The 142694-nt window shown below is 50.0% G+C and overlaps 1 protein-coding gene across 1 annotated transcript; it reads left to right on the top strand.

Annotated features, from left to right (window-relative positions):
• Positions 1 to 32607: 32607 nt before the first annotated feature.
• LOC131094385 (TOG array regulator of axonemal microtubules protein 2-like) lies at positions 32608 to 131011 on the top strand. The gene is made up of 14 exons (XM_058041979.1): positions 32608 to 32710; positions 32756 to 32966; positions 33288 to 33410; positions 118176 to 118281; positions 119018 to 119253; positions 120774 to 120926; positions 121919 to 121949; positions 123184 to 123287; positions 125176 to 125380; positions 126555 to 126771; positions 127853 to 127939; positions 130102 to 130333; positions 130475 to 130550; positions 131006 to 131011. Exons 1-14 carry the CDS (start codon positions 32608 to 32610, stop codon positions 131009 to 131011), a joined length of 1890 nt encoding a protein of 629 aa, XP_057897962.1.
• The last annotated feature ends 11683 nt before the right edge of the window (positions 131012 to 142694 follow it).

Below are 142694 nucleotides of genomic sequence, written 5' to 3'. Positions count from 1 at the left end.
AACCTATGATTGGCCCATGTTCCATGTTTGCAATTAAGGGCCAATCAGGACCAAGCTCTCTGGGACAGGTTCACAGAGAGCTCTCTTGTTTATTGCTATTCCTATTCTTTTCTTAGCTTAGCAGCTTCTGAACTTTTCTCTCAATTCCTTTCAGTATAGTCATAATGTATTATATATAATGAATTAATAAATCCAGCCTTCTGATCATGAAGCCAAGATTCTCGTCTATCTCTTCACCCCTGAGGAACCCTTGCAAAGCCATGTAACACCATTATGGCACTGTGGGGCCTCATGGATCCAAGGCACCATTGTGACACTATGGGGCCCCACAAAACCAGGGGAAGATGGAACAGGTCTTGCTGGTTTGGCCTCCCAGGGGCCACCTGACTGGTCCAGCTGACCTTGGAACATTAAGACTCTCTTGTCATCTGCTTCTGAAACACTGGTACTCCGTGCTTTCCTTCCCAATGGAAAAGAACTGTTCTTTTCCGCCAGGCACCCATGGCCAGAATTGGGATTTCACCTCCAAATTTCCCTATATCCAGAGATTGTTCCAGTAGGAATATTGCCAGGACAAGTCTAGCTGCCAGTGGTTTCATGAGGGTCACTTCCCATCTGTCCCCAAAATACTGGGGAAGGCTCCATGCTTTCCTTCCTGTGGAAAGAACTGTCCTGCTTCTCCAGGTGCCCATGGCCAAGACTGGCCTTCCACCTCCAAAATTCTTTCAGTTCATAAATGCTCCCAGACAAAATCTGCTCTTATTGACAAGTCTGCCAGGCCTTGGCCTTGTGAGGCTCTCCGCTGCCTTCCAAACACTGGAGCCCTGTGTTTTCCTTCCTGTGGAATAGAACTGTCCGTCTCCTCCAGGCACCCATGGACAGAATTGGGATTTCACCTCCAACATTCCCTGTTGTGAGAGACTGGAGGAGATTGTTGGCTCAAAACATTTTTGCACAGGGGAGGAAGGGGCAGGTCCACTCTTGCCCTGCCCTGGAACTCCAATGCTGCTGTGCCCTGGAACCCCAATCTCCCCAGAGCCTCTCTCCCAGCCCAGCAGTGGCTGCCAGTCCCTGGCACAGCACAGGCAATGCTCCACAGCCACCTCTGCTCCCCAGCCCAGCTCCTGAGGGACCAAATGAGCCCAAGGCCCACCTGGGAGAAGGGCCCAGGGAAACCAAGCTGACCACAAGGCAAGCACACATCTTGACCCTACCTCCACTTGGAATTTCCATCTGAACACTCCTGGAATCCAGGACTTGGTAGCTGTGTGGGTGCTTCTGTATAGGTTTTTTGTTTTTCTCTTTCTGTGTATATTTCTTCCATTTCTCTTCTCTTGCAAATCTTGAGTAACTTAAAACTGCACAGGCTTAGAGTTTGTGAAGGTGAATGGTCCAATTTAAAGCTTTGATAAGTGGTTTTTTTTTTTTTCATTAAATGTCATATTAAACCATTTGCCAAGTTTCCATAATTTTCTAATATAACTAGTAAAAGCTATCTTGTTCTTTTGAGCTCCTGATGATCTCTTGTCAGAATTTCTGCACTGTGTCCAACTCAGAGGAAACAAACAATTGCAATTTCTTTTAAATCTCTCATTGAGAAAGTTTTTTAGTGGAAGGGAGTCAGGGCTTGTCTCTCCTGCTGGGCACAGCCCTGGCAGGGCTTTCCCAGACACATTCCACACTCCATTTCCCAGCTGGAACCGCTGGTGCCTCTGAGTTGGACTGTCCCAGCCCCAGGGACGCTCTCCTTGTCTGCCCATTCCCCCACGGTCTCTGGGCAGGGATGGACTCAGTGGGGGCTGCTGACATCCTCAGCAACTTGGAGGCTGCTGCTGAATTTTCCTGCTGCAGAGGCTTGTTCAGCCTTCAGCTCTTCAGTGCAGGAATTCAGTGTCCCAGGGCTCATTGATATTGAGAACACCTTAACAAGCCAAACCTCTGGGAATAATTTTATTTCAGTTTTCAAATCATCTACTTGGCCGATTTCAGTAGTGTATTCAAACAGAATATATTATATTTGCAAAAATAATGAGAAAACTATTTTTAGGTCCTTCTTCAGTTTTTTTCCTGTTCATAAATCAATATGTGTAGTCTCCAATTGACATTGAATCCAAGTACCTCCTCATGCAATTTGAATAGATATGAAAATCAAGACCCTTCATGGCTGACAATCAATCAGACTCTGTCCCTACTCCCACCCCACCATTTCCCCCATCCAAGCCCTGGCACTCAGAGCAGCCTTGTGCAAATCTGAGCTCCGTCCAGCCCAGGCTGCACCTGCAGCTTTCAGCTCCTTGGCTCCAGAGCAGCCTTGTGCAAATCTGAGCTCCGTCCAGCCCAGGCTGCACCTGCAGCTTTCAGCTCCTTGGCTCCAACTCCCACCTGCTTTCCTTGGAGAAGGAGCTGCCCAAGAAAAAGCGGGATGTTCATTTCTTATCAGCCAACAAAGCCAAGGGAAGGCACAGCTCCATCAAATACAAAAGTCATTCCTCTGCTGGATATTCAATCCATTTTCCACAGCAGGCAGTCTCAGAGCAATGGAAAACACCTTCTGTGCCCAGCACAGATCCCAAGGTCCCACCAAACCCTCCCTGCCCCAATTCTGCCCAGACCTGCTCTTTGCACACACGAGTTACACACTGAAGTCCATGCCCAGAGGGAGGAAAAGAGAGAAAGGGGATGAAGAGCTCTCCTGTGCAGAGCCAAGGTCCAAGTGCAGCCCCTGCAGTGGGAACCACAACTCATCAGGTTTGTGTCCTTTGTGGTCAGGAACTGGTGGCATCCAGAGGCACAGAAAGGTTTCTTGCCATCAAACACAAGTTGAACATTTGAACAGTTTAAGAACCATCACAGCTCTTCCCTCTTCTCTCTGGGATGTCCCAGAAGCATCTGACATGTCCCCCATCCCCAGGGGATTTCTGTACAGGAAGAGTTCTAAAAAAAAGGACATAAGTAAACACAATACTGTGATAAATATAAACACAAATGAGATTAAGTTTAATTATACATTAATTTGAACTACAGAAATATTGGGCAAATTCTTGCAGCTCAAAGCATGAAATCAGTCAGTTGAGAGGTACTTCAATGACCAGAGAGGACCTAGAGGAGTAAATCTGAGGGCAGCAGGATGTACATAGATCCACCTGCTGTAAAGGAAGAGATGTCCTTAGACATGGCCATTTAACAGGAGGGCTGGAAACACTTGATGGAAAAGAAAGATTAAATCATAGAATAAATATTGCTGCCACAAGCAGAGGGGAAGATCAGTATTTTTTCTCCTTCTGCCATCAGTATGCTTCCAGGAAATCCCTGTTTTTGATGGGAAAACTTTGCTATAACTTCAAAGTACTCAGATTACCCAGATAATAAAAATTTGTTTGTATATTAGAAACTAACAAGTATTTAAACCTGCGCCCATTTCCAGGCAGACATCAGCTGTGTGCCCATGAACAGGCAGTGCCACTTGTGCCCTGAGGTGCCCAGCTGGGACTGGATCTCTCAGAGAGCACCTAAGGGAGACCAGAGCACCTTGCAAGCTGCAGGTCCCTGACAGCCCCACAGGGCTCCTGGCCCATCAACATTGGCCCTGCTCCAGTCTGAAACAGGGCCCAGCATGGTGCCGGGATCATCAGAGAGCTGAGGTGTGTGCTGGAATTCAATGCCCTCCCCATTCTACAGCAGCCTTGCATTTCCCTCCTGCAGCCCTGGTCTCCAGCACAGCCATGGAGGCTCTTTGGGCTCTGGACTGTTCCTGCAGCCCCAAGGGCAGCTGAGCTCTGTCTTTGGCACAGTCAGACCTGGCCAGCACAGGCCATGCTCAGCAATTGCTTGTGTGTGCCTGGCCTTGCTGTCAGCCCCGGCAGAAGCTGCATGGCCCCTTTGTGGCCCTGTGCTGGCCCAGCCATGGTGGTCCAGCCCCTGTGCAGGCCCAGCCCAGGCCAGGAGCATTGCGGCTGGGAACGGCCCCTGTGCCGTGGTGCCCACAGCAGCCTTGGGGCTCTGTGCCCCATGGCTTCCTTGCTGGGCAGCCTCTGCCAGCTCCTGCAGAGTCCCTGGCACCTGTGAGGCTGCACAGACAGCCCTGCCCCGGGCTCTGCCGGCCTCTGGGCCTGCAGAGACGCAGCCAGGGCTGGCCATGGCCGGGAACAGGCCCTGAGCCCCGCAGGAGGATGGAGCTGGGCCACAGCCAAACTCAGCCCAGGCCAAAGCTGGGCTCAGCAGCCAGGGCTGCCAACACATGGGCACAGAGGCTGGTGCTGACAAATGTCCTGGGCCCCCTCCCTGCTCTGTCCATGCCACCAAGGGCACAGAGCAGCCTCCTCTCTGGGCCACTTGCCTGTTTGCAATGCCTTGCACAGGCGCTGGCCCTGCCGCACAAGGCCTGGCCTGAGTCCTGCCCCTGCAAGCTCAGCCAGGCTGAGATGGACAATGATGGTTTCTTGGCCAGGCTCTCTGAGCCCAGCCCAGCTCCCTGCAAGCTCTGCCAGCTGCCCTGAGCTCTGGGCAGCACCAAGGGCCTCTCCCCAGCCCATCCCAGCCAGCTCTGGCCCCACAGCTCTGCTCAGGCCAGTCTGCTCTGGGCACTGGCCCCACGGCCTCAGCCCCTGGCAAGGGCACAGCAGCAGCTGCAGCTGCCACAGGACCCAGCCCCACCATGGGGGAAGGTGCTTGGCCAAGGCCAAAGGAGGCTCCATGGCTGCCCTGCTCCGCTCTGGCTGAGGTGCTGAGAGCTCTGCAGCCCCTGCTGCCATCCCATCTGCCCAAGACAGCACAAGAGCCCCAGCCTTGGGGCCCTCAAGAGCTGCTCCTTCTCCAGGCCCAGGGCCCATGCCAAAGCTGGGGCCGCCACAATGCTGTGCCCATTTCTGTTCATTGCTGCTCTGATGGGGACGGATCCTCAGCCGCTTGGAGGCTGATGATGACTTTTCCTACTCCAGGGCCCCTTCTTCCTTGAGCTCTTCACTTCAGGAATTGAGAAAAGATCATAAATATTTGTTCAAAAGACCCAAAACAATAAAAGTCTATGGGAATAATCTAAGTTTTCAATTCTTCTGTGGTTATTTAGACAGATTTCATAAGTCTATTGAAAGTGAATATACCATATTGAAAACAATGCAGAGAGAACTGTTTTGTCCTGGTTTATTTTCTTCTTTATAGATTGATATCAGCAATCCCCAGTGGATATTGATCCCCAGCACCTCCTAATGCAGTTTGAACAGATATGAAAATCAAGACCTTTGTGGCTGACAATCAATCACACTTTGTCACTACCCCCTCCCCACCATTTCCCTCACTCAACCCCTGGCACTCAGAGCTGCTGAGGAATGGAATCACATCCAGGGGCATCCCCAGGGCTCAGGATTGGGGCCAGGTCAGTGAAATCTCTTTATTGCTGATCTGGATGAGGCCATCGAGGGCACCCTCAGTCAGTTCAAAGATGAGCCCAAGCTGGGTGGGAGTGTGGCTGGAGGGCAGGAAGCTCTGCAGAGGGATCTGGCCAGGCTGGAGCCATGGGCCCAGAACAGCTGGATGAGGTTCACCAAGGCCAAGGGCCAGGTCCTGCCCTGGGCTCACAACGTGGTTCTGTGATAGATATAAACATAATTAAATTCTTTATCAGGATGCTTAACCTGGAGTGGGGGCAAAATAGCTCAAACAATTCCTGATTTGGAAAGCTGCCAGTGGTGGATGGAGAAGGGAGGTCAGGCTGCTCTTTGTGTTGAGGAAATGCTGAAACCAGCCTGACTCATTTCATCTCCTCATGCCCTGGCTGATCTCCCCTCTTTGGCTTTTGTCTCCCACCAGGCGCCCCAGTGAAGAGCCTGGCTCTGTGTTCTCCATCCCCTCCTTGCTGGCACTGCCAGGCTGGCATGAGGAGCCCCTCAGCCTTCCCTGCTCCGGGCTGGACCAGCCCAGCTCCCTCAGCCTCTGCTCACAGCCCAGGGGCTGCAGCCCCACCTTGGAGGCCCTTCCCAGACCCTGCTCCAGCTGCCAGACATCTTTCCTGCCCTGGGCAACCCAACGCAGGCCACAGTGACCTGGATAATCCCCGTCCTTGATGTCCTGGTCACACAGCCCTGGCCCCTTGTCCCCTGTCAGGCTCTGGGGTGGATCCTGTGGAACATCCTTTGGTGGAGGCTGTGGCTCCAGGTGGGCCGGGGGGATCCCAGGGGACAGGGACCCTGCTGGGCATGAACAGCATTGGACTTGTTGGGAGAAACTGCAAGGGGGAGCTGGGGCAGAGTGACCAACCCAGTGACCTGACATAGCCCTGCTGGGATGTCACACAGCCCCTCTGGGATGTCACAGCCTGCTCTGTGATGTCACAGCCCATTCTCTGATGTCACACAACTAGTCTCTGATATCACAGCCAACTCTGTGATGTCATATTCTGCTCTGTGATGTTGTCTATGATGTCATACCTGCTCAATAACCTTACATACTGCACTCTGTGATGTCATAGCCCACTCTGTGACCTCATCTAACCAGATGATAAATTGTCTACACTAGTGAGCTGACACCTGGAGCTTGTTCTCCAAAATTCCAGGCCTATGGAAGCCACACAATGCCCATTGTGTGAGAAGGGGAACTGGAAGTTCAGCAGCCTCAGTGTCCTGCCAGCTCAGCCAGGCCCACTGGAACATTGGGGTCCATGACCACCAAGGACCACCAGAGAGACCCCCAGGACAGAAGAATGCATGCAAAAGGGGAGGGGAAATATGTTAATGATTTCAGGGAAATTATATCATATGTTTAGTCTGGGACAATCAATGAATATGTGTGCAAAATACAGAATATAAACAGAAACTTTCGTGTACTCAGCCTGCATAGCTTTGGGAGAAGCTCTCCCCCATGCATCCTGCTGAATAAAGAATGCTGCTTCTTAATGCTACATTGGGGTTAAGGAGTTTTCTATTTTACTGAATTTTTGGTAACACTCCCACTGCCAAGGAAAGCTCTGTCTGCTGCTGTTCACAAACAGAGAAGGGCTGGTGGCAGATGTGGGGCTCAGAGGTTGCCTGGAGCACAGTGACCATGAAATAATCAAGTTTTCAATGTTCTGAGAAAGAAGGAGGGGCAGCAACAAAACTTCTATACTGGAATTAGGAAGGGCAGACTTTGGCTTATTAAGGATGCAGATTTGGGGAGTAGTGAAGCAGGCACTGATTTTTTTTAAGGAAAACATCCCTTAAAAACAAAGGGGTCCAGGAAGGATGGACACAGTTCAAGGAACTAATCTTAACGGGGGAAGGAGCAGCCTGTCCCAGTGTGGCAAAAGATGAGCTAGTGAGAAAAATGACTGGCCTGGCTGGCTGTGGAGATTTTGTGGGAACTCAAGGGTAACAAGAAGTGCATCAACTTTGGACAGAAGGTCAAGCAGCTTAGGAAATGTTTAAGGATGTTGTAAAGTCGTGCAGAAAAAAAGTTAAGAGGTGAAAGCTCAATTAGAGTTTAACCTGACCACTTCCGTGAAAAAAAAATAGACAATGTTTCCACAATTAAATTAATAGCAAAACATGGGATAAGAAGAACCTCTACTCTTTATTGGATGCAGTGGGGAATATAGTAACTAAAGATAAGGAAAAGGCAGAGCTACTTAACATCTTGTTTGTCTCAATTTTCAATATTAGGACAGGCTGTCCTCAGGACAAGTGCTCTGCTGAGCTGGTAGATGGGCACAGGGAGCAGAACAGCCCCTGTAATCCAGGAGGTATCAGTTGGTGACCTGCTTAGCCACTCAGATTCTCACAGGTGTATGGGATTGGATGGGATCCATCCCAGGGGGATGAGGGAGCTGTGGATGAGCTCCCCAAGCTGCTCTCCATCATTTACCATCAGTGCTGGCTCAGCAGGGAGGTCCCAGAGCACTGGAGGTGCCAGTGTGAGCCTATCCCTAAGAATGGCTGGAAGGAGGATCTGGGGAACTCCAGGCCTGTCAGCCTGACCTGGGTGCCCGGCAAGGTTATGGAACAGATCACCTTGAGTGCCATCCCAGGGCACCCACAGGATGGCCGAGGGGTCAGAGCCAGCCAGCGTGGATTTCAATGTCTGCATGGAATGGTCTGGATGAGGGGATTGTGTCCAACATAAGCAAATCTGCAGAGGACACCAAACTGGGTGTGAGTTTGGATCTGATGGAGGATGGAGGTAGGAGGGCTCTGCACAGGGCCCTGGACAGGCTGGATCCAGGTGTGGTTTAACAAGGATGTGTGATCCAATAAGGTGAGGTTTAACAAGTCCAAGTGCCGGGTCCTGCACTTTGGCCACAACAACACCTGCAGCACTACAGGCTGGGGAATGTGTAGATGGAGAGCAGCCAGGCAGAAAGGGACCTGCAGGGACTGATGGACAGCAGGCTGGGCATGAGGCAGCAGTGTGCCCAGGTGGGCAAGAAGGCCAATGGCTCCTGGCCTGGATCAGGAATAGTGTGGCCAGCAGGACCAGGGCAGGGATTCTTCCCCTGTGCTCAGCACTGCTTGGGCAGCACCTCAAGTGCTTTGTCTAGTTCTGGGTCCCCTGGGGTGGGGAATTAGAAGAAATTTGTATCAGGAAGAGTAAAGAAAGCAAAGGTGAAGCCAAGGAAATGCTCGGGGCAGTTTGGGGGTGGCTGCCAGGCAGGCCTGGCTCTGAGCAACAGCGTCTGCAGTGGGACAGGAAACTCCCAGCTGATGGGAACAAACTCTCTGGCTGACTGCAGAGGCCAGGACAAAGCTGAGTTGTTTCCCTGGTGTCCCCCAGCCCTTGCTGGCCCCAGAGGCTGATGGCATTTGTGCTCCCTCAGGTTCATGTCCCCACAGCAACAGCATGGGGGTGCTCCCGCTGCTGTGTGCAATGCAAACGGGGCTCCTGAGCCAGAGCTGCCGTGTCTGTGCCTGCAAGGATGGGTCACCTGTGTGAGCTGGGGGAGAGGCCAGGGCTGCAGAGCAGGGATGTAGTTGGCAGCTCCATGAGGACGCTCTGGGACGCTGCCCTGGGCTGTGCAGCGCGCTGGGGATGGATCAGCCCCTGCTCTGCTGCTCCTTCCCATCTGCCCCATGGCCCTTGCAGAGCACCAGCTGTTGCTGCCCTCAGCTCCATGGCAACCCTGGGACAAAGCAATGCCAGGGCTGTTCCAGGTACAATTGCAGTGACACTCCTTGGTGCCACCAGGTGCCATGGCAACGGCCACGGGGACCTGGTCCTTGGTTTGGTGCCATGGCAACCAATGCCCAGAGCTGCTGTGATGATTGGTGGCCATGGAAAGCTGCCCTGGGCCCTTGCTCAGGGCTGGTGTCAGTGCCCAGAGCCAGAGGGGATCCCTTGCTGGGGGCTGTGCCATGGCCACCTGCCCTGTGCCGCGCTGGCCGCTCAGGCACCAGGAACCTGCAGCCAACGGCACTGCCAGGGCCAAAGGCCAGGTCAGCCAGACAGAAAGGGGCAGGGCTGGGCACTGTTTCCATGGCAACCGGCACTGGGGGGGGGACACCCGGGTCACCTGGCCTGGCAATTGCCATGGAAACCCCTGGCAGGGACTGAGGGCACAGCCCCTGGCACTGAGACACTGCTGGGCCGGGTGCTGAGCACAGGGCTGAGCACGCAGAGATGGTTTTGTTCTTGCTGAGCCGCAGCAGAGCCAAGGCCTGTCCTGCCCCTCGTCCGGCCACGCTGGGGAGGGGCTGGGGCTGCCGGGGAGCTGGGCAGGGGACACAGCCAGGACAGGGGACCCCAACTGACCCAGGCATAGCCCAGACCAGAGCACATCATGCTCAGTGTGTGAAGGGGGGAACAGGGAGGAAGGGGGGAATTTTGGAGGGAGGGTTTTTGCCTTCCCAGGTAACACTTCGGCAAGAGGGGGCCCTGTTTCACCAGGGCCTGGGGTCACTACCAAAGACACAGACACCAACTTAAGGAATTGTGTCATTTATATCATGCACAGCTGCAAAGATTTACAAAAGGATAAGCTCAGCAATGCACATCATCATTAGCAAAGAATTACAAAAGAAGCTCTGCAATCCATCATAACCCATCATTACATTTTGATGACCAATCCCTTGGTGAAACACCAGAGGTGTTTGTGGCAGACAAAGATTCTGGCTGACTATCAAGGTACACCATACAGACATCAGCAGTACTTTAGTGACACCGTTCTTCGTTTTTTTTTCTCAATCTCACTTGAGTTAGGAAGAAGAATTCTGTTGTCCATGGAGCTGGCACCTTTTTAGCTCCAGAATAATGCCCCGAGGCCCTTTGCTGTTCAGCTTTACCATGCTGTCTGTGGCTGACAAGGCTTGGGGGGGCCCTTTCCCCTCTGGCTGGAAGGGGCCGGGTCCCAGTGCCTGAGGGGCACCCAGGCTCCTGGATGGAATTCCTGTGCAAGTCCCTCAGTGTCACAGCAGCCTTCACACTGAGCCCCCGTGGATCAGAGCATTTTCCAAAGGGGCCCTTGGGGCAAACAGGGAGATCTGGTTTGGCAGGATGTGTAAAACAATATCCTGTCAGATCTACTTGTTCTCACACAGAATCCTTGGCTGCAGGGACACATTCCCATTGTTCCTGCCCAGGTTTCAGGACTCAGAGTTGTCTTTCCTAGGAGCTGCTCCTTCAGCTGCCTTGGGAGGCATTTTGCCCTCTGGACCCACACTCTGGCTCCATTATTAGGACTGCTGCACCGAAGCGCTTTATTTGCACAAACAGTGGTGATTGGAGGTGGATCTCCTTTTTTCACAATCATTCCTAAAAATGCAGTATCAATAATTGTACTACCCTGTCACAGGGTTGACTAATCCAATCCTGGTCACTATTGTTTACAGAATTACTGCAATTTCTCCTGGATATTCTGCATCAATTCCTCCTGCCATGACAGGAACACTTTGCAAGGCCAAGCTGCAAGGGAGCAGTTACCAAAGCAAAGTGTCCTGGAGGAATCTGAATTCCTGTTTCAGAATTGACAGCTCTCATTTGCTTTGAATTTATCCTCTTTAATTCCAATGCATGAAGGCCCAGTCCTGCAGCCTCTGGGCTGGCCCTGCCAGGGGCCATCACAGCCACAACAATTTCCCAGGCAGCGCAAGTCTCACTGCCCATGGTTGGATTTGCAAATTGGGGGCAGCCGTGCACAGCCAGGGGGATTCCATTTCCCCCGTGGGCCATTGTTAAGGGCATGGAGCACATCTGGGAGATGGGTTCTCCATGGGCAAAGGTTCCCATCTCCTCATTTTTCCAACTGCTCTTTTAACAACCCCTTCACCCATGCAACCAATCCTCCAGCTTGTGCATAATCTGGTACATAAAAAACCCTGCAGGCGAAATCACTTTATTTTTCACAGGAACAGACAAAGCACTCTGCATCACAGTATCAGCAACCCCTGCAAAAATAGCCAATTTTCTCCCTTTCTCCCTTTTTCATTGTATACAATCTCAAAAAGTTGACCACTGACATTAGGGTCCTGGCCAGTCCTGTTCTGTAGGGTATTTAGTGTTACATCCCTGAGCAGCCAAAGATACCAAATTACTACTTTCAGCACTATTTCACATTTTTATATAATTTTATAGATAGATAGTGATATAGAAATATAGATAGATACAGACATAAATAAATTTATATAAATAGACATATTGAGGTCTTATTATACTATAAATACATATATAATTATTATGTATATAGATATTTCATTTGCACAAATGCCTATCAGCTCAAGATTAAAACCTTCTTCTCTTGCTCCATGTGGGAGCATTCCAACCATAATTGTTTCTTCTGAAGGTGCTGTTTCCTATGTACTCACAACAAATTCATCTTTGTCTGCCCAAACCCACAAGGTCTTTTCCTTTTCCATGTGCAATTTTTGAATGCATTTGAAGCCATCCAGGGGTGCAGCTTCTTTTATCCAACTGCTCCACTGCTCACAAGGGGATCCAACCTCAGCCCACTCCAGAGCCAGGGAACTCCAGGGAAGGGCTTCCCATCTGGGAATTTCTGATGGCACTGATTCCTCACATTTACGCTGAACAAGTGACATTTTGTTGGGATCTGGCCAGACTGTGCCAGTTTTGTTTTACCAGTGGGCAAAGTCAGCACCAAAGCCACAGACTCCATGTCGTGGGTTGACAGCCTTTATCCCAATATCGTGTGTTGTGTCTGGCAGCTGTGCCTTTTCTCTCTTCCCCCCCCCCGGCCGTCTTGCTGCGGCGGGGCGGGGAAGAGAGGGGGGGAGTGTTTGACCAGGCCTTTTTGGTTTTTTGGCTTTTTGCTGCTTGGCTTGGCTAGCCGCTTTGCTTGCTTGCTTTCTGCTTTTTGCGCTGTTTTTTTTCTTTTCTTTTGTTCCCTCTTTCTTACCCTCCCCTGAAGATACTGGACCGGTTCCGGACCTGACCTGAGACGTCCAGGACACCTGGAGCTTGCAAGAGAAGCTTGACGCCCTCACCATACACAGTCTGTTTCTTTCCTTTTCTTGTGTTGGGGAGTGTTCTTTTGTTACTTGTAAATAAATAGGTTTTGTTTTCCACTTTGCTCCTCCGAGAAATTCCTTCCCGAACCCGGTGTTGGGGGAGGGGTGGTTGGAGGTTTGTTTTGTTTTGGGGGGCTCCCTTTTGGAGATTTCCCCTAATTTGTCCTAAACCAGGACAATATACTTTTTGGTGCGTTGGCCGGGAAACAGAGGCCAAAAAAACAACAGTGGAAAAAAAACCTATAACAATAATATTTTGGTTTTGGCTATTTTGGTGGGCATATTGGTGATTCATAATGTCATTTGGAGTGGAAGCTTGCCGGTATTTCTGGTCCCTAGGGGTTTTTGAAGTTTTAATACTTTTGTGGTCCCTGGGGTTATTTCCTTACCCAAAAATAGCTCTGATGTTGTCCCTAATAAGTAGCTTTTGTAAGCGGGGGGCACTAACCAGAATAGTCATTGTGCTGGTCTTATGTGTGATGATGTGTCGGATAAAAATGCTGGACTTTATTTCAGAAATGTATGGGTTGCTGTTATGGTTGTTTACTCAGTTTGTTTGGGGAGAAGAAGGGGAAGGGGCTTTTCAGCCTTTGTCCTCCTTCTTGTCCTCCAAATTGTTGACATCTCTATTAGAAAATACTGAATTTCCCCTGAGTTTGAAAGAAACCATCTTTCCGGCATTTAATTTATTAAGCCTTTTCTATACTGTCTGGAGTGTGTATAAAATGAAGACTGAGATTTCTAGAGGGGTTAGAGACACTCCTGACTTAGGAGTAAAACAAAGCAGGAAAAATCTTGACTGGAGTGGGAAATGGGAGGACATGGGCCAGACTTTAAAGGAATTTTCCGATCCTATAGATTGGGACTTTCCATCTGATCAAATTCAGGATCCAGTCGAGGTGGCAAAGTATTTGAGGGAGAAGTGCCATGGTAATACTAAGGAGGAAAGGGTTACTGCAGTGAGCTGGGCCTTGGCGTTTGTTTACCGTACTCTGCTAGATACTGTGGAGCAGCAGATAGCAGAAAGGGAACAGGGAGATAAGTTAGTTACTATCCCAGTGACCCAGGCTGCAGCTAACATCCCAGGCTCCAGGCTAGCAGCTGAATCAGACAATAGGCCCCAAACCATGGCTGTTGCAGCTAATACAAGAGGTGGAAAGTGTAAAGGCAAGACTGATCGAAAGGTGGAGGATGATGATGATGATGCAGGAGAAGGACCCTCACCAAAATCAGAGGCCACATCAAGGGGCACAGAATCTGGAGCTAATATTGACTCCTTTTCTCTGAAGGACCTCAGAGGCCTAAGAAAGGATTACAGACGACAACCTGACGAATCTATAATTAGTTGGTTAGTCCGCCTTTGGGATGCTGCAGGGGAGGTTACAATTTTGGATGGTACTGAAGCGAGGCATTTGGGATCCCTGTCACATGATCCTGTCATTGATCAAGGTATGATGAGGGGGGCTAACCCTCACAGCCTCTGGGAACGGGTCCTAAGAAGCGTAGCAGAACGATACCTGTGTACGGATGATCTCTATATGCAGCAGACACGGTGGAAGACCATAGAACAGGCGATCCAACGCCTGAGAGAGATGGCGGTGGCAGAGCTCATTTTCTCAGATGATACAACAACTAGGAATCCGGACCTGGTACCATGCACACCTATAATGTGGAGGAAACTTGTGCGACTTGGGCCACCTGAATACGCTTCTGCCCTAGCAATAATGAAGCGGGATGATACATATGAGACTGTGCTCGATATGGCAAAGAAGCTTCGAGCGTATGCAGATGCTGTGCATGGCCCAACTCATGCCAGAATTGCAGCAGTGGAAACCCGACTGCAGAAACTAGAGGACAAAATAGAGGAGAATCATAAGAAACTCCGGGAAGAGATTAAGGAGGACCTTATTCAAATCTCAGCTGTACAAATTAGAGGCCCTGGTGTCCAACGCTGGCGCTCCTTTGATGGGGAGAGAAGGTACATCCCACGGGCTGAGTTATGGGCTTTTCTGCGTGAGTCTGGAGAAGACATGAGGAGATGGGACAGAAAACCCACCGCTGCTTTGGCACAACGGGTGCATGATTTGAAGAAAAGAGAAAGTATCACCAAAAGGATAGCAGCTCCGGTCGCTCGTAGCCGAGATGTTAAGTATGCTGATGACGATGACATGTCCGATCCCCTTGAAGGAACTTCTAAGGCATATGCCCAAGGAAAGAAGGACAATCTGGCTTAGAGGGGCCCTGCCTCCAGCCAGGAAGAGGCATGGAAGAACCGGGTTTTCTGGAAGGTGTGGATCAGATGGCCTGGCACATCAGAGCCACAAGACTATGAAGCATTGGTTGACACTGGATCACAGTGTACCTTAATGCCATCGGAACACGTGGGGACAGAACCTGTTTCCATTGCTGGAGTGACAGGGGGATCACAACAGTTGACTTTTTTGGAAGCTGAGGTGAGCTTGACTGGGAAGGAGTGGCAGGAACATCCGATTGTGACTGGTCCAGAGGCTCCGTGTATTTTGGGCATAGACTTCCTCTGGAATGGCTATTACAAAGATCCTAAGGGATTCAGGTGGGCTTTTGGAATAGCTGCAGTGGAGATAGAGGGTATTAAACAATTGAATACCTTGTCTGGACTATCAGAGAACCCATCTGCAGTAGGACTCTTGAAGGTAGAGGAACAACGAGTGCCAATTGCCACCTCAACAGTGCACCGCAGGCAGTACCGGACGAATCGAGATGCCATGATCCCCATCCACAAAATGATCCGAGAGCTGGAGAGCCAAGGGGTGGTCAGTAAAACCCACTCACCCTTCAACAGCCCTATCTGGCCCGTGCGAAAATCTGACGGAGAATGGAGATTGACTGTGGACTATCGTGCCTTGAATGAAGTGACTCCACCACTGAGTGCGGCTGTACCGGACATACTGGAACTGCAGTAAGAGCTGGAGTCCAAGGCAGCAAAGTGGTATGCGACCATCGATATTGCTAACGTGTTTTTCTCCATCCCTCTGGCAGCAGAATGCAGGCCCCAGTTTGCTTTTACATGGAGGGGAGTGCAGTATACCTGGAACCGACTGCCCCAGGGGTGGAAACACAGTCCTACCATCTGTCATGGAACTGATCCAGGCTGCACTAGAAGAGGGTGAGGCTCCAGAACATTTACAATATATTGATGATATCATTGTTTGGGGGAACACGGCAATAGAAGTGTTCGAGAAAGGAGAGAAGATAATTCATATTCTCTTGGAAGCCGGATTTGCCATTAAGAAGAGCAAAGTCAAGGGACCTGCCCGAGAAATTCAGTTTTTGGGAGTGAAGTGGCAAGATGGACGGCGTCAGATTCCTGCAGATGTTATTAACAAAATCACTGCTATGTCCCCACCAACTGATAAGAAGGAAACACAAGCTTTCTTAGGTGCTATAGGTTTCTGGAGGATGCACATCCCTGAGTATAGTCAGATTGTGAGACCCCTTTATCTGGTTACCCGCAAGAAGAACAACTTCCATTGGGGCCCTGAGCAGCAGCAAGCTTTCATCCAGATCAAGCAGGAGATCGCTCATGCTGTAGCCCTTGGTCCAGTCAGGACGGGACCAGATGTGAAGAACGTGCTCTACTCTGCAGCTGGGAGCCATGGTCTGTCCTGGAGCCTTTGGCAGAAGGTGCCTGGCGAGACCCGAGGCCGACCATTGGGATTTTGGAGTCGGAGCTACAGGGGGTCTGAAGATAACTATACTCCAACAGAAAAGGAAATCTTGGCCGCCTATGAAGGAGTCCAAGCCGCCTCAGAGGTGATTGGTACAGAGGCACAACTCCTTCTGGCACCCCGACTACTGGTGCTGGGATGGATGTTCAGAGGAAAGGTTCCCTCTACCCACCATGCCACCAATGCTACTTGGAGTAAGTGGATTGCCCTCATTACGCAGCGCGCTCGAATTGGGAAGTTAAATCGCCCTGGGATCCTGGAAATAATTACAAATTGGCCCGAAGGTGAAAGCTTTAGTGTTGTGGATGAGGAACAAGAGCCAGTGACCCGGGTTGAGGAAGCTCCGCCATACAATCAGTTACCAGCAGAAGAAACGCGTTACGCTCTATTCACCGATGGTTCTTGTCACGTCATAGGGATGAAACGGAGGTGGAAAGCAGCTGTATGGAGTCCCACTCGACGGGTTGCAGAGGCTACTGAAGGAGAAGGCGAATCCAGTCAATTTGCTGAAATCAAAGCTATTCAACTGGCCCTAGGTATTGCAGAGAGAGAGAAGTGGCCAAGGCTCTATTTGTATACCGATTCTTGGATGGTAGCCAACGCTCTATGGGGATGGCTGAAGAGATGGAAAGAGGCGAACTGGCAGCGCAGAGGAAAACCAATTTGGGCTGTGGAAGAGTGGAAAGATATCGCTACTCGGTTAGAGAAGTTACCTGTGAAGGTTCGCCATGTAGATGCCCATGTCCCCAGAAGTAGAGCTAATGAAGAGCAGCAAAACAACCAGCAAGTACATCAGGCTGCAAAGATAGGGGAGTTGAAGATAGATCTCGACTGGGAGCATAAGGGAGAGTTATTCTTAGCACGATGGGCCCATGATGCCTCAGGCCACCAGGGTAGAGATGCCACCTATAAGTGGGCACGAGACCGAGGGGTGGATCTAACCATGGACAGTATCTCTCAGGTTATTCGTGACTGTGAGACGTGTGCTGCCATTAAGCAGGCCAAGCGGGTGAAGCCCCTCTGGTATGGGGGGCGGTGGTCTAAGTACAAATACGGGGAGGCCTGGCAGATTGATTACATCACACTGCCTCAAACCCGCCAGGGCAAGCGCTATGTACTGACCATGGTAGAAGCCACCACGGGATGGTTGGAAACCTACCCTGTGTCTCATGCCACAGCCCGTAACACTATCTTGGGCCTTGAAAAGCAGGTCCTTTGGAGGCACGGTACTCCCGAGAGAATTGAGTCGGATAATGGGACTCATTTTAAAAACAATCTTATTAATACTTGGGCTAGGGAACATGGCATCGAGTGGATATACCATATCCCCTATCATGCACCAGCTGCAGGGAAGGTGGAAAGGTATAATGGATTGTTAAAAACCACCTTAAAAGCATTGGGTGGGGGGGTCTTTTAAAAACTGGGAGCAGCATTTAGCAAAGGCTACCTGGTTAGTTAACACTCGAGGTTCCACCAACCGAGCAGGTCCTGCTCAGTCTGAGCTCCTTAATATAGTAGATGCGGATAAAGCCCCAGTGGCCCATGTCAGAGGTTTGTTGGGAAAGACAGTATGGATCAACCCTGCCTCGAGTACAGACAAACCCATCCGTGGGATTGTCTTTGCTCAAGGACCAGGTTATACATGGTGGATAATGCAGAAAGATGGAACAACACGGTGTGTACCTCAGGGAGACCTGATTGTGGGATGAGACTCATATATGAATGTCATTGTTTGTTGAATGTGAGACAGAAGGAAACTGTAAGTGTCAAAGGTCTGAGCAAGTAAGATGAGAGGAATGCGTAAGTGTCAAAGGTGTGAGTACGTGAAATGAAAGTTTTATTGTATATTCACGATATGGGATAAGGGGTGGAGTGTCGTGGGTTGACAGCCTTTATCCCAATATCGTGTGTTGTGTCTGGCAGCTGTGCCTTTTCTCTCTTCCCCCCCCCCCCGGCCGTCTTGCTGCGGCGGGGCGGGGAAGAGACGGGGGGAGTGTTTGACCAGGCCTTTTTGGTTTTTTGGCTTTTTGCTGCTTGGCTTGGCTAGCCGCTTTGCTTGCTTGCTTTCTGCTTTTTGCGCTGTTTTTTTTCTTTTCTTTTGTTCCCTCTTTCTTACCCTCCCCTGAAGATACTGGACCGGTTCCGGACCTGACCTGAGACGTCCAGGACACCTGGAGCTTGCAAGAGAAGCTTGACGCCCTCACCATACACAGTCTGTTTCTTTCCTTTTCTTGTGTTGGGGAGTGTTCTTTTGTTACTTGTAAATAAATAGGTTTTGTTTTCCACTTTGCTCCTCCGAGAAATTCCTTCCCGAACCCGGTGTTGGGGGAGGGGTGGTTGGAGGTTTGTTTTGTTTTGGGGGGCTCCCTTTTGGAGATTTCCCCTAATTTGTCCTAAACCAGGACACTCCAACTGAAGGAATCAGTGTCATTTCCTGCAGTTCAGAGCAGCAAAAAAATCACAAAAGGAATAGCTCAGCAATGCACCCAACCATCCCCACCAAAGATTGCCTGCAGTGATTAACACAGATCCAGCAGCATTTACCCTCAGCCTTTACCATCCCCCAGACCCACACAGCAGCTGGGGAAGCTGTCACAGCCAAGGGCTGCAGAGCCACTCCTGGGCACTGGGAATTCCTGCAGGTGCCTCCAGCCCCAGGTGAGGCTCCAACCCCGCTGGGAGAGGGCCCAGCTCTGACAGTGCTGAAGGAACAAACTGACAGCACTGCTAGTGTGGCAACATCTGCTTTCATGCTCCTCTTGCGTCCCTCCCAAAGCCTGGCCAGGGCTCAAGGAGGAACCAAGGGAGCTGACTTTGACCATACAGCCCCAAACAAGGTCAGATGTCAGATTTCATGGCCTTGTCTGGCTTCTAAATACACAAAGGTCAATACATGTTTCACTAAGGAGTGGCTACATCTATCACAGTGCTAATGACCATGCATATTTCATCAGGGAGCAGATACAAAGATAACCTTTGCTAGGAAGGTTCATCCAGAGGCCACCTTTGGCTCAGGGCCTGCTGTCCAGGCCTCACTCAGGGCTGGTGTCCAGGCCTTGGCACTTCAGGGACGTGGTTTACTACTGGGCTTGGCACTGCTGGGTGAGCGGCTGCACTGGCTGAGCTTAGAGGGCTTTTCCAACAGAAAGGATTCTGTGATCCCATGATTATATCCACTGCATTCAGCTGGGGCTATTTTAGCAGCATTACTTTGCTCCAAAAGTTCCCTCTTGCCCAGCTCCTCTGGCCTGAGGCTTCAGCTCCTTCAGCTCCTGGTGCTGAGCTGCACATGCTGAACGAGACGGCTCGGAGAGAAGAACACAGTCCATGCAATTCCTACTGGGACACGGAGAGGGGAGGCTGTGCAAACAGGAGCATTGTTTGCTGTTTCCTTTTCTCTGCCCTTCACACCCTTCAGCGCCTTGAACCAGCCAAGAGCTTTCTCCAAGAGTGCAATGGAGCAGCTGCTCCTGCTCCCGGGCCTGGCTCTCTCCAGTCTCTGCACTTGCCTGTTTCTGTCCCTCTAGCTGTGCCCTCTGTTCCCCCAGGGCTCGCTGGCTGCTGCCCAGGACTGTGGCACTGGCACAGATCCAGTGCTCCAGAGCCTCCTTTCTGTGCCCTTGCAGCTGCCTGGGCACAGCAGCCTTTTCCATCTGGAAGCTCCCCATGGACAGGGAGTGCCCAGCTCCGTTCCTTGCACAGCCTCCAGGAGCCCAGGGCTGCCATCTCCAGTCCCTGCTGGCACTGGGGGCTCCCAGGTGCCTCAGGCTGCTGTGACACTGCTGCACACGGGAGGGAAGAGGGGCAGGGGCTATGCTCAAAGTCAGCTCCATGTGCTGCTGCTGCTGCTGCTGCTGCTGCTGTGGGGTCATTTGTGCAGCCCTGGCCCAGAGTCAGGGATCAGATCCTGCCAGTCTCTTCCAGCCCTGTCTGCTCAGAGTTTGGGCCTTGGAGCCTCAGGTGGCCAAAGGCAGCTGCTGCTGGTCCCTCTGTGTGCCACAGTGTTCAGCAGTGCTGCTCCATCAGTCTGTGTCCAGCAACGGGGAAAAGCCTCAGCCCTGCAGGCCAGGAGCTGTCGGGCTCTGCCTGAGCAGCTCAGTCAGCAGGAAGGGAGCTGCTCCACATGGGAACCAGGAGCAAAGGACATTCCTTTGATACGACATGTTTTCTATTTAAAGAAAAAAAAAGGAAAAAGGGAAAAATAGGTAAATTGTAAAAGATAAGAATAAAATCCAAGTGTTAGTGAAAAAACATAACATAATGTTAGTTAAAAAAACAAAACATAAATGCAAAGTTACATTCTTTGCATTAAGAGGTAAATAATCTTTTCAAAAAGAGAACTCAGTTATTTACAGTGTAAATGTGCTGATGGCATGGATCCACCTTACTGACCTCAGCAGCCTCTTAAAAGATTTTGGGCTTTGTTTCCAACATTGGTATTTGAAATTGTAGTCGAAGAAAGAGGAAATTGCTTTGCGCCCTTCCAGCTCCAAGAAGGACTGGGAATGGAAACTCTGTCAAAGCCCAAATCCTTTAGAAGATTACCTTTCTTTCTCAGCCTGGGAATGAGCTGCACATTCCCTTTGAAACTGTCAGGGATTTCTTAGAGACACGAAGTCCCACTTACAGCTTTTTGCTCTGGTTTGGAAGTGCAGAAGGGCAATACTCCATCCATCAGCTCCAGACTGCACTGCCTTAAGAGCATGGCCCACTCGCCAGCCTTGGCCCACTCGTGGCAATTCTAGAGGAGGAAGAAAGTGCAATTGACAATTACAGCCAATCAAGAAGGAAGAATGGGACAGACAAAACACCCTGTGTAGATCCAGGCATTCAGCTGGGACTGTGGAGAGTTTGGGTCCTTGCCAGTTGGATGTGTGTCCCCAGCTGCAATCTCTGGGCCTGCAGCAGAGTCTCACTCACCTGCCAAAGCAGAAAGCTCAGGCACTGTGCTCACAACGGGCTCATCTGAGGCAAAGCTGTCAGAGCAATGTGAGGGCAGAGCCAGCCCAGCTGGGCCCAGGGCTGAGCCCAGCAGAGCCCTGGCAGAATCCAGAGCAGCCTCAGCACCCGCAGAGCCCAGCTGCAAGGAGAGAAAGCAGAAACCGCCCGTCAGCTGAGGGCTCCTGTGCCCTTGTGCCAAGGCCTGTGGTGCCCAGGCCATGCTGGCTGTGCCCAGAGCTGTGCCCAGAGCTGCCCATCCCTGCTGCCTTTGGCAGCAGAGCAGGAGGGCAGCACATGTGCCCAGCCTGCAGCCAGCCAGGGCACATCCAGCCCTCAGCAGCTGCCCAGAGCAGGATGCTCCTGTGCTCTCTGCCATCTCCCAAAAGCTCTGATCCCACCCTGCCAAGCACACAGGGACCCACCTCATGCCACCCATGGCTGGAAGAAAAGCTGCTCCCAAACCACGGCCTCAGCCTTCTCCAAGGGCACGGTCCATCCACGCCACAGCTGCTCCCAAGCACTTCCCCATCCACACTGGACCACCTAGAATGCTTCCTCTGGAAAAACAGACAACACATTATTGAAAAGAGGTTAGATGCAAAAAGGAAAAACAAGAAAAACGGTAAAAACTCTTATCTCTGTCAGGGCCTTGAGGAAGGCCCAACTCCTACATGGTAGGGAAAAACCCAGCCATGGCTGAGGGAAGCCCACACTTTCTCTCTTCCCCCCTGCACTGCCCCCCAAAATCACGGTGATCCCAAAGCAAACAAGGGCTGCTTATGGCCTCTGACAGCCCATTGCTCAGGGCTTGCCAGCGCCCCAGCCCCGCAGGCTCTGCCCCAGCCTGGCCAAGCTGCCCGGCAGCAGCGCCGCAGCCCCACAGCAGCTCCAGAGCAGCCCCATCCAGAGGCACCTGGGAGCCCTCAGCAAGGCAGCCAGCAGCACATGGGGCAGGAGGACACAGATGGCGCTTCCTGCCCGGCACAGGGCTTGTGGCCATCTCCAGGCACTGCTCTCACAGGGATCCCTGCAGCTCTGGCCCCTGCCCAGCCGCTCTGTGGGCAGCACAAAGGCTTCAGCAGAGCCACCACAGGCCAAGGGGCTTCTGGCCATTTCTCCTTGCCCACTGCACGCCTAGGCAGCTAGCTTAGCATGAGCAACCTTCTCCCCTGTCAGGGCCTCACCACCCCTCAGCCTGCTGTGCTGCTGAGCACAAGCACCCTTTTCACCCTTTCCGGCCTCTTGCCCTGCAGAGCCTGGGCAGCAAAGAAAAGCTCCTGGCGGTCTGTGTATCATAACACATTCTAGAATTGATTTATCTACAGTAATCTATAACATATAATAATATATACAATTATAATATACCCTAGAATTTATTTATTTACAATATAGATAAAAACTGGAAAGGAAGAAAAGAAAAATCTTAAAGAAAAGGAAAATTACCCCTGGCTCAGGTTGCCCCAGCAAAGACAGCCTCCCAGATCAGCTCTCCTCAAGTCATCCGGCAGAGCAGGCAGCCGAGCCCTGACAGGCAAGGCCGAGCCCTCCATGCCCTGCGCAGCTGACCGTGCAGCCTCTGGATGGTGGAATATCGCCCACGCTGTATTGCCAGGAGGACATGCAGTGTTTCAAGTGCCAGCTGTGACACGGCACTGCTCCTGTCCTTCGTCAGGCGTTCCAGGGCTGTAAGAGAGAGGAACAGAGGCACGGTCAGAGCCAGACCTGTGGGGAGCCCAGGAGAGCCCCCTGCAAGGGCCATCCCAGCCGGCTCTTGCCATGGCCAGGAGGGAGCAGGGAGCAAGGGGATCAGCCCGAAGCTACTGGCCACCAATGGCCCACGTGGCCCTGAAAGCTCCGTGTCCTCTGCCCACGGGAGCAGAGCCCTCTGCAGCCGGGGCAGGGCTTGCAGCTCTCCCCCGGTAGCCCCCGCGGTCAGCCCGCTGCCCTCACTCACCAGTGCAGATCAGCTGCAGCTCTTGCTGCTGCCCCCTCAGGCGCCTCCCGGCCATGCCTGTGAACACAGAGCCTGTCACGGCCCCAGCGGCACAGCTCCCTGCCAGCGGCGCTGCCGGCGCTGTGGCCACACGGGCTGCTGGCCCGGCAGGGCTCAGCCCGGCCCTTGCCGCACGCTGCCGCCCCAGGGCCCGGCTGCCAGAGGGCGGCAGCAGCAATGCCCAGGCCAGGCGGGGCTCCACGGCGCCGGGCCCAGCTGGCGCTGCCAGGACTGCAGCCGGGGCTGGGGCCGAGCTGCGGCGGGCCGGGGAGGGGAAGGGCAGCCCGGGCTCGTGGCTCACCCATGAACCTGACGGCCGCCTCTCGCAGGGGCTTCTGTGGGTTCTCCACGTAGCGCAGGGCCTGGCGCAGGTGCTCGGTCGCTCGGCTCCTGTCCTCTGCCAGCTGGAGAGAGCAGCAGGAGGGAGGGGTTGGCACGGACTCAACTGCCTGCACCCAGCCCCGGCCTCCCCTGGCCGCAGAGCCCTGAGGCGCGGCCAGCAGCCGTTGCCCAAGGGCTCCCGAGGGGAGGGGAAGAGGGCCGGTTGCTGCCTGGGGAGCCGCGGTGCCACCCCACAGCCCCGCCGGGCCGGGGCTCCATGGGCACCCAGCTCGGGCCCATGGGAGCCTGGAGCAGAGCCCGCACGGCCTCTGGCTGCAGCAGCGGGCGGGGGCACAGCTGCCAGCCCTGCACACTGAGGGGCCTTCTCCAGGCTGAGGCTGGGGCTTGCAGGCTGTCCTTACCAGGAGCTCAGCTAACTTCAAGAGTTTCTCTTTCTTCACTGTTTTTTCAAGATCTTTCCTTTTCAGGAACTTGACCGCACAAAGCAGCGTTCCCCGAGAAGCCTGGAGAGCAGCAGAGACGCAGAGATGGCCCCCACAGCCCAGGGCACAGGACTCGCGTCCCTGTGCCAAGGCCTTGAGGAGGCTGCAGTCTGGCAGGCACAGGGCAGGAGGCAGCCGAGCCCCCTCTCAGGGGCATATCAGCAGCGCATGAGTCCTCACCAGTGCCACACGCAGATTCTCATTGTGGCAGTGGAAGAAGAGTGGGAGCAGGCTCTGACACACTTGGGTCATCAGGGGCTTTTTTCCTTCTTCTTCTACAGCAGACATCAAGGTGTGAAAGAGAATCAGGGAGAGCTGCTGCACTTGGCTATCACCCTGTAGAACAGGAAGGCAGCAAGAGCTCAGCATCAGCTGATTCTGGCCCACATTGGCGCAGACCTGCATCTCCACAGGGCACCAAGTGTCTTGGCAGCAGCCAGTGGCCGTGTCCTGGGGGCACAGAGCCTTACGTTGTCAAAGAGTGGTAGGAACAGCTTAGCCAGGTCCAGGGCCACGGGGCTGGGTATCCCGGCACCATCATCCAGGAAGAGATAGCCCAGTATCCTGGTGGTCATCCTGAGCAGGAGATCCATGAGCCTTTCGGTCAGGCTCCGCTTTCTTTCCGCCTGAGCAGAAGGCAAGTTTGTGAAAGGCCACCCTGCTGCCGCAGGGCCCAGAGCCAAAGGCCTCTCCTGAAGTGTGACAGTGGTTTTCAGGATAAGGGAAGAGATGTAGATCTGACTTTTATATTTCAGAAGGCTTGATTTATTATTTTATGATGTATATATTACATTAAAACTATACTAAAAGAATAGAAGGAAAAGGTTCATCTCAGAAGGCTAGCGAAGCTAAGAATAGAAAGGAATGAAAACAAAAGTCTGTGGCTCGGACAGAGAGCGAGAGCCAGCTCTGCTGTGAGTGGTCACTAATTCCAAACATCCACATGAGACTAATCACGGATCCACCTGTTGCATTCCACAGCAGCAGATAACCGTCGTTTACATTTTGTTTCTGAGGCCTCAGCTTCTCAGAAGGGAAAAAATCCTTAGAAAGGATTTTCACAAAAAGATGTCTATGACACTGAAGCACTTGGGCAGCTGAAGCGGGAGGCAGGAGAGCTGGGAGACTCTGCCCCAGTGCCCAAAGCCCAGGCAAGGCCAAGCGACTGCGTTGCCCAGCCCCATGCTGCCTGCACGGCTTCAGCCACTGCCCCCTTCTCACCAGCGGGGAATGGTCCCTGAGATGCTGGCTGCCAGTGTCTGCGCGCTCCCTCCGCAGATGCCTTGGCAAGACATCCATGATGCTGTCCCTGCATTCCCTCAAGTCCAGGCACTCGAGGCCCTGAAAGGCACAGGGCAGTGATGGCGGAGCCAGCCTGCAGGAGCCCAGAGCCACACAGGGCCAGGCACAGGCAGCAGCACAGGGCATGGGCACCGTCCCAGGCGGCTGCGGCGACGAGAGGGCAGAGAGCGGGGAGGCCGCTCAGCCAGGTCATGCTGGCCTTCAGGCTCACCTCTGCAAGGAATGCCAGAGCAAGGAAATCCCAGTATGGCATCTTTTTGCTGAGCATCTCAAGGAGGCAGTCTAAGATCCTTTTACACAAGGGCTTGGATGCATGGCGCATCTCCCTGGAAGGCAGAAAATGGCACTAAGACCCTGAGCCAGGGGAGGAAGCCTCTCCCAGCACTGACTCATACAGTTCTTGTCTTTCCCTACCACCCTGCCAGGGGACCTGGGCCCTTTGAGATGTGGCCACTCCTGGGCACCCTTCTTTCCCAGCCTTTTCCAGTCTGCTTGGCTGTCCCTCATCCCTTTGGCCCACCGCCACGGGGACCGTGTGGGACAGCCCAGGCACAGGGCACAAATGCCAGGAGCAATGGGGAGAAGGGGGGTCTCACCTGGCCAGCAGAGCCACAGCAAAGTGGTGGGTATCAACACAGAGCAGCTTGTCCCAGCCACGCTTGCCTTCCATTGACACCACCACATGCTCACACTGGAGAAGGCAGAGCAGGGACTTCAGGGTCTGCACTGCAAACCTGTGTGCACAGCAAAGGCCCAGGTCACACTGGTAGCACTGGCTCCTTTGCGGGCCACGTGGCAGGGACAGGAGGACTGGCATGGAGCACCTGTTGGGGCTGGTGGCAAGGCCATGCTCTTCCTGGCATCCCTTCCAGAAGGTTTTGACCTCCTCTGGCATCTCTTCTGTGCTGAAGAACACTTGGAAGAGCAGATGAACAAATAGTTGGGGGAAGTACAGCGTCACTACACGTGGGACAGGGGGCTCCTGGAGGATCTTCCACATCACCACGGTTGCCTGCAAAGGACAAAGCCCCCCGAGACAGCGTTCAGTGCCGAGGTGTCCATGTGGCAGGGCCCGAGCTTGGCAGGGAGAGGCCCCGAGAGACGTTGGCAGGGGGAGCATGGGGCCTGGTGGGCCTGAAGCTGCCCCTGGGCCAGGTTTCAGGCCAGCGCTGAGGCAGGCAGATGTAGTGGGGGAAGGAGGATGGAGAGCTGCTGGAGAGGAGGCCTTGGGGCCAGCAAAGGCCAGTTGCAGAAACTCACAGCCAGGCCAAAGACACCCGTTTTGTCCCCATCGGAGGTGTACGTGCTGCGCTCTGGCCAGCTCCCAGGCACATCCAGGAGGATCAGCTGCACTAGCTCCGCAGTCCTGGGCGAGCACATGATGCTCTTCCACATGGTGATGGCAGCTCTGCAGGGTTAGAGCTCTGTCTCAGGGGCGTCTCAGACACAGCACTGTGGCCTGGGCATCCCTAGGGGCCCAGGCTTAGCCCCGGCTCTGCCTCTGCCCACTGGCCCTCGCCAGCAGCACCCAGGCAGCCCAGCTCTGTGGAGACAGGGCCCTGAGGGGCAGCAAGGGAGCATGGCAGCAGGCTCCAGGGGCTGACGTGCCAGGGCTGGGAAAGGCAGCAGCCAGAGGGCCCTGGAACTCTCTGTTGGTCAGACACCTGGGACAGGCTGTACAGGGTGATGGGCTGGGAGGCCTGAGCCCTCTGGGCAGGTGGGCCCCATACCTGTCACAGGACGGGGCCACACGCAGGAGCGTCACCACTGCATCATCTGCGTGTGCTTTGGTGACATTCAGCAGGGCCTTGTCCAGTCTGTGCTCGGCAGAATCATTGGCCTTGAGCCATCGGTGAATGTACCTGACCATGGTGGGCACCTGGAGAGGGCACAGGGAGCCTTGGAAAGCTGCCAGAGGGAGCAATGTCCCCAGGGTCCCCAGAGAATGCTTCCCTTCCCAGCGCACTGCCATGGCCAAAAAGGCTCCCAGGGACCAGCAGGCGTGGCTGGGGAAGCCACGGGACTCATGGGGAACATGAAGCCTGGCCCCAGGCTGCTTACTTGTTCTGGCCTGGCAACACCCTTCTCCAGAAGCAAATCCAGCAGGGCGGCACTGGTCTCGTGACTGAGGAGCTCGGAGTGTGCTCTGAGCCCAGCGCCCATGGTGCTGCTCTCTTCCTGCCGAATGCTCCTGATGAAGTCGCAAATGAGCTGTAGCAGAAGGGCAAGAAGCTGGGGATGTTGCAAAACCCGCTGCACACACGGTGCTGGGCTGAGCAGGGATAGCAGGCCCAGCCCAGGTGGGGGTGGCTGCAGGTACCTGTGCTGTTGTTCGGAAGCAGCCAGGGGTGTGTTCCTGCTCTTGGGTGCACTCCAGGGCTGCATCTGGCAAAGAGCAAGTGCAGCCAGAGCTGAGGGGCTGAGGGAGAGGCTGGAGAACACAGCCCAGTCCTGCACTGCCAAGGCAGAGAGAGCCCCAGGATGCTCCAGGGGGATGGAGCAGGGCACTGCGGGGTGTCTGTCCGGCCCCTCTTCCGTGCTGTCCCTGAGCATTTCCCCAGGGGAGGGCATGGCATGGCATGGCATGGCATGGCATGGCATGGCATGGCATGGGGCCAAGTTGGCTGCAGGCTCCAGCCTTGCAGCCCAGCTTTGCCACTCACCCTCCTGCGGTGGAGGAAACGGCACCACCTCTTCCGTGTCCTGCGCTGGGGCAGCTCCAGGGTCTTCTTCCTTCTCCTCCTCCACGCAGGCCAGCTTGGGCACTCTCGGGGCTCTCTGCTCCATGGCTCTGCCTAGAGCGCGCCCCAGCAGCGATCCCAGCCGGTACCGCTCCTGCAGGGCCTCGTGCGCCTCCCCTGCGGGCGGGACGCAGCTGTCAGCGCTCGGCCCGGGGCCAGCAATGGCCCCCGAGCGCGCCTCACCCGCCCCGGGCCGGCCATGCATAGGCGTTCGCTCCTTGGAATGCGGAATGGGAGGCCCGGGGCCGGCGGCCGCGCTGCCGAGCGGCGGAGCTCGGGCCGGGGAAGACGCAGCGGAGGCGGCGGGAGCGGCCGCGCCGCGTGTGTCCTCTGCGGGCCCCGGGAGGAGCCGGGGCCGGGGCCGGGGCCAGGACTGGAGCCTGCCTTGGGGCCGGGGCCGCGCTCGGGCCAGGCGGAGGCAAAGGGCGGCAATGCCGCCCCGGCCCCCGGCACTGATGCTCGCCCGGCAGCGCCACCGCCAGTACGGCCAGAGCCGGGCGGAGGCGAGACCACGGCGGGATGGCCGGGGCCGGGCACGGGGCAGCCCCGCCTGGGGCCGGGGGCGGGCCGGGGGCATGGCCCGGCCCATCACGGGGAGAGGGAGGCGGGGAGAGGAGAGGGATGCCGGGCAAGGGACCCCGAGAGAAGGGCGCCCGACCGCGGGAAAGGGAGAGAAAAAGAAAGAGAGAAAGAGTATTCAAAACTATCTGTTTTCTGCTGCCGCTGCTGCCGCCACTGCCGCTGCTGCTGCTGCCGCCGCTGCCACTGCCGCCGCTGCAACTGAAGCACCGGGGCCGTTCGTCTGTCGCCTTCTGATGCAAGGCGAGGTGACCTGGTTCCGAGGAAACGGCACGGCGACCCACTGCCCAGGGTCACTCGGGCCAAGAACACACACAGACACCACTATGGTGGACGGTTCAAGACCTTTATTGTCCCGTTTCGTCGGGTTTTATACCGGGAAAGTTTTTTCCCTACGTCAGGGGGCTTTACTTTACTGTAATTGGTTAGTAAGGAGTAGAAAGTTACTAATGTTAGGGGGGACAACATTCTTGGGTGATCCTTTATGACTAGGAGTTAGGGGGAGAGGAGCTCTACTGCTTTCCGTAACATCGTGAGACTTTCCGAACGCCTGACCCTATTCTACTACATCTCCCCCCCCTTTTTTACAAATGAACAAAGTAGTCATATACATGGGTACTGAGCTGAGGCATGGGGTTGTCAACAGAGAAAGGGGTTTGGTGAACCTGGGTAGAAAATCTTGTGACTGGCAGTGTTCTCTGGTCGAATTCACAGCAGCGAATTGCTGGCCTATGAACAGGATGTTGGCCTGCTCTAGGCGGGTCTGAATGAATGAGATCAGCTTGTTCAGCAGACATGGTCCGAAGGTGACAGCTAAAAGCAGCATTGCCAATGGACCTGTTAGGGTAGAAAGTAGGGTGGTTAGCCATGTTGATCGATTGAACCAGGACTCGAACCAACCCTGTTGGGCTTCCCTGTCTCTCTGTCTCTGAGCCAGTCTGTTTCGGAGTTCTGCCACGGAGTCTCTCACGACTCCCATGTGGTCTGCATAGAAGCAGCACTCCTCCTTCAAGGCGGCACACAGGCCCCCTTGCTGCATGAACAGGAGGTCTAGTCCTCGCCTGTTCTGCAAGACAACTTCTGAGAGTGAGGAGACTGACTTCTCTAAAAAGGAGATGGATTTCTCGATCCTCTGCGGGTCCTCGTCAATTGTTGTCTGCAGCTGTGACAGTCCTTGGTGCTGGGTCGCTAGGGCTGAGACTCCTGCGGCCGTTCCTGCTGCTCCTGGGCCCAGCAGCATTGCGACAGCTACACCTGTTGCTATTTCTCTTTTGTGGAGCCGGCTGGGCTCCCCGAAATGGCGATACACCTCTTCATCTGCGCGGCACGGGGCCCTAGGAACAATCAGAACTTGGACACAAAAGTCGTTAGAGTCATTGAATTTGGCAAGGAACACACAGGGACTCACTCCGGATTGCTGGCAAACCCACATCCCAGGTGCGGATGGGACTACCCACTTACTGTTTTTCCCGTTGGGCTTGACAACTTTGGTGCAGACGTTGCTTTTCCGCCTAGCTAGGGTTGCATTGCCAAAGCATCTGCCTCGGCCTGTGACTTGACTCAGGGTGATTCCTTTGCGGGGGGTGTCCCATCTACATTGGTTGGGTGCATCGGCTGTGGGGTAACTGAAGGGAGTGTTTAAAGTGACTCCTTTGTAAAAGGGAGATTCGACATCGTAACAGAGCCAGCAGGATTCGGTTAGGTTAGGGTTAGATTCGTTCAGGGATAGGAAGGTAGCTTCTAACATACGAAGGATTGGATCTAAGTCTGACTCGGCTAAATGGTCTACCTGAAAGGACATGTGTGTGGAGTGTGGGGAATTGGGGTCTACCTTTGGCCATCTTGGAAACAGGTCGGTGATGCGGAGCACGAAGGATGGGGTGTTTGGTGTGGTGATTTCTGTGAGCACCTTGTCACTACTAAGGTGTTGCGTTACCCACTTGAACGGCCGATGGGGGTTGTGGTCTGGGCTGATTTGCCCTCTGGCAACAAGCCCCAACAGCAAGATCACACAGAAACACCATTGATGCTTGGGTCTCACCCGTGCGGGTCTCTTGGGTGCTGCCTGACGGCTTGGTGGTCGGTCACTTTCGTCTGGAACCGGGATGTACGCGTCACGAGGACATCCCATGAGCAGGTCCTGTAAACAGAAACTCGCAACTCTCGTCAGTCTCATTCTGCTCGCTATGGAGGTCCGGCTTAATTGGCTTAAGTGGACACCACCTGATTTGCCGTCCCTTTTGACAGCTGCGTACCCCCTCCCCGTGAGCATCGGCCTCCGGCCCCGTTCCCATTCGCCTAGCCCGTTTCTAATTACCACCTGTGGGCCCTCTGCTCCTGTTTCTGCTCCCAGGCCTTCTGATCCTCCCTTTTTCATCTGCCCCAGTCGCTCCAGCTGCCTCTGGCCCTCCTGGTGCAGCTCCTCAGCCCTCAATGCCCGCTCCTCTGCATTCTGCTCCGTCTGTTTCACAATGCCCTGCCGGGCTCTCATCAGCTCCTGCTTCCTCTGGCGCTCCAGCTCCTCCTGGACCTCCATGTCCTTCTCTCGCTCTATTTCCATCATCTTGTTCAGGTGCCTCTCTTCCTCCGTCAGTTTCTCGAGGATCATCTGCTTCTCCAGGACTTGCTTGTCCCAGATCATGTCGGACTTGGCACTGAGGAACAGCGCGTTCAGTTCCCACACATCTTCCTCCTCTTCCGGCTTCATCCTTGTCGCTCGCTGCGGCAGCTTCTGCTTCCTCTGCTGCAGCTCCTCATCCACGTCTCTCCCGCGGTCCCTCTCGTCCTCCAGCTCTGCCTTTGCTTCTTCCAACATTAGGGCTGCTGCTGATGTTGACACTCCTGGTCCCTTTTTTGTGTGAAGTGTTAAAGCCACCAACTGAGTGCTTTTCCACGCCCGGGACTGCCCTCCCACTCCGTTCACTGGAGGGACTTCTTTGAATTGCCAATGTCCGGGCCAATGTGCTTGGGGAAAAATCGTACAGTCTGATCCCGTGTCCGCCCAGAACTGAAACCCCATGACGTGGGGATGCTGACTGCCGTAAAGGCGGCATGTCCCCCACACCATCAGGGGTTCCTTCCCTATTCTCATGGCCAGGGCAACCCAGGGATCCCACGCTGGGGCGTCCCCTGCTGTTCCCGTGACTCCGGCGCGACTTGTGGCGGTGGGGGGTGCGAAAGCATTACTGGTGGTGGTGTGCAGTTCTGGCATTGCGTTGTAGGTGGGGATGTAAAATTGACTGCTCCCTGTGGGGGCATGGGGTATGAGGGTCCCCTGCCCCACTGGGGGTTGCTGTAGTTGGGCCGCTGCACATTCCAGATGGGAGGGGGCTGAACACGGCCCAGCCACCCCCTCCCTCCCCCGTTTCCCTGGAGCCTGGATCTGCATTCCTCAGCTAAATGTCCCTTCTTCCCACATGCCCAGCACGGTCCCCTAAGTTCTCCTTCTCGTGGTGGAGCAGCTGCTGATAGGCACCTTGGCTGGGGGCAGTTTGCTGCCACGTGGCCTGCCTGGCCACACTCAAGGCATGCCATCGTACTGGTTATTGCAGTGTGGATTGCTGCTTGAATGGGAACAAGGTGTTCCTCCTTTGAAACATGTCTGATCATGTCGGCTATGTTAGCCCCAGGTGGCAGTGATCTTAAGATGTCCTTGGTGGCTGAATTGCATTGCTGGCGTAGGCAGTCTGCCAGCACGGGACCCTTAGCCTCTGAGGGTAGCGCAGAGGAATCTACTGCGGCCTGAAGCTTGTCCACAAACTGAGTGAAGCTCTCACTCTCACCCTGTTTTATGGTGGACCACGGGGCAGGTTTAGCCACTACTTTGGAAGCAGAACGAATGGCCTCTCGGGCAGCCCGGGTGGTTGTCATAACTTCATGGGCCCTTAATCCCTCAGCCTGGGCCTGGGGGGTGATCATAGTGGGGTCTTTACCCATCAATCTCTGTATGCTGGAGCCGTGTAGTGGATGGTCAGGTCCCGTTATCTGGGCTAGCTCCTTTGTGCATTGATCCTCCCACTCTTGTTCAAAAACAATCATTCCTGCCCCATCAAAAATCATCCTACACGTCTGTTTGATGTCAAAGGGGAGCATGTCATGCCCCCCAAAAACCCCGTCTATGAGTGTGTTAACCATGGCAGAATTAATTCCCTTGTCTGCAATCGCTTTAACAATTGCCTGCACATCTTTCGGATTGACGGTGAATAGGTCCTTTGGTTTCCGCCTGCCCCCCCCACACGGACAGGGAACACTAGCTTAGCTGAAGGGTTGTACTCGGCGCAGGCTATCTTTATTTTTCGCCAGTCTGTAAGCGGGGTCCGGTCTTTCTCTGATGATCCCTTCACCCATGCGGGAGCGCTGCGACTAGAGACCTTATATGCTGTTGCTCTCCCTCTGTTAAGGCTAGTATCCGAATCGGAGCTCCCCAACTCCCTCTCGGACTCGTCCCGGCTCGGGTCTGAGTTGGAGTCAGATGTGGAATGGCCGAGCACTTCCGCGCTGCTCTGCCTTTTTCTCGGGCTCCGACCCCGCCCCCACCTGCGGAGGGCGGACTGTTCCCTCCCCCTGGGGTCCCCCCGCCTCCTGCTGGGGGAGGTCCTTGCCTTATGTGGGCTTAATTTGAATAGAGCGCTCTGATTGGTCTCACCCTCCACCGCGGGGAACGCCCCCCCTCCCCGCTCTCCCGCGCATGCGATGTTAGGCGCGTTGACTCCATTTCCGCCCTTTTCCCTCTCTTCTCTTCCGCCCTGACCATGAGGTCGGTGGCCATTTTCGAGCCCATACGGCGGCGGAGAGATCGTATCGATCCGGGTGGTTTCTGACCGTCCCGCTGCCTCCCGCGCCTCCTCCGCCAGCCCCCCCCAAAAACACTGCGCCCGTTGCTCTGCCTCCTGCGTCGGGTCGGCAATCGGCGGGGGGGAGACGGGTAGAGGGGCCGCGGTTTTGTCAAGGGGCTCCGGGGGGGGACTGGGATCTGGCGGGCTCCACGGGGGGGTTGGGGGGTCTCCCGGGGGTTCTGGGCTGGGGTTCGGGGGGAGGTGGGACGCGCCTAGCCCCCGCACGTCCCCGTCTGCAATCTGATCACTTTCCGGGGTGGTCTGTGTCGCTGCCCCCACCCCTAGCTGCGGAGTAGCTATTAAGCAGCTTCTGGCAGCTTTCCAGGTTTCTTGCTCTTCTCGAGCTTTTTGCAGAGCCCGGATGACTCTGCCCCACGATTTTAGGGCTTTCCCCGAGCCCGAAGACATGGTATCCTCGGCCAGGGTTTTCGTACAATTATCCCACACCTCCGGGTGTAAAATATCCCCGGGGCTCTCTATAGCCCCCAGCTTAATCAATCTCGACAATGCGAGAGTCGTATCTTTAAGCTTACAATCAATTCCCCATCGTGTGCACACTTCACTTACGACCTTTGCAATCGCTTCCATGATTCGAGGGCGTCCCCTCCGCTGCACAAGGCCAGCTGTGCAGCCGCCGTCCTCTGTCCAGGCGATACCCGTTCCCCGAGCACTGGTTCGATCCCGGGTTTCCGGCACCACTTGTCGCCTTCTGATGCAAGGCGAGGTGACCTGGTTCCGAGGAAACGGCACGGCGACCCACTGCCCAGGGTCACTCGGGCCAAGAACACACACAGACACCACTATGGTGGACGGTTCAAGACCTTTATTGTCCCGTTTCGTCGGGTTTTATACCGGGAAAGTTTTTTCCCTACGTCAGGGGGCTTTACTTTACTGTAATTGGTTAGTAAGGAGTAGAAAGTTACTAATGTTAGGGGGGACAACATTCTTGGGTGATCCTTTATGACTAGGAGTTAGGGGGAGAGGAGCTCTACTGCTTTCCGTAACATCGCGAGACTTTCCGAACGCCTGACCCTATTCTACTACATCCGTCTCCGTGTCCGTTCCCCGCTCGCCCCACGAGCTCCACGTTCGAGCCCCGCGTGCCCCGGGGACAGCCCCTTTGTCTGTCCAAACACGGGAACTTTGCAGCCTTGAGCCCGGATGCAGAGCCCTGACTCCTGCACACTGGCACGGCGATCCCCTCCCCTGCTGCTGTGCATTGTCCTTGCTGAGGGTCAGACACTGTCGGGCCACCTTCCCTTGGGGTAGGATTCCTACCTGAGCCCAGCGCTGCACTTGCACCTCCAGTGTTGCCTTCCAGTAAAAACAGGGAAGGAAAACTGTGTGTGGCTCATGGTATTTTAGAGTGTCTAAAAATCCCTAAGTCATCGATCTTAGAGGTGCTGTGCATCTAGAATTACTGGGATGCAACATGGAAAAGGGGAGTATAGAAATAAATTGAGGAAAACATCTTGGGTTGTTTCTTTCATTTTCATTTCACTTCCAGAAAGCCATTTCAAGTTTCCAGGAATCTTCTCCTGTCTGCTCTTCTCAAGAATCTCTCATAGAGAACAAGGTCAAGCTTCTGTCACAAGATTGCCACCAGCTGCAGCTTCTCTTGGCTTTCCACACTGCACAATGTGTGCAGCAGGACTTTTGCTGCGAAGCAGGACAAATGTTTGGAGAACTTGACATGTCATTTCTTTTTCCTGGTGGGCTGGGGATTTGTGCCACTGGTGAAGTTTTCATTGTGACTGTGCTGGCTTAGCGCAAATTTTGGGAGGAAATCTCCAAAAGGGGTCCGTCTAGAAAGCAAGTTCAAGCGTCCCCTCCCCCTACTAGTTCAGGAAAAGACTTCCCTCTCTAAAAGTGAAAAAAACCCCAGTTTATTTAACAAGTAAAGTATTCACAAGCATGAAAAATGAGTAATATTAAATAAAACCTCTGACACTGCTGAAGAGATGGCAAATTCAGAAAGTCCTTTTTGTGCATTGTAGTTGGCTCACTTGGTCTCTTCTAAGTCCCTCTGGTGCTGGAATGCAGCATCCCAGAGCTCAGTGGGCCACAGGTGTGAGCTGCTGCCGGTGTTTTTCTGGGTTTTCAGTCCAGAGCAGGTTTAAACAGTTCCAAGAAAAAGGAAAGTCACAGTCCAAGGAAATTCTCTGCCCCAGCTAGCTAAAAAAATTTTGCTAGACCAGGGCTGTGAAGGCACCGGGAAATTTCCAAATCTGGGCACTGGCGGTCCCAGCAAACACCAGAGCTGGATGGTGCTGAAGCCAGAACCTGCAAATTTCCAAATTTTGTCTTTCTGTGTCAGCAAATCACTGGACTTGGGCTGTGCCAGCACCAGGAAGGAAGTTTTCAGATTTGAGCGCTGGCGCTGCCAGCAAACACCAGATCTGGGTGATGTCATTGCCAGCGACAGAAATCTGCCAGATTTGGGCTCTGCTGGCACTGAGAAATTTCCAAATCTGGGTTTTGGTACGGGAAACACAAGATGTGGGTGGTGCCAGACCCAGTAGCAGGAAGCTGCTACGGGTTTTGGATTTCTGTGCCAGCAAATTGCTGCACTTGGGCTGTGCCAGAATAGGGAAATTTCCAGATCTGGGCACTGGCAGTGCCAGCAAACAGCCCATTTCAGGCTCCAGGCAGGACTGCATCTGGATGCCTTCTTCTTTGCCTTCCTTCTTTCTTTCCTTCCTTCCTGGGGTCCTGCTGCCAGCAAACTCCAGATTGGGCGGTGCTGGCAAGGGGAAATTGCCAGGTTTTAGCTTTCTTTGCCAGCAAATTCTGGACATGGGCGGTGCCAGAAGAGGGAAATTGCCAGATGTGGACACTGGCAGTGCCAGCACACACCAGATCTGGGTGGGGAATGTGCCAGCACCAAGAAATTGCCAAATGTGAACTTTCTGCGCCAGCATATAACTGGAATTATGCTGTGCAGGCATCTGAAAAATTCTGGATCTGGGCACTGGTGGTGCCACCAAACACCGAATCTTGGCATTGCCAATGGCGGTAGCAGGGAATTGCCAGATTGTGCCTTTCTTTACCAGAAAATTGCTGGACTTGGCTCTGCCAGAACAGGGAAATATCCTGATCTGAGCACTGGCAGTGGCAGCAAACACCAGGTCTGGGTGCCTGTATTGGCACCAGGAGATTGCCGGATTTTGGCTTTGCAAATTGCTGCACTTGGGCTGTGCTGGCCCTGGGAGATTTCTGGATCTGGGCACTTGCGCAGCAAACACCAGACCTGGGTGGTGTGTTGTAGTGGGGTTTTATACTTTGTAATACTTTGCAATAGTTTTGGTTTTGAATCCCTGTATTTTTCCCAAATGGTTCATCCCAGATGGTGTACCCCTTCCTTTACCTGTGTAACCCCTTTCCCTTGCTGAGATCATCCTCAAATCCCCACCCTGGCTCTCTGTCAGTTGCACAGCATCCCATCCCCTCTATCTAGAAGCTTCGGTCCAGGATGTTGAGTGATCAGCCAGAGGCCAGGGGTCAGTGCCCCAAGCCTTGCCCCATATGCTGTCCTAAATATCAATCCCCTAGTACCCATCCCTTAAGGTAACTTATTGGTCAGTAAAATGTTATCTACTTTTGGTTTCCACCTCCCTTTAAATGTAACCTTGGCACATCTCCCGGGGCTCTCAGCAGAAGCCCCCTTAACTTTAGGGGCTCCTTTGGGACTCCTAGAATAAAACCTTGGATTAACCCCTGCTAAGAGTCGGCCCTTTATCTCCTACCGATGTCTCTGGTGTCTCTTGTGCTGCAAAGGTGACCAGCCCAGGTGCCCTCAGTACCCTCAAGGCACAGAGAGCGTCTCCCCATTGTCGGCCATGTCGGGGCTGCCCCCAGGTGTCTGCCGACTCGGGACTGGCCGGAGATCCTGAGAGGCTCCCAGAGAGACAGAGACAGTGCTGCTGGTGGCAGCACCAGGAAGCTGCCGGGTTTGGGCTTTCCGTGCCAGCAAATTGCTGCACTTGGGCTGTGGTGGCACAGGGAAATGTCCAGATCTGGGCATGGGCAGTGCTATCAAACACCAGGTCTGGGTGGTGACAGTCTTGGCACCAGGAAATTGCTGCCTTTTGTCTCCTTTTTCCAAAAAATTGCTGCACTTGGGCTGTGTTGGAAGCGAGAAATGTCCAGATTGGGGTACGGGCGGTGGCAGCAAACACCAGATCTTGGAATTGCCAGTGCTGGCAGCGGAAATTGCCAGATTTTGGCTTTCTTTACCAGAAAATTGCTGAACTTGGCTCTGCCAGAACAAGGGAGTTTCCAGATCTGGGCACTGGTGGTGGCAGCAAACACCAGATCGGGGCGGTGCCAGACCCAGTAATGTTGGAAATGAATTTGTAGAGATTTTTTAAGGTTTGATAGAAGGTTTCTATAGTATGTATACAAGTGTCATGATCCGTCTTTATGAACTGGTTTTGTGATGGTTTGTGGGTTGATCTCAGAGTGCAAAAAACACCGACACGGTACAGGGGGTTGCTGTGATAATCAAAACAAATGTACCATTATTGAATATCCACAACAAAATGTGTTGAGGAGAAACTGGGGGGAAAGGGAAAAAATAAGGAAAAGGAGGGAGGAAGAGAAAGGAAGGTATAGAGCTACCAACTGTTTTACTAGACTAGGACTAGACCCAGAGCTAAGCAAACACATACAGCCAGGTGACATTGTGTAACATCAGAAGCTGGCAACCATGAGGACTTTGCTGTCAAAAGGTTACCGTCTGCACTGGCCCAGAAGTGTTTTTCCCTAAGGCAAAGCAAATTGAAATGTGAAGTTTAAAAGCTTCAAATGACTATGAAAGGAAACTGCAGAATAATTTCTGGAAGGGCAGCATTGTCAATGATCATGCAGCCCACCAAGAGCTGGAGCTGAATCCAGAATTGCTTGTTCCAGCTGTGCAGGAATTCATTCCACTGGCAAGCACTGGTCCATGGGAACAAATGATCCCCTAGCTCTGGGCTGAATGGCACCCAGGCTGCAGTGCAGATTTGAGGAGACCTTGTCACTTGTTATTGGCCTCCCAGTGCACTTATCCTTCTGCAGACAAGGTGCAAACAACACAGGTGGACTTCTGTCCCCAGTAAATATACATACAGGTGACTTTGCCAAAGCAGTGCATCATTTCCCAGTGAAATACATGACCTCTTCTTACTTATGGAATTGTGATTGAAGACACCTGTGAACCAGATCTGTGGGAGATTGCAAAGGAGCAAAGCTTTGGGATTTGGGCACACCTCTCTTGGTTTCTTTGCTCAGGCCTTTGGTGAGTACACAACACACCTAGGTAGAAAACCTTTGACTAGACAGGATCTTTTGGATCCATTGTCCTCCAAACAGGTCAACAGGTGACCCCGTTGTAATGCCAAGTAAAGAGCAGCACAAATGACACAAAGAAAACATGGCCAAAGAGGAAGAGAAGATGCCCAATGAGGAAAGGATGTGGTGAGACACTGGCACATCGAGTGAGCTGCACTCCCATAATCTCTAGGCTAGCAGGTCCTGGTCTCACATTCTCCTCTTGGTTTATTTAAATTTTATTTATTTATTTACTTTTTTTTCATCATCAAAATAAAATACATAAAATTATAAATATGTCATCAAAACTTAAAGACAGAATCAAAACACATTAATTCAAAACTACATCTAAAGATCAGAACATATGTACAGCTGTAACTATGAAGCCTAATGCATCAATCGTATTCTTCAAACACTCTTCATACAGGCGGCAGCTTCTTCCTGACCTTGGAGGACAGAGAGCTTTTCTGGACGGGAGGCAAGGACTTTGTGGGTGAGGGAACATCAAAAAAGTCCTGAGAAAACTTCTCGGTAAGACTGTAACCAGTCAGATCTGCAAAGTGGAGACACAAAGTTAAACAGAGGCCTCCATGCAAATGTAAAGCAGCTAAAGCTCCCTATTTAATGGGACACATTTTTTTCTGGAAATGTCTAAACAGCTGCACAGGGAAACATGCTCCTGCTGGCAGACACTTGAGGCAGGCCAGGGCACAACCCTGAGCCACTTGCCCAGAGCTGGCACGGGCACAGCCTGGCCTCTGGGCTGCCCTGGGACAGCAGGGAGCCCAGAGCCCTGTGCTCTCCAGGAATGGCTCAGCTGCACATGCACCCTCCTGCTCCTCTCCCTGCCCCACAGCTCAGCAGTCCCACAGCTCCAGGGGCACTGGCAGCAGCACAGCTCATTGCAGGGGCACATGCAGGGCACAGCTGTTCCCTGGCAATGTGCACAGCCTCTCTGGGCTGCCACAAGACCCTTCCTCCCAGCAGAGATTGACCCAGCTGCCCCTTCACCTCTGTGTGAGGCTGAGCCATGATTGCCTTCACCTTGTTCTCAATCTTGAGCTGCTTCAGACCCCCCATGTCATGACTAGGAAGGGCAATGGAGAGAGTGGGGACAGATGCACACCGTTCCTTATGATTTCATCATTTTTGGCACAGCTCAAAAGGCAAATCCAGAGGTGTCCAACTCAGTGCTTCCTCAGCTTTCTGTAGAACATCTTGCCTTCACCAGCCCAACATTTTGGAGAGGTTTTCCCGCACATGTGGAGGCTTGCTGGCAGCACATTTCTTCAGCTGGGTGCCCATCACCTTGCAGAGGGCAGAGGCGAGCTTGGTGGCCACGGTGCGGACGTTGGTGCTCCGCACAGGCAGCGCCTTGTTCCCCAGGAAGGCCCAGAGCATGGGCAGGGCATCACGCTGGACGACTTCAGGGCTCCTGGCATGAACCCCCTGCACAAGCACTGCCGGGACAGAGACACAGCTCCTTACCCACCAGCCTCACTGCAAACAAGGATCTACCTCTGCTTCTGCTTCTTGCCAGCCTCTCTGGCCAAGATCAGCAAAATAGCACCCACAGCCCCTTGATCCAGAAACGGGCAAAGCACCTGATCATCTTGGAAACAGAACCACCAACCCCTCAGGACTAATTGCTCCAACCAGAGCCTTGTCCCTGTTGCACACTTCTTACCTTTACTAAATTATTTCACAATCTCTTTCTGTATGAACAATAAATGAAATGTCCAATTGCCTTTGATTTCCATTAAGAAGTTGTCTAAACCCACACTGAACACTTGGAAATGCACCGTAGAGAGGAAATGGAGAGATTTCTAATAAAAGGGATGATTCCATTTTTGTAACTTTGATGTCAAGTGCCAAATGTCTAATTTGGCTCTTCCCTTTGCTCAATGGCACACAGCAAAGGGCAGGATTGGAACACACCTCAAAACTCCAGCCCACCAGAGATGGCTGCTGCCTGACAGTTGGATGAGAAACATCAGTGACCAGCTGGTGTCTTTGGCAGAATGCTTTTGGGGCTTCCAACAAAGAGCTGTTTCAAACCTCAGGGTGTCTTAGAGAATTACCCAGACCCCATTGCTGTGGCATTTGAGCATCTGCACATTTTAATGCCATTTTGCCTCTCAAAGTTAATGGCATTTTTTCTTATAATGTCCACTGAAATAGGGGCATAGAGAAAGAAAAATGCTACATGGGGGACTGAAATGTAATCGAAACATGAGTGTTTTCTCATATTGTCTCTGAAATCTCTGCCCAGTTTCTGAAGTGAACTATATGAAACACAGACGAATACTTACTACCAACAGGCTTCTTGCATGGCAGATTTGGCTGAGAGATCAAAACCTGAAATGCTTTGGAGACCATTCTTATTTTCTGATCAGACAAAATGTTGTCTAGCAGCCTTTTAATATTCTGTGGTGGAAGAGACTTCATTTTCTCTATGTTGTTAATACACCAGCACTCACCAACATTGAAAGAGCTCTTGCAAGTACCCAAAACCAATTCTGCTAATCAGGAAAGGGTTATGGTACCCATTTTAAAATGGGAATTCATTTGAGTTTAAGTATAATTAAAGACATCGGTGACTACTGAACATGAGGAACAGCTGTCTGTTCCTATTAAACCTTAGAGAGAACATCTGCTCTTTCTAAAGTAGTCCTAATTTATGGTTAATTCCTTTATTTGAAAAAGAGATCAAAAGAACTGTTAAAATAAATTCCCTGTTCCTGGAGATCTACTTTATTCAAATGCTCTTTAAGGGCCTTTGACATTCCCAATCTCTGAACATGCCCTTTTGAGATTCCTAATGAAGACACAAAGTGTATTAAACCTTGCATTCAAAGACATTGGCATAGTTAGAAGTGGATTTAGCCCCAGTTAAAGCAAGGCTATCAATCGTCTTCTCTACTATATATTGAGATTATCATTTTTCCATTTCTTGGCTCTTGCTGGCATAGCAAGCTCCTCTGAGGAATCAATTATCAGCTGCATTTGTAGCATTGTGGACAGCGCTGACACAGGCAGACACTGTTTGCACACCCTGAAAGGCTCAGTCCAAGGCCCCTCTGAAAGCACAGGCAGGGAGCCTCAGCACTCTGCTTCTGTCCCTGTGCCCCCAGAGGCTGCCTTGCACTAAACACGTGCCTCTGATACCTCTGTTGAGTTCTGGCCTAAGCTGTGACCCCCAGGCTCTGCACGGTTCAGCCTCAAAACTTTCCAAGAGAAAAGCAAGAATTCTGTGAGGACAAAACAAACTGATGTCCTGAAACAGCATTGGTCACCATTTCCCCTCAAAGATCATAGATGTCGCTGAGCTCCCGCAGAGAGGAGCCAGCTGGGGTATTTTAGCCCTCCCTTTGCTGGAGGTGGTTCTGAGATGCCCCAGTGAGAGCTCAGCCCAAGGCCGAGCGCTGCCCCCATCTCAGATGCTGCCCAGCTCTGCAGCAGCCAGGGGAAACCTCCCAAACCCACCTGCCTTGGCTATTGGGCAGCAGGGACAAGCTCAGCACCTCCTGATTCGGAGGAGCTGCTCTGCTGTCTGCTCACAGGCATTCCCTGTAAATGCTCCCTGGGAAGAGCTCTTGGCTCAGAAGGGGAGGCCATACCTGTGATACACTCGGTGACATCCAGCAGAGCTTGGCCACTCAGGTGATTCCATTGGTAGCTGAACTCTTTCAGCAGTGACACTTTATCTACAAGGAAAACACACATTTCTGCTCACTTTTCTCAGGTCATAGGAGAAAGGACAGTGGGGAGGGAAAGGGTAGGGCCAACCCCCTTTTATAAAATCATGTACATTTCTGCTGATTTTTGAATTGTTTTCTTCTTTCCTTCCAGCCTACTTGGCAGGGTTTTAAATTCCAAAAGCAAAGCTCTCCTTTCACATTTGTAAATCCAAACATTTCTGCTGTAGCAGGAGCTGTGTTAAAACATTTCACATCAGGGACCTCAAGAGTTCAGTCACATGGAAGCAGTGAAAAGGTTCTGCATTCCAGAGCAAAAAGGAAGAGCCCCATACGAAGGACACAGAAAGGCACTGAGTCAGGCAGTTCCTGAGTTCACAGAGCAGCTGGGGAGGAGAAAGTGGAAACTCCTCTTGAAGACCTGCCTCTTCAACACTCCTTTTTTCAGGCATATTTCCCTAGTGCAGCATTTTCAGAGCTGACATAAATCTGTGTGGCAAAGGAATTTAGAGCAGCCCTTGCCTATGTAGTTAATTGCTGTGGCCATCTTGCTCCATGCAAAACAACATTTGGAACAAGGCATCATTGACAGCTGGGTTTTTACCTGTTTGTTCTAAAGAAATTAGCGTGTTGTATCATAAGTTCCCCTCTGAAAATAGAAGACAAAGAAGAAAAGTGGAAAATAGGCAGCTAATGCAGAGCTAATGTAGAGCCTTGCAGGTGGCTGCTCTGCAGAAGCTCTGATGGGTGAGTGTCCCTTCATGCCAACAGCAAGGCTGTTCATTTGGGAAGTCAGACGGGGCCCAAGCAAACTCCAAACCCCCTTTGCCTCTGAACTGTAGCAGAGCTGTAGCCCAGGACTTGCTCTTCAGACAAGCAGCACAGAGCCAAGGGCTCCTGGGACTGTTGGGAAATGCTGATCCCATTCCAGCCTGTTGGGGATGGTGCATAAGGACTGCACCTGCACAGGTACTGGTGGGTGTCAGCTGGAGGGTTCCACAGACAAGAGCAGCTGTCAAGGCACTCAGCGCTCTCTTGTGCAGAAGAGACAGAGACGAAGTTGAGGAGAGTCCCTGCCAGGGCTCAGCCTTACCCAAATGAGCAATGGATTCTTCCAGTGCTTTCACAGCTGCCCCATGAACCCTGAGATCCTTTGAGTTCAGGTTATTTTGTTATTCCTTCCACCAAACCAATGATCACCGGGTTCAAGGCATCTTTCAGGGCTCCTGTGATTTCAGCCAGCATGTCCAGCGCCCTCTGCTTCACTTTCTTGTGGCTGTCAGATATGCTCAGGACAAAATAATCAAAAAGCTGTGAAGAGAACAAGCAATGTGAAAGCTGGATTCAAATGTCCTTGTTTGAAGAGTGGATGTAGCAGTCAGCAATGTCAAAGATGAAAGTGGTCCTTTCTGTCAGGTCAGCCCTTGCTTGCACAATTTCACTGTTTTCCTGTGGGCCACTCACTGGAATGGTGGCACAACCTCATGCTAGTTGAAAGATTTTCTTCTGTTTTCTGGAGGTTTGGCTGGGGACAGAATAGTTCCTATGGTATTTCTCTCCATCTATAAACCATTAAATCAATTCCATTTATTAATGCTAAAGACTGCCTTTGCTTTGAATGCAAGCAGATGTTTACAATGCCTGGTTTTCTATACACTTGCCTCAAGTACTGAGGGTAATAATGATTTTGCCGTGGCTGGAGGAGATCTAAGTTTTCTTTTGTTTGTCTCAGAGCCAGTGTCTGGAGAAGTGCAGGGCTCTGATCAACTCTTCCAGGATCCAGAGCATTTCTCTAAGTAACAGGTGGACTTCTGAAATGTAATGTGCTGTTCAGCGCTCATTAGAGCAGGTTCAGTCCCTTGACAGCCACATTATCAGGCACCTTTCCCTGGAAAAAGGGAAAAAGCAGCTCCTGGGAAGAGAAGGCAGAAATGAGTCCTTAGCTGTTGTCCTCCTTTTCCAAAGAGAAAAAAAGACCCCCCAAGAAGGGTGAGCACTGTCTTTACCAAGAGGAATAGGAACAAGGATGGAAATGAGTAGCCAGAGCTGTGCCTGTGTAAGACAAGATGAAGTATATAAAAGTATTCTTTAAAAAAACAACTGGGTCTAAACCTACCCAGCCTGATACTTCTCTTCCCTATGCAAACCCATTTTTGGTCTAGAGAATAACTGCCTTGCTTTCAGGGGCTGGATTCCCTTCACTTAACCCAGCAGGGAGTAGGAGAGAGCAGCAGTTACACCAGCAGAAAGTTCTGCAATCATCAGAGGAACAGCAGCAATAGGCACCTGCCAGACAAATTCTGCTGAAATAACTGAAATAACTCGTCCTGAAGCCTGGACCTGAAATACATTTGTCTGGGTAAGAGGGACCAGCATGTCCCAAACAGCCAGGACAGAGTGCCAAGACACACTGAATTAACTTTGCTGCTACAGGCTTAGGAAAGGAGCTAAAGGAAAGGAGCAGTGAAGATACACTACATACCTGGGCAATGTTAGTGGAGATGAGCTGGGGCTGGTTTTGCACAGGTCTCAGAGGAGTTCCACTCCTTCCATCCTTTCCTGAAACCCCTTGCCTTCCAGGAGATTGTAAAGCTTCTGGAGCAGCTCCGTTTCTCCCACAGCTGGAGGTGACGTGACCTGGGCTTTTGCACGGTGTAGGAGGTGTCCGTCAGAGGGAGATTTCACCCTGGGAAATTAAAGCAAATGAGGACCTGGTGGTGATAATTATCGTAGCATGGCATCCCTGTGGAGGAAATAATTAGCATTGATTCCAGAAGCCTGATCAATCACTTTATTATACTATACTATACTATACTATACTATACTATACTATACTATACTATACTATACTATACTATACTATACTATACTATACTATACTATACCGTACCATACCATACCATACCATACCATACCATACCATACAGAAACTCATCGCCCTTACAGACAGTCTGATACATACAGACCAGATTGGTCAATTGAATCCAAAACACCATCACCAGTGGCCAATTAGGAAATTACCCTTTGGTAAACAAATCTCCATGACACATTCCACATGTTCACAACAACAGTTGCAGCAAGTGAGGATAAGAATTATTTCTCACTCTTTTCTCTGATCTTCTCACAGCCTTCCCCAGGACAATGCCTGGGAAAGTTGTGCCCGCTGCTCTCTATGGAGAGAGCTGCAGCCACAGACAATACTTTCAGTTAATTGTGAGCAAAACATCTTGAGCAGCTTTCCTAATTATGTGATTTCAAGCTGGAAAGTTATGAGGCTCTGAAGAACAACATGGACCTCATGACAATCATTACTGGAGACAATCTGCAAGTGACATTCTCACCAGTGCTCACTTAGGAAAACCAAGGATGAGATGCATCTGATCTATTTTCAGATGGCTGCCAAGGCTCACAGGTCACATTGCTTTGTGGAGAAAGAGAGATACTACTGCCAAGTTTAAATGCCTCCTCATATGGGACGTGTGTGTCTTAGAATAAGGAAACTCATCACTCTGGAGAAGTTTCTCTACAACCAGGCATGGCAATCTGGAAAAGTAGCTCAGATGCATCTGAACAGATGAACAGGGCCATATTTGAAGGATTCAGAAAATAAGAGAGATAAAAACAGAAGCCAGACATCCCAGAAGTAAACTCACATTTCATTTGCTACCCTAGAGACTAAATGCACAGCTTAAAAACCCCACTGGGAACAATTCTTCTGGATCAACCTGTCTCTTCCATGAGCTAGCTGTGCTACTGAGGCATGTGGTCACTTTCCTGCCATTGCTGAGCAGGACAGAGCTAAATAAATCCCTCTGCTATCAGAGGAGAGCAGGTACAAGTGGCTCTGCAGCTGCCATGAAGAGACAGCAAGGAGCAATTCCTGTCTTAAATGCTGATTGCAGCACAGGGGGAAATAAACCAAACATGCTGTCCATCAAGCAAATTACATGAAGGACAGGAATATCAAGACAAAAAGTCCACATTCAGACACCGGTTGACTGAAGTTGTTCAGGAATTGCCTTGCTACTTACTACTCAAACTAGATACTGTTTGAGGGCAAGAAAAGTATGATTCAGCCAGGACAAAGCACATGGGTGAGAACTCCATCTTTGTGGAACGGCATCTTGCTTCCAGACTGATATTTCTCTTCAAAACACCCATCTGAAAAAGACTCCACTCAGATGAAAAAAAGCCCTGGTCGAATTACTTTCCTAAGTCAGGCAGCAGAAACTTGGCCCTTTCCCATCCACTCCCTTGCCACTTCACTGGATTGTCTGAGCTGCAACCAATGGGTGTCTTTTTGTCTCTCCATTTTTGTGGAAACCCCTCCCGAGAAGTTGTGGTCAGCACAATGCAGAAGTAGACATTTTTAGCATTTGTAGGGAAAGGAAACAATTTGTGGCATTGGTCATCTCTGCCAGACAGTTTTTCCTGAGGAAGAGGCATGAAAAGCTTGTCATGTGCTTTGTCACATCTGACAAAAGTGCTCAGTACCGTTTGCTAGCAGACAATGTGGCCTGGGGCTCCTTTGAGCCATAGTTCCTCTCTTTCACCGGCTCCTTGAAAGATGGGCCTTCAGCCTTCTGGTTTTCCATCCCCTACAAAGACATAGAGAAACCCCATCAATCTTTAGAATATAAACCAGGAAATTCCCTGTTGAAAACACAAGTTAGAACCAGGATCACTGCTACCAAGGCTTAGGGAAACATTTCCTAACTTACAGATGGAAACAGACCAGAGATTCAGTGATGTCAACTCTTTGTTTTCAATAGGCCAAGGCAGGTTATGGGTGTTACCAGTCTGAGCAGCAGTCTAAAATCCCAAATTCCTTAGTCTTGAGCATAAGTGGGAGTAATGGAAACTGGCAGGCAACGAGTGTTCGTTAAGGAAGCAGCAGAAATCACTGGACTCTCTGGGGCTTGGCTCTCTGTGTTGGAAGTCAATTTGGTTCAACACTCACTCTCCCTGTGCCTGTACAAAGGCAGGCTCCCTTCTGTAATGTCGATTAAAAAAATAAAATCCTCCCCATCAAACAAACAAAGGATTTTCCAGTGGATGCTGCTGAATTCAACAAGCTTCTTCCAGCTCCACAGGGCTGGACAACAGGGCAGTATTCCCAAAAGACAGACAGTAATTGTAGTAACTAGGATTGACCTGGACATCTTTTGTAAATTTTGGAATTTTCTTGGCACTACTACTTCCAGTGTCCTTTGCGAAGACTCTGTTATCTTCAGAAGCACAATTCTCACTTAATTTCTTTACAGGGGCCAGAGTAGGGAGAGCATGGTGGGGGCTTACGCTTAAATGTAAACCAATTTGCTCCTCTTTCCCTTTCCTCTTTGTGACCAATATTGAAAATATTCAAAACCCCACCTTTTCCCTAATAATATCAGTTCCTTTGTAGTCTGCAGATGAAAAGGCTGAGGATTAACAGCTCATTCCCAGGAGCAAAATGATTCAGCAGAAGAGGAATGAGCTAAAGACAGATTGCGTATGTTTGATCTCATATTTACAGTGGCAATACTTGCACAAAGGAGACATTTCTCCTGCCAAGCACTTACTTTCTTCTTAATTCTTGTCAGAATATCTTCCAGGTCACGAGGGGAAAGAGACTGTTCCAAAAGCATTTTAAATTGTTGATGACTGAGCAACATCTTCACCATCTCGTTTCCACAATTCCTGAGGAAGGTAGGAAGGAAGGAAACAAAAGAAAAGTGAAAAAACACAGGAAGAGTGTCAACAGAAGAGGCTGATGCCTTAAACACATCAGGTGCAATCCCTGCGTGAGAAGGCATTACCTACTCAGCAAAGAGGGAGATTTACCTCACTTGACACTGCACAGTGAGGTACAGAGCTGAACACAAGAGGCAAGAGGAGAATGTGGGGCAACAGAAAAATATCATTTCACTCTGAAACTGAGGGTGTGCTTCTGTGGCATCAAAGGATCCCAGGGACAAAGCAAAACACATCTGCTTTGCTGTCAGAGCCTATTAGCAGTGTCTTGCTTGCTGCCATTGCACAATAATTTGCCTTTCTTTAACTGGCAGGGAAGCCAGGAGAAAACACCTCATGCATCCTCCTGATTATTCTATACTATGTGTATGCACAGGGACAGCTAGTTGCTCTGATGTTCTTGGCAGTTATTAATGGCAATTTCATCATCAAGGAAGGGGATTTTGGTGGTTTGGGTTGATTTTGCCAGTAGGAAACCACAGTTTTCTTCAAGAAGAAATGTGGAGCTCACTGAGCCACAGATAACAGCATTCTAGAAATCTACAGAACAGGTTTAGAAAGACTGAATATGTTGGCTAAAGACTCCTGAAATATTTCTAGGATAGTCTGAAGTTAATGAGAAATGCATGTTTGGGATCCTTCAGTGATGAACGTTAGCCAACACTTTGGCTTTCTCTTGTGCACCTAAGGCAAATCAAAACTGTTGGACTGGCTGATCTGAGCTCTTTTGATCTCAGTAAAGAATCCTTCAAGCCACAGCAAAAAGTTGGCAATGTTCCTTTTTTGCTGGCCAACCTCAGGTTTCCCAGTACAGCCATTTGCCCAGGCAACCCAGACCAAGCAGTGGTCACAGTGCCAAGGCTGACAGAGCTCAAGTTTGGACAATGCTCTCAAGCCAATGGAATGACTCTTAGGGTCACTGCACATGGCCAGGAGATGGACTCAATGACCCTGATGGGTCCCTTCCAACTCAGCATATTCCATGCTTCTGTGACCTTTATTCACACTGTTAGGTAACTTCATATTCCCTTTAGTTTCCACTCTTGTGTGGTTTCACCTTTATAGCCAGACACAAAACGGTTTTCCTGTTTTGGGAGGTGAAATGAAGATCATTACCTTGTGTCCTTGTGACAGTCCTGAGCAAGCTTCCCTGCCACTTGTGGCAGCCTCTCAGCCCTGGGTTTGCTTGCGAGCTGGGTGACTTTAATTCTCTTCATCAGGGACAGGAGGAGTTGGGCCGCACACTCGCGCACCGGGGCGTGGCGGCTGCTGGGGAGGAGAGAGCAAACCCTGGGCACAGGGACAAGGAGCAGCGGCAGCGCCGACCTTGGCCAGAGCCTGCTCCCTGCCCTTGCTGGGGGAAGGAGCCTGGGCTCTCCCTGCACCTTCAGATACCTTCAGAAGGCTCTGTCCTCAGCTAAACAACAAGTTAGCACTGTACAGAAGGCCTGCCTGCATGGAAGAGGGAGGAATTCTGTCTCCCTGCACTGTCTGATACTCAATTTCTTTCACAGTATTTACTCTGAGAAAGATTAAAGAAATAGATGACATATGAATAATTTAGAAATTAGGGACAATTGATGCTGACCCATCAGAAGGTATCAGGTTCACAGAGCTTCAGCAGGATTGAGGCTCTTTCCACCCATTTATCCCCAAATCTGCAGACCTTTGGAAAACAACAAATGCAGGGAAAACACGTTGCTGGGCTGTGAAGCTTCAGAATATCCAGCAATGCAGCCTATTTCTTCTGTGGGGCTTGGCAATGGATCCATCTGAATGTTTTACCCTATTGCAAAGCTGAGGAAAGGGTGCCAGGCAGTTTAGCCAGACTGTCCTGTTCTAGAGAGTGTCTCTTGGGAACTATCAGGCCCAGCACCAACATTTAAGGCAGCATTTGCTCCAACTGTCGCATGGCAGTCAGCCTGTGAAGGTGCCTGTGAAGTGATTCATCATCTCAAGGCTAACATGAAACATCAGTTTGAATAGAAAGTTGTCATGGTTTGGGCCTGGCAGAGCCAGAGTCCCCATGAGTATACCTTCTCCCTGGTGTCTGCTGTGAGATGTGACCAGGAATAAGCAAAGCAGGCTCCAGCTTAAACATAAAGAAAACTTTATTACCTAAACTACAAGAAAAGAAAGAAGGAAAAAAAAAACTATAAGAGAAAAAAATTGAAAACCTTACAAAAAACACTTTCCTCCTCCCCACCACCAAAATTTCCCAATCCAATACATTCCCCCCAAAATCACCAACTGCCCAGTCTGGCACCACCCTTTAGGATATTCAAACTTCAGTCCATGAAGAGGAGAGGAGTCTTTCTTGCACCATAGGCTTCCCCTGGAAACACGCTGAAATCTCATGTGCTTCCCTGTCACTCAGCACAGCCCGGAAAGTCCTTTTGCCGCTTGTGACATCTTCCTTCCATGCTCAGTGCTCTCACCACTGGCATGGACCAGAGCTGCTTTTAGGGTTGTCTTTTAAGGATGCCTTGTCTCACTCCAAAAAAGGCACAGTCTCTGCTTTGGGACATCTGTCCCCCCCATTTTTATCCAACCCCCTGGGGCCAAGGGGTCCCCACAATGAACCATCCTGGTTCTGAGGCACTGCCTCCCCCTAAATGCAGTCTCTGTGTCACAGGAATAAAATTGGTTCAGTCTATGGCTACACAAGAAAAGTCCAGCCAAAAGGCCACTCCAATCATCTCTCTCTCCACTCAGCAAGCCTTCTCCACGTCCTTTGGGCCAGGTCCTTGTCTCATCTCATCTCTTATCTCCCGTCTTATTCAGCTCCGAGGAGGATCAGCATTTTTGCAAGGTCCCAATCATGAAAGAAAGGGGTTAAAAATTTCAGTCTCTGTCTGTCCCAGAACTCCAGCACTCTCACACTTGCTGCTGCTCCGGCCGGGCACCTCCTCCCTCGCTGCATTCCCCCCCCTTTTCTCCTCCTGGGCCGGTTGCTATCACATTCGTCGTCGCCGGCTCTCCTCTTTCTCCTGGGAGCGGGATGGCTGCCCGATGGCTGTCTCTTGGGGCTCCTCCACCCTTCCATCCTCCAGGGCCTCCTCACCTCCCATCTCTGTTCAGGCCCAGGCCTACCACATGGCTGCCCCCCCATGCCCAGCAGCAGCGGCTGGACGGGGGAGAGATCCGACCTGCGTCCCTCGAAGTCCCAAGAGAGCCTCCCAGGGCCGAAGCTCTGCTTTTAACCCCTGTGTCTTCTTGGAGATGTGTCCAGATCCCACTGGCCACATCAGGTGCCAATATCAAAATCCGAGCACCCATTGGTTTGACCACAGCATCCCAGAATTGCCACTTCTTCCTGGTCAAACCACCACAAAAGTAGAGCTCTAAGGCCAGCACAGTCATACAAGACTCCTTTGGCAGGAGCTGCACCTGCTGTGCAGGCTGTGCCACACCCAGCAGATTGTCCCCCATGTGCTCCACGCCCCAGCAAGGACCCTCCTCATTTCTCAAGTTAATGGCATCATGAGGACACATGGTTTTCCCAGGGCCTCTGTGCTTAGCACTGTGAAATACCAAACACTGCTCACAGCTGCAATTGCAATTGTCCCTCTTCCCACAAAAGCACAAGGCTCTATCCTTGGCCTTTGCAGGCACTTTCCCTTCCCCATCAGTCACCACATCTAGGAAACTCTGACAGACTGGGAGAACTCCAGGAAGCAGCAGGAAGCTGAGTCAGAGGAGCTTTAGTTTGGATATCAGGAAAAAGGGTTTTTCACCCAGAGGGTGGTTGGGCACTGGAACAGGCTCCCCAGGGCAGTGGTCACAGCACCAAGCCTGACAGGGTTGAAGGAGCATTTGGACAACAATCTCAGGCACTTGGTGTGACCCTTGGGCTGTTCTGGGCAAGGCCAGGAGCTGGACTCGATGGTCCTGATGGGCCCCTTCCAACTCCCCATATTCTACAGTTCTGTGATTCTGAGAACTAATGGGCTGCAGGAGGGCAGAAATAGGTGACAAGAGGAAAGAAGTGAGGTTGGTTGGAGAATCAAGTCACTGAGTTCACAGAAGATGCAGGATACAGGACCCTTCCCTCCCAGCATTCCCATTCTCTGTCTCATCCCTTCTCCCTCCCACACACACGAAGGTGAAGAATATCACTAAAAGAAGAAGAACCTACTTGACTCCCATGTCCATGAGAGCAGTCATTGCTCGTGCAGGAGTCACATGCTCCACCATGATCCCCAGGGCCTGACTGGCTGCTTTCTGAACAAACTCTGGGGAGCTGGACACCATCTGGAGAAGGATCCGAGCAACCTCATCCACCTCAGAGTCCATGTCCTTCTTCAAGGTCACAAAGAGCTCTCCCAGAGTGACAATGGCAGAGTAGGCCACCTTGGACCGGAGGTTGGTCACCTGGGGAAGTCATGAGGGGAAACATAGGAATCACCTTGAAAAGAAAACCAGTTGCCTTCAACAGAAGTCCCAGGAAATGACAACATATCCCACTGTGTCCAGAGAAACATACAAGAACAAGAAGAGCAGGAGAGTACAAGCACAGAAAGGCACTTTCTGACCTCAGACCTGCTTACTGCAGGCCTAAAATAAGAATTTCATTAAGTGTTCTACTTAACACTTCTAAAATGTCCAGAGTTTTGATTATAGGCCCTTTTACTAGAAAATTAAATTAAGAGCTGCTTTCAAATCATGAATCCACAAGTCATAAAGATAAAAGAGTCAGGTGCTCCTGTTCAAAAAAGCAACACCAGCAGTTGAAGCATTCAGCCAGGAAACAGAAAACACAGGTTCAGGTCTACAGAATAATTTGCAGTGTTGAATTACAGCTTGGGCAGAGACTGGGACTCTGGCAAATAACATCATCAGTGTTTCAGTTTCTGCATTTGCACATTGCATTATAAAGGCACCACACTCAAAGATGAGTGTCAGATACCCGACCTGCCAGTAAACACAGCTGCATGTACACACAGATCCTACAGATAGCTGACAGACATTAGAAATATCAGGTCTAAAACCAGAAATGAAGGCAGACCATGAGCACACATGGAGATGAACAAGCACATACCTACTCTACACACCATGTATGAAGTATATGGGGCAAATTCAGAACAATGGTCTCACCTCACTGTTAACTGCCAAGCAATCCTCACGAAGTCGACAAAGCAGGACCTCTGAATGGGACCCAGCCAGGGGTTGGATGGTGAAGAGTCCCTTCTCCTTCAGCTCCCTGAAAGGCAGAAGACTGATTTTTCTCTCCACCAAGGCAGCACCCTCTGAAATGACCAGGCTGGCAGCTCATGTGAACAATGGGAGGTGCTTTTCAAGGAGTGCTTAATGAAATCGGGGAACGCGTTGCCCCAGGATGTTGTGGCTGTCAAAAGCATACACAAATCCAAGACGTATTGAGAGGGGTTTCAGAGTGGCCATTTAAGAGGACAGTCTTTCTGAAATCTCTGGCACATGAGGCCCCTCTGTCACTGCTTCCTAGAAGCTGTGAGACCGGGCCATGCTGCTGTTTGTTGTCACCTCCATGTACCTGTCCCTGAGACATAGTGCCATTGGGCTGTTATTGGGGCATTTTCCTTCTTTGTCAGCCCCAGCAGGCATTCAGCAGGGAGAGTCTGCATTGGCTCTCTGGAGCTGAGTTTCCACTCTATGATCTCGGCCTCTCTGTCACCCCCTCCACTCCCCCTCACACATTCCTCAAAAATGTGGAAGGGGCTAGCAGCGGGCCTGTTAGCTAAAGGAGCGAGAAGTAAGAAGAAGAAGAAGCTGATAAGGAGCTTTCTCCAAGGCCGTAACCAAGGAGATCGAGAGGAGGAAGATAAGAACATTCTGCAGCTGGATGAAGCATTTTTAGAAAGTTAGGCGGAGTCAGAGTAACTTTTCACCAATGGCATGGTATTGAATTATTGTGGCCAATAGCTAAGGTAGAGGAAGGGTAAACAACTGGAAAGTGTATAAAAGATCAGCCATTTTCATTAATAAACTGTTGCCAAGTGTTACCAACTGAGACTGCTTGTGGTCTCTGCTTTATGTCGTGACCGCCTCGACTGCGACATTTTGGAGACGCCGACGTGATAAGAACATAGTCGGTGGGGGCCCATACGGGGTCCTAGCAATTGGCAACCGTGACCCACTGGGACGTAGTGGGGGAGGCAGCGTTGGTGCAGCTGAGAGTGGCAGGTGGAAGCCAAAGGGAGGTCCGGACCTGATTCCCTCCAATCAAGACACCTGGAAGTAGGTGAGCCACCAACTAGTAATAATGGGACAAAATTTATCTAAAGAGGAAGAAAGTGTTCTGTCTACATGGAAAGTTTTGTTAAGAAATAAGGGAATTAATACGTCAGACTATGAGCTTCGTAATATATTGCTGTGGGCTAAATCACAGAATTTTGGCACTGATCCCAACACAGCATTTAGTGTTAAGGCATGGAAGAAAGTCGGGGACAGACTTTGGCAAGTTATTCGAGCGGGAGATAAAACAGCTGTTGATTTAGCAGTAACCTGGAACTCGCTCTTTGAGGCTTTAAAGGAATGGAGAATAGAGAGAGAAACGGAGCAAGATGCGGACGAAGAGTCGGGGCTGATACCTGACAGGGGGGCTGAGGTAGAAGGGGGCTCTGATGGGGAACTTGGTGAAGAAAGTTCGGATGCCATGGGAGTTACCTGGCATGCTGCCAGAGCTTCTGGGAAAGCTGCCAAAGCTTCCGGGAAGGCTGCCAAAACTTCTGGGCAACCTGCCCTAGCCTCTTCTTATCAGACTCCTAAGCCTCCTTATCTCACACCTGCGCAGCAGCTCAAGATGGTGCCTGTATATACTACACTGCTACGCCAGGTAGCTGAAATGTCTTTAGCAGACAGAAAGGTCCAGCCATCTGCCCCCCTGCTTCCCTCCTCGCTGGTCCAGCCGTCTGCCCCCCCGCTCCCCTCTGAGATGCTTGAACAACCTGCAAGGCCATATCCTCCTTTACCTGAAAGTGACAACAACAGTGAGTCAAGTGATGAGTCGCCCACAGTAACACCTGAGTTGGGGCAAGGAGCTCTGGTCTCTTCATCTCCTAAGAGCTCTAGCCTTACTGCCCCATGGACTTTGCCTCCATGCCAAGTCACTGTGCTTCCTCGACACCCTCAGGAGTTTTGGGAATTTGTTAGGAGGAAAGCAGTTGAAGAAAAGAACTGGGACATCATAGAAAGGTTAGGTGCTCCAAGAGTACCTCAGGAGAACAGTGCCATTGCAAATGTTGCTTGTGATAACCCTATGGCTTTTCCAGTTTTCAAAGCAGCTCCTGGAACAGGACAGAATGACAGTCATCATGTCTTCGCCTGGAGCGTTGTGCAAGACCTCCAATTGAAAGTAGCTCAATATGGTATTAATTCCTCAGAGGTAATGCAATTAATACGTGTGATTAATGCAGATTTGCTTGCACCTTATGACATCACTCATCTTGCTACAATTCTATTTCAGCCAGTACAATATGGTGTATTTCAAGAAACTTGGCTGAGCGCACAGCTTTAACAAATATGCAGTTGCCTCAACACGACCCTCGTCATGCTGTGGGTGTTGATGCCCTAGTGGGCTCTGGGCCTTTTGCTAATCCAGATTTACAGGCAAGGTGGGATCCTTCGATTTTGCCACAAGCTCAGCAAATTGGCATGAGTGCCTTAACTAAAACAATGGAAATGGCAGCTCCAAAACAGAAATATGTTACTATACAACAAGGAATGAGAGAACCATTTTTGCAGTTTGCAGAAAAACTTGCTGCCGCTATTGAGAAACAAGTAGATGATGAAACTTTGCGAGACAAATTGTGTGTACAATTGGCTAAAGAAAATGCAAACCCAGACTGCAGAAAGATTATTGATACTTTGCCTGGGGAACCCACCTTGTCTGACATGGTTACTGCTTGCTCGAAAGTTGGTTCAGTCGAGCATAAAATGGCAGCTCTTGCTGCAGTGTTAAGACCTTCAGCGAAGTGTTATAATTGTGGACAACAAGGGCACGTAAAGTCACAGTGCTAGAAGAAGTTGAATTAGCCCTAGCACACAAATTTGTTAACAGGATAGATCCCTCTGTGGGTGTTCAATTGTTTATTTTGAAAGAGCATGAAATACCATGTGGAATACTGTGTCAATGGAATGATAATTGGGAAGATCAGGTGCATATTCTGGAATGGATATTTTTATCTTTCAGATCTCGGAAAACAGCTCCAGGACTTTATGAGCTCTTTGCAGATATTATCATCAAGGGTCGCAGGCGCTGTCATGAGATTTTGGGACAGGACCCTGTGACCATTGTGATACCTGTGCAACAGTGGTATTTTGAATGGTGCTTTCAAAATAATCATGAATTGCAATCGGCCTTATCTTGTTTTACAGGCCAAATCTCGTATCACTTGCCTTCTCATCCTGTTCTAACACTGACTAAAGAGATTCCTTTTGAAGGCAAGCAAATTTGTTCTCCTGTTCCAGTGGAAGGTGTAACGGTTTTTACAGATGGGTCCGGGAAAACTGGAAAAGCAGCTGTGGCTTGGAGAAAGGATGATCACTGGGAATATCAGACAGTAATTCAGCAGGGATCTCCTCAACTGGTTGAACTTTCTGCTGTTCTTTTGGCTTTTACTTTGTTTCCTGGTTCTGTAAACATAGTTACTGATTCAGTTTATGTTGCAAATTTGGTTAAGCATTTAGATCAAGCAGTGTTGTATAATATTCAAGAGAAACCATTGTTTACCATATTAGTGAAGTTGTGGACAGTTATTGGTGCTTGAAAACATTAAACATTCTTACTTTATCATGCACATTCGCAGCCATACATCATTACCGGGATTTTTTGCTGAAGGCAATGCCTATGTAGACTCTTTAGTAGCTGCTACTGCAATCAAAACTGTACCCAATGTGTTGCAGCAGGCAATTTTATCCCATCAATTTTTTCATCAGAGTGCTCAAGCTTTACAGCAGCAATTGAAATTGTCTACTGCCGAAGCAAAATCTATTCTTTCCTCTTGTCCCGACTGTCACATGACTCATGGCACTCAGTATTATGGTACCAACCCTAGAGGTCTTTCTGCGTTAGAAGAATGGCAAACTGATGTTACAAAAATGCCAGAATTTGGTTGCTTTAAGTATGTTCATATTACAGTTGATACTTTTTCTCACGCAATGGTTGCTTCAGCATTCACAGGAGAGAAAACTCGAGATGCTATTCGTCATTTTTATCATGCCTTTTCTATTCTAGGTGTTCCATGTCATGTAAAAACAGATAACGGCCCAGCATATGCTTCGCAGAAAATGCAAGCATTCTTTCGTGCTTGGGGCATTGAGCATTCAACAGGTATTCCACATGTCCCCACGGGCCAAGCAATTATTGAAAGAGCTCACGGACTTCTTAAACGTCAGGTTCAAAAACAAAAAGGGGGAATGCAACAGGAGTCACCTCAAGTGAGATTAGATAAAGCTGTTTATGTGTTAAACTTCTTGCGTCCCCTACCTGACTCACAGTTATCTCCAATCTTTTGCCATTTTTCTTCTTTGAATTCTAAGCAACCAAATTTCCATAGAAATGTCAAGGTACGGGTCAAGGATTTGATTACTGGCATATGGTCTGGTCCAGTGGAACTGGTAACCTGGGGAAGGGGTTATGCTTGTGTTTTGACAGATAATGGTCCTCGATGGGTTCCTGCTCGCTGTGTTAAACCTTACCTAGAGCATGCGGGAAAGGACAGGATCGATGGCTCCGTAGCTGAAGCAGAACGTGCAGATGACACTGGCTAAGACCATACATCAGTACTTAAAGATGGATGAAGGAAGAATGGGAATTTTGTTGATGGTTGTGATTGTGATTTTGTGTGTCCCCTCTCTGCTTGGGTTTTTGCAAAGGGCCCTGCAGAAATCCATAGCAGCTGTATTTACAGGTCAAAAACAAAAAAGGGGGAATTGTGGAAGGGGCTAGCAGCGGGCCTGTTAGCTAAAGGAGCGAGAAGTAAGAAGAAGAAGAAGCTGATAAGGAGCTTTTTCCAAGGCCGTAACCAAGGAGATCGAGAGAAGGAAGATAAGAGCATTCTGCAGCTGGATGAAGCATTTTTAGAAAGTTAGGTGGAGTCAGAGTAACTTTTCACCAATGGCATGGTATTGAATTATTGTGGCCAATAGCTAAGGTAGAGGAAGGGTAAACAACTGGAAAGTGTATAAAAGATCAGCCATTTTCATTAATAAACTGTTGCCAAGTGTTACCAACTGAGACTGCTTGTGGTCTCTGCTTTATGTCGTGACCGCCTCGACTGTGACACAAAAAAGCAGCAGGATGTCTGCTGGGACCACCTCAGCCTGCAGGAAGGCCAAGTGGGTCCTGGCCTCTCCCGACCCACAGCACAGCTTTCTTTCATCCAAGCATGGAAATATAAAAACTGTATTATCACATCACACAGAGGGCCAGGAGCTTTTTATTTTGGCTGCAAGTGTCCACAGGGCATTGGGGAAGAGGAGAAAAAGAGTGTTTTGCAGCAAGCAACCCGGCTACTCAGGCAGGATGGTAGGAAGTGTCTGGAAGCTGCTTTTTAGGACTTTGGTTTGTTCTGCTGAAGCTTCTGACAGAGCTGATGGGCAGATCCCAGAGCTGTGGAGAGTTCCTGGGAAATTTGTCCTTGGATCTGTCTACAAATGCTCTCCCAGCCGTGAACTGCCATCTGTGTCCTGTCCATATGTTACTGCCTTGACTGTTGAGTGTCTGAGGTGCCTCTTGAGGCTGCTATGGACCTCCTTCACCAAGGAATGGATTGTGATACAACATCCCTTTCTGCTTATATTTGGGCACTGACAGAGCCTGGACCACTCTGGCTGGAGCTTGGGCTCTGGCCAAGCAAGATTGCTGATGAGAGCAGCTCATGGTCCTCAGCTCTTCCCTCCTGCTGGGACAGACAGACATGGCCATGGGGACAGAATGGAGCTGCCCCATCTGCCAGGTCACTAAGAAGGATGTGAATTTTTCTCTGCCCTGTCACCACCAGTTCTGCCTGGGCTGCATCCTGCAGTGGGCAAAGAGAAATCCAGCGTGCCCACTCTGCAGAAGAATGATAGAAGCTGTCAGGTTTTCTGAGCAGGATGAACAGGACTACATACAATTTGCCATCAGCTCCCCCAAACAATTGCTAGAGTCCAGCAGAAGACAGCCTGGCCACCTTGCTGTAAACAGCCCCCAAGACCCTGTGATGGCTGCTCCATCTTCCCCACAGGGAACACTGTCCCCAGCTGAGCAGGGGGCTGCAGGACCAGAGCCTGTGGATGGCCTCCTGCCCAAGGAGTGGGCCAAATTTTTCAAATAACAATGTCATCTACTGGACCAAAGGCGGCCCTGGCTGCACCAGAAGCTGGAGGGAATATGCCAGCACCAGAGATGGCTGGTAAAGGAATTGATAGAGCAGCGTCCTGCACGCCCTCTGTGCCTATGGTCAAGTTGCCAAAATCTTGGTGCCAGTACTGCAGCTTCTCCTCTGTAGCAATCTGAATTGCTGCTAGCATAGTCCAGGGTAAAGAAGCAAAAAGGACCTTTGCAAAATCTCCACAGATGTTTTATTTAGCTGTGCAGGGAGATGTTCAGGTCCCAGCACCACACACAGAGGGTCTCACTTTGCCTCCACAGGGGCCTGGGGGCTGACCCTGATCTTGGGGCAGTACAAAGATAAGGGGGCCAATCAGGGAATAGGGAAGGTGTGGCTGGGAGCACAGGAACAGACGTAGGAAGAGGGGAAGGAGCCAATGGGGTCTAACAGCTTTTTGAGGGAAGCTTCTTGTGTCTCCCTAGACCAGGGAATGCCCCCCAGGGTCTCCACGATTCCCCATGTTTTATATTATTAGGAAAGCTTCTCTGAAGGATCAACTGAATCAACACAAAATGACAAAAACAATCAAAAGCACTCATAAGACAATTGTTCAAAATGCAAACAATTCTGAGTTCCCAATGTGCCAACAGATTTCTTGGAGTGTCTTAGATCTGGCAGGAGGGATGCAGGGTTTTCTTAGCACAGTTTATCAGGAAACTGAGTCACACACACTGAACCTCTGGTCCATGGCCTCCTCACTGCCATCGTGCAGCAAGGAGGCCCAGAGGCTGCTGTGCTCTGGTCCTGTCAGGGATGAAAACAGCGGCTCTGTGGCTCAGCTCCAGCAGCTCACAAGAGGAGACTCCTTCCAGAAGCTCTGCTGGCTCCAGTGTGGCAGACCAGCAGAGCCCACTGGAAGCCCCCCTCCATTGCAGCCACCCCCAGCTGTGCCCATCATCACTGCAGAGCAGGAGCTGCCCCAGAGGAGCCGCGGCAGGAGCTCGTGGCAGTGGCAGGTCCCTGTGCCCATGGCAGAGCCACAGAACCTCTGCTCCTGCCTGGGACAGGAGCTGCTCACCCTGGTGTCCCACCAAGAGGAGGGATCCTGGGCCCCAGACTCTGCCCAGCCCTGCAAAAGGCCACCCCGCCAGCAGTGCCAGCAAGGTTCCTGCAGCCATTCAGCCAAATCAGAGGAACAAATGTCTCTTCAGCTGACACAGTCTCTGCACACAGCTTTCTCCCCCTTCTCCTGGTGCCTTTCCCTGACTCCAGCAAGAGCTGCAGGAAATGTTGTGTGAGCCATGATGATGGAAGAGTTACTGCTAAAAACACTGGGTGATGCTTTCAGAGGAGTCATGAATGGAAGACTGACCAACTTTCCAGCCAATGGTATGCCAAAAGTTTCCATGCTTTAAATAATAGACTGCAATAAATTAGTAAAAAGAAAGATACAGAAACAAATTAAATCTCCCACAGCTGCTGGCTTTCCTCAGGCTCCATGGTCTATGTATTGCTAGACTTACTTCATTTAGGCAGAATATTAACTGCCCTGACTTTTGAAGAATGACCACAAGGTCTCATCTGTGGTGGGGAGTCACTAAAATTAGCTCAGCAGAGGCATCTTCAGCTGTCCAAGTGTAGCAGAAATATATATTCTCTGCTTCATGACTGTGTGGCAATAGCTGCTGGTGTGGATTTGTCAGCGTTGCTTCATGGATTACTCCTGGGAAGGAATTGTGTGCACAGGCACAGTATGGTGGCTTCGATCTCCTCTAATTACTCCAGTTGGATGATGGCCAGAACTTTTAGGCAAAAAGCATCACGACAGAATAATTTACAATATTCTCCAAACTACTCCTGTGGTTTTGATTTTCTTACTGATTAGGTTCAGTGTCTGGCCTCAAGAAATCAGTCCAGAAAGAACAGGCAAACCTCAGCTTGCAAGTTAGAGTGCAAGTCTTTAATCTGCCGTTTTTGCAGTATCTACAAAGAACTTTTCAACATATTTGCAAAAACATCTCTTAGTTCTTCTTATACCTATCCAGAATCTTACTCTCTCCTTGTTTCATTTTGATTTGAGATCCAGGCATGATTTTATTCTGGACAGGGAAGTAAGAACCAGCTGCAAATACAGACTACAAGTGTGAATCTGTACTGCAAGAACTCAGCTGTAGCTTGGAATTAAAGGCAAGAAGTGATGCCATGGTAAATGTGAACATTTAGTGCTGACATAGGAGCCTTCTGCAATGCTCCACCAACCCATGGTTCACATTGCTACAAACTCTCTTTCTGGTGTTACAAACAGTGTTGAAGAGGTGACGGTAAGTAAAAAAAAAAAAATAGCCAGAATGTTAATTTTTGTTAATATGGCGAATAATGACTATCTAATAATTCAGAGCTCATAGAAGTGAGTATTCAGATTTCCACTTAGTACGTGCTGGCAGTTTTAATTGGAAATCAACAGGTTTATCCAAATCAAGTTATCCATAGGAATCAATTTCCTCTATGATCTAACTAAAAATGCCTCATTGTCTGATAAGTTTAGTAGAAATTTGCAAAGTCAACAGCCCACAGATTTTTATTTCTTGTTTAGTGGCTGTTCTGCAGGAAAGCTTTTACAGACTAATCAGTTTGGATGTAATTAAAACGCCAGTACATTTCATCTAGTCATTTTGGTATTAGAACAAAACCATATGACTGCACAGCCTTTTAAAAGATATTTTTAAATAAATTTTCAAATCAACAGTCTGAGTAGGACTCAGAAAAAAAACTCTACCAAACTTCAACTCCATTGGAAGTTTCCCTTGTCACCCTATGAATCAACTCTACATTCAGAGGATTAAAAGTCCCAATTATGGTGGTTTTGGTACGGTTAGGAATTGGGGAGGGGTCTTCTTCCTTCTCAACTCCATGCTGCAGTGCCAGGGATGTGGCCTGCTGGCTGTTGTTTGTGCAGCTCTGGTATTTCTACATGAGGCAGAAAGTGCAATTGCATTTCCAGCCCAGAGCCCGTGAGGAGTGGGGCGTGCAGAGCTGTGCCAGACCCAGGCCAGCAGCTGTGCCCCAGAGGGTTTTGGTTCCTGCCCAGTGCAGCTGGTCCATCTCTTCTGTGAGTGCCTCCCCTTGCCAGGTGCCCATGGATAGCAGGTGCAGGGTTCTGCAAGGGGCATGGAACAGGGTGGGGATGTCTGCTGGCAACAGAGTGCAGTGGAGAGCAAACAGTCCAGGATGGTCCTGGAGTGTGTGACAGAGAACTCCTGACACAGCTGGGGACTGAGGCAGTGAGGGAAGGCACTGCTGGGCCTGCTGTTTGTGAGGAGAGAAGGGCTGCTGGGTGACAGGAGGGTTGGAGGCAGCCTTGGGCTCAGTGATCACAAAATGCTCGTGTTTGATTCCCAGAGAAGGAACGAGAGATGTTGGGGAAATGTTGACATGCAACAAATTGTGAATTTGTTAAGCTTTAAGAGGCAGTGCTTAGTCATACCTTCCCTCACAGCAGTGGTTAATGTGTGCAAGTGGATATCTTAGCCTTGAGAATAAAGACGGTGGGCCTACTGAGGAGGTAGCTGCAATGCATTCAAGGAGAAGAAGGCTCTTAACCATGGGAGGAGAATTTGCGGAATGGGATGTTCCCCACATGACCGCCAGAGACCCTTAAGAGACCCCTACTCTAAATGTCAGTAATTTTGGGGAAGTGATTTAAACATGTCAAATACTTGGTGAGAATGTTTAGCCTGTGAGTTTGAGCAAAGTAACAAATAAAAGTAATGAAAGTAATGTCTTAGTTCCATGGATACTAACACGTGGGTATGCATGTTTCAGGGAAGTGATTCCTCACACACCCAGTACTGAAATAAAGTAATGCCTCTTCTCTCACACTGAGCTGGGAGTGTGGATCGGGCCTTGCTCGGTAACTTTCATATTGGTCATTTCTATTAAAGCATAAAGAATGGTTGAAATGAAATCTTTTCCAGCTGTTTCCCTTTGGTTTACCAGTCTGAGGGTTAAAATTCTGTGCTGCAAGTGTCCTGGGTGTGTGCAGAGCAGTGCAGCCCCACAAACCTCTTGGTTTGCCCACAAGTTGTCATGCCTTGTTGCCAGGTGTGCCCAGCTCTGGCAGAAGAAGGAGCCCACAGCGTAGTGGGCACCGTGCCCTGCCCAGCCAGGGCTATCTGGCACAGAGCAGCAGCAGCGCCAGCACCGTTCAACCTGCTCCTGCCTTGGCTTCCCCTGGCACACAGAAGCCTCTGGAAATCAGCACCGCCAGTGGCGTTCCCAGCTTAGAGAAGCTGCTGCTGGCGGGCAGATGCTGCCAGTTGGACTGCTGCCAAAGGGGAAGAAAGGCAGAGATGTACACACACCGGAGCCCTGGGCATGTCCAATAAAGGTGCAAATATGTGGGGAGATTTGTTAGGAAGCATTTCAGCTGTGATGCCAACAGTGGCCTCTCTCCTGGTTCTGTGTGTTCTGGACGAGTAATGCAATGGTTGGCTCAGACAATTAAGAAATAGATGTTATGTGGATGTTCAAATGTCTAGTGATGGTACTGTAATATATCCTCCCATAGTCCTCTTTCCCGTCCCCCTTGTAATAGCCTCGGGAGTCAGGGCATTTGGGGAGGGCTGGCTTGTGACCAGCAGGCAGGGTGTAACAACACCTGACCTCCAGTCAGGATGCTGTAGTAGGACAGGGACTGGGGATCGGAAGATCACGCGATGTGACGGAAAGCGGCAGGATTCCTTTTCCCCATATCCCCTAAGATAAGAGATCACCCTAGGAATGTAACTAGGAATGTAGCCCCCCTAATGATAGTAATGCTGGTAACTTTCCACTCCTTACTAATCATAGATGGTACTGCAGACCCCCCTCTTACGTAGAGAAACCCCTTAGACTATAAAACCCCACGAGATGAGATAATAAAGGCCTTTGACCGTCTACCACATTGGTGTCTGCGTGCTCTTTGGCCTGAGTGACCCTGGTGAGTTTGGGTCACCATGCTGCTCCTCGAAACCAGGTCACCTTGCTTTATATCAGAAGGCAACAGGATGCAAGAAAGTAATCTCCACCAATTGACAGCAGAGAAAGAGTTGACTGACAAAACTTTTGGAGGGGCTAAGGGTATAAAAGGCAGAGCATTGGTTTTGTAGATGAGCACATGGCTGCTTTTCACAGAGACTCCAAATGCTGTAATTTTTCTTTATTCAGTCCTTTGTTAAGGTTTACTAAACCTTTAAAATTTTAAAAGTGTGAGTCATTTCTCATATGTGCAATGCTCTCCTTTCTCAGCCTGTTGTCTCTGCCCGGTTACGCGTAGAATGGCCTTGAGACAACCCGCGCTCCAAAGGACAAGTGCACTCTTCAGATTTTTTGGTCTTCAATATTGCTTATTATTTGTTATCTACAAAGTCATCTCCCAGCCTGACAGAGGTCTGACCAGCAAGACAGCCATAGGCACACTGACCTCCCACTGCGCGGTCGTCTATTTTTATACTAAAAACTAAATATAAGATATTTACCTTTACCTTCCAATACCTTTTAACCCTATTAACAAGTGTACATTTAATGTGAGCCAATCCCCAAGTGCCAGCATCACCACCAAAGATGGGTGACAAGAAGAAGAGAGAAGAAGGACAAGACACGCCCTAATTCCTCCATCTTGTCTCCTAAAAACCCCACTGTACCAAAATCCCAAAACCTGTATTTTCACCCTGTGAATAATTAATTCCTTCACCACTTATCCCCAAGTGATCCTATTGTCCTCATACAGGTGGCACATTCTGTGCAGGGTCAAAATCCAACCACCAAGCACTTCTGGCAACATTCCAGGATTTCCAAGCCCCCCAAGGTTTATCTCGGCAACTCTGGACATCAGGAGTGATGTGCTGAGTTCCCACACAATGCTGTGGGCCATGTTTTTTGGTCTGGTTTCCTTTGCTTGTGTCCCATCTGAGTGCTCAGTTGGGGTACAGGCTGTAGGTGCTTGGGGCACCCTTTGAGTTCCTCTTGGATCCCTGAACAGGGTTTGGCCCATGCGGGGAATTTGTGCTGCTTTGTGACAGAGAAGAAGTATCCAGGCTCTTTTGTGTTTGCTGTAGGGAAGGTTGGTTATTGCTTGGCATAAATTCACAGACTAACATGCTTTGTGATACTTTGCTTTGTGATATCAGGGCATGGTTGCCACATCGTCGTGGTGAAATCAGAAGGTTGCCTTGGTGCACGGAAGGCCTGAGTGTCAGAGCAGCCCTAGGCCTTGCTCACATGAGGAGAATCCTCCTGGTTGGAGCATTGCTCGGTGGGCAGCTGCACTCTGACAGGCCATTTGTTTTTCTAGTGTTGGAGAAAACTTGCAGAGCACTAGGACAATGATCCACCATCTGGCCACAGCAGCTTTTGCTGCTTATGGTGTTTATTTATCCACGTATTATGTTACACACTTTGTTCATAAGAAGAGGTTTCCATTCTACTTAGGTTAGGGTGTATCCTAACCTGGCTTTTGTATGTCTTCCTGCTCTTTCTTGATGGCTGTGTTTCTGATTTTGAAAGAGAAAGAGCATTAGGATGCCAGGGGTTTGGTAAAGCTCCTGTCAAGACGTTCAGGCTAAAGAGGGGGTGTCTGCAGCCACAGGGGCAGCATTTGCAGGGGAACCTGCAGGGCTTCCGTTCCCTCCACGGGAGAGTCTGTGGCAGCAGAGTCTGTCATTTCCTCAGTTTGCTGGGACATGCAAAACACCTTTGAAAAGGCAGACTGACAGAGCTTCTTGGAAGGCCTTCTAAAATCTCTGCAGTTGTTCCCAGAATTCAGAGCAAGCTTATTTCTTTTAAAATTTTGTCCTGAAAGGATTTGACTGTCTAACTTAATAACCCTTTACTAAGTGCTAAAATAGTTATTCCCTTTGAAAGGAAGTGAAAACTCTAAAGCAGTGAGTGTCTGCTCCTGAACCCTAGAGATGCTGCCTGTGCTCTTCCACAACAGAACTGCCACAGCTCAGGGGAATTTTGAGAAGCTTTTCGGGGCAACTGTTTCCTGCAAGTTAATGAGAATTAATGCATGTAACTGAATGGAAAAAAAAAAAAAAAAAGAGTACTGTTTTGCGGAGAAAAGAAGAAACCTCACAACTTTATAAAAGTTGTAAAGCCTGGTATGCTTTTATTATGACAGGCACCAGACGCAAGCCTCCCCAAAAAGCATGCGTACCCTTGAAGACCTCAGGTCTCATTTTATCCCCCTTCCAAATGCATATGCATACAGTTTCACAATAAGTTCATACATATTCATTCCGCGTGACATTTATTGCCAATTTTTCTTTATCAAAGGAATTCCTAGGTCGGGGGCAAATGGACCTTGTGGTCATTTCTGTTTTTCTTTCTCTGTCTCCTTGCTGTCTCCGGCATGTGACTTTTCCTTCAGCTTTGGCCTCACAGACTTTTCACCTCTTCTAGACACTTCACCTAATTCAGAATGGATCTCTACTCTGTCTCATTCCCCCCTTTCCTAGGAAATAAGTAAATTCTTTTACTTAATGAAAATCCTCACGACAATAAGTGTCTTTTAATGCTTCACCATGTACGTTTGACAAAGAGGTTAGTACAGCTATTCGTTGTAGCATTCTCCAGTTCCAAATTAACAATATAATATATAATCCTAAGCTTATCCCAACTAATATTAGTAAAACTACAACGGGGTGGCACAACTTATTAAAGATTCCATTCTCAGTTGGTGACCACCCAAAGATCACATCCCATCAGTGATGATCCATATTTTGTTTTATTCTTTGTAAAACTCTGGTTATCTCCTTTGTATCATGTTGGACAGTAATTAAGGTTTTCTTTCCACTTTCTTGGATTTCCTTCAAGATCTCCAATAGGTCTTGGTGCTTAATTAATTGTTTTATTAATGTAAGGTTCATCCCAATAGGGGTAGGTGGTAGTCTGTGATACATCGTGTAATTGGCTTTAATCAGCTGGTGGGATGTCACTGGGGCCAAGTACGAAAAATCACACCCGATAATCTTAACAAAATTACAAATACAGAAATTAGAATGATTTCTACTAGACAGAATAACATCATTGCTATCAATTTGTACAGCAGCACAGGCAGTTCTCAGACACACACACCCTTTTCCAGTATATAAAAGCACAGTTTTCTGGTCAGTGCCTGGATGAATTTCAAAGTGACAAATACTCTCTTCAGTGTCCAAACACACATCCTGAGCATTAATAGTATTGCTTTCACAAATGACTCCCATCTGTTCTCTAGTAATGCAGGATTCTAAGTTTACTGTCTGCCACTTTTCATTCATCTTTCGTGCCCACACTCTATGTTCTGAAGGATAGAGTATTGTTTTTTCATGGTTTAATACTAGGGCAATGACGGGATGGATAACATAAACAGTGGCATTACGTATGGTAAGCACAAAGGCAGTTGCCACATTAGAAACAGGATCATAGGTGAAATTCACCATAGTCCACCAGGATTGAAACTTCCTTTCAAAATCAATTGCATTATCCAAAACAATCTTCCGAATTTCAGCTGGAAAATTACCTTCACCCCCTTCCCGTATGATCAGAGCTGCTGTTTCCTGCATCCTTAACTGTACTTGTATACAACTGAAAGCTAAAGACACATTATCTTGAACTGTACTAAGTGCTTCTACTATTAACTTGTGGTCTTGGTCCCTGGCCATTTCCCACTTTGACAGTACTTTTGAAATCTGCCACTGGCTAGTTCCTAATGCCAATAGAGATGACTGTAAAGGTTGCTTCAATTTTGTTAGGCTACCTGCTGCAGTGGCCAGTTTATTCATTAGTATTTCTGAATCAATTCCATTTAAAACTCCTAATCCTGTCCCTAATATGCCAGTTAGATCCTTTCTTGTTCTGCTCTTGAGGTATGCCTGTTTTTGTAACCATGTTGTCCAGCCCTCAAAGGAAGTTTTTAGGAAGGAGGAGCAGGGTGGTTGGATTTTTGAGATGTTAATTTGCATCATCAACTCCACATGTTTGAGAGACCATTCTGGATTGAATAATAGTTGTTGTTCACCCACATTCCTTACTACGTAGGGGCCTATTTCATACACCTCAGGTTCAAGTTTGGGTTGAGTCTGAACTATTTGAGTCTTGGTATGGGTTGTAGAACGTCCTGCTGTGGTAAAAAGTGTAGTGTCTACTTTGAATTTAAATGAAAGCCCGATATCATCCTGTGCCCAAAGGCAAGTTATTTCTACAGGCTGTATTAAGGTGAAATTACACCAACAGTCTGATTCATTTAGGCCATCACAGATTTCCTGGTGTTAATATACACCAGGAGAGGTTCAGACACCAATTTCATTTGGTCTCTCATAAGCCATCCCATTTATCATCCAGCACCCTACCTTGATTTCTTCTCCTCTGATCCCTTGAAGCATCCACAGTTTCTTTTCCTGCCATTCCTGTTCCTCATATACCTGATCTCCGTGAATTACTACAGTGGATAGGTTTAAATCCTTTATCTCAGAAGGTTTTCCTATGGATCCTGTATTGGAATATGGCTCCCAATATTACCAGTTAGGTAGTGCCTGGGCCAGTCTGACCCTCGCTGCCGGGCCAAAGGCAGCAATTGCGGTGTATCACCCCAGAGATACCTTAGCTTGCTGGAGATTGCAGCTGGGCACTGAACAAGTCCAGGCTTGTTAGGAACCCTGTTTACCTCAGGAGGAATAGCTTCAAGCAATGGTGAAGAGAAAAAGGAGATGATTCTGCTGGAGGGTTTAATGTCCAGAGGTTTATTCCATGGTTACAGAGGTCTGAACGTGAGCAACTGCTCCAACAGAATCTCCGGCCGCATGGTCTCATCTACCTTTTAAGCTCAGGGACAGGGGGAGGGGAGGTACAGGTGAGCCACCAAACAGGTGAGAGGGGCAGGGTCTCAGGGGAAGATGACACCCAGACAGGCCAATGACCTCTGGGCATAGGGGCATCCTTTGAACTTGACCAACCACACGACGCCTTGCTGGAATGTTAAGCCTGATCGACAGGACTCACTCAGCATGGGGGCAAGGGGGAAGGGAGAAAGGTATAGGCACACCTGGGGAAGTGACCTGGAAGTCCAAAATGGGACATTACAGCACACCACAACATCTCCCCCTAGTTTTGTTTAAAAAGAAGAGGACTGTGTTTGTGGTGCAGAATAATTGCCAAACCATGGTTGGTAAATCAGTTCTTCCTCTACAGGAGGGTCAGTGTTTTCCACTGAGGCTTCCAGGTCATCCATTGGAGCACTGAGGGCTTCCAAATAGTAGACTTCAGGAGGGGGAGATGAGCTTGAAATTAACTTGAGCACCATGCGTTTGATTAGTCCAAAAACAATGCTAAAAACTACAATAACTATAACTAAAATAAACAGCACTAAAAACACACTTTTCAGAATAGATCCCAACCAGCCCGAGAGTCCCCAGCCTTTGAACAATCCATTCAGCCAGTTGTCAGTTTCTCTGTAGATGTCTAAGAGCCTTTGTCAAGGTAGTCCATATGTGGTTTGGGCTGAGGGACTATGCAGGAGATGGCAGGTGGGATGATCATGAGTAGGACGAGAAGCAGGCTCAGTCTCATGGCGAGTCGAGGCTACACACGAACAGTGGGATCTTAACTGGTACAAAAACTTGAAACAAACATATATTACAAACTATTCCAGATAGGAGGCTTAAATGGAATTTCCTCCAGAGAACACATGCGGCGTTTTCTTCTCCAGGCAGCATGAGCAACCTGGGGTGATTCTGTAGATTTCTCTGATACCTTGGGAACATAAGGCTTTACCAATTTGGAAGGAACCTACCTTAAACCAGAGGGGGTGGGCACACAGGCGTATCCACGTCCCCAAGTAACCAATTTGTAAGGTCCCACCATTTTCCAAGTCTCAGGGTCCATTACTAAAACTGGAGGTTTCTCTTTCATTAACTTATGATTGCTCCCCCCATAGTGCCGTAGGATGGGTGGGTTCAGGCTGTCAAAAGAACAATTCAGAAAATTGATTGTGAATAGTGCCCTGGATAACCGGATGTGGGGAGGTTCTACCTTCAGAACCTGTTGTTGCTGGTCCAGGACCTTTTTAATATCACAGTGAGTTCTTTCTCCAATGGCTTGACCTGTAGGGGAGTAGGGGATGCCAGTTTTGTGCTCTACTCCCCATTGCTGCAGGAAGCTCCCGAATTCCTTGGATTTATAAGCAGGCCCATTATCAGTTTTCAGCTCCTTGGGGATGCCCATGAAAGAAAAAGCCTGTAAGAGGTGCTTAATAGCATCGATAGATGATTCTCCTGTGTGGGCAGAAGCATAGACCGCTCCAGAAAAGGTATCTACACTAACATGAACATATTTCTGCCGTCCAAAAGACTGTATGTGTGTTACATCTGTTTGCCACAGTTCACAACTGTTCAGTCCCCTTGGGTTTGCTCCCGTACTCACTGTAGGGAGTGCATGTTGTTGGCAATTTGGGCACGTGGCCACAATCGCTTTGGCCTGTTCTCGAGTGATGTTAAACTGACAAACCAGGCCAGGTGCATTTTGGTGGAAAAGCTGGTGGCTGATTTTTGCCTGTTCAAAAACATTTGGGAGAGTGGCCATCACTGCAGGTGCAGCAACAGCATCTGTCCTTCTGTTGCCTTCAGCGATAAACCCTGGCAAGTCAGTGTGTGACCTGACATACATCACATAAAAGGGTTGCTCTTGATGAGTGACTAACTTTACCAGTTTTGAGAGCAATTCGAAAAGTGTGATGTTAGACACATCTTGCAGTATTGCTTGATCTGCCCTGGATACTACTCCTGCCACATATGCAGAGTCTGTAATCAGATGAAATGGTTCTGAGAACCTTTCAAAGGCCCTAACAACCGCAGCCAATTCAGCAACCTGAGGTGAACCTTCCACCTCAGCAATGTCTGTCTCCCACTGCTGGGTTTGAGGATCCTTCCAAGTCATAACGGACTTGTGGGACCTCCCGGATGCATCTGTGAAGACAGTCAGAGCCCTTTTTAAAGGTCTCCTACTTAGAGCACTTCTCAATTTTAAGGTAAATTGAACATCTTGTTCGAACAATTTGTGAGCGGGCCGCGCTACCGAAATTTGTCCTGAGTAGGAATTCAGAGCAAACTGCAACACTTCATTTTCTTGAAACAATTGTTCCAGCATTTTCATAGTATTTTGACCTGATTTTAACTCAACTGGAATGTGAATGAACTTAAAATCACATCCTGCTAACTCCCTGATCTGGGTCCTTGCTTTCTGGATCAGTTCCGCTACCAGCTCCTGAGGCTTTGTCAGTCTCTTGGACCTTTTGTGACTGAGGAAAACCCATTCTATGATCAAGAGAGGGTCCCTCTGGTCCCGGTCCTTTTTTGGTGTGTCCTTTGCCTTAGGTGTTTGTTTTTCCTCCCACTGGAAAATAATTCCATGGAGGTGTGGCAACTTACCTAGGATGATAAATTTGAATGGCAGGTCAGGCCGGCATCGGTTGGCCTGTCTTGTGGACATTGCAATCTGAACCTTTTCTAGAGCTTTCCGTGCCTCTAGGGTAACAGACCTAGGAGCACCTGGGTCCTCTCCCCCTTTCAATAAATTGAAAAGACGGGCAAGGTCTTCATTAGTCAGACTGAGCCATAGTCTTACCCAATTCAAAGACCCACACAACTTGTGGACATCCGCAAGGGTCTTGATCCTTGGATTGATTTCTAGTTTTTGAGGAACAATGGTCCTATTTCCAATTTCTAAGCCCAAATACTTCCAAGGTGGCATCTTTTGAATTTTCTTTTCCTGGAGCTCGAACCCTGCAACAATCAATGCATCGATCGTTAGGTCAAGCGCATGTGTGAGTAAATCATCATTGGGGGCACACACAAGGATATCATCCATATAATGATAGATGATGGCCTTCTTTGTGGCTGCACATACTGAGGAAAGCAGGGAAGAGACATACCACTGGCAGATAGCTGGAGATACCTTTAATCCCTGAGGAAGAACGGTCCAATGGTACGTTTTCATAGGTGCTTCTAAATTAGTGGAAGGGACAGAGAATGCAAAACGCGGTGCATCATCAGGGTGCAAGGGGATTTGGGAAAAACAATCTTTAATACCAATAACCGCTAATTTCCAATCTTGGGGAAGAATTGTTGGGGATGGCATACCAGGTTGGGGAGAACCCATATCTTCAATTACATTATTAATTTGTCGGAGGTTGTGAAGAAGTCGCCATCTCTTTTTGTCAGCGTTTTGGATGACAAACACTGGAGAGTTCCATGGGGACATGGTCTCCACAATGTGGCCCTTTTTTAGTTGCTCTTCCACTAGTTCCTCAAACACCTTTATTTTTTGTTTACTGAGCGGCCACTGTTTTACATCAGCTGGTTTGTCTGTTTTCCACTTCAGTTTTTGGGTGGGGCGCTGTTGTTCAATGACTGCTGCACAAATATGCTGTGGAGAGTCTGGAATATCAATTGTGACACCCCACTGGGCCATTAAATCTCTCCCTAACAAAGGTTCTGAATAATCCAACACAAATGGACGGATATTTGCCAATTGTCCGTTTGGTCCCTCAAATTGAATAGTGCTTTTGGATTGTCTTGCCAATTGCAGACCTCCTACACCTCGAAGATGACCTGCAACATTTTGCAAAGGCCAATGTGCTGGCCAGTCTTGTACTGGAATCACTGTGCAGTCTGCACCTGTGTCTACAAGCATCTCAATGCGTTTAGACTCCCTACCCCCACTGACATTACACCATAATTTGGGTTTGTCTTTCCCAATAACTTGGACCCGGGCGACTGTGGGCCCTTGTTTTTCGATATTTTCAGGTAAAGATGGCACAGGGATAGCTTGTGCAACAATTTGTCCCTTGGGAAGAAACAGGGGTGGGTGGAAACAGTGCAGGCCGAGAACGAATTGCTCAGGATCTGATGTCGTCATTCCTGGAGCAATTTTGATCTCTTGTGGTGTGTGTTTGGTGTCCCCAATGATGATGTACTTACAACGAATTCAGTTCCAAGTACCCTTCTGTTCAGGATTTACAGAGACAAAATGCCAATCCGTGTCCTCCAGATGGAGTGACTCAGTCAGCTGCAACCTGTAAGGCTCATTGACAGAAGACATGGTTAACACAGGATCACTTAAATCATACACAGTCTTTGAAGCACCTGCTTCACTTACACAAACATTAATATTATCGCGCGCTTGATTTGTTTTGGTATCCTTCTTCCCTTGGCCCGCTCTTTTTGTGTCTGCACGCCTGGCAGGCCGGCGCTCCCTTTTCAGTTTTTTTGTTGTTGTTGACCCCCAGGGAGGGCTTGTAGTTCTCCTCCCCTGCCATTTCTGAATTCATCAAATTCCCTTTTCAGGGGGCACTGGTTACTCCAGTGCCCTAGGTTGTTACAAAGCAGGCATGGTTTTGTGGGCTCAGCCATTGCTGGTCTCCGCTGCTGCCCAGGGTACTGATGTGCTGAGGGGAAAGGCGCATGGCTGGCAACGGCGACACGCTGGGGTGGTCTTGGCAGCAGCCTTGGTCTGGTGTCTTCAGCTACACTCATCAGAGGCACTTTCCTGTTACAGACTAGAAGCATATCTTTTAGGGTAGGAGAAGGTTCTATATGAAGGCTCAGGAATGCCTCTTGACACTGTTCATTTGCATTTGTAAATGCCATTTCCTCTAAAATTGCTTCCCTAGCATTCTGTTTTTTAACTTGTATTTCAATGGCTCTAGTTAACCTTTCTACAAATTTCAAAAAAGGCTGTGATGATAGCTGTTTAATTTTACTATAGGGCTCAAAAGGCCCCTCAGGTTTTAGGGAAAAGAATGCCTTTTCAGCTGCTTCCTTTACTTTCTCGAGAGTTTCTGCAGGAATTGCAGTAGCTTGGATTGAGGGAGAAGACCATTGGGCCTCACCACAGAGGTGCTCAATGGTGATAGGGTTACCACTGTTGTCTTTGGCTGTGTTTGGATCAGCATGCAAGCCTGGGAGAGCATCTTTTAGCATTTGTTTCCATGCTATTTCCCATAATTTGAATTCTCTGGAGGTCATGAGACAGGAAAAAAACTGTTTTAAATCATGTGGAATCACTACAGTCCTACTCAGTTCAGAATTTAAAAGGCCACGGAAATATGGACTGTGTGGACCATATTCTTTATGAGACTTACAGATCTCTTTAATCAATTGTCGTCCAAAAGAACTCCAATTAGCAGTTGGGTTTGCTCCTCCCTGAGCTGCAGGCTGAAAGGTAACAGGAGCTAGTGACAACATGGGACTATGCATTGAATCTGCTGTTCCCTGCTCTGTATCCCTTGAAACAGAAGCATTGGGATCACAGACACAGGTTTCAGGACAGGCAGTGGGTGTGTCCCCACCGTGGGAACCCGGGGAGGGGGCGGGGACAGGGGGCGAGCAGGAGGCGGGGGCACCTGGTGACATCACATCAGCAGACACCCCCTGGGAGGAGTAGAGGGGTGGAGCTAAGGGTATTGCAGGAAAGGGAGGGGGAGGGGGGAAGGTATCACGAGGAACAGGAGGAGAGGGGGATGGGGCTGGAGTTTTGGGATGGTTAAGAGGATTTTGGGAAGAAGAAGACCAGGTTTAGGAAGATGCCACGTGGCATCCACCATCTTGTGGACCCCCTAGGGACTGGGGGCCATTTTGGGCATCACTGCTCTCTGGAAAGCTAACACGTGCTGTGGGTTTCAGAGGAGGGGACACAGGGGATTGGGAAAGGTTCCACGCAGCCTGGCCAGGGCCTTGTGGACAGGGCAACTCAGGCATTTCAACAGACTCTGGGAGTCGACTTCCCAATGAGTTTGCTCTCTTAAAAATACCAAGTTTTGAGGTAAGAGCTTTAGGGGTTTTAGAGCTAGGAGAGGGAGAAACAGGGAGAGCAGAGGTACATGGCTTTACATTTGGCTTTTTCTCCATTTCCTTTTGTTTGAGCAATGCTGTTCGAATTTGTAAACTCCAAAACACAAATTTAGCTGAGGGTGCGTTGCCAGATTGTCCTAAGGTTATCAATTCATTCCCAACTTTATCCCAGAATTGAATATTGTGGATTTCTTCAGGGGAGATTTGTGGGAAGTGGAGGAAAAGCCATCTTATAAACTGTTTCAATTTTCCTTTAGAGAACCTAATATTACCACTGTCTAAAATGCTAACAATATTATAATACATCCCTTTTTGTACAATGCTGAGTTTCGAACCCATGTTAAATGTAAAAAGGCAAAGTACTAAATCCCGCCTGACCAAAAACAAAGCTAAAATCAGCTACCTATTTCTAAAAAAACCCACAGATTGGAAAGCGATAACGAGCAGACAAAAGCTTCACAATGCAGCTGTTTATACTGCTTTTAAAATTCCCGGGCAGCAGCAGCAGGGCACGCCCTGCCGAGCTGAGGCAGAAACAAAGCCTCCCCCGCCGTGGAATGCACCCCCCCGCGGAGCAGAGAGAGCAGCCACGCCACGTGGCAAGCTGAAACTGGGGCCCCCCCGCGCCGTGTGTGCAGAGAACCCCCCCCTCTGCACAGAGAGAGAGAGAGAGTCCCCCGCGGCGAGAGAGCCGAGAGCCCCCCCTCCCCCGCACAGAGAGAGAGAGAGAGAGAGAGAGAGAGAGAGGGATCCCCCGACCACGTGGAGAGAGCCGAGCACGCTGCGCTGCAGAGACGGGGGGAAGGGCAGAGAGCTCCCGCTCCGGCGCGAATTCCAAAAGAGAGTAACACACACAGCAGAAAGCTAAAAGCTAGAACGCAATGAATTCCCGTCTGTGGGGCTGCACAGCCAAAAATACAAAGGCAAAAAGGAACAGAACTCACGGCAGAGTCTGTTTTTGAGCTCCTGCTCTACCAAGAGCCGAGATACTCACCCGAAATGGAAGCTGTAGCTGGCTGGGTAAAGGCAGGTCTCTTCACCAGAACAGGACCTCTCTGTGGGCGAGAGAGGCTACCCTGTCCTCCCTCTGGAAAATCTGCTCACCAGAAAGGAGCTGGGCTTTCCAGAGGCGCCGAACAGTCCACAAAACTTCTTCTGGGAATATTCCCAATGTCTCTAGCTGAGGGCGATGCAAACAAAGCCCCTTTCAGCTGGATGCACGGCTGCTAGAAGCTTCTCTGAGGTACTGAGAGTCCGTTCTCGGGCTGCAGAGTCGCTTAGCCCACCTCAGGGACACCAAATATTGGAATAAGGCTCCCAATATTACCAGTTAGGTAGTGCCTGGGCCGATCTGACCCTCGCTGCTGGGCCAAAGGCAGCAACTGCGGTGTATCACCCTAGAGATACCTTGGCTTGCTGGTGGTTGCAGCTGGGCACTGAACAAGTCCAGGCTTGTTAGGAACCCCGTTTACCTCAGGAGGAGAACTTCAGGCGAGGGTGAAGAGAAAAAGGATGGATTCTGCTGGAGGGTTTAACGTCCAGAGGTTTATTCCATGGTTACAGAGGTCTGAACGTGAGCAACTGCTCCAACAGAATCTCCGGCCGCATGGTCTCATTTACCTTTTAAGCTCAGGGACAGGGGGAGGGGAGGTACAGATGAGCCACCAAACAGGTGAGAGGGGCAGCGTCTCAGGGGAAGATAACGCCCAGACAGGCCAATGACCTCTGGGCATAGGGGCATCCTTTGAACTTGACCAACCACACGACGCCTTGCTGGAATGTTAAGCCTGATCGACAGGACTCACTCAGCATGGGGGCAAGGGGGAAGGGAGACAGGTATAGGCACACCTGGGGAAGTGACCTGGAAGTCCAAAATGGGACATTACAGCACACCACAACAATCCCGTATACTGATTAAACGCCTGGGACCAAGGCCATTCAGCATTGCTTTGGATAGAGGTACTCTCAAGTTCTAAACCTTCAGTTATGATTACACACAAAGCAATTCTACAAACTAAAGTATGAACTACTCCCGACTGCAATATACTCTTTTTGCCCGAGTAAATTTTAGTCTCAGTTCATTTTCTCCTGGCATCACTCCTCAAGGGGTTTCTGGGCCTTCTTCACTCGAGAGTGATGAATCCAGGCGTTCTACTCCTTGATTTTGATTGCAGTGAAGGTGGTGAAAAGCACTTGGAACGGTCCCTCCCACTGTGGTTCCAAGGTCTTTTCTGTAAGAGACTTAACATATACATAATCTCCAGGCTGCATGTTATGTACTGGCCCATCTAACTCCTGGCTCCGAGTTCCAGCCACATGTTTCTCAATTTCTCTGAGCTATTTAAGGCCACCATGTAGGTGGCTAGTGTTACCTCTCCAATGTGGGTGGACATTCCCTTTTGTATTCCATATGGTCTTCCATAGAGTATTTCAAATGGGCTCAACTTTTCTTCAGCTTGAGGTTTAGTTCAAATTTGCAATAGTGCTAGTGAAAGAGCTTGGGGCCAGGGTAGATTAGCTTCCTGCCCCAGTCTTATGATTTGCTGTTTAATCAAATGATTCATTTTCTCCACCTGGCCGTTTGATTGGGGGCGGTATGGGGTGTGAAGTTCCCAGTCTATGCCCAGGTGGCTACTAATCTGTTGCACTATTTTGGAAATGAAATGTGATCCTCTATCCGAGGATATTGTGGCTGGAACTCCGAAGCGTGGTACTATTTCTTGTAATATTACTCTGGTCACTTCTCTAGCTTTGACAGTTCTGGTGGGGAATGCTTCTGGCCACCCTGAAAATGTATCTGTCAATACCAGCAAATACCAATACCCCCCTTTCCTTGGGAGTTCTGAAAAGTCAATTTGCCACTGCTGTCCAGGCCCATGGCCTCTCCCAGTCTGACCGAGTTTCGGTCTGGGGGTATTTTTGGGGTTAGTCTGGAGGCAAAGATCACACTGTCGGGTCACCTGAGTAATAGTGGCATATAAATTCCTAGCAACAATTCTTTCAATCAGGTATGTGTATAGGGCATTTATTCCCCAGTGCATTTTCTGGTGTTCTTCCCTTACTAATGACCACAATAAATGGGAAGGGATTACCAGTTTCTTTTCAATGGTAGCCCACCCTTCCTGGTTATACTTCCCTTTTTGATCTTCAATTAATTTCCTATCTCTCTTATTATATCCTTGCTTACCTTCAAGGGAGATTTGTCCATCTGGAATAAGGACTCCTTCAGTAGCTACCTCACCTTTTGCTGCTTCTTTTGCCTCTCTATCTGCCAGCTCATTTCCTTCTTCCAATTCTGAGCTCACTTTTTGGTGTGCCTTAATGTGCATAATTGCTACCTTTTCAGGCAGCTGAACTGCTTCCAGCAGCTGGACTATCTCTTGTGCATGTTTGATATTCTTTCCCTGTGAGGTCAGCAGTCCCCTCTCTTTCCAGATGGCCCCATGTGCATGTACGACTCCAAATGCATACCTCAAGTCTGTGTAGATGGTTATTCTCCTCCCTTTTGCCCTTTCCAGGGCACGGGTCAGGGCAATTATCTCAGTCTTCTGTGCAGAGGTCCCTGTTGGTAGGGGTCCAGACTCGATTACCTCTCTGCAGGTGGTCACTGCATACCCAGCATGTTGCTTCCCATTGGTAATGTAGCTGCTCCCATCAGTGAGCCAGGTCTCTGCATTGTCCAAAGGAGTGTCCTTTAAGTCTGGGCGGCTGGAGTAGGTAGCTTCAATGGTCTCCAGGCAATCATGGTGTACTGCTTCTCCTTGATTTCCACTGAGAAAGGAAGCTGGGTTGACAATATGAGTCACCACTATCTCTACATCATCTTGCTCTACCATGATGGCCTGGTATTTCAGAAACCTCTGTGGTGAAAGCCAGTGGCCACTCTTTACTTCCAGTACTGTGGACACTGTGTGGAACACTAGCACAGTCATTTTTTGTCCCAGGGTAAACTTGCGTGCCTCTTGAATATTCAGCACAACTGCTGCTACAGCTCTGAGGCAACCTGGCCAGCCTTTGGCTGTTGCATCTAACTGCTTAAAGAGGTAAGCAACTGCCCTCCGGTATGGACCCAAGTCCTGAGCCAGTATTCCCAGGGCAATTCCCTGTTTTTCATGGGAAAATAGGAAGAATGGTTTACTCACATCTGGAAGTCCCAAAGCTGGAGCTGACATGAGAGCATTCTTTAGCTGGTGAAAGGCCCGTGAGGCTTCTTTTGTCCACTGGAGATCTCTGCTTCCATCGGCAATAAGAGCATAGAGGGGTCTGACAAGCAGTCCATAAATATAAACCCACAGCCAGCACCATCCTGCCATGCCTAAGAAGGTTCAGAGTTCTTTTATTGTCTGGGGTTTCGAGGTTTGGCATATGGCCTCCTTGTGAGCCTGCCCTGAAGTCCATTGCCCAGCACTCACCTCGTACCCCAGGTAGATTACTTTCTGTTTCACTACCTGTGCCTTTTTCTTTGATACTCTGTATCCTTGGAGTCCTAGGAAATTCAAAAGGCTTACCGTCCAGGCCACACATGCTTCCCTCGTCCGAGTGGCCACTAGAAGATCATCCACATACTGCAAAAGCCTCCCTTCTTCCTGTGGAGCTTGCCAGGGCTCCAGATCTTTTGCAAGTTGCTCCTCAAACAAAGTAGGGGAATTTTTCCAGCCTTGGGGTAGTCTGGTCGATGTGAGCTGGATTTTGCGCCCACTTTTAGGGCTTTCCCATTCGAATGCAAAGATTTTCTGGCTGGCTTCATGGATGGGGAGGCAAAAGAAGGCATCCTTTAGATCTAAAACATTAAACCAGGTTAGCTCAGGTGTTAGGCAAGTTAATAAAGTGTATGGATTGGGTACCACCAGATACAAATCTGTTATTTTATTGACAGCCCTCAAATCCTGTGCTATCCGGTATGACCCATCAGATTTCCGAACAGGTAAAATAGGAGTATTGAAATCAGATTGGCATTCTTTCAGTAATCCTAACCGCAGAAAATTTTCAATTATTGGGCTGATTCCTTCCCTATCCTCTTTCTTTAGGGGGCACTGCTTGATTCTCACTGGTTGCGTTCCCTCCTTGAGCTTGATTACTATGCAGGAGGCATTTTTCGCCCTCCCTGGCACATCAGAGGCCCACACCCTGGGAAATACTGACCTAGTATTTCTTCATCAATTTCTTCCTTAATGCCAATAGCTGTTAGGGTTAAACTTAATACCTCTACGTACTTTTGATCATTCACCTCCAGAGTAATTTCCCCATTTTTGAATGTAATGGTTGCTTGTAATTGTTCCAATAAATCTCTGCCTAAATGTGCCTTTGGTGAATTAGGCATGTACAAGAATTTATGAATACCCCAAAGTTTTCCCAATTTATACCTCAAAGGTTTACAAAAATATGCCCTTTCAGACTGGCCAGTTGCCCCCTGCACTACAACATAATAATTTTCCACAGGTACTAAAGCTTTATTTAAAACTGAATATGTAGCTCCCGTATCAACCAAGAATTCCACCCTTTTCCCTTCTTCCCCCAGCCTCATTGTTATAACCAATGGATCCACTGGGGCAGAATCCCCCGGTCCTCCTCAGTTGTTTTGTAAGTGTGCAGCCATTTGTTGGTCACCCCGTCTCCGTTCTGGGCATTGATCTTTCCTGTGACCAATTCTTTTGCAGATTGCACACTGGTTCCTGCCCAGCCGAGGTGGTCCTTGTCTCGGTGGTCCCTGGTTGTTATTTCCTCTGCCTTTCCTCCTGTACCACTGCCACCAACCTTTTCATTCCTTGTTTATATCCTTCCTTCCGGTTACTAAATACTCTCCAGACTTCCTCTAACAAGACTTCAAGATTCCTCAAGATTCCTCCCATCTGGTCCCCGAATTTTCTGAAGTTTACGCCTGATATCTCCAGCAGACTGCCCCAAAAATGAATTAACTAGTTGATTTGTCCCTATCTCAGACTCCGGATGTAATGATGTATGACAACGCATAGTATCCCTTAAACGCTCTAGAAATTCAGATGGAGTCTCAGAAGGCCCCTGCTTAAGGGAATATAAGGCAGACCAGTTTATGGTTTTTGGAATAGCTCTTTCCACCCCTGTTACTATCCACTCTTGATACTCTGCTAATTTCTTTACCTCTGCTGACACATTAGGATCCCATTCTGGGTCTTGGAGGGGGAAATGTTCTTTTACATCCAGCTGTGTGGCCTTACAGTAATCCTCTGCCAAATTCCCTGCTGTCTTTAAGATCAGCTGTTTTTCTGTTTCAGTGAAAGCATCTAGCAGTAGCTGGATGTCAGCCCAGTCTGGATTGTGTTGTTTGATAACATATCGTAGGTGTTTGGCAGTGAGTATCGGATCAACACGATAATTCCTAGCAATCCTTCCCCATGCCTCTAAATCAAGAGTGGTAAATGGCACTTTAATCATTAATTTCCCTCCTTCTAGTTCCACTGCCTGTTGCAGAGGGGCCTGCAACACTACTTGCCTCCTGGTTCTAGATGCAACTGGACTCCCACAGGTGGGGTGGGTTCTAGTGGATGTGCCTTCCCCACCTGAGTCCTCCTCCTTTTTGGGGAAGTTTCCTTCATCCTCATCCTCAGCTTCAGCCTCAACCTCCCTCCTTCGAGAAAGAGCTTTCATCCACTCAAATGTATCTCGTTCTTGCTCCTCAGAATTATATGATCTCATACACCATTGCCCTATACTGCATGCTGAACAACAGCGATTGATTTGCCCTCTCTTTGCCTTGTTATCCTTTTAAAGGTCCACAGTCCCTTTGCCATTCTTGGTGATTTATTAAAACAAAAAACATATCAGCATATGAAACCTCATCCCATTTACCTTCCAGTCTTAAAACCAACATTAACTGCAGTAAAGTGTATAATCTAGGGTTCCAGTGGCTGGCCACTTCGCTCCGTCCTCTAACCTGTATAAGGGCCACCAGCGTGCGCAATATTGGATTAGATCCTTGTTATTCTCAGAGCCCCCCCTGCTGGTGACTTCCTTCCAGTGGGCCAAGATGCACCCTAAGGAGCTAGCCCGAGGGACTTCCTTGCTCTGGTTAGTTCCCATTATTTTCTTCTTGCCCTATCTCGCTTCCGCCCAAACTTCTTTTCACAAGCTTTCACAGTAGTTTCCCAGTCTTCCTCCCACACATTCCAGGTGGCAGGTATCAGATGTGATTTTCCACACACAAGCTTTAAGATCTTAGGTTCTGAATCAGCTTGATCAGAAACGTTTAATCTACACTTGGGGCATGTGCCCTGACGCTTATTAGAACAGCAATACCAGCGTTTCTCACAAACTCTGCACTGCAGTAATACCCACGCACCGTACCAGCCTCTTGATGCACCAAAGGCTACCCGAAATTTCCCGCAAAGGCAGGCTATTCTGTTTATTACAGGGAACTCTAGATCCTCTACAGCAGGCTATTCCCAGTCCAGACCTACTATAGTACCAGCTGAAGTCTGGTAGAGCCCCTCTAAATAAACTTGTTTGTCTCCTCTATCTATTCAATAATTCACAGGATTCACAAACTCCCAGGGGTCGAGTCCAAACCACTGGGGCAGAGGAATCCCTTGGGTTCACCTAGCCACGGTGAAAGTGTGCACGAACTACACCACAATTTACCACCTTTACTCAATGAATGTCCTCACCCACGCTTCTCCACTGCTCGCTCTATTTTTCTCTGCTGGGCACTCCCCGGCCCCACAGCCTGCCCCGGCCGGTGCTTACTCAGCCCCTCCAGTCACAGGTAGGAAACTCCCCCTCCCTGCAGTGTAGAGCACTGTAGATCTACTCTCTTTTATATACCATACACTTATACATTTGCATGATTACAAACACAGTGCACTGATCACACAATGCATTAACCATACAGCGACACAGTGTCCGGACACCACACACACACACAAACAAAACACACACGGGTTCAGCAGTTCTGCCCCTCAGAACAATGAACCCCCAATACACACATACAAGGGTTCACTCGACCCACCCCTAGGGTTGCTAGCGGTCTGCCCTATCAGAACAATGAACCCCGTCTCTAATATAGCTGCTCCACCAGCTACACCCAGACGTCTCTGAGTGATTTACTCCCTAGCTCTCTTTTCTCCTGGGGGCCCCTCAGTACATACTGTATTCTCATCCGCAGACCAGCAGGTCCTTGTCTGTCCTCTCAGGAGAAAAGTCGAGATGAGCGGAGCCTCCTCCAGGAAAATCCTGGGGCACGCCCAGGAGTCCGTCTGTTTCCCCCTGCCCCTGCGGGGACAGAGACGGAGATGGAAGGTATCTCTTCCTCCTGCTGGGCTCGCCAGAATGTTTTGCGGAGAAAAGAAGAAACCTGACAACTTTGCAAAAGTTGTAGAGCTTGGTATGTTTATTACAGCGCTGGATGCATGCGGAAATTGCTCTCCTCAAAAGGCATGCGCGCCTCTGAGGATTTCAGGTCTCCTTTTATCTCCCCTTCCAAATACATATGCATACAGTTTCACAATAGGTTCATACATATTCATTCCGCGTGGCATTTATCGCCAGTTTCTCTTTATCAAAAGAATTCCTAGGTCAGGGCCGATCGACCTTATGGCTGTCTCTTTTTTTTTTCTCTGTCTCCTCACTATCTCTGCCCTGCAGTTTTTCCCTTCAGCTATGGCCTTACAGACTTTTTACCTCTCCTAGACACTTCACCTAATTCAAAATGGATTTTTACTCTGTCTCACACCCAGCAAAGGAAAATTATGAGCAAGGGAAGAGTAAATTCTGCACAAGTTAAAGTCTTGAGAGCAAAGTATCTGCCTTGCAGATGTGCTGCAAGGGACAATAATAAGTAGCATCATTGTAATCTCATTATTTATAAAAGGTGAAACACTGACCTCTTGTGTAACATAGCCCAGACAACTTATGGAAAGTAAAACATTTTAAAAGAGCAAATCCATGGCCAGAGTCACATCCAATGTACGCAGTTCGTTCCTGGCTAGGCGCACCTCCTTCAGTCGTGTCAGGTTGTGGAAGAGCTCAGGGTCAGGCTGTGCAGGTGGCTCAGGTTCTTGAAGACGCTGGCGGGCAGGTGGCCCAACCCGACAATGCTGACAGCCAGCATCAGGTACTACAGTGTGGAGACCCTGGGGGCATCCCCTGGCTTGGGGAAACACAAGAAGCTTCCCTCAAAAAGCCATTCAGACCCCATTGCCTCCTTCCCCTGTTCCTGTGTCTGTTCCTGTGTCCCTGAGGCACACCCTCCCTATTCCCTGATTGGCCCTTATCTTTGTACTGCCCCAAAACCAGGGTGACCCCGGGCTCTGGGGAGAGAAAAACCTGGACCCTCCACGTGTGTGTGCCTGGGACCCGAAAATGTTACCGCATGGCTGAATTAAACATCTGTGGATACCATGCACAGGCCCTTTTTGCTTCTTTATCCTGGACTTTCCTAGCAGCTATTCAGGCTGCAACCCTGCAGCTGTGCCAGGTCACCGAAGGCATCAGCAGGGATGGCCGAGAGCTAGTTCTGTGACAGGCAGAGCGAGTGCAAGGCACTGAGGCCCTGGAAGAAGCATTGTGGGGCCACACACATCCCCTGTGGCTGCTGCGCCTGCAGCTTCAGCTCCCAGAGGCCGTGCAGGGAGCGGAAAGGCGGCAGCTGCCGCAGGTGTGGGCTCAGGCAGCGCAGCACATTGGCAGCAGCTCCAGCACGCCCAGGGTCACCTGCACCAGCTGCAATGCGGCCACACTCACCTCCAGCAGCGACTGCGGGCCAGGGAAAGCCGGCAAAGCCACGGGAGGCCCTGGAATGCCACCCTGCCCAGTGCCGCAGGTTATTCTCGCCCAGGCCAAGGGGCTGGAGGTGGTGACAGAATGACCCACTCAGGAGATGAGGGAAGGGCCGTGGGCAGATATTTATAGACAGCAGTAAAGCCTTTGGCACTGGAGGAGCTGGCTGCTCATGGATTAGACAGGGCAACTGTTTGCTGCATGAGAAACTGGCTGATGCCCAAGCCCAGAGAGTGCTGGGGAATGGAACTAAATCCAGCTGGGGCCAGTCTAGCAGGACATGTTCCCTGCCTTGCTAATTGGTGAAATAAATCACTAAAGAGTGACACTTGTAGCTGACAATAAACATCTTGCTCTGGAAGCAAGATTGTGGAAAGATAAGCTGGAATTTCTGACAGACAGTTTACTTCACAGTCTATTAAAGCTATACCAAACTTTCCCAAAGTAGAAGTTTCTGCACATTCCCTGAAAATGTGTGGGGCTTTTCCCCACAAAGTTGGCATGCTGGTTTTGTGGTTCCGCTCTTGAGAGTTGAGTGAAAGGACTCTGTGCTCACTCTTGCCAGTTTGGTGGTAAGTTACATTGACTCCTAATGTGTATTTTCCACTTTTCTCGAGGGAAGTCTTTTCTTGAACTAGTAAGGGGAGGAGCCGCTTGAACTTACTTTCTAGACGGACCCCTTTTGGAGGTTTCGTGCCAAAATTTACCCGAAACCAGCACAAACAGTCACAATGAAAACTTCACCAGTGGCACAACTCCCCAGCCCACCAGGAAAAGAAAGGACATGTAAAGTGCTCCAAACATTTGTCCTGTTTTGCTGCAAAAGTCCTGCTGCACACACTGTGCAGTGTGGAAAGCCAAGAGAAGCTGCAGCTGGTGGCAAATCTTGTGACAGAAGCTTGAACTTGTTCTCCAGGAGAGGTTCTTGGGAAGAGCAGACAGGAGAAGATTCCTGAAAAATTGAAATGGCTTCCCAGAAGTGAAATGAAAATTGTGAAATACAAAGCTGTGTTTTGTGTCAGGTACATACAGGCAACGTGTATTTGTGATTGTAATATGTGTGGAAATCAACCATGGGACAGTTATAAAGACAAATTCTAATAATAACTGAGGAAAGTAAAGCATGGAAGAAGGCCTTTGAACCTATCCTTTGTTTGCAATTAACCTTTATAAGTCTTAAGTTGATATAGGAGCATTTGAATTAAAGCATTAAGGATGTTGCTTTTTGACAGGAATTTTCTGCTTGCAGTTAAGCCTTAAAGAGTTTTGCAATAATTACCTTTTGAGGTACAATTTTAGAATATTCCTTGTAGTAAGGATCTTTGAAACTATAGCTTAAGAATATATAAAAAGGAAACATGCTTATCTGACGAAAGTGAAGGGAGACGTGCACATCCTATTGATGATCATCGGTCTCAGAGTTATTGATCCAGCTTACATACTTTTATAGTAGTGTTAATTAAGCTCATACATATTGCAAAAGCTGAGCTCATCATTGGTTACAGATTACATGCCAACCCCTCCTTTGTTGCTAATACCTGTGGTTTCTTGTTGAGGCTAATACTTGTTTTCCGCATCCTGCTGTTGACTGTTATTGACCAGCCTCAAGGACTCCATGTTTTCCACTGTGTTTTTCTCATCATTTAACCAAGGACACAGTGTTATTGTTTTTCTCGTAAGGAAAAAGGCTGAGAGCTTACTACTTACAGCTGCTTTTTACTGCTTAGCCAGCTGTATATGATCATGGCCTTTTTCTATAAGCCATGTCTGAACAAAGCTCTCCACACTTATCTCACCCCTTGACAAAACAGTGAAAAGCAGCTTGAGAAAGGAAGATGAACATCAACTCAAAGATTTATGGTTTTGACCAAGGGAAGCTGGACATCACTGTTACGTGATTTACAGGCCTTGCAATCAAAAGGTGGACCCACATCTGGAGAACTGTACCTCTCCAGATGGGATACTTCTTCCTTCTTTTGGAAACCAGACCACCACCATCTGGGTGGTGGTGGATACAGGGGATACAGGGATACATCCTGAGAAAAACTAAATCACAATAGTGTATAGAAAAACTAAATCACAATAGTGTATAGAATTGTGATGTAAAATTGGGGAAAAAAATGCTGATGAGTAAAAATTAGGAAGAGAAACTGCTGAGAAAGCTGACGAGTACCCCTATAAATACCTCTGAGCCTCAACTATTGGTGTGCAGTTGGAGGAAAAACTTCCCCCACTGTACCCAGCGCTGTATTGCTCATGCTTTACTGTATTAATTAATAAATTGATTGCTGCTTGAATATTGGCCTAGTCAAGCTTCTCATTTATACCAAAATTAAAGAAACAATCCAAGATATTTTCCTCTATTTATTTTTATGTTCCCCTTTTCCATGTTGCACTACTTCTCCATCCCATTCATTCCAAATGCACCTCATCTCTAAAATCAGTGACTTAGCAAGTTTTGGATACTCTAAAGTACCATGAGCCACACACAGTTTTCCTTCCCCTGTTTTTACTGGAAAGCAACACTGGAGATGTAAGTGCAGTGCTGGGCTCAGGTAGGAATCCTACCCCAAGGGAAGGTGGCCCGACAGTGTCTACCCCTCAGCAAGGCTAATGCACAGCAGCAAGTACGGGGATCGCTGTGCCAGTGTGCAGGAGTCAAAGCTCTGCATGTGGGCTCAAGGCTGCAAAGTTCCCGTGTTTGGACAGACAAGGGGGCTGTCGCCGGGGCGCGTGGGGCTCGAACGTGGGGCTCGTGGGGTGAGCGGGGAACAGACACGGGGACAAACGGCCCCAGTGCTTCAGTTGCAGTGGCAGCAGCGGCGGCAGCAGCAGCGGCGGCAGCAGCAGTGGCGGCAGCAGAAGTGGCGGCAGCAAAGAGATACTTTTGAATACTCTTCCACTCTTTCTTTTCTCACTCTCTCTCCCCCACTTTCCCACAGTAGGGCACCCTTCTCTCAAAGTCCCTTGCCCGGTGTCCCTCTCCTCTCCCCACCTCCCTCTCCCCGTGATGGGCCGGGCCATGCCCCCGGCCCGTCCCTGGCCCCGGGCGGGGCTGCCCCGTGCCCGGCCCCGGCCGTTCTGCCATGGTCTTGCCTCCACCCGGCTCTGGCCGTACTGGCGGTGGCGCTGCTGGGTGGGCATCAGTGTCTGGGGTGGCATTGCCGCCCTTTGCCTCCGCCTGGCCTGAGCGTGGCCCCAGACCCAAGGCAGGGTCCAGTCCCGAGCCCGGCCCTGGCTCCTCCTGGGGCCCGCGGAGGACACACGTGGCGCGGCCGCTCCCGCCGCCTCCGCTGCTGCTTCTCCAGCCCGAGCTCCACCGCTCGGCAGCGCGGCCACCGGCCCCGAGCCTACTGTGCCGCGTTCCGAAGAGTGAACACCTGGGCATGGTCGGCCCAAGGCGGATGAGGGGGCTCGGGGGCCTTTGCTGGCCCTGGGCTGAGTGCTGACAGCCGCGCCCCGCCCTCAGAGAAAGCGCAGGAGGCTCTGCAGGGGCGGCACTGGCTGGGCTCGCTGCTGGGGCGCGCTCCAGGCAGAGCCATGGAGTAGAGAGCCCCAAGAGTGCCCAAGCTGGCCTGGCTGGAGGAGAAGGAGGAAGAAGGCCCTGGAGCTACATCCCAGAACAGGAGACTGAAGAGGTGGTGGCGTTCAGTCCACCGCAGGAGGGTGAGTGGCGGAGCTGGGCTGCAGGGCTGGAGCCTACAACAAGCTTGGCCCCATGCCATGCCATGCCATGCCATGCCATGCCATGCCATGCCATGCCATGCCATGCCATGCCATGCCATGCCATGCCATGCCATGCCATGCCATGCCATGCCATCCCACATCCCATCCCATCCCACATCCCATCCCATCCCATCCCATCCCATCCCATGCCATCCCCTGGGGAAATGCCGACAGACAGGACGGAAGAGGGGCCGGGCAGACACCCCGCAGTGGCCGTGTTCCATCCCCCTGGAGCATCCCGGGGCTCTTCCTGCCTGGGGAGTACAGAGCTGGGCTGTGTTCTCCGGCCTCTCCTGCAGCCCCTCAGCTCAGGCTGCGCCTGCTCTTTGCCAGATGCAGCCCTGGAACTCACACAAGAGCAAGAACACACCCGTGGCCTCTTCCGAAGAACAGCACAGGTACCTGCAGCCACCCCCACCTGGGCTGGGCCTGCTGTCCCTGCTCAGCCCAGCACCATTTGTGGAGCGCTCCATGCAACATCCCTGGCTTCTTGCTCTTCTGCTACAGATGGTTGTCAAATTCATGAAGAGGATTTGGGAGGAAGAGACCAGCGTCATGGGCACCATGGTCAGAGCGTACCCTCCCATCTTCAAAACCAACACCAGGGCTGCCCTGCTGGATATGCTTGTGGAGGAGGGTCCTTCCAGTCCAAAGTAAGTAAGCAGCCTGTGGCCTGGCTTCCATCCTCCCAGCAATTGCTTGGCTTCCCAAGCCACGCCTGCTGCTCACTGTAAGCCTTGAGGCCATGGCAGTGTGGTGGCAAGGCAAGTACTTTTCTGGGGCAGCTGGGCACATGACTCCCTCTGGCAGCTTTCCAAGTCTCCCCTGCCTTCTCCAGGTGCCCGCCATGGTGAGGTACATACACCAGTGGCTCGTGGCCAATGATTCTGCTGAGCACAGGCTGGACCAGGCCCTGCTGAATCTCACCAAAGCACACCCGGATGACACAGTGGTGATGCTCCTGCGTGTGGCTCCGTCGTGTGACAGGTATGGGGCCCATGTGCCCAGAGGGCTCAGGCCTCCCAGCCCATCACCCTGTCCTGCCTGTCCCAGGTGTCTGACCAACAGAGAGTTCCAGGGCCCCCTGGCTGCTGCCTTTCCCAGCCCTGGCACGTCAGCCCCCGAGCCTGCTGCCATGCTCCCTTGCTGCCCCTCAGGGGCCTATCCCCACAGGGCTGGGCTGCCCGGGTGCTGCTGGCAAGGGCCAGTGAGCTAAGCCCAGGCCCCTAGGGATGCCCAGGCCACAGTGCTGTGTCTGAGACGCCCCTAAGACAGAGCTCTAACCCTGCAGAGCTGCCATCACCATGTGGAAGAGCATCATGTGCTTGCCCAGGATTGTGGCGCCAGTGCAGCTGATCCTCCTGGATGTGCTGGGGAGCTGGCCAGAGTGCAGCACGTACACCTCCGATGGGGACAAAACAGGTGTCTTTGGCCTGGCTGTGAGTTTCTGCAACTGGCCTTTGCTGGCCCCAAGGCCGCCTCTCCAGCAGCTCTCCATCCTCCTTCCCCCAGGAGGTGGAGCACCCCCTCAGGTGCTGGCCTGAAACCTGGCCTAGGGGCAGCTTCAGGCCCACCAGGCCCTGTGCTCCCCCTGCCAACGTCTCTCGGGGCCTCTCCCTGCCCTGCTCGGGCCCTGCCACATGGACACCTTGGCAATGAGTGCTGTCTCGGGGGGCTTTGTCCTTTGCAGGCAACCGTGGTGATGTGGAAGATCCTCCAGGAGCCCTCTGTCCCACGTGTTGTGATGCTGTATTTCCCCTACCTATTTGTTCATCTGCTCTTCCAAGTGTTCTTCAGCACAGAAGAGATGCTAGAGGAGGTGGATACCTTCTGGATGGCATGCCAGGAAGAGCATGGCCTTGCCACCAGCCCCAACAGGTGCTCCATGCCAGTCCTCCTGTCCCTGCCACGTGGCCCGCAAAGGAGCCAGTGCTACCAGTGTGACCTGGGCTTTGCTGTGCACACAGGTTTGCAGTGCAGACCCTGAAGTCCCTGCTCTGCCTTCTCCAGTGTGAGCACGTGGTGGTGTCAATGGAAGGCAAGCGTGGCTGGGACAAGCTGCTCTGTGTTGATACCCACCATTCTGCCGTGGCTCTGCTGGGCGGGTGAGACCCCCCTTCTTCCCATTGCTCCTGGCATTTGTGCCCTGTGCCTGGGCTGTCCCACACGGTCCCCGTGGCGGTGGGCCAAAGGGACGAGGGACAGCCAAGCAGACTGGAAAAGGCTGGGAAAGGAGGGTGCCCAGGAGTGGCCACATCTCAAAAGGCCCAGGTTCCCTGGCAGGACGGTGGGGAAAGACAAGAACTGTGTGAGTCAGTGCTGGGAGAGGCTTCCTCCCCTGGCTCAGGGTCTTAGTGCCATTTTCTGCCTTCCAGGGAGATGCGCCATGCATCCAAGCCCTTGTGTAAAAGCATCTTATGCTGCCTCCTTGAGATGCTCAGCACAGAGATGCCATACTGGGATTTCCCTGCCCTGGCATTCCTTGCGGAGGTGAGCTTGAAGGCCAGCATGACCTGGCTGAGCTGCCTCCCAGCTCTCTGCCCTCTCGCCGCCGCAGCCGCCTGGGATGGTGCCCTTGCCCTCCGCTGCTCCAAAATCCCCCCTTCCTCATTGTTCTCCCCCTTCATACTCAGAGCATGAGGTGCCCTGGTCCAGAGAATGCCGGGGTCAGTTGGGGTCCCCTGTCCTGCCTGTGTCCCCTGCTCAGCTCCCCCGCAGCCCCAGCCCCTCCCCAGCGTGGCCAGAGCAACTTAGGAGAGTCCCTGCATCAATATCAGTCACTGAATGCTGCAATCACCTCTTGCGTAATAAGAACAGCAATAAAAGACACCCTTTAAATTAGGAATACATATTTCCTAGAAGCTCTTTGAACTATTTCTCCATAACTGTCAAAGGAAAACCTCCTAATGAACTGCACTGGAACACAGGGAAATCAAGGCAGAGCCATGGTTTGTCCGGACTTGCTTGATCCTCATGAGCCTCACTGTGCATTTGGAGCTGAGCCCTGGAACCTCAGGGCCTGGGAGGAGATTGCACAAACCTTGCCAGGAGTCAAAGGCAGAAGAAAACCCCAAAGTCTCTCCAGGCATTCATGGCTCCCACTGAGGTCCCTCTCCAAAACAGGCTCCTCATGGACTCCTTGGAGGAGAGAATTGGTGGCCAGGATGGCACAAAAACCTCTGAGACACCCAGTGTGGAAAGGAAAATCCAAAGTACCTTCAACACCTTGAGTGTCTCAAAGCATTAATGAGCCCCACTGAGTGCCAGTGCAAAGCTCTCCAGGGGCTAATTAATGCAGATAATTGGGCCATGATTGCACAAACCTCTCCCAGAGTCTGTATCCAAAGGGAAACACCAAGTACCTTAAAATAACTGAAGTGCCTTGAAGCATTAGTGAGCCCCACTGAGTGTTGTTACTGACAAAGCTTCTCCAGGGACTAATTACAGCAGGTTATTGGAGGTCATGATTGCACAAAGCTCTCAGAGACTCCAAGGCAAAAGCAAAAAGCCAAGTCCTTTGAAAAACCTGCAGTCCCTGGGAGCATTCAGGAGCCCCCAGGGCCATTCCTGAGCAAGGCTCCCCAGGGACTCCTTCCAACAGATCTTTAAGGCCACTGGGATGTGGGCTAGGGGGGGATGCTGAGGGCAGGACAAGGGGCTGACAGTGCCCAGCCTGGCTGGGGCTATGCCAGGAGACCCCAGTGCCTCAGGACAAGGTGTCTCCATCCCTTGGTGGCACAGAGCCTGCTGCTGTGCCCCAGGGCACCAAGACTTGCCTTCTCTTTGTCCCCACCTGTCATCACTGCCTCCAGTTCTCTGCTCTGCCTGGGGCCTGGGGACACTTTCCCTGTCATGTCCCTCAGTGGCACCCATTAAAAGTCCAAGAAACTTTGGAGTTGGATTGTGACTTGGAGCTCTGGAGAGGTTTCTTCAGCGCCCTCTCAGGGACTGATGTTCAGGGCCTCAGCACAAAGCCCCAGAGGCTGATTAAAGTCCTTGTGCTGTGTCTGTGCTGCTGAGCTGGGCTGGGCTTCCGGCCCAGAGGCAGCTCCTGGCAAGGGCAGCGCTGCAGAGAGACAGCTCTGGCCAGGAGCATCTCCTGTGCCAGCCCAGTAGGGCTGGGGCACTGCCTGCAGCCACCCTGGGCACAGCACAGAGGCACAGAGAGCTTCAATCAGTCAGGGCTGGGAAGGGGCTGAGAAATGCCTGGGGCACAATCACTGCCAGCCCTTGGCACAGGAACCTCTGGCTGCAGGACAATGCAGCTGCAGCTCCTGCAGGGATCTCCTAAAGCTGGAACATCCCAATGCCTACAGACCCTGTGAGTACATTCTCTGATTGTTTCTTGTGCAGAGCAGCCAGGAGTGCCCAGGGCACAGAATATTCTGATCAGTCTCAGAATATTTCCAAGACAAGGATTTTAATCAAAATGAGGCAATTTCCTAAGACTTTGTCTTCAGATTCTTACTACTGGAGAGTGACAGGGAGGGGGGATAAATATTAAAGGATGATTATGAATTATTAGTTATGAATTTTGACAAGTGGTGCCTGAGACGACCAAACTTTTCCTTTTAGTGACCAGCAGGTTCACTGGAGATCCCTAATGTGCCTTCAGCCACTCTGCCCATGGACAGCAGCAGCAGCACCTTTGCTGGAGCCATCAGGCTCAGTCTGAGCTGTCCTTTCTCCAAGCTGCAAACAGAACCTGCCCCCAGGTAGTGCCCTGCAAACAGGCAGGGCTCTGTCAGGCCAAGGAGAGTGCACAGAGATTTGGGGTCTGTGAGTGCTGGCACAGGGAGATCAGGCACAGGGAAACACCTGAAGGAGGAAAATCTCGAGGAAGCAGAGAGAAGATCAGGGAAGAAGAGAAAACAAAATACAGAAATGCTGTGGCAGGGAGAGTTTAGAGATGTCCACAGGATCCCCTCCAGTGCAGCCCCTCCCTCTGAACAAGCGCCCTCCCTCCTGTGCCCCAGCCCAGCCTCTGCCCTCAGGGCCGGGGCTCCAAAGTCTGCAGCCCCTCCTGTGCAGGCAGAGCTGCAGCAGAGCTGTGGGGCAGCTCTGCAGCCCCAGGCCCAGTTCCCTCTGCAGAGCACAGGGCTGGGAGCGGCTGCCCGGCCCTGGGGGCTCTGGAGGGGGCACAGCTGGCTCAGGGTGATGCTGTCCCCAGTGCCCGGCTCTGGACAATGCTGGCAGGGCAGCCAGGGAAGGAGCTGCATCTCCCTCAATCCAGTGCCACCACAAGGACACTTGGAAGTCTCCCTGAGATTTCAGTCCAGGCTGGGAGCTTCATCCCAGCATGCAAACCTGTCCTAGAGCATCTCTGAGTGATAAGATCCATGGGGAAAAGGCAGAGGTGTTGTGACACTGAAAATGCTGCTGGGTTAGTGGAATGAGCAACGTGAGTCCCTGGCAACAAAGGTGGAGCTGGGCTGTGGTGGATCCATCTGCTCTCAGCAGTACCTGGAGGTTTTTAAGAGAAATGTGGGAGTGTGAACATCCTCCACCTGAGAAAAGTGAAAGCCCAGAGGAGCTGCAAACAGAATGAAGTGACAAATCATCTGCCCCCAGTCTCCACTCATTGTCTCGCCTCAGGGAAATCACTCTGTTCTACCAGAGGGCAGCAGAAACGCTGAGGGTTTCTGATATCCAAGAACACCAGGAAGTACATGGAAGGAGCTTAAAAAGAAAACATCAGAACTCTGAAACACAAGAGCACGTCTGTGTGTGTTACAAAGGAGGGTGTGTGGGAAATGGCTTTGATTTTGGTTACAGGGATCTCCTCTAACCCTTCACTGTCCTTTTCTCCATGAACAGGTCCCCACATGCAGCCACAGCAAATGTCCAACAGCAGCTCCATCAGGCACTTCCTCCTGCTGGCATTAGCAGCCATGGGGCAGCTGCCGCTCCTGCACTTCTGCCTCTTGCTGGGCATCTCCCTGGCTGCCCTCCTGGGCAACGGCCTCATCATCAGCGCCATAGCCTGTGGCGACCACCTGCACACGCCCATGTTCTTCTTCCTGCTCAACCTGGCCCTCAGTGACCTGGGCTCCATCTGCACCACTGTCCCCAAAGCCATGCACAATTCCCTCTGGGACACCAGGAACACAGGATGTGCTGCACAGGTCTTTTTCTTTTTGTTCTTTATCACAGCAGAGCTTTCATTCCTGACCCTCATGTGCTCCGACAGCTACGTGTCCATCTGCAAAGCCCTGCACCACGGGACCTTCCTGGGCAGCAGAGCTTGAGCCCACATGGCAGCAGCTGCCTGGGCCAGTGCCTTTCTCTTTTCGCTGATCCACACAGCCAATACATTTTCCCTGCCCCTGTGCCATGGCAATACCCTGGGCCAGTTCTTCTGTGAAATCCCACAGATCCTCAAGCTCTCCTGCTCCAATTCTTATCTCAGGGAACTTGGGCTTCTCATAGTTTGTGCTTTTCTGTTATTTGGTTGTTTTGTGTACATTGTTTTCTCCTATGTGGAGATCTTCAGGGCCGTGCTGAGGATCCCCTCTGAGCAGGGACAATACAAAGCCTTTTCCACTTGCTTCCCTCACCTGGGCGTGGTCTCCCTGTTTATCAGCACTGGCACATTTACTCACCTGAAGCCCCCCTCCATCTTATCCCCATCCCTGGATCTGGCACTGTCAGTTCTGTACTCGGTGGTGCCTCCAGCCCTGAACCATCTCATCTACAGCTTGAGGAACCAGGAGCTCAAGGATGCCCTGAGAACAAAGATGACTGGGTACTTTTTAGAAGCAAAAAAGCGTTTGTTTTCTGCTGCTTAGTTTTCAGACCCAAACTCATGACTGGCCCAGTCTCTGCCTTCTCAGGTCTTTGGTGATGCCTATGGGTTGTTCTTGACATAATGTCCTCAATTAAATGTTTCTATTCACCCCTCACCTAATTCCCTGTCTGCCTCTTGAATTGGACCCAGAAGCTCTGTAATCCAGGATCTGTACTATTGCTTTGTTTGAACAAAATAAACGACCTTGCAGTGCCTTGTTTTTCTGGGATCCCAACTCTGGGACCTGCATGAAGTTATAGGGGGGAAAGGGAAGGGTCCCAGCACAGCAGCACTGCCAGGGAGCAGCAGCACTTGGTCCTTTCAGAGCTGCTCTGCCCAAGTCCACACTCTCTTTCCCAGCCCTTCCGTGGGTGCCAGGCCAGAGTGCTCTGGCAGCTTGGTCACTGTCCTGCTGCGTGTCCATGCTGTGACCACAAGCAGGGACAGGCCATGGGCACTGCTGGGACACAGCTGGGCTCAAGCACAGCAGCTCCATCAGCAAAGGGCATCTCCTGAGGGCAGGGCAGGGAGGCTTTGTCCTCTCTCCATTTCCTGCTGTCAGCAATGTGCCCCAGGAATGCACCCCAGGAATGCCCTGGCACAGCAAAGCCCAGTGCCTGGGGCAGGGGGGAGTGTGCAGGGGGGGCTCATAGCAGTGTCCTGGCACAGCCAGAGCTCCCGGGATGGCCCTTAGGGAGCAGCAGAGCAGGGCCTGGGCTGTGTCTTTGTTCTGGGGACAGCCTGGGAAGGTGCCCCAGGGCAATTGTCCCATACCAGCCCTTGCAACCACCACTGCCAGCACTAGCCTCTGCCCTCACCTGCAGGAGGTTGTTTGTCCCTGCATGGAGGGACACCAAGTGACCATGCCAGCAGTCTGTGTTTGCTCTGTACTGAGGAGACTTCAAGAGTGCATCATGTGTGTGTGTGGGGAGATGAACCCCAGTGAGCACAAACACCATCAGCAGCACCCAGGGGTGGCACAATTCCAGTGGCACAAACAGCGCCTTGAGGCCACTTCACTCAAGAGGATTGTCCTCTGGGAAACCACCTGAATTCTTTGCCTGGCTGTGCTGAGGACTGCATGGAGAGAAACATCCAGGGCAGGGAGGCTCCAGGGAAAATGCTCAGGACCACCATGGACTGCACAGAGAGACATTGGAGTGGTGGCTCTGTCGGGAGCAATCACAGCTGCCTCCCTTCTGAGCCACTCTGAGGACCTGGACAGGGCTCTACTGTGTCCTGGGCACTGAGCTGGCACTGAGGGATGTGGAAAAGGCCTTTGGTGTCAGGGATGTTGAGAAGGCTGGGCAGTGTCACTGTGAGACTTCTCTCAAAGCCCTTGGAAAGGCCAGAGCCATCCCAGAGGGTCCTGGGCACCTGGAAAGGGCCAACTGGAAGCAGTGTGCAGACATGTGGCAGCAGCTCTCTGGCCACAGAGAGCAAGGCACAACTTTCCCAGGCATTGTCCTGGGGAAGGCTGTGAGAAGATCATAGAAAAGAATGAGAAACAATTCTTATCTTCACTTGCTGCACCTGCTGTTGTGAACATGTGGAATGTGTTATGGAGATTTGTTTACCAAAGGGTAATTTCTTAATTGTCCACTGGTGATGGTGTTTGGATTCAAGGACCAAGTGAGTCCACCTGTATGGTGACTGTCTGTAAGGGCGATGGGTTTCTTAATAAGTAGAATATAATAAAGTGATTGATCAGCCTTCTGAGAATCATGGAGTCAATGCTAATTATTACCCCTTTGGGGACTGCTGATTATGACAAGTGGTGAACCCTGATGTCACCCGGGGGGAGCTCGTGGTTGCGAAAAGGTGCCTGCAGAAATGAGTATCCACATTTCTACAGGGGAGAACATCAGTACAAACTTGACCTGGAGCAACCCAGACAGGGGGGGCCTCCAGGAGCCCAAAGTTGAGGGACCAGAGAGAGGAAACTCAGGGTTGGGTGGTTTTGCTGCATCTTGGTCATTTGTGTATTTTGGGGGCCTGAATCTTGGTGTTTTGGAGGCTTATATGGGTGGCAGATTCCTGGTGACTTCCAGGACTTGGGCAGTAGGAACTCCCTAACCCAATGTGCTCATACATTGTATTTTTCACCAAACCAGGATTTCTCTTTCCCAAACCTTGGCTGGATGGAGAAGGAGGCTGTTAGGAAGATGTCTGGGGACACATAGGCAGGTGAGGAGGAAGTCAGTGCCCCTTTCCCCCTCTCTTCTGCTCCATCTCCCAGCCCAGCACGGACCCTGGCTGCAGGACAATCCTGCTGCCGATGCCATCCTGCCAGGGATGCACAGGGGGGATCTCCTTCCCTCTGGCATGGAGGCAAATCCCATCTCTTTGTCCTTCCTCCCCCAGACAAGGAGCTGAGGATGGAAACCAGGGAGGACAAATCCCCATGGCAGCAGAACCTCATGGAAGAGGCCGTTTTGAGCAACTCCACAGCACAGGAATTGAACAGGGAGGAAAATCCCTGGAGATCCTGCAGGAGGAGGGGCTGCAAACCCAGCCTGGGATGCTCTGAGGAGGAAAGAGCCATCCTGTGCCAGGAAGGTGGACAGAGCTTCAGCCAGAGCTCAGAGCTGGTGATCTGTGGAGCAGCTTCATGATGGGGAGAAACCCTGCAAGAGCTTGGAGTGTGGGAAGAGCTTCAGGCAGAGCAGCATCCTGATCTGCCACCAGCTGATCCCCACTGGGGAAGGCCCTGCGAGTCTGGGGAGTGTGGGAAGGGCTTCAGTTGCAGCTCAGAACTCATCAGGCACCAATGCATTCACACTGGGGAGAGGTCCTACGAGTGTCCCGAGTGCCAGTGGAGGTTTCAGACCAGCTCCCATCTCCTCCCTCACCAGTGGATTCACAGGGAGGAGAGACCCTTCCACTGCCCCAACTGCAGGAAGGGATTCAAGCACAACTCCACCCTCATCAGGCACTGGCGCTTCCACACCGGGGAGAGGCCCTGTGAGTGTCCCCAGTTTGGGAAAAGCTTCTCAGACAGCTCTAACTTCAGTAAACACAGCAGAGTCACTGGTAAGGGAAGCCCTCCAAGTGCCCCAATTGCAGGAAAGGCTTCGTGCGCTGCTCCAACTCCATACCCCATTGGAGGGTCCACGTTGGTCAGAGCCCTTCAGACCCACATTCCCAGTGACCTGAGTTGGGAAGACACTTGGCTAGTTATCCCTTTGTTAAGGCCCTAATTTTCTTTTGATTGATCTTCATCCCTTACAACAGTCAAAATTGGGGGGAAAATCAACAAATTCATTGAAGGCATCTAAAGCCTCACTTTTTACAAGTGTTTCAGGGGAATCTGGGATTCAGGGAGATACTTGGGGGGTTTTGGGAGTATTTGATGTGGTTATCTCCCTTTCTTGGCACTCAAAGGGATGAGAGGGTTCAATCTGTCACCTCAATACCACTCAATGCCACTGAAAACTACTCAATCCCAGCACAAAATTCCTCGATTCCACAACCCCTCAGGGTGGAATGGGGTTGGAAGAGGATTGGGGGAAGTGTGCTGCAAATCAGGAGGGGTGAGATGGGCATTGGGTGGGGGGGGGATGGGTGGGATGGTGTTTGGGTGGTGTGAAATGGGGGAAATACGGCTTGGGAAGTGGGTCTTGATGTCCAGCAGGGGTGGGATGGGTTGGGGTTGGGACTGGGGAGCTGGGGTGTGAAACGAGACAGCCAAAGTTCAGGGATGATGAAGGGAGGGGGAACCCATTACTGAATGCGTTTTTGGATATGAAAACAATGACACCTCCCATGGCCCCAGAGCTCAGAGCAGCTGAGATGGTGCTGGATCCAAGGCCAACTGTGGATATTTCTCTCCCTCTCACTCTTCTCCTGATTTCCTCTTCTCAAGATCCACACCTTCTCTGGGCAAACTGTTCCAGGAGGGTCTTTTTTCTGAATCCCTACCTAAACCTACTCTCTTTCCATTTGGATCCAGTCTCCCTTGTCCTGTCCTTGCCTGCCCTCGTACAAAGTTCCTGTCCAGCTTTCTTGTAGGTTGCCCTCAGGTACTGGAAGGCCACAGCTCGATCAAGTCTGAGTCTCTTTGCCAGGCTGAAGAAGCCGAGCTGTGTCAGCCTTTCCTTGCAGGAGAGGAGCTGCAGCCCTGGTACCATCTGGGTGTCCCTGCTGGGCCCCCGCTGCAGCATGGCCACGTCCCTGCCGTCCGTGCCGGGGAGCCCGGCAGAGCCGGCGGCAGCGCTGCAGGTGCAGAGTCAGCGGTGGGGAGGAGACACGGCCCTGGCGGCAGCTCCGGGAGCAGTGATTGGCGCTGGGCCACCCCCACTGCAGAGAGCCGGGGCCCTTGTGCCTGCCCTTGCCTCCAGGGCGCCTTTCCCCGCCGCTCACCCGCCCGCCCACCCGCTTGGGGAAACACCCCCTGTGCCGCCCTCAGGGCCGCCCCTCGCCGCTGCCCCGGGGGCTCCCGGCGTCAGCTGGAGGGCCCCAGGCCTCGGCCTCACCCTGCTCAGCTCAAGGCCTGGAAAAGCAGATTCAAACACCCACGCAAAAAGTGCCCCAGGATTCCAATCTTTTCTCTACAGCACTGCTTTGCTATCAGAGTCTGCATGGGATTATAAAATCACCAGGAGAAAAGAGCATGAACAAGTTCTGCTTTGGCAGTACCTCAAGGCTTTGAGGGAGAGAGTGTGGCGCTTACTTGCTCACAGGGATGCACAGAAAGTGTTGAAATGGTAAAAATAGTCCAAACCCCTTAGAACTTGGAAGGAAAACCTGAGGCACTGGCAGCTAGCACCTCAGAAACACCTGGCTTTTGCTTCTCTCTTGCACCTGAGAGCTTCCTGGGCAGGGGCAATTCTTCCAATGGCCATGGCTAGAAAGGACAGCGAGCAGATGGATTTAGCTTCTCCTGCCAGCCCTGAAATGCCAGTTGTCATTTGTGTGCACGGAGGATTCCGTTTCAGACTCTGAACTGGTGCAGCTGCTCCTCAGGCGCTGCTTGCAGGCAGGCGCAGCGGTGCTGCTGCATCTGTCTTGCACACAGGGAGGGCTCTGGAGCCTCCCCGGGGCCACCAAGAAGCACAGGAGGGAATGTACCCAGGATCTGGTGCAGCACCGTGGGGTTGGGGGGGATCCTTTGGTCCCTTTGATGGGAGAGGGAGCAGGGCAGATGGAATGAAGATGAGACAGGGATCAGACAACCCCACACCAAGCAGCGTTTTCTCCTCTGAGAGCTCCTCTGAGCTGAGCGAGATGGTGAAGCCTGTGGAGCAAATGAGACCCAGGAGTGAGGGAAAGGGTGGCTGGGAAGGAGTCAGATAAAGCCTGTGTGGGCATTTTTCTTTCCAAGGGGCTCCTGGGGAACAAAGGAGACAAGAAGGATGTCCCATCCCACGACATTTCCTGGGATATGCTTTGGTGGTGGCCTTGGCAGTGTTAGTGGTCTCAGGTTATTGGGAGGACTCTATGATCTTAAAGGTCTTTTCCAATGGAAACAGTTCTGCAATTCTAAACCTCCATTCCTGCTTTTGAAGGATGCAGTCCCAAATAGACCCACATTTGTGTTTTTAAGGAATTTAGCATCTACCGTTCCTTGAAAGTCATAGAAATCAGGCTTTTAATGCTCTCAGAACACTTGAATTCCTTGATCTTAAGCTGTGTGTTTGAACTGAGGTGCTTTTATTCAGAAAGGTTTGACCATGGGATAAATGCAGGCAATTCAGCCACAATGGCACTTGCTTCATCTGCTTTTCTTCTTCCTTTCCCCATGGGTGGCTCATTTGGGACTATTTGTCTTGTACTTTGAGTTCTGGCTCAGACTTGCTCATGCATGTGCTGTAAAATCCTATGTACTCCTTTGTAGTGAAAAATGCTTGCAAACTGCTGGGAATTGCTAGAGACAAGGCTTACAAACCAGGGCCCAGTATGATTAGTCCAGTACCCCTGCTTAAATCTCTGCTTGTATTAAAAAGGAATGAGCTATTCTAACTCACTTGTCCCCTCCCTCACCCCATTTTTTTGCAGCTCTTGGAGCAGTCTTGTATGCCGTTCCTGCTCTTTGTAATCAAATGATTGATGGTTTGTGAAGCCATGGTGCTGCTGTAGCTGCAGCCTGAGTTCAGTGGGAACATGTCCAAAGCACTGGATCCCACAGCAGTGGGCACGGTGAGAGACTTGCCTCTGCTGCCATGGCCATCCAGCCTGGGAAGAGCAGCTGCTGGAGCTTCCCCCATTCTGCCAACAGCAGTCTGCCTCCAGCATGTGGCCTGTATGGCCATGATTTTGCCAGAGTGTGGAAAATGCATTGTTTGAATGTATTTTGATGGTGTCTGACATCACCTGACTGGAGCAGTTTGGTGGGCAGGACGCCCTGTGGGCAGGGCCATGGCAGGGATGGGTGGCTGGCACTGGCAGTGTTATTTTCCCAGACAGGTTCCTGGTACAGCTGTGGAGGAGGGCACCAGCAGCTATGTCAGCCCAGTGACCAGCAGCACATGGAGGAGACCCTCATCTGCAAAGAGCTCCTAACCCCTTTGCTCCCCCATGGCAGCGCAAGATGATTCTGCCACAGGTGAAGAGCTGCTGCAGGCTGGAGACTCCTGCAGCCAGGCCTTGTTGCAATCTCATTGCTGCAGCTGTGTCTGGGGGATGTTGGCCTGCAGCAGCACTGCTGATGCCTGGGAATACTGCTGGGCTCAGAGAGGCAGAGTGTGTACAAAAGCTGCATTCAAAGCGCTGATGGCGAGACCCCGGAGGCGCTGGCAAGGGCAGCAGCTCTTCTTCATTCTGTGCAGGTGAGAGCCCAGCCTTGGAGCCTGTCCCTGGGGACAGGGAAACGCCCTGAGCATAAGTTTGAATTTTCAGGGACAGTCCAAATGAGAATTGCTTTGTGTTGCAATGTTGGGTTTGGGTGTGTCTGCAGGAAAGAAAGTGGGAATAAATGCCTTGAACAACAAAGGAGAACTCTGCATGGCCAATTTACACCCTACAGATACACTGATCATATCGGCCCACTGAACATTGGGGGCATCTAATGCAGAGTGCAAAGCTTCTTTGAATAGATAGGAGAGATGAGACTTGAAGAAATAATTTTGCAGATTGAGAAAAAGGGATCAGGCCCAGGGGTCCCATAGACTGGACTTAGTTCTGCCAAATCAAGGATGTCAAGGATGAGTTGTTTTTACCTGCTCTGTTGGAGAGTATTTCAGAATGACTGCCCCTTGCCATTTCCATTAAGAAAATCTGGAATTTTCAGGAACTGCCAGGATCAGAAATTTTTTGAGGCAGATCATGTTTATGTTGGGTTCGGGTGTCTGTGCAATAAAGAACGCAGAGAAAGAAACCCCAGGGAACAATGAAGCAAAGCAAAAGAGGAACGTTTGAAAGGTCAGTTTGTTCCCTACAGCTCTCAGCCAACTGATTTTTGGGTCATCTACTGGGGAGTGCAAAGCTGCTTTTACTTCCACTGCCCGGTGTCAGAACCCAGGAAATTCCTCCGGCTGCCCTGGAGGACTGGAGCCCCTGCCCAGGGGTCTCAGAGACCTTGGCACAGAGCCCAAGACCCCTGTGCCTTTGATCTAGCCCTTGGAAAAAAGGATTACCAACCTTATATGAAGAATTACAAGCCATGAAATTTTCAGTAGAATAATAGTTAGCTTGTCACGGGGTGAAAAATAGGTTTTTGAAGCTTTTAGAATGAGGGCTTGGAGTCCCAAGATGGAGGAATTTGGGTGTGCCTTGTCCTTTTTCCTTCTTCCTAGCCTCAATCTTCAGCTGTGATGTTGGCACTTTTAGACTGGTTTAGAGTAAAAAATTGTCTAACATAGATGATAGGTATTGGAAAGTAATTGTAAACATTGTACACATAGTTTTTAGTAAAAAAAGACAACACCGCCTCAGAGGCAGGTAGAGTGCCTCTGACATTCTTGCTGAGCGGACCTCAGCAGGTCAGGAGAAAGAAGTTTATAGATAAGATACAAAAAACAATCTTGAGACCAAGAAATGAAGAGCTCTGACTCCTTCTTTAACTGCCTGTCTGGGAAAAGAGACTTTCTAACTTATCTTGGGGTCTTCTGACCAGCTAGAGTCCTGAGAGCCCGGTGCCATTGTTTGTGTCCCACCACTTTGTTTGATGTGAAGAGAATTAAACAAAATCCCACACCAACAAGCTGCAACCTAGAACTGAGTAGGAATTACAGAAATAAAGGCCCTGAAAAGTAGCTTTGGAAAGGGTCTCCTTCCTATGTTATAGGTAAAAGTTAAGTTAAATAAGGGTATAGTTCAATTATATTGTATTAATTATGTTATATTTAGTGTTTTATGTTAAAAGGAGGGGTTTATTAGAATGTGCTAGGAGAAGGGTGCAGGGTTTGGTGGAACAGAGGTCTGGTGGGGCAAGGCAAGGTCAAAGATGGATTGGATGGAAGATCTGACCAATCATTCGAAGCCCTGCAGAAACGACTGGTCCAGAATGAACAGTGTTTAGGACCAATGAGAAGCCTGGAAATGGACCAATCGTCATGCAGATCCAAAATGGACCAATCCTGGACTCAAAAGGGGCTATAAATTGGGGGGAGTTCTGTTCGGTCATGGTTCTTCTTTTTGGCTGCTTGTTTTTTTCTGGGGACAACCCAGTGCACTTGGGGTTAGAGCACTGTTCTGTTTTTGGCTTGCTGTGTGGGTGCCTGGGCTTATCCTGGGTACTCTGTCCTTGTAGCTATTTTGATAAACAAGAACCTCTTTTTCTGGAGGAAGTTTGGTCACGTTCATATTCATAACACCTAGACAGTGTGAAACGCTCAGGCCTGGCCCGGCTGGGCTTAGGGCTGGCTGCCCTTGGCAAGGGAATGGAAGGGGATGGAGTTGGGGTGGGGTTTTGCAGCCATGGAAATGAGAGAACCATGGTGAGCGTGTCACAAAGGGGCAGCCCCACGCTGGGCTGGTGCAGGTTGTGCTGGACACGGTGCCAGTGGCAGCAGACACGTCTGGCTCTGCCTCTTTGTGCCGAGTGACGGTGATTGGAGTAACCCAGCCTTTGCTCAAAGGCCACTCAAAGCTCCTGGCGCTGACTGCTCTGAGAGTGTTCCTAAACTCAAACGCAGACAATTCTGCCAGGCAGGAGCACGAGTTCAAACATGGATTTTAATGGAAAAGGAAAGACAACGGAAGGAAAAAGTGAGGATAGAAGGGAGGTGGAAGGCCAGAGCCAAATGGAGAAAAATCCCCCCAGATTTCAAAGAAAACTGGTCCATGGTGGTCAATGCTGACTCTGTGTCAGAGTAGGTGGCTGACAGCTACAGAGGAAGCTGCAAGGATGCCCTGAGGCATCACAACATTCTATCATTAGTTTACGCTGTCTTCTCATTTTTGACAGTAGCCAAATCACTCCTACTGTCAGCCAGGAGAGGGACTGTGGCCATAACTGACCACAGGTTGGACATGGTCGTGAGATGCAAATTCTGTTGTTTTCTTTGCCATCAATTTTGGGTCTCATTGCAGATAAATTTCCTATTCTTCCTCTGCTTGCTGATAGGGTCTGAGCGTGAGGGTTGGATTACAGTGCTGCAGATATGCCAATAAGGCCTGCCTGCTTGATTGGAGACCTTTGTGGTTTGCAGAAATAACATCACAACTCTGAGAGTTTTCGTGTGGATTCACAGGCCAGCCTCAAGAAGGAATCTTTTTCCCCTTTTTATAATTGGAGCCTTCTACCTTTCCCTTCAAACTTGCTACCTCAATACTGCTAAGAGGAATTAAATGCAGGCTAGTTCCATGAGAAATAAAACCAAATAAATTTTCTCAATAATTAAAAATTATTTCCCTTGAGAACCACACCCATTAGATGTGTTGGTGATAAAGGTGGGAGTTCACCTAACAGACTTCTCCCCTTACGAGCATGGCTCAGCCTCACACATAGGTGAGTGGGGACCTGGGCCAATCTCTGCTGGGAGGAAGGGTCTTGTGGCAGCCCAGAGAGGCTGTGCACATTGCCAGGGAACAGCTGTGCCCTGCATGTGCCCCTGCAATGAGCTGTGCTGCTGCCAGTGCCGCTGGAGCTGTAGGGCTGCTGAGCTGTGGGGCAGCAGAGGAGCAGGAGGGCGCGTGTGCAGCTGAGCCATTCCTGGAGAGCACAGGGCTCTGGGCTCCCTGCTGTCCCAGGGCAGCCCAGAGGCCAGGCTGTGCTTGTGCTAGCCCTGGGCGAGTGGCTCAGGGTTGTGCCCTGGCCTGCCTCAAGTGTCTGCCAGCAGGAGCATGTTTCCCTGTGCAGCTGTATAGACATTTCCAGGAAATGTGTCCCAGGAAATATGGAGCTTCAGATGCTTTAGGTTTGCATTGTGGCCTCTGTTACATTTTGTGTCTCCACTTTGCAGGCCTGACCGGCTACCGTCTTGCCAAGAGGTTTTCCCTGGCAAGTTCCTCCATGCTCCTTCCCTCCAAGCCGTTGCCTCCCATCCAGAAGAGCTCTCCTCGTACCAAGCCAAGCCCAACATGCAGCAGAGAGCAGGAGAATGGGGAAAATGGCACCGGCTGGGATGAAGAGAGGAGAAAAAAAAAGGAGCTGAGTCCAGAGGGAAAAGGATATAAGGTAAGGAGACCAAGCAAAGTCCTGTGTGGCAAGTGTTCAGTTTATGTGCTGTTGGCAGAGCTCGGAGAACTTTTCCCTGACAGGAACTGACCCTTTCAGTGAAGTTTGAACAGCTTCTGGTTTGTCTCTTTAGCTGGGCCAGAAATGATGGGATACTGAGAATGAGTGTGCACCTGCCCCTGCTGTCTCCAGCCCCATTCCTGGCCATGGCATGGGGGCCCTGGAGCACCTTGGGCAGACAGAGAGCTTGCAGAGAGCAGCAGGGCAGGGGAGCTCTGCTGAACTTCCTCAGTGCCAGGGAGCCTGAGATGATGGATGTGTGGGAGCAGGAGAGCAGCCAGCATGCTGAAAGCTCAGCAGCACCTGGGCTCAAAGGCTGCTGGGGAAGTGTATAAGGGAAGGGCAGCAGCAGAAGAAATGAGGGGCTTGAGAAAAGCAGGTTTTGACATCCTGCAGAATGGATTTGTGAGGTCTTGGCTGGAGATCAGCACTGGCTGTGAGACACCTTAGGGGCAGGGAGAGAACAGTGATCTAAAGCCACTGCCATGCCATCCAAAAGGGCAGTGGAGGCAGTGGCACACCAGAACATCCTGATGTCAAACATGTGAATGCCAGCTGGGAATGCAGCCACACTTGCAGAGGGTGAGCACGAGGGCAGAGGTGGCAAATGTGTGACATGGTCTCTCCCTCACCACTTCGTGTTCCCTTCCCCATCCTGGGCCAAGCTGGATGATCAGTTTGACATTTCCTGGCAGGTCCCAGTTAGATGCATGGCTAAATGTCTTGAGGCATGAATGGGGGCAAGGCTGGATGCTTGATCTGATCACTATGTTCTACTCTTTCCAGACTTCCTTGCGGTATTCCAGTGGAGGGGATATGAAGAAGGGGTCACTGGGACCACCTCTGATCCCCCCCATATGCAGGGCAGTGAGTCCCCCTCTTGGCAGTGCTGCAGGGTCCCTGCCAAGCTCTCCTCAGCTGGAATTCCAGGGGTCCCAGGAGATGAGGTAAGTCAAGGTGTCTGCTGCTGCAGTGTGCTGTTCAGCTCTCTCTTGGCATCTCGTGGGGTCATTTTGCCCAGTCAGGTGTCCCATGTATTTAGGCAAACCTCTGTGTATTCTCCATTTTGGCCATCTATGATGACCCAGCAGAATGTCAAAGGCAACACCAATGCCCTAAGAGCAGAGGTGGTGGTGGGGAAGAAGAGGCAGGGCTTCAAAGCATCTCAAGATGGGTCATCTGCTGGACCTTTGCTATTGAATTCCTCTGTAATTGTTGTGGTGACATTTGGGAACTGTACTGCATGGGATAGGTGTGTGTGTGCCTGTGCCTGTGGCTCCACAGTGAAATAAGATGCCAGATAAATTTGGCAGTATAGATGTAAAATCTGATGTATAATCCGATTGGTATTTAATATTTTGATCTGGGCTTTCGATGAAAGAGGGAAAGGTGCTATAGAAGAGGCATAGGACTGTACCTGATGGAAAAATATTGGCTTGGATATGCAAAAGAAAATGTAGCTATTACCCTTATGCAAGAGCTAACAATAAAGAGGGAGTCACAGAAGTATCATGCCAATTGCGAATCTTCAGTGGGGCTTTTAAGGTGTGATCTGAACTTCCTTCCCTAGCAGCTGAGTTGGAAACCAGCCTTTGTTTTCTTGAAAGAGCCAGCAGGTGTAATATCATTCTCAGGAGACAGCAGTGCTCTGACCACATGTAGCACGAGGCTTGTCACCAGGGTAAGGCGCAAGCAGGCAAAGTCAAGCTTTGGCAGCTGTCCAAAAGTAGCTGCCCTCCATTCAGAGTCATGATTCAGCTCAGCAGCTCTTGCTGCTTCAGAGAGGCTTCAGGAGCCACTTGGCTCCAAGAGGAGAGGCAGCAGAACTGGGGAGTTCTGATGCAGGTAGAAGAATTACTGCTGTGTTTTAGCTGGAGCTTAGCCATCTCTGTGTGACTCCAGCAATGGCAAACTTAAGGACAACGAATCAGCTTTGCATCCTGTTGGGTTTGTGTGTTTCATTTCCCCCTTCATCACAGTGACCATGTTTAAAAGTTTTGCCTCCTTTCATGGTACACCCTTTCCCTCCCATCTCTTTCTACCTCCTCACATGTTCTTTTGTCCTCCATTTTCTCCAGGCCAAGACCCAGCTGCAGAAGCAAAGAGAACTCTGAACATACAGGTAGGTACAGGGCATGTCTGTCCTAAAATGACCATTGCATTCTTGACTCAGAGGTGACATTTGGAAAGCTGGGTTAAAACCAATTCTTTTCAAAAGTTCTTCAAATTAATTTCAGTTCTTTGATGGGCTCAGTGGACTCTCCCAGAGCCCAGTCTCTGGGAATGTTCTCTGGTGGCACAGTGAAAATTCCTCCAGGGTGAAGTGTTTAGTGGTACCTGGGGGCCCCTGAAATGCAGCACTGGAAGAGGATACCTTCCTCTCCATCCTGCTCATTCTTTTTATCTCCCTGCAGCCTTTCTAGTGTCACAATTAGGAGGATAAAGAAGGCATTTAGCATGAAATGAGAGATGCTCACACTCCTTCCTCTGCTTATGAAGCAGAAAATCTTTCACTGGGGCAGTTTCTGAGCGGAGCCCTTTGAGATGTGAAGGAGATTCATGGACATTGCCTGGTATTGTATTGGCAGAAATAGGGAAACCACCTCTGACAGCATGTCCTTATAAATTTTCCAGTTAGGGAGAAAGAGCCTTCCAAAGGGTTGCATCCTACGCAGGGTGTGAGTTTGTCATCCTGTGACAGCACAAGCCCAAAGCCACCTATGGCAGGTTCACAGTGACAAATCTCTTCCCTGGCTCTCTCTGCCTGTGTCAGTGTTGCAGGCTGAGGCTGGGGCAGGAGATGCCTTCTGCCTTGTCCCTGTCCCTGCCTTGCCTGATCCCTGACAAGTGGAATTGTGCCAGACAAAATGCAGTCTCTGGTGCATCTGGGTCAGGCAATGCTTTCAAGTTGAAAGCCTCAATGACGCTGTTGTTGTTCCTTTGGCATCTCTGGGTGTGTAATGAATGATAGGAGAGATGAGACTTGGAAAAATAATTCTGCTGATGCAGAACAAGGGATCAGATCCCCTGGTCCGTTTGGGGGTCAGGGTTAGTTCTGCCAAATCCTGGCTATGGCCCCTTTGGAATGACTCCTTAATTACTGATATGAAGCTGGAATGCTTAATGCAGCTAGGGAATAGTACTGCTCAGTAAGTAAGGTGTCATTTTTTCTGGACTAATTCTGTACTAGAAATTACTTAACCCATTAAACCTTACCTGTCTCACTTTTATTACTGACTACAGCATTCTACAGGATGAAGAAATCCAGGTTTAAGACACTCATCCTGCTTGGCTGCCATATGATTTTATTCTCTGTGCAGCCATGTAAAGAACTAGTTCTTTTAATTCTAACTGCTTTGTTGGAGAATATTTCGAAATTGCCTACCCTCTGCTATTTCCATTAGGAGTATTTTGAATTGACAGTATTAGCCAAGATCAGAAATGTTTTGAGGCAGGTCATGTTTATGTTGTGTTTGGGTGTCTCTGTTGAAAAGACAGCAGGGAATAAACCCCTGGAACAAGTAAGTAGAGCAAAATTGGAACTTTGGGATGAGCACTTTGCTCCCTACCAATACAGGCTCACAGAATACTGGGTACATCTAATGCAGAAAGCAAATCTTCATTTTTATCTAAAACGTGGTGCCATTGTTTATGTCCCAGCACTTCTTTTGTTGTAAAGAGTAATGTAAAAATCCCAAAAATGCAAAACCCGACCTGGAATTGAGTGGGACCTACAGAAACAAAGGCCTTGAAAATTACTTTTGAAAACAATTACTTCCTTGCCAGTGGCAGATTCTAGAGAGCACTGTGAGTTTCCAATTTATTTGGAAGGAAAGGGATCCTGTAGCAGTGGGGAGGCAATGGGCACCACATGAACTAGTAGAACCCTTCTCTCTTGGCTTGCCAGCTTCATATTGTCCAGAGAAATTAAACTGATGCTCGTTTAATGAAAAATGAAAAACCAAGCAATCTTCTCAGTAACTAAAATACGCTTTGAATTCCTCACCCCTTAGATGGATTGATTGTAAAGGCATGAGATCAATTAACTCACTTCTTCTCTTGTACCTGAATGTGAGCTTCTTCTGAGCCTACAGCAAAAAGTCAGAGGAAGAAGGGAAAGAGCTCTTGGTACAAGACAGGAGCTGGGATGCCTCTGTTCCCAAGGAAACCGGCTGAGCTGTTGGGCTTGGAGCCTCCTGTGCTGGAGCCCGGCCTTGGGAATGGAGGTCTGGGCTCGCGGGCGGCTCAGGGGCCTTGGCCCAGGAGCCCCGGCAGAGCCGCGGGGCAGCGCCGGCCCCAGGGGCACTGCAGGGAGGACAAGCACAGAGAGCAGGGGGAGCTGGGCTGCTGGCTGACAGGAGGAAGGGTCTTGTGGCAGCCCAGAGAGGCTGTGCACATTGCCAGGGAACAGCTGAGCCCTGCATGTGCCCCTGCAATGAGCTATGCTGCTGCCAGTGCCCCTGGAGCTGTAGGGCTGCTGAGCTGTGGGGCAGCAGAGGAGCAGGAGGGTGCATGTGCAGCTGAGCCATTCCTGGAGAGCACAGGGCTCTGGGCTCCCTGCTGTCCCAGGGCAGCCCAGAGGCCAGGCTGGGCCTGTGCTAGCTCTGGGCGAGTGGCTCAGGGTTGTGCCCTGGCCTGCCTCAAGTGTCTGCCAGCAGGAGCATGTTTCCCTGTGCAGCTGTATAGACATTTCCAGGAAATGTGTCCCGTGAAATATGGAGCTTCAGATGCTTTAGATTGCATCTCCACCTCTGTTACATTTTGTGTGTCCATTTTGCTGGCCTGACTGACAGCAGTGGTCCCAAGGAGGTTACCTTGGGATCTGTAGTTTCCCTGCCAAATCCCAAATTCTTTTAACTTCCAAGGCCCTCCTTTCACAGAGCTGCTATCTAAGTCTCATTTTTTATTATTTTGCTGACCATTCTGCAGGAGCAAAAAATCCTGATTTAAGACATTGCTTTTTTTTTACTGCATTGCCACCTAATTTATCCTCTGTGAAGCTATTGTATAGAATTGCAACTAGAAAATGAGCCTTTAGTCAGCCTGGCCTGAAAGTGGCCCAATCTCATACAGTTTAGAATGAAAATCCTTGGGGAAAATGAAATATCTAGTGTCAAGAACACAGTTCACACTTGGGTAGCACTCCTGCAATGCTCAGATTTTCTTTGAATGTCCTCTGAAATATTCTAACCAAGAGAAGACAATGTTGGTCTAAATGCATCCAGGTATTAGAACCTGGGGCTTCTTTCAGGAACCGGAAAGATGATGTTTACTACAATCAGCACGAATAAGGGCAGATAAGAATATCTGTCAAGAGCAATCTCCATCTCTGCCCTTCTCTATCACACACAAAGGCTCTCCAGCATGCAGGGGCTGGGGCCTTCATCAAGCAGCAGGTGTCAGCCTGCTGGCCAACAGAGTCATGTCATGTTTGCTGCCAGTAGCCCATCCCTTGGGAGAGGGTCTAGGCATTGTACCTTGCTGCTCTCAATCCCAATCTCTGTGTCTTGAGAGCTCTGCACTCTGGAACCTGTCTTGCCTGTTGCCCAGCATTGTGTTTTTGGGGGATTGAAGTCTGTCAGAGGTATACAGGAACCTTTGCTTCCATTCCCAGGCCTCCCACTGAGCCAGGCCAAGGAGACAGATCATCCCAGCAGTCCTGGTCTTACGAGGGACAAAGAGCTGAGGGATGCCTTTGGAAAGGTAAGGGATAAGGACAGGGATGAGCGAACTTCCTTTCCAGTGGCTGTTTAGTGCTTGGCCCAAAATGTCACTGAAAATCATCATCTTCCACTCTTGGGGAATGGGGATTCCCTTGGGAATATATTGGACAGCTACAGAACCATTGCTTGGCTATTTCCAGTGGTGCCAAGGTCCCTGATTTGGAGATGGTGCTAAGGTCATGCCAGAAGCATTCTTTGTGTGCAGAGGCTGTTTTAGAGAAGTTCTGAATGACAGAGCAAGCTACACATCAGTGAATGTGGGCAAAGTGCATCCTTGGAAGCAGAGAGGCAAAGATTCTAATGTTGGGTGCAAGCAAGGCTGCAAAAGAAAATGGGAGAGGTTGATTTTTCCTGGTTACCTTTGTGGCTGTATCTCACAGCCCTCTCATTCCCAAGTTTTCTGCTCATGAACATCAATGCTTCTGCAACTTGTTTTCACATGACTCCTCCTTTTGGTCTCCTGGTCTCAGAGACCAAGTCCTTCAGAGTCCTTCACAGCTGAAGGACTTTTCAGAAGGCTTTTCAGAAGCCAGGAAGTGAGAAACAGCTGCAATTCCTGGCCATGAGTGTTAAGCAACAGCTCATTAGCCCTCCTTGCTGGGTATTGCACATGGATTTTATTCTCCTGCCATGGCCTGTAGGAACTGAACTGCCTCCTCCCTGGCCATGTCAGCTCTTCCTCTTCCTTGGAGCACTCCTATGACTTTTATGCTTCAAGCAGCGCTTCCTGACATTGGTTGCAGTTGCAGCAGTGTAAGGTTGTGGCACTGAAGTGTTCCACCTCACTGTGTGTAATTGCCAAGGTGAGGACAGGAGACATTCCTCTGAAACTGTTGGAATGTTGATGGAGCTGCATTGAAGCCTAGGGCACTCTGTGGACTCTGTGCTCCTGATGAGATGTTGTGTGTGGTTTGTGTATCTCTGCTTACAGTCTATGATGTATTTCCATTGCACCCAGATCCGTGCTGCTTTGTGCATGTTGGCTCAAAAGACCTTGGGGCGGAAGGACGCAGAGCTTTTGGAGAGAGAGATGAAGAAAAGGAGACAAAGGAAAACATCATTGCCACCTATTCCTGAGACAGTCAAGCGTGGGCATGCAGCTGAAGCAAGTAAGTAGTGGCTACACTTGTGGTGGTCCTTTTTGACCACTTGCTTGCCCTTTGCGCAGTGTTGCAATCAGACTGGGGAGCTGTTCAGCTTGCATCTGAGTGGAAGCTTGCTTGGGATTTAATTCTGTTTCCCAAAGAAAAATACAGAGGCATGAAGTGTCTTGCCCACGGCCTCGCTGAGTCAGTAACAGAATATCAGCTTCCCTCCTTCACCTCTAAAGTCTTTCAGAGTAGAAAATTCTGTCTTGCAAAGTACACTGGGGCTTCAGACTCTCTCCTGGAGAGCAACGTCCAGGAAAGAGGAGTCCAAAAGAGTGCTTTTTAACCAGGCTGCAGCCTGGAAGAAACAAAATTCAGCTCCTTGTAATGAAAACACCAGAGATCCTTCTCCTGCCACTCCCTGCTGAGGAGCTGGCACTGTAGGGCTGTGCTGAAGCCCCAGCCAGGGCTTCTGTTGCAGCCCCAGGAGCAGCAGCATTCCTAACTGGATCCCGGCTGAGGGGCTCTGCCTGCAGGGCTGTGAGTACTGCCCGAGCAGTGGGGCCCTGAGGAGGCAGCACTCAGCCCGAGGGCAGCACACAGAGTTATCTGCACTTTCCTTTGGCAACTGCCCCTGCCAGCCTCTGGAACAGGAGAACAAAGGCAAAGCAATGCTGGGTTTCCTTGTTTCTTAGGGGAAGCATCACTGCAATTTGGTTTTAAGCTAGAATAAGGTAGATTTAGATTAGACATAAGGGAGAATTTTTTTATAATGAAGGGGATGAAAAGCTGGAAGGTTTTCCCAGAGAAACTGTTGTTGGTCCATCCTTGAAGGTGTTCAAGGCCAGCTTACATGGGGCTCCGAGGAACCTGATCAGGATGAAGATGCCCCTCCTCACAGGGGTTGGACTAGATGATGTTTAAAGGTGCCTTCCTACCCAAACTCTTCTAAGATTCTGTGATCATTGTCCCCTGTTAGTGTTATACTTGGTATAAAGTGGTATTTCATTGTTATACTTGAAGTTCTTTGGGGTAACAAGCAGATGTTACCCAGCTCCAGCAAGTTTTCTGGTCCTTTCCATTGTCACCCTGTCCAGCACTCTCCCCTTACAAGCTCCTCTTTGGTCCCTGCAGCCTTTAGCCTACCACCTGTTGATGACACAGCTTCTAGAGGGCATAGAAAACACCCAGGTAGTGCCTTGAAGCAGAAGGTCTTGAGGAAGCAGGACAACATGCCCTTACTACCCAATATACCCATCATCCATGGGGATGGCAGCTTCCCATGCAGCTCCTCAGGTAAGCCTGCTCCATGGCAGCTTTTCCCAGTTGGGTTTTTCCTTGCACAAGGAGCACAAACTGCCTCCTGCCTCAGCCAGCACTGCTGGGATCTTGGCTCCATAGTCTGTCCTGAGAGTGAAAAGCAAATCTACTTTTGAGTTACTCCAGCTTGGATGTACTGGAGCAGTTGGTTCTTAGAGATCCATTGGAAAGTTGAACTGAATAAAGTCGTGGTAAAGGCCTAATCTCTGGCTTTTGCCCATCCTAAGAATCCAAACTACAGCACTGGTGCCAGGAGGCAGCTGTGACTGCAGGGATGAGCTGCAGGGCAGTCTGCTGCTGTGCTCACTGTGCTCCTACGAGAACCACCATGAACAGTTGTTCACTCACCATCTGGGCCCTGTGCCTGTGCTGCTGTCCAGTTCTGCAGCCAGCTGTTCTGCTTCAAGCAAGGGCTGTATCTGCAGGGCAGTCAGTGGCTTGGTGCAGTCGTGCTGCTGCTGCTCCCAGAAGTGCCTGATGGCTCCTCACTGCCACCATCCCAGAGCCTGCAGTGCCAACCAAGAGGGAACAAGCAGTGCCTCCTGTGTCAGCCAGCAAATGCCGCACCCCTGTGCAGCAGATGGCAGCCAGGAGGGGCTGCCTGCTGCTCCCAGGCTGTTTGCTGCCTGCAGCAAATAGACAGCAGAGAGTCCCTAGTGGCTCTTGTCCCTCCTTTGTGGGTAGCCCTTGCCTGTGCTGTGATCCCAAGTAGGGTGAGATAAGAAGAAGGGAGCTAGGAGTGATACTTGAATGCTCTAATCTAGTGATGCTACTTCCATGTTCAGAATTGACCAGAACTAGCCTGACGTGGCTCTCCATTCACAGTGAATCTAGATGTGTGTGTCTACATCACTGGTGTCAGTGGCTGGGGTACCTCAGTAAAATCCAGATTAGCTCCCCTCTGAATATTTTTGAAGTTGTCATTCCTCCATACTTTGTGAGAACATGCAAGGTAGCACAAAAACCCTACAGAGTCCAGAGCAGTTCATCTAGATTCTGTGCAATATTTATACTCCATCCTTTTAAACATCTCAAATGTTTTAATCTATGCATTAGAAAATGAGCTTTTGAGTGCACAACATGAAATTTTTGATTGACAGTGCTTTTGATGACAAATGGGTTTCATAAGGAATGCCTTTATCATCAGATTTTTCTCATAGCTTGTAAAATTTTTTCCTTACAAAAAAATTCAATTAAGGCAAACCCAGGTCAACTGATTAATAAGAGAGTGCATCTGCCAACAATGTGGATCTGTATTTGCATATTTTTATCCTCAGAGTACATTTGGAAGGCTTTTTTATCAACTGTCTAGTCTGGAAATTGCATTTTTACACAAGAGAAAGCTTAGAAACTGCTGTGGTTACAGACATGTCCATTAGATGGCAAATAAATTTCACCTCAGCATCCTTGAAATACAGGCAGTGTGTACCTCTGAAAAAGGTTAATGATGCTTGGAAAGGGCAAAATCCATAAAGTACTCCCTTCCCAATAGCAGGCTAAAATGTGTGTGCACTCAGCTGCCTCTGTCTGGAATATTTGTAGTCAATGGGAACAGAGGCGCTCTCAGGTGGGAAGGGTCAGGTGTGGCTGTTCCCTGGCAGCTGCTCCGTGGGGATTGAGCCAGGCCCAGCAGGGCTGGGTTGCCCAGGCTTGGCTTGGTGCTGTCTCCAGGCAGCTGCAGGGCTCTCCCCAGGGAGTTGCAGAGTGACCCTGTCCTCAGGCTGGGGGCAATCAGGGCGCTGAGACAAGAGGGGCACCTGAGGGGTTCCCTCGTGGGCAGCCAGTGCTGCTGGTCAGCGCTGCCTCGCAGGGAGCGGGAGCTCTGCGGCCCAGGAACTGCCGCTGGCTGTGGCACCTGTGGCACTGGGGAGCTGGCGCTGCGAGGCAATTGTCAGCTTCAGCCTGGAGCTGGGCCCAGCTGGGGGAGGCTGGGAGCAAGCAAGGAGCCCCAGGGGCCAGAGAGCAGGGAAGCCTCTGAGCCAGTGCCAGTTTGTAGCACACGGAGCCCTGTCTGGGAGATGCGGCTGAGGCTGCTCCATGGTGGGGCCTTGCCCGGGGCTGCAGCACCCATGGCCGACCCTCTCCTCACAGTGACCTTGCAGAGGGCCCCTGGTGCCAAGCGCCGAGAGGAGCCGCTCCGTGGGCATGGGCAGAAGGACAGAGCCTCTGCAGACCTGCAGCAGTCCTTGCAGGAGGCACTCTCCTTGCTGGGCAGCGATGACTGGTAAGAAAGGCCCCATTCCGTCTGCGTCCCTCTCAGTGTTAAGGTCAGTCAGAAGCGTGTCTTGCTCGTGCCTCGGAGCCCCGAGAGCCCAGAGGGCCAAAGGGCACTGGTGAAACCACTCCAGAGTAGAGAGAGGATGAAGATTGGAGAGCAGCCTTTTCTTGGCCTTGCTCTGCAGCAGTGCTGCAGCTGCAGCAGCTCTGTGCTGTTTCCTTGCTTTGCCCGCTGCTCCATGGAGCTGCAAAGGAAACCTTGAGGGAAGAGAGAAAGCTCTGGAAGGAGATGATTTGCTGGCTGGAGGCAAATCAGGCAGAAGGCAAATCAGGCAGAAGCAGGATGGCAGAAGTTTTGAGTGTAGAGATTTGGGTGCCTTGGGCCACTGGGCCAGTGGAACTGAGTAAGATCCTCTCTGCTCCCACTGCTGACAGCAATGGCAGGTGACAGGGTCTCCCCATGACCTCCTGCATGGCAGTCCCAGAAGCAGCTCCAGGGAGCTCCTTTTTCTGAGAAATGGACTGAGTTGTGCTTTCAAGTCCCTCAGCCTGCCAGTACTCCTGAAGGGCTCATGGCAGAAGAGAAGGAAGAAGAAAGAAAATCCTCTAGGTATCTTGCACTTTTGGAATTCAACTTCTTCCTACTCACTGCTTCATATGGACCTGAGATGTTTTGTCAATACTCACCATGTGTCCCAAAATTATACACAGGCAGAAGGAGGCCCAGAGGTGATAACCATACAAATGTTAGCTGATATTGGTTTTCTTTTTGACGGCTTTTTGGTCACTCTCTGCTGGATGCTTCACTCACACAGGGGCAAGGAATCCATTCCCACTGGGATAAGCATGAAAAATCTGCCACGATGCATCTCCTTGTGCAGTCACCTTTGCTTTGCCCTTTCTCTTCTGCTTTCTCTTCCCCATTTCTCTTTGGTGTCTTGTGAGGTGCAGAGAGCTTCTGCAGGTGTGGGGGGTCCGGATGACACTCAGGGTGCCCGTGGGATCGCCAGCCCTGGGCTGCAGCCCTGATGCCTCACAGACCTTCCTGTAGCTGAGGGCCTGCACAAAGCAAGTGCTCAGAGACAGAGTTGTTTTCACCTTTTAAATATCCTGTTGCTGTTGTGGGGGGTGTTTTAGGTAGGGGTTTTTGGGAAAAGCCAGAGTTTCAACAGCTGTTGCCCAGGGGTGGAATCTCCTAGGACATCCTGCTGCTTTTTTGGGGAATGTGTGATGTGGAGTGGAGGGGTGACAGAGAGGCCGAGATCATAGAGTGGAAACTCAGCTCCAGAGTGGCAGTGCAGACTCTCCCTGCTGAATGCCTGCTGGGGCTGACATAGAAGGAAAATGCCCCAATAACAGCCTGGTGGCACTGTGTCTCAGGGACAGATACATGGAGGTGACAACAAACAGCAGCATGGCCCGGTCTCACAGCTTCTAGGAAGCAGTGACAGAGGGGCCTCATGTGCCAGAGATTTCAGAAAGGCTCTCCTCTTAAATGGCCAATCAGAAACCCCTCTCTTTGCCTCTTGGATTTGTGTATGCTTTTGACAGCCACAGCATCCTGGGGCAACGCGTTCCCCGATTTCATTAAGCACTCCTTGAAAAGCACCTCCCATTGTTCAACTGAGCTGCCAGCCTGGTCATTTCAGAGGGTGCTGCCTTGGTGGAGAGAAAAATCAATCTTCTACCTTTCAGGGAGCTGAAGGAGAAGGGACTCTTCACCATCCAACACCTGGCTGGGTCCCATTCAGAGGTCCTGCTTTGTCGACTTCGTGAGGTTTGCTTGGCAGTTACCAGCGAGGTGAGAACATTGTTCTGAATTGCCCCCATACTTCATACACGGTGTGTAGAGTAGGTATGTGCTTGCTCATCTCCTTGTTCGTGCTCAAGGTCTGCCTTCATTTCTGGTTTTAGACCTGATATTTCTAATGTCTATCAGCTATCTGTAGGATCTGTGGGTACATGCAGCAGCTGTATTTACTGGCAGGTCGGGTATCTGACACTCATCTTTGAGTGTGGTGCCTTTATAATGCAATGTGCAAATACAGAAACTGAGACACTGATGATGTTATTTGCCAGAGTCCCAGTCTCTTCCCAAGTTGTAATTCAACACTGTAAATTATTCTGTAGACCTGAACCTGTGTTTTCTGTTTCCTGGCTGAGTGCTTCAACTCCTGGTGTTGCTTTTTTGAACAGGAGCACCTGACTCTTTTATCTTTATGACTTGTGGATTCATGATTTGAAAGCAGCTCTTAATTTAATTTTCTAGTAAAAGGGCCTATAATCAAAGCTCTGGACATTTTAGAAGTGTTAAGCACCCAATGAAATTTTTATTTTAGGCGTGCAGTAAGCAGGTCTGAGGCCAGAAATTGGTGCCAGAGTAAGTGCCTTTCTGTGCTTGTGCTCTCCTGCTCTTCTTGTATTTTTATGTTCCTCTGGACACAGTGGGATGTGTTGTCATTTCCTGGGACTTCTGTTGAAGGCAACTGATTTTCTTTTCAAGGTGATTCTTATGTTTCCCCTTATGACTTCCCCAGGTCACCAACCTCCGGTCCAAGGTGTCCTACTCTGCCATTGTCACTCTGGGAGAGCTCTTTGTGACCTTGAAGAAGGATATGGACTCTGAGGTGAATGAGGTTGCTCGGGTCCTTCTCCAGATGGTGTCCAGCTCCCCAGAGTTTGTTCAGAAAGCAGCCAGTCAGGCCCTGGGGATCATGGTGGAGCATGTGACTCCTGCACGAGCAATGACTGCTCTCATGGACATGGGAGTCAAGTAGGTTCTTTTCTTTTAGTGATATTCTTCACCTTTGTGTGTGTGGGAGGGAGAAGGGGTGAGACAGAGAATGGGAATGCTGGGAGGGAAGGGTCCTGTATCCTGTATCCTCTGTGAACTCAGTGACTTGATTCTCCATCCAACCTCACTTCTTTCCTCTTGTCACCTATTTCTGCCCTCCTGCAGCCCATTTGTTCTCAGAATCACAGAAGTGCAGAATATGGGGAGTTGGAAGGGGCCCATCAGGACAGTCGAGTACAGTTCCTGGCCTTGCCCAGAACAGCCCAAGGGTCACACCAAGTGCCTGAGATTGTTGTCCAAATGCTCCTTCAACCCTGTCAGGCTTGGTGCTGTGACCACTGCCCTGGGGAGCCTGTTCCAGTGCCCAACCACCCTCTGGGTGAAAAACCCTTTTTCCTGATATCCAAACTAAAGCGCCTCTGACTCAGCTTCCTGCTGCTTCCTGGAGTTCTCCCAGTCTGTCAGAGTTTCCTAGATGTGGTGACTGATGGGGAAGGGAAAGTGCCTGCAAAGGCCAAGGATAGAGCCTTGTGCTTTTGTGGGAAGAGGGACAATTGCAATTGCAGCTGTGAGCAGTATTTGGTATTTCACAGCTCTAACCACAGAGGCCCTGGGAAAACCATGTGTCATCTTGATGCCATTAACTTGAGAAATGAGGAGTGTCCTTGCTGGGGCTTGGAGCACATGAGGGACAATCTGCTGGGTGTGGCACAGCCTGGACTGCAGGTGCAGCCCCTGCCAAAGGAATCTTGCATGACTGTCCTGGCCTTAGAGCTCTACTTTCTATTCAAACTGATGTTTCATGTTAGCCTTGAGATGATGAATCACTTTACAGGCACCTTCACAGGCTGACTGCCATGGGACAGTTGGAGCAAATGCTGCCTTAAATGTTGGTGCTGGGCCTGATAGCTCCCAAGAGACACTCTCTAGAACAGGACAGCCTGGCTAAACTACCTGGCACCCTTTCCTCAGCTTTGCAATAGGGTAAAACATTCAGATGGATCCATTGCCAAGCCCCACAGAAGAAACAAGCTGCATTGCTGGATATTCTGCAGCTTGATGGCCCACAATATGTTTTCCCTGCATTTGTTGTTTTCCAAAGGTCTGCAGATTTGGGGATAAATGGGTGGAAAGAGCCTCAATCCTGCTGCAGTTCTGTTTACCTGGTACCTTCTGATGGGTCAGCATCAATTGTCTCTAATTTCTAAATTATTCATATGTCATCTATTTCTTTAATCTTTCTCAGAGTAAATACTGTGAAAGAAATTGAGTATCAGACAGTGCAGGGAGACAGAATTCCTCCCTCTTCCATGCAGGCAGGCCTTCTGTACAGTGCTAACTTGTTGTTTAGCTGAGGACAGAACCTTCTGCAGGTGTCTGAAGGTGCAGGGAGAGCCCAGTCTCCTTCCCCCAGCAAGGGCAGGGAGCAGGCTCTGGCCAAGGCCGGCGCTGCTGCTGCTCCTTGTCCCTGTGCCCAGGGTTTGCTCTCTCCTCCCCAGCAGCCGCCACGCCCCGGTGCGCGAGTGTGCGGCCCAACTCCTCCTGTCCCTGATGAAGAGAATTGGAGTCACCCAGCTCGCAGGCACACCCAGGGCTGAGAGGCTGCCACAAGTGGCAGGGAAGCTTGCTCAGGACTGTCACAAGGACACAAGGTAATGATCTTCATTTCACCTCCCAAAACAGGAAAACCGTTTTGTGTCTGGCTATAAAGGTGAAACCACACAAGAGTGGAAACTAAAGGGAATATGAAGTTACCTAGCAGTATGAATAAGGGTCATAGAATCATGGAATATGCTGAGTTGGAAGGGACCCATCAGAGTCATCGAATCCATCTCCTGGCCATGTGCAGTGACCCCAAGAGTCACTCCATGTGCTTGAGAGCATTGTCCAAACTCTTCTTGAGCTCTGTCAGCCTTGGCACTGTGACCACTGCTTGGTCTGGATTGCCTGGGCAAATGGCTGTACTGGGTAATCTGAGGTTGGCCAGCAAAAAGGAGCATTGCCAACTTTTTCCTGTGGCTTGAAGGATTCTTTACTGAGATCAAAAGAGCTCAGATCAGCCAGTCCAACAGTTTTGATTTGCCTTAGGTGCACAACACAAAGCCAAAGTGTTGGCTAATGTTCATCACTGAAGGATCCCAAACATGCATTTCTCATTAACTTCAGACTATCCTAGAAATATTTCAGGGATCTTTAGCCAATCTTTTCAGACTTTCTAAACCTGTTCTGAAGATTTCTAGAATGCTGTTATCTATGGCTCTGTGAGCTCCACATTTCTTCTTGAAGAAAACTGTGGTTTCCTACTGGCAAAATCAACCCAAACCACCAAAATCCCCTTTCTTGATGATGAAATTGCCATTAATAACTGCCAAGAACACCAGGGAAACTAGCTGCCTCTGTGCATACACATAGTATAGAATAATCAAGAGGATGCATGAGGTGTTCTGTCCTGGCTTCCCTGCCAGTTAAAGAAAGGCAAATTATTGTGCAATGGCAGCAAGCAAGACACTGCTAATAGGCTCTGACAACAAAGCAGATGTGTTTTGCTTTGTCCCTGGGATCCTTTGATGCCACAGAAGCACACCCTCAGTTTCAGAGTGAAATGCTATTTTTCTGTTGCCCCACATTCTCCTCTTGTGTTCAGCTCTGTACCTCACTGTGCAGTGTCAAGTGAGGTAAATCTCCCTCTTTGCTGAGTAGGTAATGCCTTCTCGTGCAGGGATTGCACCTGATGTGTTTAAGGCATCAGCCTCTTCTGTTGACACTCTTCCTGTGTTTGTTGACTTTTGTTTTGTTTCCTTCCTGCCTTCCTTCCTTCCTTCCTTAGGCATTATGGACAGGAGATGGTGAAGATGTTGCTCAGTCATCAACAATTTAAAATGCTTTTGGAACAATCTCTTTCCCCCCGTGACCTGGAAGATATTCTGACAAGAATTAAGAAGAAAGTAAGTGCTAGGCAGGGGAAATGTCTCCTTTGTGCAAGTATTGCCACTGCTAATATGAGATCAAACATACCCAATCTGTCTTTAGCTCATTCCTCTTCTGCTGAATCATTTTGCTCCTGGGAATGAGCTGTTAATCCTCAGCCTTTTCATCTGCAGACCACAGAGGAACTGATATTATTAAGGAAAAGGTGGGGTTTTGAATATTTTCAATATTGGTCACAAAGAGGAAAGGGAAAGAGGATAAAATGGGTTTACATTTAAGCATAGGCCCCCACCATGCTCTCCCTACTCTGCTCCCTGTAAAGAAATTAAGTGAGAATTGTGCTTCTCAAGATAACAGAGTCTTTGCAAAGGACACTGGAAGTAGTAGTGCCAAGAAAATTTCCAGATTTACAAAAGATGTCCAGGTCAATCCTAGTTACTACAATGACTGTCTGTCTTTTGTGAATACTACCCTGCTGTCAAGCCCTGTGGAGCTGGAAGAAGCTTGGTGAATTCAGCAGCATCCACTGGAAAATCCTTTGTTTGTTTGATGGGGAGGATTTTATTTTTTTTAATCGACATTACAGAAGGGAGCCTGCCTTTGTGTAGGCACAGGGAGAGTGAGTGTTGAACCAAATTGACTTCCAACACAATGGGCCAACCCCCAGAGAGTCCAGTGATTTCTGTTGCTTCCTTCATGAACACTCGTTGCCTGCCAGTTTGCATTCCTCCCACTTATGCTCAAGACTAAGGAATTTGGGATTTTAGACTGCTGCTCAGACTGGTAGCATCCATAACCTGCCTTGGGCTATTGAAAACAAAGAGTTGGCATCACTGAATCTCTGCTCTGTTTCCATCTGTAAGTTAGGAAATGTTTCCCTAAGCCTTGGTAGCAGTGATCCTGGTTCTAACTTGTGTTTTCAACAGGGAATTTCCTGGTTTATATTCTAAAGATTGATGGGGTTTCTCTATGTCTTTGTAGGGGATGGAAAACCAGAAGGCTGAAGGCCCATCTTTCAAGGAGCCGGTGAAGGAGAGGAACAATGGCTCAAAGGAGCCCCAGGCCACATTGTCTTCTAGCAAACGGTACTGATCACTTTTGTCAGATGTGACAAAGCACATGACAAGCTTTACATGTCTCTTGCTCAGGAAAATCTTTCTGGCAGAGATGACCAATGCCACAGATTGTTTCCTTTCCCTACAAATGCTCTAGGATAAAAAATGTCTACTTCTGCATTGTGCTGACCACAACTTCTCTGGAGGGGTTTCCACAAAAATGGAGAGACAAAAAGACACCCATTGGTTGCAGCTCAGACGATCCAGTGCAGTGGAAGGGCAGTGTTGTGGAGGTTGTGAGAGGGTCAAGTCTCTGCTGCCTGACTTGGGACAAGTAAATTCAACCAGGGCTTTTTTTTCATCTGAGTGGAGTCCTTTCAGATGGATGTTGTGACGAGAAATCTCAATCTGGAAGCAAGATGCCATTCCACAAAGATGCATGTGCTTTGTCCTGGCTGAATCATGTTTTCTTACCCTCATACAGTACCAAGTTTGAGTAGCAAGGAGCAAGGCAATTCCTGAACAACTTCAGTCAACCGGTGTCTGAATGTGGACTTTTTGTCTTGATATTCCTGTCCTTCATGTAATTTGCTTGATGGACAGCATGTTTGGTTTATTTCCCCCTGTGCTGCAACCAGCATTTAAGACAGGAAGTGCTCCTTGCTGTCTCTTCATGGCAGCTGCAGAGCTGCTTATATCTGTTCTCCTCTGATAGCAGAGGGGATTTATTTAGCTCTGTCCTGCTCAGCAGTGGTAGGAAAGTGACCACATGCCTCAGTAGCACAGCTAGCATCTTCCCGTGCTCATGGAAGAGACAGGTTGATCATGGGAATTGTTCCCAGTGGGGTTGTTAAGCTGTGCATCTAGACTCTAAGGAAACAAATGAAATGTGAGAGTAGTTCTGGGATGTCTGACTTCTGTTTTTATCTCTGTTACTGATTTTCTGAATCCTTGAAATATGGCCCTGTTCATCTGTTCAGGTGCATCTGAGCTACTTTTCCAGATTGTCATGCCTAGTTGCGGAGACACTTCTCCAGAGTGATGAGTTTCCTTATTCTAAGACACACACGTCCCATATGAGGAGGCATTTAAACTTGGCAGTAGTGTCTCTCTTTCTCCACAAAGCAATGTGACCTGTGTTCCTTGGCAGCCATCTGAAAATAGATCAGATGCATCTCATCCTTGGTTTTCCTAAGTGAGCACTGGTGAGAATGTCACTGGCAGATTGTCTCCTGTAATGATTGCCATGAGGTCCACGTTGTTCTTCAGAGCCTCATAACTTTCCAGCTTGAAATCACATAATTAGGAAAGCTGCTCAAGATGTTTTGCTCACAATTAACTGAAAGTATTGTCTGTGGCTGCAGCTCTCTCCATAGACAGCATCAGGCGCAACTTTCCCAGGCATTGTCCTGGGGAAGGCTGTGAGAAGATCAGAGAAAAGAGTGAGAAATAATTCTTATCTTCACTTGCTGCACCTGTTGTTGTGAACATGTGGAATGTGTCATGGAGACTTGTTTACCAAAGGGTGATTTCTTAACTGGCCACTGATGATGGTGTTTTGGATTCAATTGACCAATCTGGTCTGTCTGTATCAGACTGTCTTTAAGGCCAAGGAGTTTCAGTATAGTATAGTATGGTATGGTATGGTATAGTATGCTATGGTATGGTATAGTATAGTATAGTATAGTATGGTATGGTATGGTATGGTATGGTATGGTATGGTATGGTATAGTACAGTACAGTACAGTATAGTATAGTATAGTATAGTATAGTATAGTATAGTATAGTATAGTATAGTATAGTATAATGATTGATCAGCCTTCTGGAATCATGGAGTCAATGCTAATTATTTCCACTGTGGGGATGCCATGCTACGATAATTATCACCACCAGGTCCTCATTTGGTTTAATTTCCCAGGGTGAAATCTCCCTCTGATGGACACCTCCTACACCGTGCACAAGCCCAGGTCACATCACCTACGGCTGTGGTAGAAACGGAGCTGCTCCAGAAGCTTTACAATCTCCTGGAAGCCAAGGGGTTTCAGAAAAGGATGGAAGGAGTGGAACTCCTCCGAGACCTGTGCAAAACCAGCCCCCAGCTCATCTCCACTAACATTGCCCAAGTATGTAGCGTATCTTCACTGCTCCTTTCCTTTAGCTCCTTTCCTAAGCCTGTAGCAGCAAAGTTAATTCAGTGTGTCTTGGCACTCTGTCCTGGCTGTTTGGGACACGCTGATCCCTCTTACCCAGACGAATGTAATTCATGTCCAGGCTTCAGGACAAGTTATTTCAATCCAGCTGTTTTATGTCTGGCAGGTGCCTATTGCTGCTGTTCATCAGATGATGGCAGAATTTTCTGCTGGTGTAACTGCTGCTCTCTCCTACTCCCTGCTGGGTTAAGTGAAGGGAATCCAGCCCTTGAAAGCATGGCAATTATTCTCTAGACAAAAATGGGTTTGCATAGGGAAGAGAAGTATCAGGCTGGGTTGGTTTAGACCCAGTTGTTTTTTCAAAAACAACACTCCTATATACTCCATCTTGTCTTACACAGGCACAGCTCTGGCTACTCATTTCCATCCTTGTTTCTATTCCTCTTAGTAAAGACAGTGCTCACCCTTCTTGGGGGTCTTTTTTTCTCTTTGGAAAAGGAGGAAAACAGCTAAGGACTCATCTCTGCCTTCTCCTCCCAGTAGCTGCTTTTTCCCTTTTTCCAGGGAAAGGCGCCTGATAATATGGCTGTCAAGGGCCTGAACCTGCTCTAATGAGCACTGAACAGCACATTACATTTTAGAAGTCCACCTGTTACTTAGAGAAATGCTCTGGATCCTGGAAGAGTTGATCAGAGCCCTGCACTTCTCCAGACACTGGCTCTGAGACAAACAAAAGAAAACTTAGATCTCCTCCAGCCATAATTTTGGCAAAATCATTATTGCCCTCAGCACTTGAGGCAACTGTATAGAAAACCAGGCATTGTAAACATCTGCTTGCATTCAAAGCAAAGGTACTCTTTAGCATTAATAAATGGAATTGATTTAATGATTTATAGATGGAGAGAAATACCATAGGAACTATTCTGTCCCCAGCCAAACCTCCAGAAAACAGAAGAAAATCTTTCAACTAGAATGAGGCTGTGCCACCATTCCAGTGAGTGGCCCACAGGAAAACAGTGAAATTGTGCAAGCAAGGGCTGACCTGACAGAAAGGATCACTTTCATCTTTGACATTGCTGACTGCTACATCCACTCTTCAAACAAGGACATTTGAATCCAGCTTTCACATTGCTTGTTCTCTTCACAGATTTTTGATTATTTTGTCCTGAGAATATCTGACAGCCACAAGAAAGTGAAGCAGAGGGCGCTGGACGTGCTGGCTGAAATCACAGGAGCCCTGAAAGATGCCTTGAACCCGGTGATCATTGGTTTAGTGGAAGGAATAACAAAGAACCTGAATTCAAAGGATCCCAGGGTTCGTGGGGCAGCTGTGAAAGCACTGGAAGAATCCATTGCTAATTTGGGTAAGGCTGAGCCCCGGCAGGGACTCTCCTCAACTTCATCTCTGTGTCTCCTGCACAAGAGAGTGCTGAGTGCCTTGACAGCTGCTCTTGTCTGTGGAACCCTCCAGCTGACACTCACCAGAAGCTGTGCAGGTGCAGTCCTTATGCACCATCCCCAACAGGCTGGAATGGGATCAGCATTTCCCAACAGTCCCAGGAGCCCTTGGCTCTGTGCTGCTTGTCTGAAGAGCAAGTCCCGGGCTGCAGCTCTGCTACAGTTCAGAGGCAAAGGGGGTTTGGAGTTTGCTTGGGCCCCGTCTGACTTCCCAAATGAACAACTTTGCTGTTGGCATGAAGGGACACTCACCCATCAGAGCTTCTGCAGGGCAGCCACCTGCAAGGCTCTACATTAGAGGCATTAGCTGCCTATTTTCCACTTTTCTCTTTGTCTTCTATTTTCAAAGTGGAACTTATGATTCACCAAGTTCATTTCTTCAGAATAAACAGGTATAAACCCAGCTGTCAATGATGCCTTGTTCCACATGTTGTTTTGCATGGGGCAAAATGGCTACAGCAGTTAACTACATAGGCAAGGGCTGCTCTAAATTCCTTTGCCACACAGATTTATGTCAGCTCTGAGAATGCTGCACTGGGGAAAGATGCCTGAAAAAAGGAGTGTTGAAGAGGCAGGTCTTCAAGAGGAGTTTCCACTTTCTCCTCCCCAGCTGCTCTGTGAGCTCAGGAACTGCCTGACTCAGTGCCTTTCTGTGCCCCAAGTATGGGGCTCTTCCTTTGTGCTCCGGAATGCAGAACCTTTTCACTGCTTCCATGTGACTGAACTCTTGAGGTCCCTGATGTGAAATGTTTTAACACAGCTCCTGCTACAGCAGAAATGTTTGGATTTACGAATGTGAAAGGAGAGCTTTTCTTTTGGAATTTAAAACCCTGCCAAGTAGGCTGGAAGGAAAGAAGAAAACTATTTAAAAATCAGCAGAAATGTGCTTTATTTTATAAAATGGGGTTGGCCCTGCCCTTTCCCTCCCCACTGTCCTTTCTCCTATGACCTGAGAAAAGTGAGCAGAAATGTGTGTTTTCCTTGTAGATAAAGTGTCACTGCTGAAAGAGTTCAGCTACCAATGGAATCACCTGAGTGGCCAAGCTCTGCTGGATGTCACCGAGTGTATCACAGGTATGCCCTCCCCTTCTGAGCCAAGAGCTCTTCCCAGGGAGTATTTACAGGGAATGCCTGTGAGCAGACAGCAGAGCAGCTCCTCCAAATCAGGAGGTGCTGAGCTTGTCTCTGCTGCCCTATAGCCAAGGCAGGTGGGTTTGGCAGGTTTTCCCTGGCTGCTGCAGAGCTGGGCAGCATCTGAGATGGGGGCAGCGCTCGGCCTGGGGCTGAGCTCTCACTGGGGCATCTCAGAACCACCTCCAGCAAAGGCAGGGGCTAAAATACCCCAGCTGGCTCCTCTCTGGGGAGCTCAGCGACATCTGTGACCTTGAGGGGAAATGGTGGCAAATGCTGTCTCAGGGCATCAGTTTGTTTTGTCCTCACAGAATTCTTGTTGTTCTCTTGGAAAGTTTTGAGGCTGAACCCTGCAGAGCCTGGGGGTTACAGCTTAGGCCAGAACTCAACAGAGGTATCAGAGGCACGTGTTTAGTGCAAGGCAGCCTCTGGGGGCACAGGGACAGAAGCAGAGTGCTGAGGCTCCCTGCCTGTGCTGTCACAGTGGCATTGGACTGAGCCTTTCAGGGTGTGCAAACAGTGTCTGCCTGTGTCAGCGCTGTCCAAACTGCTACAAATGCAGCTGATAATTGATTCCTCAGAGGAGCTTGGTATGCCAGCAAGAGCCAAGGAATGGAAAAATTATAATCTCAATATATAGTAGAAAAGACGATTGATAGCCTTGCTTTAACTGGGGCTAAATCCACTTCTAACTATGCCAACGTCTTTGAATGCAAGGTGTAATACACTTTGTGTCTTCATTAGGAATCTCAAAAGGGCATGTTCAGAGATTGGGAATGTCAAAGACCCTTTAAAGAGCATTTGAATAAAGTAGATCTCCAGGAACAGGGAATTTATTTTAACAGTTCTTTTGATCTCTTTTTCAAATAAAGGAATTAACCATAAATTAGGACTACTTTAGAAAAAGCAGATGTTCTCTCTGAGATTTAATAGGAAAAGACAGCTGTTCCTCACATTCAGTAGTCACTGATGTCTTTAATTGCATTTAAACTCAAATGAATTCCCATTTTAAAATGGGTACCATAACCCTTTCCTGATTAGCAGAATTGGTTTTGGGTACTTTCAGGAGCTGTTTCAATGTTGATGACTGCTGGTGGATTAACAGCATAGAGAAAATGAAGTCTCTTCCACCACAGAATATTAAATGGCTGCTAGACAACATTTTGTCTGATCAGAAAATAAGAATGGTCTCCAGAGCATTTCAGGTTTTCATATCTCTCAGCCAAATCTGCCATGCAAGAAGCCTGTTGGTAGTAACTTTTTGTCTGTGTTTGATACAGTTCAGTTCAAAAAATGGGCAGAGAGATTCCAGAGACAAATTGAGAAAACACTCGTGTTTTGGTTACATTTCAGTCCCCTGTGTAGCATTTTTCTTTCTCTATGCCCCTATTTCAGTGGACATAAGAGAAAATGCCATTAACATTGAGAGGAAAAATAGCATTAAAATGTGGAGATGCTCAAATGCCACAGCAACGAGGTCTGGTTAATTCTCTAAGACACCCTGAGGTTTGAAACAGCTCTTTATTGGAAGCCCCAAAAGCACTCTGCCAAAGACACCAGCTGGTCACTGATGTTTCTCATCCAACTGTCAGGCAGCAGCCATCTCTGGTGGGCTGGAGTTTTGAGGTGTGTTCTAATCCTGCCCTTTGCTGTGTGCCACTGAGCAAAGAGAAGAGCCAGATTAGACATTTGGCACTTGACATCAAAGTTACAGAAATGGAATCATCCCTTTTATTAGAAATCTCTCCATTTCCTCTCTACGGTGCATTTCCAAATATTCAAGTGTGGGTTTAGACAACTTCTTAATGGAAATAAAAGGCAATTGGACATTTCATTCATTGTTCATGCAGAAAGAGATTGTGAAATAATTTAGTAAAGGTAGGAAGTCAGCCACAGGGACAAGGCTCTGTTTGGAGCAATTAGTCCTGAGGGGTTGGTGGTTCTGTTCCCAAGATGATCAGCTGCTTTGCCCGTTTCTGGACCAAGGGGCTCTGGGTGCTATTTTGCTGATCTTGGCCAGAGAGGCTTGCAAAAAGCAAAAGCAGAGGTAGATCCTTGTTTGCAGTGAGGCTGGTGGGTAAGGAGCTGTGTCTCTGTCCCGGCAGTGCTTGTGCAGTGGGTTCATGCCAGGAGCCCTGAAGTCGTCCAGCGTGATGCCCTGCCTGTGCTCTGGGCCTTCCTGGGGAACAAGGCGCTGCCTGTGCGGAGCGCCAACGTCTGCACCGTGGCCACCAAGCTCGCCTCTGCCCTCTACAAGGTGATGGGCACCCAGCTGAAGAAATGTGCTGCCAGCAAGCCTCCACATTTACGGGAAAACCTCTCCAAAATGATGGGCTGGTGAAGGCGAGATGTTCACCAGAAAGCTGAGGAAGCACTGAGTTGGACATGTCTGGATTTTCCTTTTGAGCTGATCCAAAAATGACTAAATTCTAAGGAAGGGTGTGCATCTGCTCCCACTTTCTCCATTGCCCTTCCTAGTCATGGCATGGGGGCCCTGAAGCAACTCCAGATAGAGGACAAGGTGAAGGCAATCATGGCTCAGCCTCACACAGAGGTAAGGGGGGAGCTGGGCCAATCTCTGCTGGGAGGAAGGGTCTTGTGGCAGCCCAGAGAGGCTGTGCACATTGCCAGGGAACAGCTGAGCCCTGCATGTGCCCCTGCAATGAGCTGTGCTGCTGCCAGTGCCCCTGGAGCTGTGGGACTGCTGAGCTGTGGGGCAGGGAGAGGAGCAGGAGGGTGCATGTGCAGCTGAGCCATTCCTGGAGAGCACAGGGCTCTGGCCTCCCTACTGTCCCAGGGCAGCCCAGAGGCCAGGCTGTGCCTGTGCTAGCCCTGGGCGAGTGGCTCAGGGTTGTGCCCTGGCCTGCCTCAAGTGTCTGCCAGCAGGAGCATGTTTCCCTGTGCAGCTGTATAGACATTTCCAGGAAATGTGTCCCAGGAAATATGGAGCTTCAGATGCTTTAGGTTTGCATGGTGGCCTCTGTCAAACTTTGTGTCTCCATTTTGCAGATCTGACTGGTTACAGTCTTACCAAGAAGTTTTCTCTGGACACTTCTGATGTTCCCTCACCCACAAAGTCCTCGCCTCCCGTCCAGAAGAGCTCTCTGTCCTCTAAGCTCAGGAAGAAGCTGCCACCTGTATGAAGAGTGTTTGAAGAATAGGATTGATGCATTATGCTTCATAATTACAGCTGTACATATGTTCTGATCTTTAGATGTAGTTATGAATTAATGTGTTTTGATTGTATCTTTAAAATTTGATGACATATTTCTAATTGTATATATATTTTAAGATGAAAAATAAATAAATAAATAAATAAATAAATAAAATTTAAATTAACCAAGAGAAGAATGTGAGACCAGGACCTGCTAGCCTAGAAATTATGGGAGTGCAGCTCACTCGATGTGCCAGTGTCTCACCACATCCTTTCCTCATTGGGCCTCTCCTCTTCCTCTTTGGCCATGTTTTTTTTGTGTCATTTGTGCTGCCCTTTGTTACTTGGCATTACAACGGGGTCACCTGTTGACCTGTTTGGGGGACAGTGGATCCAAAAGATCCTGTATAGTCAAAGGTTTTTGTCTTGGTTTGGAAAGACAGGGGGCTGCTAAGGAAAGCAGGAGCCTCCCCAGAAATGGAGAATGTAAACCCTCCCCACCCCTCCAAATTGCTATAAATTTTAAATTAAGGGGCTCTGAGGCAAAAATATGGGAGCAGGAAATAACAGTTCTTTAATAGGTAAGGAAAAAAAAAGGATAAAATAAACAATGCATTACACTAGAACAACCCTGACAGAGTCAGAACCCAACCTGACATCCTGTGGGGTATTGGTGGCAATCCAATTGAAAATGTGGCTGCAGCCCTCCTGAAGTGTCAGGTGTGGTTCTGTTGGAGCAAGGGGGATCTGTAGAGAAGGATGTATTCTTCCTCTGAAGATCCAGTAGAAAAAGAGAGAGCTGCTGTTCCTCTGGGGAATCCAGTGGAGAAAGCCACGCTGGTGTCTCAAAAACCTCTGGATTATATCTGGGTAGCAATGCTTGGCTCCTCCCTCTGGGCAGAACATCTCACAATGGGATGTTATAGTTCTTATCAGTCATGCAGTGACATTCAATAGCCTGTTATCAGCAGATGTCTCCTCTTGAGGGAGGAGTGGGAGTGAGCACTCAGAAAGAGAGATAAGGCAAACTGCCCACTTGACAAAAGACAGCTGCCATACAGATGGTAATAGAATGCATCTTGCCTTGCAATCTGGAACATTATCCACCCCTTATTCTATTTCCATCTGCATCACAATGAAACCTTACACACAGTTCTCACTTAAGACTAAGTTTCCCTGTGGTACACAATGGCTTTCTCCATCTTTCTGCATTACCCACCAAGTGTAAACAGGTCCTTGAGCAAAAACAATTTCATGCATGGTTTTGTCTTTGCCTGAAGTGGGAGTAATCCAAACAGTTTTTCCTAAAATACCTTTCACGTGTACAACAGGGACTTTATCTCCACCCACTGTGTGCAGGGGTTCAGACTGGGCAGGACCAGCTCTATTTATGGACCCTCTGGTGTTGACCAACCAGGTGGCTTTTGCTAGGTTCATTTCCCAATTTCTAAAAGTTCCCCCCCGCCAAGTGCCTTCAGAGTTGTTTTAAGTAGTCCATTGCATCATTCAACTTTCCCGGCAGCTGGTGCCTGATAAGGAATATGATATATCCATTCAATACCATGTTCCCTGGCCCAGGTGTTGATAAGGCCATTCTTGAAATGGGTCTCATTTTCTGACTCAGTTCTCTCGGGGGTGCCATGTCTCCACAGGATTTGCTTTTCCAGGCCCGGGATGGTGTTCCGGGCAGTGGCGTGAGGCACAGGGTAGGTCTCCACCCATCCAGCGGTGGCTTCCACCATGGTCAGCACATAGCGCTTGCCTTGGCGTGTCTTGGGCAGTGTGATGTAGTCAATCTGCCAGGTTTCCCCATACTTGTACTTGGACCACTGCCCACCATACCACAGGGGCTTTACTCACTTGCCCTACTTGATGGCCGCACACATCTCACAGTCATGGATGACCTGAGAAATACTGTCCATGGTTAAATCCACCCCTCGGTCTTGTGCCCACTTTTAGGTGGCATCTCTGCCCTGATGGCTGAGGCATCATGGGCCCATTGACCTAGGAACAGCTCCCCCTTATGTTGCCAATCTAAGTCTCTCTTTGACACCTCCATTTTTGCTGCCTGATCTACCTGCTCGTTGTTTCGGTGTTCCTCATTAGCCAACTCTTGGGGACATGAGCATCCACATGGTGGACTTTCACAGGTAGCTTCTCTAACCGAGTGGCAATGTCTTTCCACTCATGAGCAGCCCAGATTGGTTTTCCCCCATGCTGCCAGTTGGCCTTTCTCCACCTTTCCAGCCAACCCCAAAGAGCATTGGCTACCACTCATGAAACAGTATAAAGACAGAGCTTTGGCCATTTCTGTGCCTCAGTAATGTCCAGGGCCAGCTGAAGAGCTTTGAGTTCTGCAAGTTGACTTGATCCACCTTCTCCTTCAGTAGCTTGTCCAACCTGTTGTGTGGGGCTCTGTCGCAGACATGTCTCCACAGAAATCCTTTCTTTCGGATTTCTGCGTCTTCTGGAGGCCAGAGGCTTTAGAAGACAAGGTAAACAATTATTATCAGCTGCTGGGGAATGCAACAGGGACACCTTGATTGGCTCATTTCCTATGTTTATAATTAAGGGCCAATCATCAGTGCAAGCTAGGGGACTGAGTCCTTGGCCACAACTTTGTTATAGATTCTTTCTATCTATTCTTAGCCTAGCCTAGCTGCTCTGCAAACCTCTCTCTATATTCTATTTAGTATAGTCATAATGTATTATATATAATATCTTAATAAATCAGCCTTCTGATCAAGATACAAGATTCACCGTCTCTCTCTCACCAGCTGCGACCCACTCAGGTGCGGTAATAGGGCTCCATATGGCTGCTTTCCACTTCTGGTTCATCCCTACGATGCGACAGGAACCGTCAGTGAAAAGAGCGTAGCATGTTTCTTCTGGGGGCAGTTGGTTATAGGGAGGAGCCTTCTACGCACGTGTCACTGGTTCTTGTTCCTCTTCGTCATTCAGACCAAAGTTCTCACCTTCTGGCCAGTTTGTAATTATCTCCAAAATCCCAGGGTGATTCAGTTTACCTATACAGGCACGCTGTGTGATAAGAGCAATCCATTTACTCCATGTAGTGTCAATGGCGTGATGGGTGGAAGGAACCTTGCCTTTGAACATCCACCCCAACACTGGTAGTCAGGGTGCAAGGAGGAGTTGTGCTTCCGTGCCAATCACCTCTGAGGCAGCCTGGACTCCTTCATAGGCAGCCAAGATTTCCTTCTCTGTGGGAGTGTAGTTGGCTTTGGACCCTTTGTATCTTCAACTCCAAAATCCCAGTGGTCAGCCTCGAGTCTCCCCAGGCACCTTCTGCCAAAGGCTCCAGGACAAGCCATGGTTCCCTGCTGCAGAGTAGAGCATATTCTTTACCTCTGGTCCTGTCCTGACCGGGCCAAGGGCTACTGCATGAGCAATCTCCTATTTGATCTGGGCAAAGGCTTGTTGTTGTTCAGGGCCCCAGTGGAACTCATTCTTCTTGCAGGTAACCAGGTAGAGAGGGCTCATGATCTGACTGTATTCGGGAATGTGCATCCTCCAAAAACCTATGGCACCCAGGAAAGCTTGCGTTTCCTTATTGCTAGTTGGTGGGGACATAGCTGTGATCTTGTTGATGACCTCAGTGGGAATCTGACTCCGTCTGTCTTGACACTTCACTCCCAGGAGCTGGATTTCTTGAGCAGATCCCTTGACTTTTCTCTTCTTGATGGCTAAGCCGACTTCTAGCAGAATCCTGATGATCCTCTCTCCTTTCTCAAATACTTCCATTGCTGTGTTCCCCCACACAATGATGTCATCCATGTACTGCAGGTGTTCTGGAGCCTCACCCTTTTCCAGTGCAGCCTGGATCAGTCCAATTGCAGATGGTGGGGCTGTGCTTCCACCCCTGGGGCAGTTGGTTCCAGGTGCACTGCACGCCCCTCCAGGTGAAAGCAAACTGAGGCCTGCATTCTGCTGCCAGAGGAATGGAGACAAACGCGTTAGCAATGTCAGCAGTGGAGTACCACTTTGCTGCCTTGGACTCCAGCTCGTACTGGAGTTCCAGCATGTCCGGCACAGCAGCGCTCAGCAGTGGAGTCACTTCATTCAAGCCACGATAGTCCACAGTCAATCTCCATTCTCTGTCAGACTTGTGCACAGGCCGAGTGGGGCTGTTGAAGGGTGAGTGAGTCTTGCTGATTACTCCTTGGCTCTCCAGCTCTTGGATCATCTTAAGGATGGGCATCACAGCATCTCAAGTGGTTCTTGTACTGTCGTCGATGCACTATGGAAGTGGCAATTGGCACCTATTGCTCTTCTCCCGTCAGGACTCCTACTGCAGATGGATTCTCAGACAGTCCAGGCAAGGTGTTCATTTGCTGGATGCCCTCTGTCACTACAGCTGCTATCCCAAATGCCCACTTGAGTCCTTTTGGGTCTTTGAAATACCCACTTTGGAGGAAGTCTATGCCCAAAATACATGGGGCCTCTGGGCCAGTCACAATAGGATGTTTCTTCCACTCATTCCCAGTCAGGCTCACATCAGCTTCCACCACAGTGAAATCCTGGGATCCCCCTGTCACACCAGCAATAGAAACAGACTCTGTCTCCACGTCTCGATGGGATTAATGTGCATTGCACACCAGTATCTACCGAAGCTTTATACTCTTGTGGTTCCGATGTGCCAGGCCAACGAATCCACACAGACCAGAAAACACGGTTTTCCCTAGCCTCTACCTGGCTAGAGGCAGGGCCCCTCTAAGCCTGCTTATCTTTCTTTCCCTGGGCATATGTCTTGGATGTTCCTTCAAGGGGATCGGACATGTCATCATCATCATCATCATACCTGGCAGTTCGGCTGTGGGCAACTGGAGCTGCTTTCCTTCTGGTGGCTTCCTTCAGTTCATGCACCCCTTGTGCCAGAGCAGCAGGAGATTTTCCATCCCATCTCCTCATGTTTTCTCCACAATCACACAGGTAGAACCACAGCTCAGCTCGTGAGGTGTACCTTCTCTTGCCATCTGGGTAACATCTGTGTTGGCTACCAGAACCTCTGATCTGAGATTTGGAGAAGGTCTTCTTTAATCTCCTCTCTGAACTTCTTATGATTCTCCTCTATCTTGTCCTCTAATTTCTGCAGACATGTTTCTACTGCTGCGATTCTGGCATGTGTTGGGCCATGCACAGCATCTGCATATGCTCGGAGCTTCTTTGCCATATCCAGCACAGTCTCATCCCTCTCATCCCACTTCATGATGGCTAAGGCAGAAGCATATTCATGTGGCACAAGTCGTACAAGTTTCCGCCACATCACAGACCTGCATGGTATCAAGTCTGGGTTCCTAGTTGTTACATCATCTGAGAAGATAATCTCTGCCACTGCCATTTCTCTCAGGTGTTGGATCCCTTCTTTTATGGTCTTCCATTGGGTTTGTTGCATATAGAGATCATCTGCACACAGGTATCTTTGTTCTACATTTTCCAAGACCCGTGCCCAGAGGCTGCGTGGAGTAGTCCCCCTCATCATTCCTTGGTCGATGACAGGATCCTGTGACAGGGATCCCAAATGCCTGGCTTCAGTGCTGTCCAGAATTGTAGCCTCACCTGCAGCATCCCAGAGATGGACTAACCAACTAATTATGGATTCATCAGGTCATTGGGTGTAATCCTTCTGTAGGCCACAAAGGTCCTTCAGAGAAAAGGACTCAATATTGGCTTCTGATCTTGCGCCTGCTGGTTTGACTCCTGATTTTATGTCAGGAGGCATTGAGGGTCCTTCTCCTGCTGCATCATCATCATCATCATCAGCATCATCATCATCATCATCATCATCATCATCATCATCCTCCACTGGTCGATCAGTCTTGTCCGTGCCTCCACTGGTCGATCGGTCTTGTCCGTGAATTTCCCACTTCTAGTGCTGGTAGCAACAGCCATTGGTTGAGGCTTATTGTCTGGTTTAGCTGCTGGCTTAGGCTCACTATCTGGTTTAGCTGCTGGCTTTGAGCCTGGGCTGTTAGCTGTAGCCTGACTGGGATAGTTGCTGATTTATCTCCCTGCCCCCCTGCCTCTGTCTGCTGCCCGACAGTATCTAACAGAGTGGGATAAGCATAGGCCAGGGCCCAGCTTATTGCAATGAGCCTTTTCTCTTTAGAATGATCATGGCACTTTGTTTTTAAGTATTTCCCCACCTCAGCTGGGTTCTTAATTTGTTCCCGTGGAAAATCCCAGTCTACAGGATGAGAAAACTCCTTCAGGGTTTAGCCTGTATTTTCCCATTCTCCACACCACTTAGGATTTTTCAGGCCTGCATCTGCTTCTGGGTCAATGGTCTCACCAACTCCTCTGGATATCTCAGCCCTCATTCTAGAGAAGCTGCAGACCATATAGAGGAAGTTTGATTAAATACCAGATTAAATACCAGAAAGATGGTCTCTTTAACATTCAGGGGAAACGGAACATTCTCAAAAAGTGACATAACAGATTCAAAGGAGAAGAAGGAAAGGAAAGGCTGGAAAGCCTCATTCCCTGCTCCTCCTCTAACAAACTGGGTGCAATTACTAATAAATTCCCAAAACATACTACTGGAACTGGGATGCAGGGTAGGACGAAGAAACCGTAAACCATAAATATCATAAACTGACTCCAGTATCTTTGTAAATGCTCTATAAATCATTATCACCAAGGCCAGCACAACAACTATTCCAATCCGTGCCGCACTACCATAAAAATTACGGGTTATGGACAATAATCCTAGTGACCAGAAAGGTATTAAAACCTCAAAAAGCTCTAGAGACCAGAACCACGTGAAGGCCTCCACCCCAAGAGACATTAGGAATTCAAGCAACATGGCTACTGATTGCTTTAACTCACTAGAGAGTGAGCACAACCAACATACAATCAATAGAGCTTTTCTCCACCTTCTTGAGCCACGCATTGGGCACCAATAGATGTATTTGTCCTGGTTCAAATTTGGAAGAGAATCCCAAAGGGGCTCCAGTAGGAAAGCAGATTAAATCAGCCCCTTCCCCTAACTGGTCCTGGAGAAAATACCTCCTTGGAGAAAGGTGGAAAAAACCTGTTTATTAAACAATAAAACCTAAACAATATTAAACAATAAAACCCCTTGCCGCTCCAAAAGAGATGACAAACTGAGAAAGTCCCCTCCCTGGGTTGCAGCTCAGCTCACTCAGTCTCTGATCAGTCCCTCTGGTGCTGGAAGTGTCGCAGGCCAGGCCTGGCCCAGTGGCCATACGTGTAGCTGCCGGTGCTCTTCTGGTGTTCAGTCCAGAGCAGGTTTGAACAGCTCCAAAGAAAAGGGAAAAAACCCCACAGTCCAGGGAACTTCTTTGTCTCCTTTGTCTCAGCTAGCTAACTAACTAAAAGCAAAAGCAAAAAACTGCACATCCACAGACAACACAGTCCAGAGCAGGAATGTGGAGGAGTGAGTGCAGTGTCTGAAAAAAACCTGCCGCTTCTTCTCTCCCCCCCTTCACTCTCTGGAACAAGTCTTACAGGTGTAAAACTTATTATTCAGCATAAACAGAATGAGACAATTGGGGATAAAAGCATCATTTAGTCAACCCAGGACACCCACCCATTACTTACTTTTTTCTTACTTTCCCAAGCTTGCTGACAAACTTGCTGAGTCCTGATGACTCTTCTTCTTGTATCTCTTCCAAGGATATACCACCCCCATTTCTGAATATGTCCATTATTAATTGTTTGTGCATGTGTCCATTGTCCATTAGTACAAGCAGGCTGGATTGTGCTTCGGCTGAATATGGCCATTGTCTAACAAAAACTCCTCAATCTGCAAAAACTCTCAATATGTAACCATACTGAGATGACTGGAACCACACAGGAACAACCAGGACCATGCTGAGGAGAACTGGGACCACACTGGGGGTAACTGGGAGTGAGTGAGACCATGCTGGGAGGGACTGGGATCATATGGGGAGTGACTGGGACTATACCAGGGACAACTGAGTTCAATTGGGACCATACTGGGAGTGTCTGTAACCATGGGGGAGTGATGGAAGCACACTGGGAACAGCTGGGCCCATGCTGGGACCAACTGGGATCACTCTGAGAGGGACTGGAATCATGGAGGGATTGACTGGGAGAAACTGGAATGATGATGAAAGCAACTGGGAAGAAGTGGGAGTGACTGGGAACAAGCTGGAAGCAACTGGGATAAACTAGGAGAGACAGGGAGACGCTGGGATCATACTGGAGGCTACTGGGGTTATGCTGGCATTGACAGGGAGCAACTGGGATAACACTAGGGGCACTGAAATCGTACTGGGAGTGTCTGAGAGCAACTGGGATTAGACTGCAAGTGACTGGGATCATACAGGGAGTGGCTACAATCATACTGGGATCAGAGTGGGTGTGATTGGACCCTGACTGGGGGTTACTGGGAGCTACCAGGCCCATGCTGGGGGACATAATTAGAGGAACTGGGAGCAACTGGGATAAAACAGGGGGCAAGTGAACCACCCTAAGGTAACTGGGAGTGCCTGACAATGACTATGAGAATGTCCAGGGCAACTGGGATATACTGGGAGTGTCTGAGGCCATATGGGTGTTGACTGGGACCGGACTAGGAGCCACTGGGAATGTGCTGGGAGAACTGGGAACACGCTGGGGGCAAGTGGGAAGGACTAGGGACCTGGTGGGAGAGACTGGGATCATACTGGGAGTGCCTAGGACTATGCTAGGGACAACTGGGAGAACTGGGAACACGCAGGATGAAATTGGGAAGAACTGGGACTGTGCTGTGATCAAATTGTATCATCATAGGGAATGACTGGGAGGGACTGGGCTCATACTGGGAGCAGCCACTGCTGGCTCTGGGACCCTCCAAAAACACCTCCTGGGGACCCCGGATGTCCCCCTAAGGGCCATCTGTGGCTCGGCTTTGGAGCCCTGCCAGCTCCAAACTTCCCCTGAATAAAACCCCAAACCCAGGCACCCCCCAGCAGGTTTGGGCCGAGCTCCCCCTTCTCCAGGCACCTGTGGAATGGGGGGGTGATGCTCCCGGGGCTGCGGCTACTCCAGGGTTCCCTCTCCCCTTCTCCAGCTGCTTCTGCTGCCGCTCAGCCTCTTCCTCCCTCCCTCCTCCTCCCTCCCCGTTCCCGAAGGTCGAACCGTGAGGGCAAAGGGTGCAGGGAAAGGGTGGGAACCATGAGGGGAAAGGGGGCAGGGAAAGGGCAGAACCGTGAGGGGAAAGGGGGCAAGGAAAGGGCGGGAACCGTGAGGGGAAAGGGGCAGGCTCAGGCCAAGGGCAGCAACTGTGAGGGGACACTCTGGGAGGCGGCACTCTTAAAACAGAACTGCAATGGACTGAACATGAACGGGAGAGAAAGCAATAAGTCTGAGAGTTTTATTTGCTATCAAATACATCCCACACACCCAGCCCCACACAACCCCCATCCAATCGCTCCTACGCTCCCATCCTATCCTATCGCTCCCAAATTGGGATCCCATTTCTCCCATCTCCTTCCAACCCCATCTCACCCTGGTACCTGTGGAATGGAGTGAGTTTGGCATAGGATTGAGATTTTGAGGTGGGAACAAGCAATTTGAGGTAGGATTGAGCCCTTTTGTTTTAAGATTGAGCTGTTTTCAGTATGATTTGAGTGGTTTTGAGGTGAAAGATCGATCCCTCTTCACTTTTGGACTGCAAAGAGATGGAAAAGACAAGAAAATTAAGGCAAAACCAAAAGAATAAGAAGCCAGGTGTGTTCCCAACATGGATCACAGGGAATGTGGGTCACCAGGGCTGTGCCCAAAGTGCCTCCTCCAGTGGGGGATGGAGCTGGAGCAGAGCACGAAGCTCTTCCTGCACTCGGGGGACTCGCAGGGCTTCCCTTACCGGTGGCTGTATTGGTGTCGGGTCAAATGAGAGCTCTGTGAGAAGCTCTTCCCACATTCTCCACACTTGTAGGGTCTCTCCCCTGTGTGGATGCACTGGTGGGTGATGAGTTGGCAGTTGTACTTAAATCCCTTCCCACACTCAGGGCAGAAGAAGGGCCTCTCCTCTGTGTGACTCAGATTGTGCAGGAGGAGATGGGAGTTGAACCGAAATCTGTTCCCACACTCAGAACACTCATAAGGCCTCTCCCTAGTGTGGATCTTTTGGTGCCTGATCAGGGTGTCATGGTCCCTAAAGCTCTTCCCACATTCCCCACACTCGTAGGGTCATTCCCCAGTGTGGATCCTCTGGTGCTTGATCAGGTCAGAGCTCCCCCTGAAGCTCTTCCCACACTCCCCACATTTGTAGGGCCGTTCTCCAGTGTGGATCCCCCAGTGCTTGATCAGGTCACAGCTCCACTTGAAGCTCTTCCCACACTCCCCACACTCATGGGGCCGTTCTCCAGTGTGGGTTCTCTGGTGGCTGATCAGGCTGGAGCTCTGCCTGAAGCTCTGTCCACACTCCCCACACTCATAGGGCCTCTCCCCAGTATGGGTCCTCTGGTGGCTGGTCAGGTGGGAGCTCCGGCTGAAGCTCATCCCACACTCCCCACACTCGTAGGGCCGTTCCCCAGTGTGGATCCTCTGGTGCTCGATGAGCTTGTAGTTCCACCTGAAGTTCTTCCCACACTCCACACATGTGTGGGGCTTCTCCCCAACATAGAGCTGCTCATGGAGCACCAGCTCCAAGCTCTGGCTTGATCTCTGGCCACCCTCCCAGCCCAGGCTGCCTCTTTCCTCCTCAGATCCCTGCCATCTGCGTTTGCAGCCCCTCCTCGTGCGGCATCTCCAGGGCTTTTCTGCCCCGTTGGCTTCCTGAGCCGTGGAGCAGCTCAAAACGGCCTCTTCCACCATGTTCTGCTGCGGGGATTTGTCCTCCCTGCTCTCCATGCTCAGCTCCTGCTCTGGGGGAGGAAGGACAAGGACAGGATGGGATTTGCCTCCGTGCCACAGGCAAGGGCAAGGAGATCGCCCCAGGGTTGTGCTGCAGCCAGGGCCATACTGGGCTGGGCTACGGAGCAGCACAGAGGGGAAAGGGGCACTGACCTCCTCCTCATCTGCCTCAGTGCCCCAGGGCATCTTCCTCAAAGACTCACAGGGGTTGGCAATGGGAAATCCTGGTTTGGGGAAAACAAGGGATGAGCATGTTGAGTTTGAAGGTCCCTCTGCCCAAGTCCATCTCTACAAGTCACCGGCCATCTGTGCTTCATGAAAACCTCCCAAACGCCAAGATTCAGCCCTGGAAAAGCCTCCCAGGAGTTCCCTGTCCCTGGTCCCTCCCCTCAGGTGTTCAGGGGTTCCCCCCTGTCCCAGCTGCATGGGGTCACGCTTGGATTGGGGGTCCCCCTTCTCCTCGGTGCCCGCCCTGCCCAGGCTGCTGGCAGTCCCAGCAATCCCAAAAGCTTCCCCCTCTTCGCTCTCCCCATTTCGGGATGCCGGGGCTCCCTTCTCCCCTCATTCTCTGCTCTGGGCTGCAGCGGCTCCAAGGAGTCCCCCCTGCCCCTCTCCAGGCTTTTGAGGCTCCCACCAATGGTGGCGCTCCCCCCTCTGTGGGCTCCCCACTTTGGGCTCCTGGGGGACACAGGGCTCTGC

This window comes from Melospiza georgiana, chromosome 29 (genome assembly GCF_028018845.1).
Source record: "Melospiza georgiana isolate bMelGeo1 chromosome 29, bMelGeo1.pri, whole genome shotgun sequence".
Classification (NCBI taxonomy): domain Eukaryota; kingdom Metazoa; phylum Chordata; class Aves; order Passeriformes; family Passerellidae; genus Melospiza; species Melospiza georgiana.
This window is presented reverse-complemented; position numbering and strand designations above follow the sequence as displayed.

Excerpts from the sequence above, each read along its gene's own strand:
- LOC131094385 (XM_058041979.1), top strand. The coding sequence starts at position 32,608 with ATGCCCCCCAAAAACCCCGTCTATGAGTGTGTTAACCATGGCAGAATT. Across the intron at positions 32,967-33,287 it reads TCGGACTCGTCCCGGCTCGG|CCCATACGGCGGCGGAGAGA; the intron begins GTCTGAGTTGGA and ends GCCATTTTCGAG. Across the intron at positions 120,927-121,918 it reads GACTGTCACAAGGACACAAG|CTCTGTACCTCACTGTGCAG; the intron begins GTAATGATCTTC and ends TCTTGTGTTCAG.